Source organism: Limanda limanda, chromosome 19 (assembly GCF_963576545.1).
Source record: "Limanda limanda chromosome 19, fLimLim1.1, whole genome shotgun sequence".
Taxonomy (NCBI): domain Eukaryota; kingdom Metazoa; phylum Chordata; class Actinopteri; order Pleuronectiformes; family Pleuronectidae; genus Limanda; species Limanda limanda.
This window is the reverse complement of record NC_083654.1, coordinates 9503655-9647235: the sequence shown is the minus strand read 5'-3', so window position 1 is coordinate 9647235 and position 143581 is coordinate 9503655. Positions and strand designations below refer to the sequence as shown.

The following is a 143581-nucleotide window of genomic DNA, read 5'->3' as shown; positions in this document are numbered from 1 at the left end:
ATACAAATCATGCAGCACAAAGATGCATCTCAGGCCATCAGGGGAAACACTATCCCCCAACACTGTTAAGATATGTAAATATTGTGATGTTGGAAACTGGCAAAAAAAGCTCATGTCAAACATAGCAGAATGTGATGTGGATTGCAGCTTGTATTATGGGATGTTGGTTATTTCCTCCCCTGTTCTCCCTGATATCTACAATTGTATGCAGCACATAGAGTTATAGAGCACATAGCGCACACAGAGCTTTTTCTTCATTCGATCACTGTATGCTGAAATAAAACTAGTAAAATTAAATACCTCTTAACACATTTAGTAGACAGTAAGATGGTCTTTGGCCAACATTATTGTGTTGAACTCAGCCCGACATAATGTGGCCTTGGCCTACACGTGCAAACCCCTAGTAATGGGCAGGATGACCCCCACCTTCTCTGCTTTCTTCTCTCTAACCTTCCTCTCCCACACACACACACACACAAACACACACACACACACATAAAACCTTTTGCTTTTAGCCCTGTTTAACTCAGGATATGAGTCCTGAGTGAGAGCAATAAAACCGGCCCAATAAAGTGGCCCTTGGCTTCTCTGTTTCTCTTTCTCCTGCAGCATCTACTTTGAGTCTGTCTGTCTGTCTGTCTGTCTGTCTGTCTGTCTGTCTGTCTGTCTGTCTGTCTGTCTGTCTGTCTGTCTGTCTGTCTGTCTGTCTGTCTGTCTGTCTGTCTGTCTGTCTGTCTGTCTGTCTGTCTGTCTGTCTGTCTGTCTGTCTGTCTGTCTGTCTGTCTGTCTGTCTGTCTGTCTGTCTGTCTGTCTGTCTGTCTGTCTGTCTGTCTGTCTGTCTGTCTGTCTGTCTGTCTGTCTGTCTGTCTGTCTGTCTGTCTGTCTGTCTGTCTGTCTGTCTGTCTGTCTGTCTGTCTGTCTGTCTATCTATCTATCTTATCTTATCTTATGACTTATGGCATGACCAACAGATGGTCTACATTGACTCATTTAATCCCATCGTGGGAATATCATACGGAATAAGAAGTTTTCCACTGCTCACTTACATGCACATACTGTAGCTGAAGTTTTTACAGTGAGATTTACAGTGAAAGAGCAGGCGGAGGGTTTCAGTGCTTTGCTAAATGATACTTCTGCTGCACACGAGCTGCCTCTGGGATCAAACCTCACTGCTTACAGATGCACAGCAGTTTGTCAAAGCCCTGGTCTATACAGTTATGTTATAGAAAACAGCTCTATAATAAATTTATGTTGGGCATATGATTTCAAAATGTCACACCAGGACTCAAAAGTTGAATAATAATAATAAAAATAATACTAGCACCCATCAATGCAACATAGGTTGTACAAAAAAAGTGATATGAGACTTTATTGATCCCGAGGGAAATTCTTGTCCCAGCTTGCTGCAAGATTAAGGTAACACAATATACAATAGAGTACAGTAGAATAAAATAATAATAATAAAATATAGAATGTAAATGCAGAACCAGTGACTAATAGAAATAACAATACAAATATAAACAAAAGGTGAGACCTGTGAACTTATAATAAACTAAAGTGACATTTATGAGAATAGGAGTAACTAATATGGAATATTGCACATGATGCTAAACATAATATGATGCTCAACATTATAATATTGCAGATGAATATTACTATTAGTGGTAATAACAATAGTTAAAGGTAATATCAAGGTTAAAGTCAGGCCAATGTCAAAGAGACGCCTAATGTAATAAAACATGAGTAAATCCATGAGAAATATTTAGCAGCTATTATTAGCACTTAGGATACTACAATAAGAAATGTTCCATCGACTAGTACAGTTACAACCAATAGGAAGCTATAGGGATATAGGCCTATATAATAATTATATAGAGATTTTATAAAGATGTATCTTTTTTTAATATAGCTTTCCACTACAGTATAGTATTTTCTGACGTTGTCGTTCCCTTTTTCCGTCGGTAGATGGCAGACTTGAATGAACAATTTTTGCAGGAGTGGAGGAGCGCGCCTGGTGCTCCCGGGAGCGCGCAGCCTCCTCCCCCTCTGCCTGCCTCTCTCTGGATCTTCCGCTCCCGCGCGTCGCCGGCGCGCCGCCGCGCAGGGCCGTGTCCGGGTGAAGAGTTCACGGTGCGGGCTCCTCGGAGGATGATGCGGGGCCCATGTCAGAGTCTAATTTCATTTCACAGGCGTGCGTGGTGAGAGCGACATGTTACATTACTGGAAGCAGCAGCGGCGAGGGGACCCAAAGAAAGCACCAATAAACAAAAGTAACGGGCACTCTCTCATCTATAACTATTAGGAACACTTAACCTTATGTCAGGTTATGGTTATATATAAATCCACCCGCCATTTACTGAGACGTTTTATTGAGAGGGTAGATAGTGAATCATCCATATTAGATTTTAAAAATAACAGATATTTTATTGAGCCTATTTGCATCCTTTACTGTCCGCTGCAACTTATGATAAACTCGAACACAAACACACAAACACACACACACACACACACACACACACACACACAAACACACACACACACACACACACACACACACACACACACACACACACACACACACACACACACACATAATGCACTGAGTTACTCCACTGCTTATGATACTAGTGATGAACTGTCCTTAAAAACTAATTCTAATGCACTGTATATTTTTCACGTTTCTTTTGAAGACACACACCTATAAGCACACTAACACGCACACGCACACACACACACACACACACACACACACACACACACACTTTGGATCTAAGATCGCTTTCTCATACACTCAGGTACAACCCCCCCAACACACAAACTGTCCTTAAAATCTAATTCTAATCCACCCTATCTTTCCTGGTTTCTTTTGTAACACACACACACACACACACACACACACACACACAGACAACACACTGTAAAATTCTAAAGTGGAGTAATGTGGTTACTCCAATGTTAATGATACTGTTGATCAACTGCCCTTAAAAACTCTATTCCCTATTTCTTATAGGGAGAAAAACTGGATTATGTTCCTGTAACACACACACACACACACACACACACACACACACACACACACACACACACACACACACACACACACACACACACACACACACACACACACATATTGCTTGAAGACACATGCACATGCACAACATACGCCTCAACTCTCTCCCTCGCTTTCTTTCTCATAGACACCATGTGCAACCCTCCCAACACACACACTCACACACTCAAACACAAATCGCACCACAGTGTCAGATGCAAACAGGCTTTGCCGTGTCCTTCAGTGCATAGATGCACTTGAATGATAATGGCCAGCAGGGAGCACTCTGTGTAATCATAACGACCCTATCTCCTATGACTTATATCAGGATTGGTCCAAATGAATCATGTTTCAGCATCATATACATACATTTAGAATGATAAAGTCCACTCTCTGAGGTGTTTTGTTGTGGGGTGGAAAATGGGCAAAAATTGCCTCAGATAAGAGCAGTCGTGGTCATTGCACTTTTAGTTTGTTATGCATGAGAAGAAGCTACATATTGATGGAATTTTTTGTAGTCAGGTAGATGTCTCTGTTTCAATACAATATGTTTCGGCAGAGACGAAAAAGACTACACAACAAACTGAGGGATTTGTGAAAAAGGAGTTTAGACCAAAATATTTGCAATTGGGATAAAAATCCTGAAAGGGATGGATGTTACCACACTTTCATTACTAGCTTTGATTTGGTTTTCTGGGTATTAATATCCCTTGAAATATAAATGTCTTGCTTTGAACAAATTAGAAAAATACTTTTTATGAGTTTAGAGGAAAAAGTTGCTGCTTCTTTCCCTGCGGACCCTTGCTAACTTCTTCCTCTGTAAGTAAACCTTCCACTAATAAGAAACAAAACATTTTTACACATTCAAGTTGCGGTTATAACACGTTTTTCTTACCAGCAGTACGATATAACATGCTTACTTCCTAACCAAGTTTTGCAGCCACAGAAGTCGCAGAGAGGGGACATGTGTTTCAAGAGGATCTTCATGTTCAGTGTGAGACTCTGCTGTTCCCCATTTTGTCCAGTAGTTGGCAGCAGAGGACTGAAAGCTGTGAGTCATGGCTGCATGTGAAAACTCACTCATCCCTCCTCTCCTGCCATCACCGCCTGCATTTTCATCTCTTTTGGCATTTTATATAGATGCTACTAACTTGCGTATTTTCTTTAAGCAAGCCATTTGTTTGAGGGAATGTCTGACACATTATTCTGAAGGAATTATTGTGATGCACTTTCATAAATGATGTAGCAACTGAGCATAAGAAAAAAAACATGATGTGGAATGTGAAGTTTTACTGAACCACCTGCACATTGTTTGAATATAAACCTTTTCTCCTCTTCTTTTGCACTGATTGGGCTTTTTAATACACACACACACAAACACACACACACATACACACGCACACACACAAACACACACACACACACACACGCACAAACACACAGAAAGGAAGAGGAGAAAGAGACAGACACTAGAGGCTGTGCTGCATGTGTCACCAGTCTGACCCAGACTGCACTTCCTGCTCAGTAGACCACTATCGTCCTATAGTGTCACACACACACACACACACACACACACACACACACACACACACACACACACACACACACACACACACACACACACACACACACACACACACACACACACACACACACACACACACACACACACATTGGTAAGAGAGCCGACACCAGATGGAGGTGCTGACATAGACAGAGCTGATAACGGGGTTACCCTCATCATTCCCACTTACACCCTAATGACTGTGGGCCGCACACACACACACACACACACACACACACACACACACACACACACACACACACGCACACACACACACACACACGTACGTTAAAACCAAGTGTGTAATCTGGTCATCTGCCCCTGCTCGCGTCAGCCTCCTGTCCCCTTATCAGCACCTCCTTGCCCCAGAGCTGTAATGCTCAGCCTCCTGAGAGAGACACAGAGACACAGGGAGCACAGGGAGTGTGTGTCTGTGCTGTTTGCGTGGTGAAATGTGGAGTTGTGCGGACGCCTATGGTGACGGGATCGAGGCCCGTAGGAAGCGTGGAAAAGATAGTGCGGGTGCAGAGGGCAGCAGACAGACACTCAGCCTGGAAAGGGAGACGCTGCGAGAGAGGATGGCCAGGGAACCTGCAGAGGATGTGTGCTCTGATTACTGAGAGGGAAAAGCGTTTGCCAGCCAGATGTGCTGCACCTCTGTATCTCTCCCTCACATTTCTGCTGTGGTTTTTGCTCTAATTCTGTCTCCCTCGTCTCACCAGCTTTGACTTCTGGCCCTTTTGCTCAGCTCTGCATCCTTCCTGCTGCAGGGCCCTCTCATTCCTTCATTCCCTTTCAGAGTCGCCCGTCTCTGTTTCCATCCCATCTCGATAAAGACCTGCAGATTTAAACAGCAGAGCAGCTGTACTTTTTCACGTTGAGGAAAGGGGAGATATAAGTGGCACGAGAATGTTCTGTGTACATCTTTGTCTTTTCCCCTCTTCTTCCACTTCTTTTAGTTCCCCTCCTCCCTTCACCACCTCCACCTCCCGCCTCTCCCCGACCATTTAGCTCTAGCAAGTTCCCTCGTAGTTAATGAAATTTCCCTGTCTCTGCTCAAATTTCTGCGATTAATCTTACTGTCCCTTCTCCCACTTCTTATCCTCTCCCCTCTCTTAATAACATCCCCTCCTCTCCTCCCCTTAGAGAAACTAGAATCCCTGCCTGCACCTCTCCTTGCCTACCTCCTTCTCCCAGCTCTTCGCCTTCTCACCCCCCCACCCTCCTTCTTTTTTAATTTGCCAGCGTGTAATCATATGCACTGGAGGAAGAGGACAAGAGGGAGGAGAAGGGGCTCAGCCAACATTTGCCTAAGGCTCCGCAGCCATGGATCGATAAGTGGTCTTAAGTTTATCTGATTTTTATCAGCGGAGCCGACAGGGGGGCAGGTCGATGGGCTGTGCCCGCGTCAAGTTGACCTTTTCAGGGACGACGGCGAGAGAGCTCCCCCCGGGACCCCCACGGTCCCCTGTCACTGTCTGACTGGCACAAGTCTGTTGGGCTCAACGACAAAGTCTGCGGAGACGTCTATATCAGCGCCCGGGGCGGCTGACAGGGCCTGGCTGTTGTATTTATAAACTGTCCTTTGGCCGTGACACTTTGCCAATGATCGGGCCCTAATTTATGCAGGAAAATCTCCTCGGTGCAAAAATGAAAGCTAATAGAGTCATTAGCCACTAATTCGAGTCGGGATACCTTGTATAAATTGGCTTACTTTGTAAAGCCCTCTCCCGATAATGCCCCCCAGCCCCACCACCCTCCCCCTGTGTCACTCTCCCTTTCATCTCTCACCCTCACCATAGCATAACATCATACACTCTGAGCACACACCTTACTTTAGTGCCTGAATGGTTGATGGTGTGTGTTTGTTTAATAGGGTGTGAGGCAAGTTGGCTAATGTGTGTGTGAGTGTGTGTCTGTGTGTGTGTGTGTGTGTGTGTGTGTGTGTGTGTGTGTGTGTGTGTGTGTGTGTGATTTCCATCTCCGAGGCTGTGGTTCATAAAATAAATGTACTCAATGTACCAGAGATGTTTCACAAAAGAAATTTGTCTGTGGGTGCGTTTGTGTGAGAGCTTGTGTGTCTATGTGTGCTGCCGTCTTTCCGTCCGTGCCCGGCGCTGTTAGTGCTGATGTGTTATTGTGCCGCCTGATGGCTAATTATGACATTAAATGTTTATGAGCATTGATCAGCGATAGCCCCAAAGTGAGAGCCATTTCATATCCTCGCCGGCCACTGCTTAACGGCATACTGATGGATGCACAATGATCTCCAATACGATGCAACAGGGAGACCTGCAAACGCTGCATATAAACACAACTACACATTCAAACACACACACAAATACATACAGAGATGCACACGTGCATGCTCTCACAGTCATCCACACACATTAGGGCAGTCATTGTGGCCATTAGCTTCATTTGAGCACTTGTAATATTGTTGTAATGGAGTTTTAGACTGTGTGGAGCAGGGCAGTGAAAGTGAAAGTGTGCAGAACACTTGGTGAAGAGTGAAATTCACCCTGTTGGAAGTGTTAGTTACACAAGCTTCCTGGATGAACTCTGATTGGTCACAGTTGGTTTCAAACATTACGCGATTGGTTACACTTATTCCGTCCACATCTACAGCTCAATTCTTTAAAAGCACAAATTAGAGATTGAGACTGGTGAGTTAATGTATTCTATACATGTTTATTAACTGCATTATAAATAGGGAAGGAAGGTAAAGATAGGAAGACATCACTTTTCAAGTGTTCTTGTTTGTCAGTTTCCTCAGTTGGATGGGATTGTATACAAATGAAGGGGTGCTAGATAAGTGTGTGTAACTTTCCTGCAGGATTTAGGACTCTTTACCTTTTCATTTAAGATGCTTTCAGACATGCCCTGAACGTGCGCTGAACTGATAATTTCCGGAAATTAATTAGAAGGGATGTGAGAACGCAAGTGTCCGTTTCAGAGTCTCCAGACATTCTCCATTTCCTCCCAGCCCTGTAGTAAAATCAAGTGGGTGTGTTAATGACATTTCTTACACGAGACGTATACAAAAAAACAAAACAAAAATCGTCTCAGGGTGAAAAAGAGGTGTCTTTCACATAGAAGACAAAAGAAAAGTTGATTGAGTAGCTTTTGACGATAAGTGCCGATGCCAACATCAACGTCCCGAAAACAAACTCAGCAGCGGAATTTATGTCTTGTCCTGTCTCCCTCAACAGAACGCTCTGGAGATTATTTTACTGTTGTTATGAACAAGTCCGACAAGAGAATCTCCTCCTGCATTCTTCATATGTGAAAGGCAAATTCCGCATAAATTCTGGACCCTAGTGTCCGGACATTTTCCAGAGGTCATATCTGAAAATGACCCTCTGGTTATTTTTCATCTATGAAGCAACATTTTTTGTTGAATAGCCTCATTGAACATTTCACCTCGTTGCAGAATCTTCCAATTTTCATCTTGTATCTCGTTGTGATCGTTTTTGTGTTTTGCTTTGTTTTGATCCACCTGAGGTGTTTCATGGATGTGGCATAAGAACAGGAGTAAACTTTACAGACATATCAGGGCATGGGCTGCAACAACAGCCTCTTCGGGGGTTATTTGGAATCCAGCAGACTGCATGCAGAAATTCATATTTTTCTGCAAATGAATATGGCCTGTGGTGGAATGCTGTGGCAGCGGTAGGCAGCTCCCAGGTGTGGGTATGTCTGTAGGCCTGTGCAGCCGGGCAGAGCTGGAAAAAACACATGCACACTCAGCAAAGTTCTTCCCAGGGTAAAAAAAAAAAAGTTGTGAAAAAAAAAGGATCTGTGATTCTGCCTCATTTTGTTATACTTTCAAATCTTCAGCAGAGATAGGGGGGTGATTAAAAAAAAAAGGGTCAGAAGAGCATGCATTGGGATTTTCAGACATGCAGTCCTAAGTGTTATACGTCATTAGCAGAATCAGCTGCTGTGGTGTCCAATGGCAGCACATTTAAGGTTCGCTACCAAGCTGGCCCAGGGAGCCCGTACATCAGCCTATTTATGATGTGAGTTATGGGAAATCTGAACAGGCTTTCCATTTGAGTTAGAGTGAAGTTAGTGTCTGATGCCAGGTATGACACATGCAAGAAGCTCATGGAGGAGGAGCACGCCAGCTTTTGAGGAGAGGATTCCAAAATGACTTCATGTTTTCACTGGAAGAGCTCGCGGTCCTGACGGCAGGTCCAGGAAACATCCCGCACACCCGGCAACAGCAGGCGGCAGATGGAAAAGACACCGTGCAATCACAAACTCTCTTTCCAAGTAATCTGGGAGGCACATCTGGGAATAGGATCACAGACTTAACTCTTCATTAAGACTGTTAATCATCTGTGTTATCAAAAAATGTGAAAGGCTGAAACAATTGTGTTCGGCTCATGAGACGAGCCACTCAGATGTTCATTAATCCGATTATCTCAATAAGAAATCATCCCGAAACTTCTGGAAAAAACATTCAGACTTTTTCATGTGCAGGCATCTGCTTTCTGCTCCTGGAAAACATTTGCTTGCATATGTTGAAAAGAGAGAGAATGTGAATACTTAAAGCAAAACAAAGCTCAGCCCACCGCACCCCCCCAAAATATTAACATGCAAACAAACTTTTTATGCGAGTTCGAGGAACAGAGAAATAAATAATTAAGACAATCCAGTTACTTAATTCATTATTTCATTAATCATGTGCTCACAAATTTCCTTCCCCTCCATTCGTCATGCAGCTCAATGGCTTCATTACAGATCAATGGGGAGCTGTCCCCATCAAGAGTCGCACTGTCATCTTCCAGATTAATCAAGATGTTGCCTGCATGCGGAATGGGCCATCGCTATGGTAACCAGCATGTAACACTGGGAGCGATCGGAGCGTGTTGAGAGACGACACAGTGACTGAATGTTTGCATGAGCTAACTGGTTTAAATCAAACGAAGAACACATTCCTCCGGTGAACGGGTGCTTCAGTGGAAGATGACAAAACTAAAAACATGGTCCAAAGGGTCCCCACAGCTCTCCAGTGGGTGGATATAGATACGGAAACGACGTGGCACTAAATGCCCTCTGTATGTCATGTGTCAAACTGTGGAGAGCAAACTGTTCAATATATATTCAGGGTTTTGTAGCCGAGGGAAAGCTTCAAGAGAGGAAAAGGTGAGCAGGCTCCAACAAATGTTTGCCACTAAGACTTGGATGTGACACAGCATTCCTGACTGCGGTGAGAAAATTGCTCCGAGAGTGAAGAATGAGAGTTTGCTGTGGATGTTGGCAAAAAGAAATACATTCCAAATTCCACTCATTTGATATCATTGACAGTGGTGAGAGCTTGCAATTCAGTCCTTCAAGAGCAGTAAAGCTGAAGCCACAATGTTGCTGTCAACAGCTTGAGCATCAACAACCTCAGACATCAGTTTCATCTTTTACAAGTAAGGTATAGGTGCTCCAAAAAAACCATACCATTAAAAATGAATGTGCAGTTTCTATTACATATTTGGAGAAAATCGTTTTATGGCAAAACCCAACAATTGAGGATATAATATGTAACAATTCACTTTTAAAATGGCTAAAACAATAAGACCTATCTTATATATTGTGTTGACTTTGTACTTACAATATCCAAATTCATTTTGGTCGCTTATTTAATGAGTCATATCCACTTTAAATGTGTCTCCGCCCGTCTGCTGTACCTTTCCATGGCTGAATGAAGGAAAATCCCACTGCCAGCCAGTCAGCCAGTCACTCAGCTGTTTCTTCCACTGTTTGTATTGGTCACTCATGATGGATCAAAAGGATTCTTTGCCGTTTGCAATGTGAATAAAACTTAAATACATTGCCTCGTCCGTGAGCATCATTGGCGCCTGTGTCTCGTCAGGTGGATTTTCCTCTGGTGAAGACAACTCCCATGATCCCTCGCTGCCTCACGACATCATCAAACTAGGTTGTCTGATTCAGAGACCCCTGTGTGGCTGAAGTTATATAAACTGTTATAATCGTTTGTTTAAAGAAAGACATTTACAGCCATACAACATCAAAAAAGTAAACTATTAAAATGAAAAATACACCAAATTCATTTATCAGTGAATCATAGCTGCAGTACTTTAAGGTAAGGGTGCAATATACTTTCTCTCAACTGGAAACTCAAGCTCTCCTGATATCACCTATACTCTACACTACACTTCACCTACCTCAGCTACTATTGAGTTCAGCAAGTTCATGCCTGCTCTCTGGGTTGTTCAAAGCCTGTTAGCATTTCAAAGCTACATTTGACAACCACTGTTGAGAGAGAAAGCTACAAAAGCGTGTAAAAGTTAAAAGCACTGATAGGAAAAAAGGTTCCTCAGCTGAATTCTGGATAAAAATCCCAATGGATAAATGTATTTCATGCTTTGGCCCTGCCTCCGTCTACAACAGACATCTGGTCCGAAGCAAAAGATGCTGCTGAGCATTTGTAATTCAAAATGCTGGATGAATGTCAAACAGGTCAGGTCAGTCTTCCCTATTTCACCTGTGACTGTGCAAGTAGATGTTTGAGCGTAAAGGTCCATGAGCATGCATGTTACTTTTTAGTGTGTTTCCATGTTTGAAAGATTGTGTGTGTGTCTCAGACGAGAACAAACAGAGGAGCTGCAAGTTGAGAGAGGAGACGAGCGAAGGTAGCCGAGAGAGAGGGAGAGATCTTCCCTGTTTAAGTCTAAATTCCTCGTTTATTTGTTTGATTAATTTGCGCATCGGCGCGCTGTAACCCTGTTCTGTCACACATCTCCTTCACTGGGGTTTATTTTAGCAGGGCGCTAAGTGGCCCCATAATGTCACCGTAATACTGGGTCAGGCTTTTCCGAATGGAGGGCTGGGACTAGGGGGGTGAGAAAAGAGGAAACGGGGGATGAGAACGTGTGAGATGGGAGGAGGAGGAGGAGGAGGAGGAGGAAAACGTCCCTCGTTCATCTTCCGAAAGTGAGTGTTAAAATAACACCTGGCCTGACTGGATTCACTGTGGGTGTGCTCGAAGGATCTGCACATCAGGCTAACAGGAACTGTCAGTGGAAACGCCTGCACACACACACACACACACACACACACACACACACACACACACACACACACACACACACACACACACACACACACACACACACACACACACACACACACACACACAAACAAAGAGAAGCCAGAGCAAAAGCTAGACTTTTAATGTAAAAAATGTATATTGCTTGCACACACGTGACAGACGTGAACCTGCAAGACTTCATCTGTCAATATCCTGGGGAGTCTGAACCTCTTGGTGCGAATGCAAATGGCCCAAATTAACCATTTCATGGGGTCGCGTGTGAGTGTGCATGCATATATTTTTGCGTGTGCATGTGTGTGTGTGTCTCTGAGGTAGCCATGACAGCGAGGTAGATGGTAGAATTTAGAGGGATAGAGGGGGAGACATCTTGCATATTCAACACTCTGTCGCTCGGCTGTCATCGGCCAACTGAGCGGCGAGGAGATAGGGAACTAGTCAAATTACCGGCCATGCTCGATTCTGTCTCCCACACTGACACGTCTGTCAGAGATGGGATTTAATCTCTTAATAACGAACCAGGCTGGGGATGTTTTTTTTTTCTTTCTCCATCCCTCCCTCCTCCTCTAACACTTTCCCTTTTGACCGTCTTCTGATCACATCTGTTCATGCTGACAAATCACACGCATCTCCCAAAGAGAAATATCAAAGTCTGAATATCTTATATTCCCCTCTCTCTCCCTCTGTCTTTCTCTGTATCTCTCTCTCTCCCGCCATCTCTCCGTCTCTAATACAAGCTGTCGTGCTAGATCATGATTGATCAGGGCCTTAGTGGCCAACGCCAGCTCTCCCTCTCCCAGTGCGGAAATGAATGGGGATCAGATGTGCTCCAGCTATGAAGTTGGAAGCTGAGTTATTGGGGACACGAGCTACAGAGAGGGAAAAGACGGAGAGATGAAAACGAGCATGAGGCAGATGAAACGAGATGAACGTCTGCTCTGGGATGTATCCGCTCTTAGAAGTTCTGTGATTTCCGGGAGGACTTAAGAAACACTTGAATTCGTAATGCCTGTGATACGACAGCAGTACTTACTCACTTCACTCTCAATTTAGGTTTCTGCATATGCTTAAATTCTAACCTTTCTACATAGTGCAGATGACAGACACTACTTTGCTGGAGGTGCTTTTAATTATGGTAATCAAATATGGAGCTTTGGATGCATCAATGGGCTGGTGGACCGCCCAAAGTTTCCAGGCCAGTTTCTTTATTGGCCATGTGTGCCTGTCAGTCGAGGTACAATCAATAGTGTGCAGCGTACCCAAGTATTTCCCAACCCCCTTCTGAGCTGGTCCCAACTGTAAAGTCCTTTTCAGACTTGAACCCAGATCCAAACTTTGTCCAGACTTTTCCTTGTATACATTTGAAGACGGCAGCAGGAGATTCTCCAGGCATTTCAGCGTGTCAACAGCAACTATACATTTCTCTGGAGCATGCAGGAGGAAGGACATAACATATACATTTTGCCGTGGATATCATATGTTTGTGTTCCAGCAAAAACTTGTTGTATCTCGCCGTATTTCCAAGTTGACTTCTTTTATCAGTGTCTCTTCATCTGTGTGTGACACCTCTTCTTCATTCAGAGATATTTGTGTTCTGTTTTTATTTTTATTTCAAGAGATTATCCAGAGTGATGACTACTCCTCCTGAGCCATCTACGGTAATTCCTTCAGAATAGTCACCATTAATGATTTTAAGGAGACTGCCCAAAAGTGTGGGACATTTTCCATGTTTGTGCGATTCCATCACATTCCTTCACCCGGTTCCTTTAAGTGTGTCACTTCACAGCAGGTACCTCTTTAAATTGACACTTTCCAAATGTTCTCTTATTTGGCATACCCAAATGAATAAGCTTAACATAAAAGAAGAAATGTGAGGCCAAATTGGATGTATGAGATTATTATTATTTAAAAGGTAACATCCTCCAGTCTCTGGAAATACGATCTTCTCCTTGAAATAAAATTTGAATAATAATTAAAGAAGTTATACTATATGCATGAATCATGAAAATCCCCATTTACGTTTTAAATCTTGGTAAACGCACCCAGACATCCAGGCCTCCCCTTACAGGAAATGAGGAATTTTAGGATTGTGAGGTCACTGATGTCCCCAAATATATCCGGAGCATTTTCAAATTGTGCCAAAGCCAAATGCTTTACCCACGTGTGAAAATATCCTGAAGCATTCTGATGTCTATCGATCTATAAACCCTGCACCTTTTTTCTCTCCTGGTGCGTTCGGCTTTATGCTGTGCTGCAGCGTTTCTGCTGCCGCAAGTGAGACATCCACGACTTTTATGCAGGTCAATACCTTTGACTCAGAAGTGCCCAAGCCCTGATTGCTTACTATCATCAGAAAGGGCAAACGGCTGTCGAGAATGATTGACAATGCCAATACCCAATAACAGCGCATGCTACGACTGGCAGGAAGGTGTCATTGGCTTTTTGAATAGATGTTTTTCAGCTGCCACGTAATTTTGACTTGACCTGGAAAGTTAAGTGCTTGTGTTGCACTTATTTTTGGAAACGTCACAGTGTTCACAGACATCAGAACTTATTTCAGTGACAAAATAGTATATCAACCAATAGAAAAATGGACAAAGCTTTGTCATTGTTTCAACTGATGGGTGATAAATTGAAGAGCAGATTTGTGCATGTTAGGCAAGGGTTTGTTATTTAATGGCTTCTTCAATCACAAGCTGGTTGATTTAAAAACTTGTTATTCTCAAACAGCCCCTCCCCTTCATACCTGCTAGGTGTGAAATCGTCATGTGATTGGTCCTATCGTCCCATAGCTTTACCTTGAATGGTCCGCACCTCTCACCCTGAGGGTTACAGCCCAAACCCCCCACCCCCCTCGTTCCCGCATGGCAGTCACTATGGCGACAGTTGTAACACTGGTGATTAATGCCCCAGGAAATTAAAGTGTTGCCAGGGACGATGTGGGGAGGTTGTAACTTCCTGTGTTCCGCCGGGGGCCCGAATGCTTTGGTGTCCGACATCAAGCCTTTAGCTAATTAGCTAAATCAGCTCGCTGGGGCTTAATTAGAAGCAGTTTGCAGACACGCCCGTGTCCAGGGGCTCTTTAATTACCACCAGGTTCGTTAGGAGAGAGGGGCCTTGAGCTCTAATTAACTGGCTTTGTGCGCTCATAGGCGTGTGTATCTGCACACGTATGTACGCTTCTGCAATGTGTGGGTTTGTCACCCGTTGGAAATCTAAAATTTGAAAGACCCACAGGATATGCTAATGCCTTGTTAAGCTGTGCTGCAAATAAGGTAAACAGAGCACAAGTTTTCTTTGAAGCTGGGACGAGGGTGATAGATGTGGATAGGAGCGAGAGAGAGAATCGTGAAAGACGTCGTAGATAACCAGATAAGAGGATGTGATTGAGAATTCTGCAGCCAGTGAGTGACAGCGCTGGAGAGGAGTAGAAAGGGGGAAGGAGAAACAGAGTGAAGGAGTGTAACAGAGTGTGTGAGAGGGAGTGATGAAGATGGAGGGAGAGAGATGGACCCAGGCCCATGTAAAAGAGGAGTGTGTTATCCGTCCTTTCATGGTGGTTGTCAGCCAGTAAGGTCAAACGGCTTCATGTTGCCTCACCATGGACAAACAGCAGTAATTAGAGAGGCCGGGTGATGGAGTGAACACTCGCTCACACTATCGGGCACAATACTACACACACTGTGAGCTGGAAAGGCATATTGTGGTACACATCAAAGCCATGTGTTTCTGATGGAAATAATATTCTCTCAGTAAATTCAGCCCAAAAACACAGTGTATCCACAAAATGTTAAATAGCTTAGCTTTTATTATTATCACTGACATTGGCTCCATCCTATCTAGGTGTTCCAGTAACAATACCAGGACCAGGGACGGACTGGGAATAAGAAATGGCCCTGAACATTCTCACCCATCCACCAACTGGTGCACCGTCAAAGTTGCCCTGACAATTTATCTGTGGGTTGCTCGAGCAAAATCAAGGCTGCTCAAGTGGTCCACAGAGCGACCAGCTAACAGTAGCCCACCGCAACTCAGTCCTGCATGACGTCCGCCCCATTCACAGCGAATGAGGAGCATCACATCACAGGGTGTGGGCTGGTGCTAGAACTGATTCAGATAAATAGAATTCAGCCATCATACATTTTATTATCAACACCTGTACTGTGTCCTTAGTATATATATATATACACATCTTTATCATGTGAACAACCATTAAAAAGAAAAACTATCCCACAATGTGTGTTATCCCCATGACATACAGGTAACAAACATATCCAGGTCTTTATCCACTCTGGAGATTGTTTTTGCTTATTTTCCAGTTCAAGAAGGCAAAGACAAAAATAGGATTCAACATGGTCGTTAACACAGAACTGTCTCTGTATCTCATGCATATTAATGTAAATAAGATGCCTGAATTTAAAGATGAAACATTCTTAAACTTGTCTTTAAATGTTTCGTTGAATCCTTTCCTTTCAGTGCTCTATGAATATGTTTTGTGATTCCTGGAAACTATCAGTTCTGGATTAATAACAGAAAAGAACATCACTAAATTTGTTGCAGGAGGTGGGAACAGTAACTAAAGTGAAGGCATTAATCAGTGATGAGAGGATCACTGGTCTGCAGTCGATCCATTAAGGTCAGTATTTCCCAAAGTGTCTGTTTCGCTGCAACATTGATAAACACACTGCTTTTGTGTACAACTATTAAATCCTCTTACCTGCAGTTCCACAAGATAGTTTACAGATCAACGGCAGACATGTGGGTCATTCTGCAGGGGTGATCCATGTATGATACATGGATCATAAACAAAGGGGTCTGGTTTTTGGCATTTAACTATTTTGTAACATTCAACCCCGGCTACTGCTGCAACCCTACATAAAGGAAGAAGTTGCACACCTTACAGATTCACAACCCGAGCCTACATGATTTTTATTCCATAGACACATCTTCAGATATGTGTGTTTGCGGTTATATTTGAGATTATAATTTGATGACTGGCTTTTCAAAAAAAAAAAAAAAAAAGCTCAAAATGCCTGTCTGCAGTATTTGGTGGGAACTTTGACAAACCTGCATCTATACATTATTGTGTATGACTCACCCGTGTCATCCCGTGCTCTTCACAAAGTGCTGTGCCAGTCAGGTACCGAGACAAGCTCCGTATGGATTCATTGATTGACAAGACGACTGGAAGCTGCCAGCCTTGAAGCATTGAGTTGGTTCAGTCGATTTGTCCTTGGCCGACGGAGAGGACTGTGATGACACACACAGGAAGAGCAGGCAATCAAAACACAGAGTCAGTGTAATGGAGTACAGCAACACAGAAAGAGTGACGGGGATGTCAGCACATGGAAGAGGAGGAGGGAGCGATCAGAGGGTTGATGATGAAGGTGATAAAGTTAAATGATTTTTTGTATAACCTTTGATTCATCAGGTAATCTCAGTGTTGATTAGTTATTACCAATATCAAATTTGACACAAATCCATACAATGGAGCAGATCCAGGATTTTCAAAAGTAACTTTCTCTGACAATGCTAGTAGAGCTTTTTAAAAAAAAAAATTCACAGATTTTTCTGGGCAATAATTTATGGATCTTGATGGGAAATCTAACATATTTAGGGAACTGATATCTCTGAGTTCCCTTAATATGAGTTTGTGCAGCTTGGTGCAGCCTCCTTGAATTTAGACAACACTGGTACTGGACTGATACAAGGCATCAGCACATACCTGAGTTAAGGTTTTGGAAAACAAAAAATGGGATCAATTGAAGCAACTATGGACAAAGGTGATGCTAGAGACGATGACATTTGAGCTTATGATGTAGGCTACATAGTTGTTTATGTCACATGACAGTAAAAATGGTGCTAGTGGTGTAAAATGTGTCGGTATAGTTAATAACAAGGTAAAGAGTTATTTACAGCTGATATGATAACAAACATGATCAGACTGGTAATGTCTAACAATGGGGATGTTTGTGTTATAGAATGATGTCTAAAACAATGATGATGTTGATGGGGTGGGGTGGGGTGATGCTGATGACAAATGATGATGATGCTGATGAAGATTCAGATGCAAGGATCTTATGTGAATGGTTGAGGTTTTGGACAGTTTAGGATTAGGATGATGGGGATAATGCTGAAAACCGTTTTCAGTATATCTGATAATGACAATGATAATTGTTGACAATGTTGTTGTAGATTTGTGTTGATAATGAGATGTGATAATGATGAAGATGGTGATGATGATGATGATGATAACAGTGAGGATAACCATGATGATGAGAACTGACAGTTTTCAGGTTCTACATGTTTTATAATACATTTAACACTTCTGCAATCTACAGTGCAGGACTTCTGTGTGATCTAACAGATTCTTGGAGTGCAACTGATCACACACACACTCACACACACACACACAGAGAGAGAGAGAGAGTGCACCCTGACAGTCCTCCCTCTCCTTGCGACTGTAGTGAATGCACCTTTAGCCATTCATCAGTGTCATCCTGTCGCCGTCGGTTACGGCCTGGGGCCCATCGCGTCTTCATTACGGTCCGAGTAAATCTGAAATAAAACCACAGATGATTTATTAGCTTCCGATGGCGTCGCGCTGGTTAGCATGGTCTGCCGCCACTTGGGCCTGGAGAGACAGTCGTCAGTCATGAGCAGCAGAAATCGGAGGTGACAGGGAGACGTTGGTGTGATGATATCAGTCTGTGATCGCAAGTTCTGCCTGTTCAGAGGATGAGGAGGGCACCCGGGAAACTGTCACACACCAGCAGCGTTCATTTGCTGCGTGGGAGTGTTTGTCAGCAGTGTTCAGGCCACAAGGTGCCTTTCAGAGGACATGTCTGCCTGTGTATTATCTTATGTTTTATATCCTATAAATGTTTTATTACATGTGGGAATCACTGGTTTTATTTTCCATTACTTCCTTGAATTAATGCATTTAATTAACAGAGGGAGAATATTTTTATTTTACTTATAGACTGTATGTAGAGATGGATGACATGACTGCTTTCCAAAAGTGAAGCCAAATTACCTTGATCGCCCCCTGGAGGTTGGTCGCAGTATAGACCATCAACCCTGCCTCCTCCATGTTAGATGATGTGACATGGACCAAAGTAAAAAGTCAAAGTAGACTCTGACTCCAAATGCGCAAGACTGCAGCGTTTGTAGCTGGGATATTTTGGCTTCATTTCTGGATGGTGGGAGGAAGTGGACACCTATCGTCCATCTTAATCAATAGTCTTAGTTTTACTAGATAATCCAATGTCTTAATTGGATTTTTCACCAAAAATTACCTAATCAATCAGCATGTTAACAATATAAAAAAATATTACATTTGTTGAGGGACTGCTGATGCAGATGCATGCACAGGTGGGGTATGGAGGCACTGACGACCAAGTGAAACCTTTATTAAAATTACAGATTTCTTCAGAAATTATGGGAAACAATAAAAAGTTAAACCTTGTGAGTCTAAATTGAACCTCTTCTTAATGGCCACAAAGTTTTTTTATCCTTAAGATGTAGGTCTCACACAGCCACACACTTTAATATTGTAAGATGGATGTCACATAATCTCCTCGTCTCTCGCTGCTCCTGTCAAGCCACAAGACAAAAGGTGAGGATTTAGAATGATATTTGCGCCGTGCCCAGTGGAGCCTCCAGCTCTGGATCAGTCCCAGAAAGGCCATTTCTGGTCTGAGGCGAGTCCAGATGACGGAGCTCCAGCTGACTCCAGGCCAGTGCAGCGGGGAGCGGCACAGCTGAGACCTGCAGGTGTCACATTGTCCTGGTTGTCTCTAACCCAATTACACCTGGAATCGCCGGGGACACACACAGGAAACACGAGAGCACAGTCACACAAAACCACACACATGCAGGCAGGACCAGGTAATAAATACATACAGATATGAAAGGAGCACTCATGTGCAGTGTGGGGGAAGATGAGGTAAGTCTACAGAAAAAGAAAAAAAACTGACATCCAGGAAATTAATTTCTTACTTGTCGTTAATTAATTATGTATTAGAAAAGGCAAATAGAGAAGACGATAGCCAGAGAAATGAGACATTAAAGGAAAAGTGGATTTTCAACGCCATTCCAACCTCCTTCCTGTGTCTTCCATCCCTCCTTTTTTCATCATTCCTTCTCTTTAAACTTCTCCAGCTCTATTGCTCTGTTCCCTTCAGCTTCAGCCAATATGTCTGGCAGTCAGTCCGCTCCGCTCTCGTTTCTAATTGTGTGTGTGTGTGTATGTGCGTGTCTGCATCCAGATACACGCTCATGCTATGTATATTTGTGAGTGTAAGGTTGTGGTTAAACACTAACACCACAAGTGTGTGTGTGTGTGTGTGTGTGTGTGTGTGTGTGTGTGTGTGTGTGTGTGTGTGTGTGTGTGTGTGTGTGTGTGTGTGTGTGTGTGTGTGTGTGTGTGTGTGTGTGTGTGTGTGTGTGTGTGTGTGTGTCTGTGTGTGTGTGTCTGTGTGTGTGTACGCGCACTCTAATGGTGTTTAATGCCCAGACTAATGGTTTCAGCAGGGAATCCTTGTGTGGAGCTTGAGTCCAGGCCTGGGCTGATCGCTGGCAGGACCATCCCTCATCCTGATACCACATGGAGGTGAGAGCCAGGGGAACGGGCACACACACACACACACACACACACACACACACACACACACACACACACACACACACACACACACACACACACACACACACACACACAGAGTCTCTACATTGCACTAGTATATGCTTGCTTACTTACAGATTTTCTACCATTGTTTCCTATTGAGGATATCATTATATTTAACATGTTTATTTTTTCAACAAAACTCACAAACCAACAGTTAACGGATCCTACTAACAAGTATTGTTTGAGGAGCTAAAGCTAATGAACATATGCTGTGGGACTCCCTTGTTTCCCAAAAGAAAAACTGCAACATGGTTGCACTGGCTGATGTTCGGACACTATGTCAGTTTGAGATGATAGAACACAAGCGAGACAAATATGCATTAATAACAAATACACAACTAACTCCTAGTTGTGTGATTGACTAAAACCTTTGGTGCACAGTCATTTATTTGTATTTACTGGAACCTGTGGTATATTGGGGTTTTTGTGGGATTTGTTAATCATACAAAAAATTTAGAATGACATAAAGCTTTCCTCTTTAATTACAATTTTATTTCCTGCCAATATTCTGATGTGTGGGCGTATCATTACTTGTATATTCTAACAACAAGTCTATGTTTAAAAAAAAATCCTGCATATGTACACAAAGGACATGTGTAAAGAACTAGAGAAATGTTGATTTAACCAAATCGACCTTCCACCTGAACAATCACGGTGAGACTTGGCTCAAGCTGTTAGCACAAATCTGGTTTGGCCGGGACGATTGCTTGCCTCCAGGATTAAAGGCTGTTTCAGACCACAGGGACCTGGAGCTCATGACCTTTACCTGAGGGTGGAGATGCTTTTAGATTCTGGAGCTTATGTACAGAAGAAGCTCTCGGCTATAGGCAGTTAGGTGTGAGTGTGTGTAAGGATTGACTGAGATTACATGTGTGTGTATGAGGAAACTAAGTTACATTTAGTACGGAGCAGAGTCAGATTAGGGGATACAATGACTAGTATGCTTAGATAGATAGATAGATAGATAGATAGATAGATAGATAGATAGATAGATAGATAGATAGATAGATAGATAGATAGATAGATAGATAGATAGATAGATAGATAGATAGATAGATAGATAGATAGATAGATAGATAGATAGATAGATAGATAGATAGATAGATAGATAGATAGATAGATAGATAGATAGATAGATAGATAGATAGATAGATAGATAGATAGATAGATAGATAGATAGATAGATAGATAGATAGATAGATAGATAGATAGATAGATAGATAGATAGATAGATAGATAGATAGATAGATAGATAGATAGATAGATAGATAGATAGATAGATAGATAGATAGATAGATAGATAGATAGATAGATAGATAGATAGATAGATAGATTTCACCTCTCTGTAAATTGTTGACACTTCTTTCGACTTGTTAAGTTGCATTTGCATCATGTGCTGTGGTCAAAAGCTTTAAATAATTGCCATTTTTGCATAGGTTGTAAAAATAAGTTGTTGTTGTTTGAGGCAGAGTCTTATCTGAAAAAAATGTGCGTCCATTTCAGACTTTTCATACACAGACCAAATCCATGCAACAGCACTTGCCCCTCCTTTAGTTTCCAGCTCCTCATTTGGCTGGGCCGGTTGGAGGCTCTTGTTCATCATCCGCCCATTCTGCAAATTGTTTGTGTTTCCTTCATGGAAATATTCGGCCTGCGTCTGTGTGGAGGAATGCAAAGCATCGTCGTAAAGATGCAAAATATTGCTGTACAAGAGTGTTATTTAAAACGCAACCCACCAAACCACTTTTCTGTCCTCATATATTATCACATTACATAAATCATATGTATATAAAAGTAAAAGGGAGTGCAGGGGTCGTAGCTTGTGGGAAAGGCTGCAGGGGATAAGATCAAAACAGTGAGGCCAAGCTGTTGGCTGCACAGAGCGGCTTAAAAGGGAAAGGTTATGGACGAGAGGCAGGATGAGGCAGTGCAGAGGTGGAGAGCGCAGTGCACGGAAGACAAGATATACGGTTGAGGATAAGAGGGGGACTAAAGTGGGCGGGTGGGGCTATAAGATAAAACAGGAGGAGTATAGGGGAGTCAGGACTGGGGAGGAATGAAGGGAAAAGGTAAGGTGCGTTGGAGGCGAGAGAAGGGCAGAAGGTAATGGAGTGCTGGTGAGGAAGTGAGGTGGAGGCAGGGGGTACATGCATGGGTGTGTGTGTGGGTGGGGGGGGGTGGGTGTCCGTATAGGGGTGTAGGCGGTATGGGGGTACACTGGAGCCGGGCTGTGGGGCTATGGGGGTGTGTCAGTACAGATGCTCTGTGACCGGGTGTCACAACTCGGGCCAGGAAGCTGAATTCAACGATTAATCACCGGGCCCCTCCGCTTGTAATCAAACGGGCTCTGGCCATGATGTATGAGCCATGTCACAATTACTGACTCGCACTTGCACGCTCTCGCACACACATACACACACACACACTGCTGTGGAGTTGATCGTGTGCATTCACACATGTATGAGGATGAATAGACACACACACACACACACACACACACACACACACATACAGAGCGCTGAACAACCTCTGGCGGCTCACTAGGATTATGGCTGACTTCCAAAGGGCCACTGGGGCAGACTTCAAAGACACAAACATAAACATTCTACAAAGCCAACACATTATGATCTTAGTCAGCAACGTGGAGGCAGCAGAGGAGAGAGTGTCAGCACGGGGAAATACAGTGAGAGAGAGAGAGAGAGAGAGGAAGAGGAAGAAGGAGAGAGAGTCAGTGGGAGTTCAGGACTAATGAGGAAGACAGATATACTGAATAATGGGAGTCGTGGAAAGACAGATGAAAAGATTGGAGAAGTAAGGTGGACTGGAAAGTGGGAGTGAGGACTGCGAGAGGCTGTAAATGAATGAATCAGGGATGAGATAATGAGAGAGCGGGCGAGGAGGAAGTGAGGGCCAAGAAGGGGATGAAGAGGTGAATCCGTGGGGATGGGGGTAAAGCTCTTGGTCAGCGGTTTCCACGGCGATGGTAGACAGGCCAGCTGACAGGATGAATAATTTAGGACGAGGTGTGGACATCGATCCCACAATGCACTTCTGCCTGACCACACCGTCCAAAGCACATATTCTCAGACACACATGCAGACGGACATTTGGCTGCACGCACACACACACACACACTCACATACACACACACACACACACACACACACACACACACACACACACACACACACACACACACACACACGAGTTGTTCCTCCGATCAGAGGTGATTGATTTGATTTGTTTTTTCATCATTAAATAACAGCATGGAAATCCACCATTCACACGAGAGGTGTCAAAACACAACAATTTATAGATATTGAGAAGAGAGCCATCTGTCATATCCACGCACAAATAGGTCCCACTGTCATAATATCACTTTCACACACAACCACAGTTTTACCTCTTTTTATACCAAAAATTAGCAGGTGTACGCATGCAGCTTTTAAAAAAGTGGGTAATCATGCAAAAAAAAATGTGAATGACTTCTTTCACAAAAGTTTGTCTGTGTCGGAAATCAACACGTCAGAAAAACTGAGAAGCTCTCTCACCTCGCTGTCTTGACAATAAAGAATAATTCCTAAGATGCCCAAAACAATAACTACACCATCGTTTGTGGATATTTACATGGCAATGTCCGGAGGTCTTAGTAGCCTCCGTAACTTTGCACAGAAAAAGTTCTGTTACAAGACTAAATTAGTGCTTTCACCTTGGTGTTGTATTTATATCACCGCTGATCAGAGCCAGAGCCGATAAAAAAGTCTTTGACCCCTGAGTGAATTCCCATCGTATTCATTCCGATTGCAGACAGAAGCCAGGTGTGAGAAGGTGTTAGTGGGTTTTTTTGTCCAGTGGAAAAGCGGCTTCACATGTTCTGGCCCCGTGCCGACCAACCCTTGTGGCTGTTAATGCAGCTGACTTCCAGTAGCCTTCTCTGCCTATAAAGTCCTTCCTGTTTTCTCGACTTACTTCCTGTCTACTGCAACCTGATACTTCCTGGTTGAGTCAGATGTCTTTGACCCCCACCACCCTGCTGTCCAATCCAAACACAGCCACTTCCACCGCTCTTCTCCTAGAGGAAAGAAGAATTGGACGTAATGGCAGAGGTAATTTCTGGTACCGTATTTACTTTGAAACTCTCGCTGATTAAATCTGCACAATCAAATCAGAAATATTAATATTTTATTAGTTTATTACTTTTTCGGGGTTGGTATTAAGCAATCGGATATGATGAACCACCACTGAAATAGCAGCTTTACTCTTTTTTTTAAAACAACATTCCCTCAGCCTCTGGCACAACACAAGACCATTTTTAACCCTGCAGAACAATGTTTCTCCCAAATCTCTCCAGCTTTGTAGGCACCTCTCCTCTTCATTCATCACGCAGCCTGAACAAGTGACCGGGGAATGACCTCGCTTGCACGCAGACGCGCTTGTGCACGCCCGCACACACTCCCTCAAGCACACACAAAACCGCAAACACGGTATCAGCTCACACAAAAGCATGATCCATTCATCACAAACGATGGATACCTTGGAACTCGCGCTCAAACATGCACGTGCATACACCTACACATAGACACACGCTGAGATGCACGCACACTCACACATGGCGGCTCCTATCACATCCGTTACAGATGGGTTCTCCTCCTCCTCAGTCCTAAATGAATATAAATGTGTCTGTTTGACATCATTCATCTGCCGGAGAGGAACACATTTACCGCATTCAGCCAAAAGAGGCAGTGTTACTCTCTCCTTCGCTGAGAGAAGGGATGCACATGGGGGGAACTAAGGGAAACTAGAGAGGAGAATGGGAGCAGGGATAAGAAAGACTTGCAGAGATAAGGATGATCCAAGGGCATCTGATAAGATTAGTGAAAATGAGCAAATTAGAGTTGAAATACTTCATGAAGTTTCTTTTTTTCTCTCTCTCTTTAAACTCACACACAGAAAATGGCGAAAACATTCCCGCTCTATTTAAATACATTTTATTCTGCCGCTGCGTCGCCCGCTAATCAAATCTGATCCTATCTCCCCCGCTCTTGACAGGGTGCATTCACAATAAAAGCATTTGAAAGCCCATTAGCTGCACTTCCCAGCTTCGTAAAGCCAACAGCGATCTGATATCATCTGTAACAGTCCGCGAGAAGATGACATCCAGACAACAAGCGAGATGTGGACAGACGAAAGGAGCTGAGAGGAGGAAGAGATATCGGTGATGGGAACAAATTGAAACAAAATGGCGGGTGATGTGCCGCTGGGAGATGCTCTGGGAGATGTCACACGGGCTGGTGTCTAAAATCTGCAAAAGGAAGGCACATCCTCATGTGGTAATATCGATAATAGTAGTTTGAAGAAGTTGCTCTGTGCATTTTATTTAGATAGAAAAAAAAAAGTAAAACCCCTGCTGACAGATCGTGAAAAGATCCTTTCAGTTGTCTCATGTGAAGAACCATTAAAGTTCAACCCACTTGACCTGTGTCCCGAGTCACCACGTCTCCATAATGTACTGCTGGCAAAGCCCTGAGGGAGGCGACAGTGGTTTCAGAGTGAGCCAGCGCCTGCTACAATCTGTGCTCCATATGTCATTAAGCCCATTAGGGAAACACTAGGTCGGCATTACAGCCAGAGCACCAGCCTCTCGCTATGGGAGCAGCTGAGGGTCGACATAGAAAAGCGCCGTCTCACTTTGTCTCCTTTCCTCTCTTTGTCTGGCCGCCTGTATTAACAAGCCATTGTCTTTTTCTCGCCAGCGCGCTCTCTGAACTGCATCCTCCATTTCCTCGCCTTGAGTCATTTCTCTTTCACTCAGCCCCCTTTCCCTGCATCTCGCCGTTTCACCTTCACCGGCCCGACGCGCTCCGCCACCGGGGGCAGCAGAAGAAAAGATGTCGGCTTTTTACGAGAGCAATTAGGCAGGGCTGTCTGTCAGCACAGAATAATGAGAGGATGACACTGTAAGCCTGTATCATGTTTCGAATCGTTACCACAAACATTGTAATTATGTGTAAATAATGAGCAGTTGTCAAACTCGGTTACGAGATTTTTTAGCTGTGGCATTTTGATGAACTCGTCTTTGTTTCCTTCAAAAGGACCGATCGCAGTTTTCCCTCCAGGAGAGCAGGAAGAACCGACGTGGCGTGTTCACCTGGAGGTCAGGTGGAGGTCAGCGTGGAGTATCATGCCACCACTCAGCCCCCACCCCTCCACCTCCTCCCTCCCTCCCCTCCTTCCCTTCCTTCCCCATTCCTGTGACAAAGAGAGCCAGTTTGGTTGCCAAGGAAACAGGCTTTTTTTCCACGGCGATGTCGGAACACGTGGGAAGGGCAGGGCGGCTTTGTTTCGCCCCGTGATGAAGGATTCTCCCCATGCATGTTTAATCGCCAGACTTATAGTCCCCGAACCCGACGGCCCGAGCTCATCCACCACGGCCTGATTATGTTCAATGGAGCCTCTGACACGTCATTCCGCCAGTTTTATCACGCCGTGCAGCTCCCATCACCGCGGGCACCTTAGCTATTGTTGCTCGGCGCTCCTGATGAGTACAGCTGAGACCACAGATAGTCGGACCAAACAAGAAGGGCGCGCACACATGTGTCTTGTGCAGTAATTGAAACGCGCCTGGTCAAATAAACACACTCACTTTACATACACACGCTCTGAAACATACTAAATCCGCGCACAGAATCCTTTTTGTCTCCTCTCGTATCTCGACACCCACCCACCACTGTTTGGCTTAGCACAGCAGGGGAGGGGGGGGGGAATGGCTGATCACCATGGCAACGGTGTGTGCCGTTCTGCTACAGCTGTGATGTATGTGGTGACACTTTTGACCCGCTGGTGAACTCTATAATGCAGGAGCCGTGCAGGGTCCGGATAGATGCTGGCTTCCCTGCCTGTTCCCTCAGTGTGTACCATATAGGTCCTGTTAGGTTTATATACCCTGGGCACCATGGCAACAGATTCTGACCCGAACCAGAGAGGATCAGGGCTGCATGCCTCTGTCACAGAAGCTAAATAAAGCATCAGCAAAGTCTGAATCAACGCTTCCCTCTGTAACAAAGGGAATACCTGGTATCTGAGGTGTTTTGTCAAAAGAGTTTTGAGCGTCAGATGTTGTAACCAGTCCTATTGTTGATCCTTTTCATCTCTCTCAGCCATTGTACAAGAAAAATGTAAACATTCCACTTAAGCGGAAAAAGGCATCGCCAGATACCAAACGAGTATCTGCCACGCTGTCTGTGCTCACATCAATCGAGAGGGTAACGGCTGTCAGTTGTAAGAAGTGCGGTCGGCTTCAAGGTTTGTTTGGCCCTCACGTGTCCGCTTCCGAACTCACCTGTCAGCTATGTATGTCCTTCATTGTCGCACAACACAACACGTCTTCAGAACCTCTGTTGGCGTGCCATTTCCACTGACATTTACAAATTATACACACTGTTTCATACATGGAGAAGGGGTCAAGCGCAGACACACGGCCCGAGCCCGGACGTGCGAGCGAGACCCACACACACACACACACACACACACACACAGTGCCGTGGATAGTTTTTTTCCGGTGATGCACATATACACACATTTGGGTACACTTTGCATTGTTGTGTGATGAGACAGACCGATACAGAAAAAAAGTCACGTATGCATCCCCTCCCGCCACCCTCTGCCACCACACACATATACACAAACACATTTCACTGCCATTGCAAAAGCACGACACACAAAGACAAGGCGGGGGGGGGGGTGCACAACACAACACAAAGCAATACCCATGCACACAAGATGTCCCCTCTCTCAATCAGCACTTGTCTCCTCCTGTCTGGTTGGTTTTTGCAGATATGTTGCACCTCTTCTGCATTTCCACCACTAGGAGTGCTGCAGCTTTGCGGAAAAAAAAACCCAGCACTCCCAAATCTGCCACAGCTGCTGCTGCCTCACACTGAGCCGCTGTGCAGCAGGAGAAGGGGAGCTGACACCCGGTGAACGCACACAAGCAGACACCTTCTAAATCATCCACATTGACTTTTTCTTTCTGCTTTTATTAAAAAACAAGTGGTTCCACATGGCACCAGACGCATTGGGAACATACATAAAGCGCGACATATATACAGATAATACAGACAAGTGAGTTCGCTAACTCCAAAAATATGTTTACAAAGAAAATGTGCTGCCCGTCAAAATAAATCAGAATTTCAGTGGCTTAGAAGACGGCAATCAAAGAAAAAGCAAAGAGTAATGCATTCTCAGAAACAACACAGAGGAGTGCACGAGCTGCTATCATTTTGGAACGGTCACATCATGTTTCTTGTGTAAACTCGGCCTCGTTTGTTGCCAAGGAAATGTTTTCTGTTGCTCGGGCAAGTGAAGAGGCAGGAATTTTCCACCTTTTCATCGAAAAAGTGAAACAAAACAAAAGCAACAAAAAAGAAAAAGGGAACATTCCACGTCCTGTGGCAGCTCCTCAGTCCTGTTTGTCCAGGTCAGAGTCTGGGAGGGTCACGACCTCGAAAGATACACTGAGACCTGCCATACCGCTGAGAAGTCAACCTGCGGGTGGAGAGACAGAGAGAGTGAGTGGGTGAGAGGAGAAAAGTAAAACTGTCAGTGCACGACTATATCAAATAAAACTTATATTGAGCAGATTTAGAGTCACATACATGCACCTAAATAAATGTACGTCTTTGGAATTTCTGTTGCCTATAAACCACATTTTTTAGACTTGGTATTCCATATTTACCCATTATTAGGTTGTGTTAGAGGATCATTATAAGGACAAAGGGTGCTGTATTTCGTACTAACTGCAAAACCCTTTGGGGCAGATTTGTGATTTTTGGCCTATAAAGTGTAGATAAAATTGACTAAAACAATTAGCAGATGTTCATAACGGTTTTAGAATATCTAATTTAGAAGAGAAAATTAAGATAATAATTTGTATTCAAAAGTCACCTCAAATTTAAACCATAGTTAAGCTTTATTTGTCTTCTTTGCAGTAATCTACTCTGAACTTTTACTAAATGAAATACACAAACACAGTCACACACAGACACATATATAATTTACATTAGCACTCACCCATGGTGTGCACATATGCATATATATGTCAGATCCTGTATGTCCTATACATACATTTCTTGTCAAGAATATTTATATTTATTTATTAGATGTATTCTTGTTATTTTTGTTTTAAATAGATTTTCTCATCAACTTGTCTTTATTTAGAAGCCTTGGAGATTGGAAGAATTATTTTAAGATCTAAAACTCCCGCTGCCCCACCTGTGTCTGTGGTCTTATGTAATTCTTTTATTGACTTACTTATTTATTACTTATCTATTGTTCTTTTCATGGTGGGATTTTAAACAGTCATTAATGGTTTTATGAAGGGACTTTTTAAGAGACAATTAACACACATGGTCACCACATGCCTGTTTCCCTCATAGAACTCATTCAGAGTCCTACGTTTAGATAACACTAACCTAACGATAATTCTAACACTAATCTAAACCTAATTCTAACACTAACCTAAACGTAATTCTAACCCTAACCCTAACCTTATTCTAACACTAACCTAAACCTAATTCTAACCCTAACCCTAACCAAAAGCAAAACTCAACCCTTTAACAGCCCTTTAAAAACATGAAGAGCGAACAAAATCTCCACACGATCCTCAAAAACGTCCTCACTCTGTAACGTCTACGCTGAAAATGGATCCAACAAAGATATAAGAACAAGAATCCACAAAGACAAACAAACACAGATTTGCTGTTCAATGAGGGATTATCACTGACATATACAGGCTCACGTTAAGGTTTTCTATACAAATAGTGGATAGAAAAACTGTCTAAGATGCCTCGAAACAACTTGAAGTTTCCTGTTCCAGAGATCCGTGTTCTCTTCAGCTTTCCAAACCAGAAGTGAAAACTGGAATCATCCTTTATGATTCCCTGTATTTCTGCATGTGCATCCCTGTGTATCTTTCCATGGCCGTGGTCGTCATGTTTGGGGACAGGTCCTGTCACACGGCCACCCGTCCCCTCCCCTCCCCTCCCCGCCTGTGGTCCTGCCACTGATGTTGAGCGGGTGACCTTTTCTCTCAGCTAATCCACACCAAAAAGCCCTAATTACTGCTGCCGCTCCACCAACCTCCCCTGGCCCGATAATCAATACAGCCGATTGGCCGGCGGATCACCCCGTCAGCCACCAGCGCCTGTGACTCCGTGTGTATGTGTTTGTTTTCATACAATGATATAGTGATGGCATTTTTCATAAGAAACTGGGGCAGAGCAAGAAAAAAACAACAGCAGTATTTGTAGTGGCTGCACATGCAACAGAAAGATAAACAGAGGGTAACAGCAAAGTGGCCTTACACACACTTGTACACACACACACACACACACACACACACGCATTCCTCCCTCCAACCTGAATGTTGTGACACCAGTTGACCTTATTGAGCTGCTGTTGTGTAAAGAGTCCCTGATTAGAATATCTTCCCTTTAACCTTTAGCAGAGTGACACGCCTCTCGGAATCAAAGAAATAAGCCATCGGTTTATGCAGAGAAGCAAATGTATCCTGTCGTTATTTCATTAAGCTGTGGCATTTCACCGCACATCCTGATTACATTATTGGAAATGTTGCTTTTCAATAACAATACTCTCCTTTTCTCTATTATTTTTCGTAAGCGCAGGTGTGCGCTCCTGGAGATGTACGATATGATGACCTGACACTGTAGAATGTGTACTGCCCAGAGCACTCGTGCTTTTCTCACCTGTGTGTGTGTGTGTGTGTGTGTGTGTGTGTGTGTGTGTGTGTGTGTGTGTGTGTGTGTGTGTGTGTGTGTGTGTGTGATGCAACTCTGCATGTGAAAATGCCCGAGGACACTTCAAGAGCAACAAAAGGCCAGACAAAATGTTATCAGAGAGAAAAAGGAAGTTCAATTTTAGATGCAGCTGCAAGAACACAGAGCTATGTGTGAAAAGAACTGGGCCCGGGCGATCTTTCTCTCTCGCTCTCTCCTTCTTTTCTTCCCCTTTCTTTCTCCTTCTGTCACTCTCGCTGACAGTCTTTGATTGTATTAGACAAGTTAATGAAAAGCAACACAGAAGAAACGACTGGCAGCCCTTCGCGGCAGCCTGCACCTGCCAGAGTGTACGTCTGTGTGCGCATACCTGCCAGTGTCTGTGTCTGGCTTTCTCGTGTCCTCGGGCGTGCCAGCCAGTCAAAGCGATGATGAGAGAGTAAGAGAGTGATGAGAAGCTCGTCCATACCTCCAGGGTGGCGTCGTTCTGCAGACATGAAATTGTTATGAGTATAAACTGCACCAGACACTAGATGCAGTGTGAAAGCTCGGAGGGGAACGAGACTCAAATTAATGGGGAACAAAACCCCTCCATTTTGAGGCCACATCATCCCAAACTGTACACAAACCAAGTGAGAACACTTCATGTAATCGTCTTTCCAAAGTTCAGGGATTACTTAATCCGATGTTTCAAAATGTTGCATACCCGTCCATCAACAAAGTTTAAAACTACTTGAACATTTGATTGAGCTGCAGGCACTTTACGTGTCATCAGCTAAGAGTCTTATCCAGCAAATTAAATGTAAATGCTTCAAAGGGATCTAAGAAACCAGCAGTCACAATAAGGCAACATACAGTGTGTGATTTCATGTGTCTGAGGCCCGAGCCAAGTATCGTCAGAGCTGCATCCGTACCGGTCAATACAGCATCTTACGACTAGGTGTGGATGTCAGAGTGGTGCATTAGTGTGTGATACTGTACATCTGTTAAGTGTCCTATAATTGGAGTTAATGGGCCAAAACAAATCTGCAATAAACATTCACATTTTTTAAACCTCGACAAAGGGTTTAAGTTTCCCAGGAGCATCTCAAGGAATATGGGAGCCTCAAACAAAGGATGCCTGGGGTCCCGAAACATCGCTTATGGCTTGTGAGGGGGGTTTCTGACCGTAGTGTCGTTTCAGTCTCTTGCCCCCTCTGAGCTCAGGGCCACAGACAGTTGCGGCAACAATGCCTTAACTATATCTATTTGTTATAACAATGTTTTTTCCCCAGTTGAATTGACATTAATTGTAGAAATCTACTACATTCATTCAATTTATTCTGAGGTTTTGCATTAACATCCAATTCATCGAAAAGTTCAAATTCATTTAACACTGGCAAAGATGGTACTGTGTATCATATTTATATTATTTTATTTTATTCTATTTCATTTTACTTATTTATCAAATTTTTGCTCCTTTTTTCATCAGAAAGTTGCTGTTCTGTCATGTTGCTACACGCAGTCTCTCACTAATATTAAGTGTGACATCACAGTTGCTTTCTCAATAACAAACGGCTACACTGTGTTGGCTGAGACGACACCATCACTGTGATCTGTGGTCAGCGGCGGTTAATCTATCTGCTGCGGCTGGTGACCAGGTCAGGGTGAGTCAATACCTCGTATGAATCCACTGTGATGACATTGCAGATCCTATTTATAAATGGGCATACATTGTTATACTCTGATGTGTCATTTTGATGCTTGGTAATACAATCTGCTGTAATTAGAAAATGGTCATTGGTGATGAAATGGACAACTCATTCAATCTCTACTTAATGTGAGGGTTCAGAACTGTAATGCCACCCACCAACAGTAAGAGGGGTATTAGGTTGATTTATTGGATGCAGCAAAACATGGAAATGAGAGGCCTATGTGTTAAATGTGCAATAAATAAAATGTTTACTGTCCCACAACCTCGAGCGAACATAATATATGTGTGAAGGCTCGTAGAATCAATAGCAATGACTCAACAATTGTTTTATGGATGTTCATTTCTGTCTTTCAAAGCTCATTGTCCATGAAGTCATGTGATGGAGGAACAACAGGGAGGCTCCTTTGCCTTAAAACACACTGGAACACACACCTTCTCTTTATTCAAGACCGTGGTGTTTCAGTGTGGAACTTAAAGACTTCATGTTCAAATTATATAATGCTTGCATGCAAACCATTAAGCTTGCACTCAAATATCCCCTGCTTGAGCTTGGATTTGCTCTGCTTGTGTTCAAACTGTGCACTTGCACTCCGATGTTTTAAAGAGGATAGTCTGAGCACAAGCGGAGGAAATCTAAGCACAAGCAGCGGTTATTTGAGTGCAGGGTTTGAGCATTACACGTTCTGTGTGGCCTTACACAGATGTAACCCTGTTCCATCTCTAATCAAAAGAAAGGGTGTATGGTAACACGGCTCTGGAACTTGAAATAACCTTGGTCAATAATCAGACCCTTAATCTGAAAAATCTCTTCAATTTTTAGGGTCATGCTCTTTGCCTGCAGAAGACGTCTTTGTCTAGTGGTTTCCATATGTGCAAAATCTCTACAATGAAGTCAGTGAATAAAGTGTTTTCATAACTGACAGGCATGATAGCAACAACTGGAAAAACAAGAGCCAGAATGAGGAAAACTGGAAACTTCCTTCAAACTCAAACACTAAAACTTCTCCTGCACATTGGCGATGCAGCACAGGCGCATGCTGTACATGTGTCCGTGCCAGCAGCCTGTGTGCATCAATGTGCAGTATGTGCACGTGTGTGCACATATGATGGTGGACTGAAGACATGTAGCTCCACAGAGAGCTGCCCCAGTCAGCCCGGCCTGCTGAGTGAAACCCTGTGGTAATGTTTAGCTTACGGGGTGAAAAAGAAGGTGAGTGGTGGGGGGGGTGGAAGTAGGGAAGAATGGCTGACAGGGTTGGGGTTCTGTGGGTGGACGAGCGAGTGAGGGGAGTGAAGAGGGTTGTGGTTGAAGGAAGGGAGGGATGGCTCATGGGGGAGTGAAGGGGGAGAGGGGTGGGAAGGAAGGATGAAAGGTCCAACCGGGACGGCGCGCAGGAGAGGTCCCGCTTGGTCTTGTCAGTCAGTCGTCTCTCTCTGACACCTGAACCTCCGCTGACCGGGTCGTGACTGCCTCTCTGGCGCTGGAGATATCACTAGGGGGTGCTGACCTTTGACCCCTCACCTCCTCATCACCACCGCAGCCCTCGCCACGCCCTCTCGAGTAGCCCCCCCTCACTCGCTTCTCCGCCTTGATTTCTTTTCAGCGCTTTCTCCTCCACCGCTTTGCCAGCATTGTACCCAAAACACAACACAGCTCTTCTGATTGTTTACTGATCGTTTCCCAATGTAATGGCTCAGATTGATTCAGGTCTCTAAAATCCAAACAGGATTTAAAAAAACATCCAGTGAAATACTACATTTAAAAATAGATAATGCAATAGATAATATATTTTGTCTTTGAAGAAAAAAAATAATTCTCACCATAGGATTTCACACTTCAGTGAGCGTAAAGCCATGTTCAGACAAGCGTACACAGCAAAGCATTGATTTCATGGAGGATATTGGTTTGCACAACCACAGGTAATTGTGATTACACACAAGGAAATCATTCTGTCAGGTCACCATGTTGGAAATATAGTGCGAGGTGGAACATTTGAGCAAAGCAGAGTTTGAGATTAGTTGTTTGACACTGCGGGAAAATATTTGCTTTTTTGATGAGAGTTAGATAAGAAGATCAGTAATACTCAAACAGTGGAAACAACAGGTAAAGCTCCAGCCTGGCTTGGTCAAGAGCACTTCCTCAGCTCATTAAAGCTCATTAATTAACCCATTATATCTTGTTCGTTTACAAACACAACAAAGTCATTGTGGTTTCACACGGGGTCTATGTGTGGCGGAACAAAGGACTGACAACCACACTGCAGGCCCAGCAATTGTCTGGTGCAATTTCCCCTCTCAAAAGAAATTTGACCAGCGAGTGACCTTATATAACTCTGAACAACCCCAACTGAACAACTTTATGGTTGCTACAACATTGTAAAATCCTTTCTTATAGTAAACCAAAAAGCTGTGTAGTCTTTAAGTGTCTTAGAAACTTATAAACTAACGAATTGGATCTATTTCTCACATTAGCCTCAAGGATGGTGTTTCATCCTCTTACCAGAAACATGTTCTTTGGCGACATACTTTTTTGTTTTAAAACAGCCTTTTAAAGATATAATGATCTGTGTCCACACAAGCGTTTTAGCTCTGCATCAGTAATAAACACTGTCCTTGCTAACCTGGCAGAAAACATATCATGTGACCATCCATGTATACTGGGAATGAGATTGTCTTCTCTGCAGGTGGTTGCCTATTTACAGAAAATAGTGCGAACAGGAAACAACAGCGGTTCACACTAAGATGAGGAATTAACTTTCTTGGACCGAGGACTATGTTGTTAGCTGTTACTGACAGTGTTAACAACATTTTGCATTCAAAGCTGGTCGTCGAGTCGCGACTGATAAGAATTTGGATGGCAGGAATAAACTTAGCAGTTTATTATTGGGTTTTAAAAATAAAACATTTATTATGGATATAGCCGTAGTCTGAACACCACTTATGCCAACAGCACAGTGCAGGCATTCCCACGTCTTACATTTTATTAGGTAATTATACATTTTGACAACATAAACACACATATTATATGAATATGCGCCCTCACATTTATACGCATTTTCCCCTATTTGCAGTGAGCTGCATACACACTCTGAACCGCAGCCTTTTTAGACGGTGAGCTTACTCAGTCAGGACAAGACAGCATGCAGACACACACACACACATCCCTGGAGAGTCAGATCTAATCCCAGGTTTACATTGTTAGGACAACAGGGATAATCCTGCTAACAGGGTGTTTATCTAGAAGCTGCTACCGCTGAATCCCCAACACACACAGTATTGACCCAGAGAGAAAAAGAGAAAAAGGGGCGAGGAGGTAAAGGCGAGAGAATGAGAGTGAGACAGGACAACTATTAAAAGCAATGAAAGAAAAGAGATGAGATAACAGGAAATAAGTGGAAATGACGGTAAAATGTTGGAGGAACCGTACAGATACAGAGAGGGATGGAGGAAAGGGTCCGTGCTGTCAGGTTTATACACATGACACTGTGATGACATGGATAATCAGTGCAGGAGTGGACACAGCCAGTCCCTCAGGACCACACACACACACACACACACACACACACACACACACTAAAGACCATATAATCCTGCATTTAAGACAGCAAACACGGATGCATAAACAGAACACATGTCAATACAATGAGCTAATAAGGGTTGACTGTGGTCAAACATTTGAACGTAAGGAAAACGTGTTGCGCACATTTAGAAGAACAAAGTTAACTTTAAACAGATGATCTATATCTTTATATTCATTAAAAAAGCATCGGCTTAAGTGTTCGGTGTTGTTTTTGTACCTGTGTAATCTGGTGACTTGTATCCCTTGGCTGAGGCAGATAGCGCACAACACATTATTTAAACAAAAGATAAGTAAATTAGTAGGCGACTCTAGCACTGGACACTCGTGAGGTCAGAGCCCAGTCTCTCTCCTGACGTGTCCCCTTGTGTCTCTGCTTCTCCGCTGCTTGACATAAACCCGCCATGAGCTGTTTCCCATATTAAGTCAAAGATGCTGCAGAAGATGCAGGAACAAGTATTTGCACAACCGCGCGTTCAGTTTTATGTGGCAGAATAGGCTCAGCTCCTGAGGGTGCTCGCAAATTAATGCAATCAGAACAGGGGTTCCGTCAGGAGCGCTATATGTAGCAGAGGCAAGCAGACACATTCAGTCACACCCCACTACTGACATGTAGTCCTTCCAGCTAATCTAATCTAGCTCCAACCCTGAAGTTTGATATGGATGTAAATTGCCATTCTCTGGCAGTTTGTGTATGTGTTGGTTTTGTAAAAAGAGTTAAAAATCGGTCGAACATTGTAGCCTTCTCCTCTCATTTTAAACGTTTGCGTCAATGCAGCTGGTCTTCTGATATGAATACAAGAGAAAGAAAATGACTTGGAGTGCTCAGCCATTCTGCACACCAACAGAAGTCACACAGGTTCATGCCTACACACCAACCAGGGACTCTAAGTTGAGTGACTAACTGCCCCAATATCTGATGCTGCCTGTCGGAATATTGCGTTGGTTGGCGTTAACATCATGTTGGGGGAAGGCTGCATGGGGGGGGGGATGAGGGTGTATTGGCAGGACGGCTACAGGCTTTAGCATGCGTGTCAGGGCCGGGGGACGCTCCCTGAGCCAAATGCCAGTCTATAGATCGCAGAGGGGACTAAAGATCACATCATCGTCCACCCGGACACGGGTGACACCAGACAGCGGACGTGGGAGAGAGGGAGGGCCGAATGATCCCTGCCAGGACGAGCCGTTATAGACAGCCGCTGTCATTACAGGGGCAAGCGTGCGCGAGTGTGAGTGCACAGGCGCGTGCACACGCACAGACACACACACACACGTACACGAGGCGTGACGACGATGTTATAGACAAGCGCTGTCATTAGAGGAGTCTCTGTGGAGCTCAGATGATACAGAGGAGGGGGAGGGGGAGGTGTTGACGAGGGTGACTGTCCAGCTGTCTGCAGGTGAGCATGTGGTGTTGGAGAGGTCAGCTCTATTTAACACACACAATCACACACACACACACACACACACACACACACAATGGACAGACTTAAAGCTCCTGCACTCTTGATATTACTTCTCCTTTGCTGGAGGAGTTCGAAAACTATTGCAGGTTTCTGGAGAGTTTTTTTTGTTTTTCAACCATTAATCAGAAATCTCATATTTACCTTTGAGCCCAACCAAATTCATAGCTAACTACAGGATCAAGTAGCCTATAGCTCCTCCCTAAATCAGGAAAGGAAACAAAATAAAGTTTCTTAAATTCATGCAGTGGTGGATCTAGGATTTTTCAATTTACAAAGAGGGGCCAATTACAAGCCCAATATCCATGCACAGTTCCTGATTCCGAAATGTGCATATTTAAGTCTTTCCTTGTTTGCTGTTAGCTCTAACAGTAAACAAGGAATGTAAATAGCCTTGCGCAAAGCCACACATCACAATATATTTTTTTAAATGGATCCTTGTTCAAGCACCTGCTTAAAATCGATAACTAATTAAATAAAAATGACTCCTATTACTTATTAATTATTTTCAATTTTAGTTTGATTTAGAAAAATCTTCTGCATAGATGTTAAGATGAAAGTTGGCTGATGTTCTGGACCTGAATAAATGATTGACTCAATGAATTTAAATATAACAGATAACAAGTCTGAGTCACTAGAAGTCACGTCAGGATTGATATTATTTTCTTGAGAGCGCAGACTGTCTCAAAGTTCATCTTACAATGCTTGAGACAGGATGGTTACTCCCAGCACAAAACATAAAACATCCTAATCTATTGAACTCCAATAAAACAAACTTAATACACAATAGCTGTGTCCCAATTAATTGGCTGCATCTTCTGGAGGCCAAAAAAGAACCGTTTTTCATTCAGAAATATTGGTGGCGGCAAGCTATGAGACTTTCAATGTTTTATTATCACGCTTCAAAACTTTCCTGTTGTGTCCAACCTCAGGTCTGTTGCTAGGTTACTGCAATAAGAGTCGGGATGAGCTGGTCATCACAAAAATCCTCTGTATAGACCAGACTGCTCATTTTAGTCGGCACATATATATGGGACTTTCACACTGGGACCATGCAGGTGTAACTGACAAAAACATTCAATATAAAGAGCACAGTCCATTTCCTGCACTGTCTCTGATGTTACCAGGTGAAAGTGGGCGTGGGAACGTAAACTTGTTTCCCTTTGATCAGATTTGTTGCTACTTGACACAAATGTCACCCTTGAGCACAAAGTAAGAACTGTAGCCCCGGATCCAGTGCTGACAGCTCATATTAGCTTCTCAAATAAGTGAGTGGCATCAGCATTTCATGCAGGTGCTGTCTCTGTCATCGGATTAACACTCGTCCAAACATTTCTGTCAGCAATTAGAAAAAAAATTCAACAGGAAAGTACAAAAAAAATTCCGTACCTGCACGCTATGAAAAAGGATATGGAAAATCAAAGCAAAAACAGATATAGAAAAAAAATCTTGTTTGATAGATTCAAGGGCGAACTGTGAGGTAAGGATAAAGTGAATGAATGGGGATGTTGCCAACACAGTAACTGCAGTAAGTGTCTCTCCATCAAAGTACGGCACAGTCATGCTTTCTGGCAACATTGAAGTAGCTGGAGGAGGAAGAAGCAGAGAGGAATGGTGGGAGATTTTTTTATTTAAGATGCAAGTGGGCCGGTGCATAATAGTTTAAGAGCATGTCAGCCAGTTATTGATGATTTCTGAACATGAGGTGGGTTGGTATTTATTTATTGTATATTTCATTGATCATTCATGTTTGAAAACAGCTATGGAAAATAAGTTCAACAGTCTCACACACACCACTAGTCAGAACCACAGTCTGGTACATGACCTACAGGGAAACTGTGCAAATGCTGAAACCACAAGTAAATACACACGTACTTCCAGTCCTGCACAGCGGAGGTGCAGCTACAACAGAACAGAAAGATCTAGAGTGAAAATCCTTCTGCAGATTATTGACATTGCTCAGTGATTATGAGGTCATGATGTTTATTTTAAGTTTAACATCCTGATTTCTTAACTACAATATCAATGGAAATACTTGCAGCACATATTGACTTGACCTTTGTTATTATACTAGCATGTCCCTTTTTTTACATTTAAGTCGTGTGCAGTTTGCAGCATTTCTGTACGTGTTTGTTAGTTTGTTTTTATTCAAAGTTGTAGCAATAATCACCTCTTTCAAAGACATCGTGTTTGTTGACTAGCCAGTGTGTTTGTTTGTTTGTTTGTTTGTTTGTTTGTTTGTCAGCAGGATTACGCACAAAATAACTGGATGGCTTTGTAACGAAACTTGGTGAATTGACGGTATGAGCCAAAAAAAGAAAATATTACAATTTGGGTCAGGTCTGGAGAAAGGGAAGGATCCAGAAATAGTTTGTCACCTTCCTCTACAATGGGACCCAGGATTTACTCTTTTTTTACAAAGGGAATAAGTCATGGAACTTGATGAAAGAGGCATAAGGGGACTGATATTTATGAGTGTGTGCAGTTTAGTTTGGCTTGATTAAATTTAAGGGGATCGTTGGCTCTTGGCAGCAGTTTGTGCTCTACTAGTTCTCTGTATTCCATTCAATTACATTTTATTTGTATTGCGACAAATCACCTCAAGGCACTTTACATAGTAAGTTCGAGACATTGCGTTATTATAGAGAAACCCACCAGTTCTCAAAAGCAAGAACTTGGAGAGTAAAACTTACTTTTCTATGCAACTTCCCTGTTTTCAATACTCCAAAGATGCTGATGTTGTTGTTTACATATTTGTTAGTTTTTTCCTAAACTGCAGTGTATGGAGCTCTCCTATCCACCCTAATAATTATAACATGAAGCCACATTCAAAGTATATAACAGGTTGTTGGATGTTCACTGCTGCATAGTTTTTTTGGAAAGGCAGAATTCTATTATCTGATCATTTTTAGAGTATTGTTATTGCTCGGAATTTATTTTCTGATGCACCTTGTAAACATAACAGGTGACCAAAATCTGGTTTTGTAACAGTCAGCACTTTTTAATGCTTTCGGGAAACGAGGCCGTGTTCACCTAGTGCGGAAACACGACAGGAACGCCGAAAGAATCCAAAACAGGGAAAACTTCTTTCACAAGATCACGGTTTACGTAGGATGATGTTTTATGATGGCCACTGCTGCTCTGTCAGCATCTCAACTCCAACAGGGCATGTGATAAGAAGCTTTTATCTGTCCGTGTTTACACAGCCATAAACACACAGGATCTCGCAGATTTAACTGTGAATCAATTTGTCTCGCTAAGCTCATTGTTACGAATGTTGCAGATTGAAATCTGGACCGCTCTCTGCCTGAAGGGGACAGGAAGCCTATCAGTGCATAGTTTCACTCTGCCTCTCAGACTCCCACAGTGTGATGCGCTTCAGGGCGCAAACAAACGAGAGGCTTAGAGTTACACTAAGCCTCATATCTGTCACTGAAACATCTCTGTCATTCTTTACAATAACAAGCTGCTGTATCAGCACTGTCTGTTTAAACGTCCACGCTGGCTCTGCAGCTGTTTGTGTATTTTATCGTATTTAAAATGCACTTAGGCAGTTGAGTATTTGTCATCGGTGAAATTGACGTCGCCTCAGAGAAGGCCGGGCTCACAAATGTTGAAATTTGGGCATTTAAATAAATGCTACTTGACATAAGAAATGTTTCTAACACTTCAGTTGAACTACTTGAACGAGAAGAAATCTAGAAAAGTGCCACAATCGTGTGTCAAACTATCTGAACTTCCTGATCTGACCTGGTCAGCGAACTCACGTCAGCAGCCATCAAAGAGGTTGAGCGCTCAATTTTGTATCAGTTACTGCACAAATTGCTTCCCTGATCCCTCCCAGATTGTGTTTCAGTTCGGTCTCCTGACACAACGCACGTGAGCACCATTGCTCATTCTTCTGCAGCGCGCTGACAGATAAAAATGGCGACAGGTGAGCTCAAGCACACCGACAAACGCTATACGTCGCCCCCGGGCAGAATCCACCGCTCACACATCTCCTGACTCTTCCTGGACGTGGAAGCATTTAATCTGAGGTGCAAAAACCCCTTCTTCTGCCCCGCGGCTGTGGGTGTAGGCATCTGTGTGTAAAAGTCAGAACTGTGGTCCTGTGTTTCTTTTTTCTGATATGTAAGCAATTATCTCCCCGGGGCCATTTTAACACTTGCTACTTCACCTGTCTAGTTACTTATGAGACCAAAGGCTCAGGTCTTTGGTATCAAAGGTTTGGCTCAGGCCCTTATTGACAAGCACTCAGGAATATGGCTGTTGGGTAAACTGCTGGTCATGCTGTAAGTGTTTGGGATTATGTGTTGGCTTTGTGTGCTAATCTTACATCTTTGCTTCTGATGATTTAAGTAACACTGGCTCACAAGACAAGGACAATGTATATATTTTCTGAGACTAGTATAGGTAGATATGTTTACACATTGTTTGCCAAAGATCTCTAAAGTTATTTTACATCTTCAAGTCATTTTACTCAATTATTCTATTAGTTACGTAACATGTCGACATGCATCATAACAAACCAGCCAATTTCAGGCTACCAGAATATACTGTTTGGGATTAGATTACAGTTACCTATCCAAGCAATGCTTTGTTACTGTAATTGCAGGATCAAATTGTCTGCTGTCTAGTGGGTTATTGTATAGGGTTCTTTCTTTTTTTTCTCAGTGCACCCACAGGACAGATAATGCATGAAACAGTCACACAGGTTATAAGACAATTATAGTCTTTTATGGTCAAATAATGCCTTATACAAGTTACCTGCTTTTTAATAATCCTTTGTTTATTTCTTCTTGTTAAATACGGATAATGTGAAGTGTGGGTGCATGGTTTTGAAGATTCATATTCGTGGTTGTAGAGAACAAAGTGTTGAGTAATTACCAGCCAAAACAACAAGGCTGGAACCACATGATTTTGAGGCCGGTGTCTGTCTGTCTGTCTGTCTGTCTGTCTGTCTGTCTGTCTGTCTGTCTGTCTGTCTGTCTGTCTGTCTGTCTGTCTGTCTGTCTGTCTGTCTGTCTGTCTGTCTGTCTGTCTGTCTGTCTGTCTGTCTGTCTGTCTGTCTGTCTGTCTGTCTGTCTGTCTGTCTGTCTGTCTGTCTGTCTGTCTGTCTGTCTGTCTGTCTGTCTGTCTGTCTGTCTGTCTGTCTGTCTGTCTGTCTGTCTGTCTGTCTGTCTGTCTGTCTGTCTGTCTGTCTGTCTGTCTGTCTGTCTGTCTGTCTGTCTGTCTGTCTGTCTGTCTGTCTGTCTGTCTGTCTGTCTGTCTGTCTGTATGTCTGTCTTGGTGTGAACAGATGTTGTCACAGCGATTGCATCACAACCATTTAAGATGAAATTGTACAGTTGTGAGATAGTGGAGATCTAGATAAAGGCTGAGTTTGAAGACGCGTGTTCAAGATCACATCTTAATGACAACTTACTGGTCAAAACTGTCCCACCACAATCTGACAATCCCACCAGCCACATGTTAATGTTGCATCTTCGAACTCAACTGCACACACGTAAAGTTTTCCAACTCCTAGACAGTAGTGATGCTATTGCTGTGACGATAAAGGTCAACAATGAGACAGACAGACAATACTCCGAAGCCCTGCCAGTGGCAGTTCCCATTAAGGTACACAAACACGTAATCACACACAGACACACAAGGTGAAAACATCAGCCATTCTGTCATACTTGCGCATCACTGCTGGACATATGCCACACATATGAGTAGGATTATTCACATGGTGCTTTTTAAACAAGACGTTATTCATTATTTTGTAAACAAATATTTGATTTTATCAGGATTGAGGATCCTGAGATCCGGGAAGATCGACTGAGTGTATGTGGTCTCAAATGCCACACATTAAAAAGCCATGAGCACCGTAATTTGTCTCGATTATAGTAGTTACAAATTTGATGCTGTTAATGAACTTTCATTTTATCCAGATAGAGAAAAGGAAAACATAGAATTTATAATTAAAGACAAATATACTTTCTGATGATAAAGACATAACACTCAAATACTTCCTAATGCCTGATTGAGATAAAAAAACAGGATTAAGCAAACTTGAATTTTTCTTTTGCACAACTTGAACATTGAGTTGCAACTATTTTATAATACATTTTTAATTTCACTTATTTAAACTTCTTTAGAAATCATTCTTGTTGATGATTATGATGAATACAAATTGAAATATTCTTTTTTTCTTCTCTGCGTCTTTGTTTGTGCTCCCTGTCATTTACTCATGCAAAACTCTTCTAACACATACGGTTTGAACCTGCCAGAGGTTCCATGGTGGTTTTTCCTGTCAGGGTTGTGTGTGTGTGTGTACGTGTGTGTGTGCCTGTGTGTGTGCCTGTGTGTGTGCCAGAGAAAGAGAGAGAGAGAAAGAGAGAGGATGAACAGCCTGTCTGTCAGGTGTTGGTACTCACATTAGTCACGTAAAAAACAAAGGATTCTGGGAAGTGACAATGGCCAACACAAAGAGCATCCAGACTCCACTCAGTGTCACCCGATCTCTTCTCTGTGTGTGTGTGGGTAGATAAGTGTGTGTGGGTGTCTGTGGGTGTGTATGTGTGTGTGTGTGTGTGGTGGGGGGCTTCTTTCTTTCGGGGGGTGAGGGCGCCTCATTGGCTGCCAAGCTGGGGTCAAGCTGAGGTCAGGACGTGTTTGATGGATGGATCTCTGTCTCTAGACCACGGCCGTTCTCCCATGCAGTCGTCTCTCCTCCTCTGGGCCTCAGAGCTGCTAAAGCGTCCCGGCTGTGCTCTCCCCTCCTCTCCTCACATCTCTTTGTGTTTGCTCCACTCGCCCGAGTATAGGACTGCTTCATCTGACAAACATGGAGCTCAAAGAAAACTGCAGACAACTCTCTGAGGTGAGTTCTGTTGCGTAGTCGTGGACGAACCACTCTCCAGTCAGCCTCTAACCTCCACCACTTAACCCCCTCTTCTTCTTACCTATCTCACATCCCAGCTACCAACGTCTAACCAGCATCACAGACATACGCAGAAGCAGCAGGACAGACCGCCACTGACCACATGATGTCACTTCTCCTCTCCTTCCCCTCCTTCTCTTCCTCCATCATACCGTCAATCCCCTCCATCGGCACCGTCCCTTTATCGGCACATGGAGATGCACATCTGTCGATGCAGGAATTCATTTTGGCTGCCAATCACAACAGGCCAGTGGTCAATGAGCACAGACGTGCCAATACCTCAACGACCCTGATGAGTGACTTCTGTCCGTCTGCCTCTTTAGGCTGCCAGAACTTTCAGTCTGCTGCTGAGACTCAGTCGGACTTAGAGAAGAAACTGTTTTCCTCACTCTCTTGTTCCAATAAGGAAGAACCATAGCCGATCATAAACAAACCACTACTGGGATGTGTGTGTAAGGACGTAGTTGGATCAATGCACGTGTCCCTGCGCAGGCCTCCACTGATATTTTAGTTCCTATCTCTGCACCTTCCATTTGCATAATGTCGCAGGATTTCTCTATTACAATGGAGAAATGAGGCTGAACCATAAAAGCTTTGGTCAATAAGGTTTGATGGAATGGCCAAATGGATATTTACCATGGGTGGTGCAGTGAAATTGCCTTCTGAGCTTGTGTGCTTCCTCCATTTTCCTCTTACTTAATAATTCTGGTGGGAGTTTATAGTCCTTCCCTTTGTCTTTTGCACACACACACACAAATAAGCCGCAGGGAAAAATGAAAACATTAAACGTACAGGTGAGAATTCAGAGGACGAGACCTCGGTGTGACACCACCGCGCTGACAAGTTCTGAAATCTATTTCCTCTCCGTTTCTCTCACTGCACTGTGAGCCACTGCATACATGTGCAAACTCTTCTCTGACCTTATAGTATCCCCAAGCACTGATTGCCAACAACCTGCAGCACAACTGATTCTGTTCTGCGTATATCACTGCATCTGTGTGAAAGTGTGAAAGTGTGTGTATATGTGGATTCCAGATAAATACCTGTACATTTTCAGCCGGTGGCCTGTGAATCACGGTGTCATCCCCTTTTCCTCTTCCTGTCTCACAAATCATCTCGCTGCAGCCACTGATGCTGTTGGAGAAAATTTGTCACATTATGTTTTATATTGCGAGCTGCTTATTTTTTTTTTATCGTTATATTCAGCCTCGGGGAGTCCATGTATCATTTTACATCTTCTGAGGATTCCCAAAGTTTTTTGTGATTTAGCCCAGATAGAAAACTTAAGCCTAAACCATTTGGAGCATGTTGTTCTCCTCCTTTATGAAGTTTGAGAGCAAAAATATCTGGGGAGATGAAATGGTCATAAACACCATATTACTGTTAGAATAAACAAATTAAACCAGCTTTGTTTCATTTGTTAATGTTATTAATATTACCACTTATTATAATGTAGACATGGAAAATGTTAACATAAGTAAATATAGATTAAGTTTATTATTTCTTAAGATTATTAGTATTACTATTATTATTTTGTAATGCTTGAAAAATGAAAAACCTATATTTATATAATGAAACCAGGTCTAAAATTATAAATATGCAAAGAAATACGAACAATAACAAAACTTAGATTAAAAAAATTACAAGTTATAAAATGATATATGTATGTGTGTGGGTGTGTGTGTGGGTGTGTGTGCGTGTTAAAATGTATCCAATTATCAATTTGGTAAATCATTTTAAGCAAGTACATTTTTTAAGTAAACATGTGTAACAATTTAAACGTTGTTCTATATTCCTTCCGTTCTTAAGGGTAATATTCAACTGGAATTAAAAGTTAATGTATTTAAAATATACATTCACTATTTAACTTCGTTTCTGAAGAAAAGTGTAATAACTATTTCGCTTTCTATTTTATAGATTTAAGGGGATCGGTGTCGAAATGCAGTTTCTTCCATGTGTGCCAGGCCTGTTCCAATCACCTTGGCACAAATGTGTGGTTGGCACCAGGCGCATCAAGGACGCACAGATGAAATCCTCATCTCATTTCTGCGTCACCTTCTTAAAGTCGAGAGCTTTAACCGTCCGTCCTTCTTTTCACAAAGCCCTAATGGTTTGTGTCAAACATCTGTCATCGTCCGTGTGTTTATTTGAGGGCCTTAATGGGAACCATCAGCCGCGCACGCAGGGCCAGACTCTCGGTACAGGGACAAGAAACCGCGTCCAAATTTCACAAGGCTGAGGTCATTTCAGCGTTCAGCGCCGAGTGTGGACGTGTCTTGATCAAACCGTCCTCATGGGGCTCGACTCTGTGGCTGCTTGTTTGTCCAGAGCGGGTCTGTAAACTGGCGATCAGGTTTGGGTGCTGCTGGGACAACAAACTGCAAGTGTGACCGAAGGGTGACCCCGGGCTTTTTCTTTTGAGGATCAGCTGCGTTTCGAATTCCAGTGTGTGGCTACTGCGAAGCGCACAGGGGCCTGAGAGAGGACTGTGGAGAACAAGCTTTCAATATATTAGAATCTAGTTCATCCAATCATGCACCGTTTAACTAACGTTTTAATGAAATACGTAAGGAGGGGGAAATATTATTCACCGTGATAATATTCGACATCTAAAATCTTGTCCAGATTAAACACAAAAAGATTTTTATTCTCGAATTGGTGGCCAAACTTTCGTCAGTCCTTGTTGCACAGATAGGAATTTGTAATTACAGGCAAAATAGTGGCACACCAGATGTGTTGATTTAGAGGGACAGCTGTGGAAATATTTCAATTAGGTTGCCGATTGACATTTCGTCAGTAATCCAACTCGTGAAAAGGTTATTTATATAATATAAATATCCAATATAAATATGTAGATTATAAAATGAATAATTTCTAACCCCGCTTTGATATTTTTTGAGGTTCGATGAAAACGAATTAGTCACAAATCAAAATGAAACTACAAGTTGTAAACATTTTTGTAAAATGTTCTGAAACCCTTTGTCTGAATTATAAACCAGTCAAATGACAACAGCAATTTAAATGATATTTTCTTCGATTCAAAATAGTGTTAGTTTGGAATTAGTTTAGTTATTTTTATTCAGTTGTGCTATATAGTCAGTAAATCCTCAATCTACCGGTTTAAACTTCATCAGTAATTCTACAGATATAATTTTAAAATAAGTTAAATTATTTTATAAAAAACAGGAATACTGACTTAAACGAGTACTAACTAATTCTTTTTTTGTTTGCCTTAAAACACATAAAACAAGTTTTTACAATGCTCTCGTAAAATAGTTCCAATTCCATGTGATAGTTTACATTAAAAACTATTTAAACCAACGTGACCAACATTTTGTTTAAAATCAAGATCAGAATAGGTCTAATTTCATTACAAAAATCAAATACTTCGGTTTTTGTACAGATAGAAGAAATAGACATCATGATTTTATCTTTCTCTGTGAATGAGAGATTTTCCATCACCTCATTCTCATTCAGATTTGTCTGACTAACACATTCAGGCTCCTGCACAACGTCTCATCCTTCTCTATTTACACCGAAACAACACAATGAGGGTCTGTGCTGTTTCACCACCAACCTCGTTAGAGGTGCGGCCTTTGTCCTGAAAGCAGAAAAACACGTGGTACGCCACGTTCACAGTGTCGAAAATAAGGTGACCAGAAATTGGATTAATATAACAAAAACGTATTTCCATTTAAACTCACACTCATTGCTCTCCCTGCAGTGAGTGACACAGAGCGGTGCAGCTCCGTGGCTCCGCAGCTCCAACACAGCAGCTCCTGCAGGTAGATGCCAGGTAAAAGGTGAACGTGGCTCATTAATCACGTGTCTTTTTGCCCTTTTATGGCGGGATGGCCTCGCATCCTGCACACCAGAAATTAAAATAGCAACAGAAGCAGGAAACGCCTTTTCTTTGGTTTGAAACATCAGAGGGATGCAGGTAAAGTTGAAAGTGGCAGACAAAATAATATTTCAATTTCAGAGTCTGGCTTATAGGCACAATTGTTAGATTTTATGAAAATGCATCTATATAAAAACGTACATCTTTAAAGACAAATTCACAAACCAGGCTTCTTGAAATAACTGCTCTTATTTAAGTGTTGGTTAGTGTAGCTGTGACAGGCGGTGCTGCAACTTTTCACTGTTCTCCATGTCATCAGGTGGCGGTGAGGACACCTACATGTAACTTGGGGGAACTGAGGAGTTTACGCTGACACGGCCAGTGCCCCCCCCCCCCCCCCCCCCATCCTTGTCGATAGCCTAACCTCGATGTTTAATCAATACGAGAATCTTTTTTTGTCCCCTCAATAAGCCGAGGTTGTCATCTCAAATGACGCGCCCTCATCTCCTCCGTGGATAAACATGCTGTTTTTTATGCCAATAACGCTTCACCCCAGGGACGGGAGCGCGCCTGGCCGCATACATTGAGAGTCTCTGTGATCTGTGATGCCTGGATGAGACAACGAGCTGCTCCTGGAGCGCTGAAGCCAAGGAGATAGCCCTGCAATGGGCGGATATAAGTGGAGGTTGTGCGTAAAATTAATGTGAAAAGTCTGTCTGCTTCTGTCTCTCCAAAGACAGTTCCCCTCAGCAACGACACAAGAAGATTTTTTTAGAGGTAAACGCACTTTAATACTCATGATTGACCCGTAAACGTCTCTCTGGACAAACCACTTTGCATGTGATCCACTGGATTAAATAGACAACAGATACAAGCCTGGGACATACATGGCCACAATGCCCGATTCCCCCGACTGATAAAACTCAGCGTCCCGCTAATAATACATGAAAGCATTACGCATCATGCAAATCTCACACAATTAGACATTCAGACAGTCGCGACACACAGACTCACAGGCCTGGAACACAGAAGTGACAGTGATTAAGGAGCTACGATAACAATGCACTCTATAACGATTAATTAACGAGGTCATCTCGTTGATTGTGTGATGCCTAATTGACGACATCCAGTGCAATCAGCCTGGCCGTGGCCATGACGCACAACTTTGGCACATATGAGGTATTTGTTTGTGTGTGCGTCTTTGTGACTTAACATCGGTCCATTCAGCAGCACCAGTCAGAGGCCAGTGAATGGAAGGTGCTGGATATCTTTTGGCACCGCCATAGTCTTGGCGCAATGTCTAATTTCAAAAGTAAGTGGACACATTTGAAAGCTACATTTGCTTGGACAGCAATTGTCCTTGTTGCCGAACCAAATATACAATATAAAACAAATCTATGACCGAGGAATTGTTCATATCATTGTCCAAAGTTCCAAATAGTGCAGTAACTTATTCTGGAGGTAACTCTAAGTTATCCATCCAGCTGAACTTTGGCTTTGATACACTGGACACGAGCTTTGGTATGTACAGGCCGCCTGTGGCCCCAAGAGGTAAAGAGGCAGTTGTTAATTGGAAGAGTAAGGGTCGGCCCCCGTGGATGACAGCGTGGAGGATGTGGGAGAAGGAGTGGACGGGGATGAGATAGACTTTTCAGATGAGGCATCGTCCGTTTTCTCTTGATCTCCCGGCTCGGAGGCTGACGCTTTGGCCGGCAGCAGCCCCTCCTTCTCCCGCTTCTTCTGCTTCATCCTTCGGTTCTGGAACCAGATTTTCACCTGAGTCTCGTTCAGCTGCAGCGCGGCAGCGATCTCTACGCGCCGCGCCCGCGTCAGGTACTTGTTGAAGTGGAACTCCTTCTCCAACTCCGTCAGCTGCTTGGTGGTGAAGTTGGTCCGGACCGTGTTCGGTTGACCTCCAAAGCCGTACTCCCCTGACCTGCCTGCAGACAGAGAAAGCACCACCGTGAACCTCCAAGAAAAGAGACAGCTGCCCTGCATGTTCACTACGCACAACACATCAATGAGTCATAGAGCAACTTTTACGCAGCAGTGACAATGACAGTTTGAAGCACGATGTCATATATGAATGTTTATACTATATGATATCTGCTGCCACTTTGCCTCTGGGCGCAATGTGATGTATTTTAAACTTTGAGTGTTTTCACATAACACAGCCAAACAAATTATGAAGTTGGCACAAGCAGTTAAGAAGTGTCACGTTCGAATTCAACCACTTGGAATGGTTGCACTCTCACACCCCTTAGAGTTTGGGTCACTTTTAAGCAGGTGATCTTTACAGATAGTAACAGTGGCATTGGCACCACTTGGCACCTACCTGTTTTTGGTGGGTTCCTCTTGACTTTCATCCAGTCGAAGGTCTGTGCAGAAGACGCAGCCTCAGACAGCGGTGAGCAACATGCCTCCAGGTGGGCAGCGTGCAGAGGTGACAGTGGGTTGGAGCACCCGGGAAAAGGGGGGGCTTGCTCGTGCCCGCCGCCGTAGGCAGCGTGGGCATACTGCAGCTGGCCCAGGGGGGCGGCACTGTAACCTTGGCGATGCTGAGAGACCATCGGGGAGGAAATGTTACCCGAGTACATCAGTGGGCCGCACTGAGGAAATCCAGCTGTGGTGTCTACTTCCTGGTTGAGCGCGTAAGGGTTGTACGTGGCACAGAAACTTTGGGGTCCATAACTGGAGCTGCAGGCCGGGTGGGCCCCATAGGCGAGACCCAGGGACCCCGCAGTAGACTGGTATGACCCCGGCTGGTGGGGGATGCCTTCAGGGGAAGCCCTGCTCGCCATGAAGCGGTCATCAGCGCCGCAGTTGTTCACTGTGACCGCGCAGGACTGGAAAGTTGTGATCCCGTGGTCCGAGTGGAAAGCCCTGACAGAGCATGAGCCACCTTCGCCGCTCATCACTGTGTAGTCCAGGAAGCTGCTCATTGTAGCATTGTCCTACCGGGACCGAGGGATCTCTACAGACACCCTCTGATGTCTTCTTCTCTCCCCTCTTTACCCTGAGTGACCGTGCCAACCTTTACCTATACTCTGTCCTTATCAGGGGAAGGAGGGGGGGGGGTGCGAGCACAGGCCGATATCAATGAACGGCTGCTGTCACGTGGGCCCGGGTCAGCCAGTGAGACACTTGTCCTTATCCCCCGTAGCCGGTGACAGATTGGTGTTTGAGTGGCTATTTAAATTCCAGGGCGCTCGTCGATCAAGGTGACGCGCGTCGTCACTAATGTATTGGCCGAGCAAACAATGAGCTGGGAGGCAAACGGCGGCGGACAGCTCCGGGGTCGCACGAAGTGCCGGGGAGCGGCACACACACGGGTCTTCTAACCCCCTGCTGTGCGCCCTGCAGCCCGGGGAAAGATTAACACTGCGCCCTCTGCAACCCCTCTGCAAGTGGACGACCCCACCTGACCTCAGGTACGCTTATTTTGGACTATAGGAGAATAGGTGTGTGTTTGTGTGTGTGTGTGCGTGTGTGTGTGTGTGTGTGTGTGTGTGTGTGTGTGTGTGTGTGTGTGTGTGTGTGTGTGTGCGTGCGTGCGTGCGTGTGTGTGTGTGTGTGTGTGTGTGTGTGTCTGCGCGCCCCTTGCGTATCTGTATTCGCCCATGCTGCCATATGCATAATAGTGTCATTCTCTCCTCGATGGATGGATGGATGGCTCAGTGTGTGTGTGCTGGTGTGTGTGGGTGTGTTCGTGTGTGTGTGTGTGTGTATCATTGCCACAGGCTATCTGTGGGCTATCAGTGTCCCATTCCTCTGTTTCACGCTTTAACACTGTGAGGGATTAGCTCAGCAAATATTTCCCCAGTTTGACAGTGAGGGAGAGGCAGGGAGGTTTCACTCCTGACAGAAAAGTCTCTCAGCTCTTTTGTAACTGTGTGCTCCTCCCTCATCAAGGTCGCATTAGAGATGTTTGGCACTGCTCTTGCTGGGGGGGCGCGGGTGATGTAACGACAAGACAACACATTGGACATTAAGATGATGTGGTATTAATTTTTGCCTCAGCCGGGGTCACGGGGTCTGCTATCATGGGCTATACCCTGATGTTGCCCCCACGTGTATTCATTATGCATGTACATAATGATCAAATGATCTGATAATGCATCGTGGAGCTATAATGCGCTCCTATATAGCCGGAGGTGCAAGTGTGGGCTGATTATCCTGTTAAGTTCATCAAATCAAGCTGTTAGAGAAATGGATGGCCACGAAAGGCGAGCGCTCAGCAGAGAGAGAGGGAGAGAGAAGGGAGAGAGAAGGGAAGGGGAGAGAGAGTGTGCGTGGGAGGGAGACATGCAGCAGCGAGTCCAACCTCTCACTGAGGAAGGAAAAGAGAGGGGAGGGGAGAAGGAGGGGAGGAGGGAGGGAGGGAGGAAATAAGGGTCGGGTGGTGAGATGAGCGCCCCCTCTGGTGGCATGTGGTCAAACGCAAAATATTCAATGTTGTTGATATTATATTATTACATGATAACTAAGATAGATAGATAGATAGATAGATAGATAGATAGATAGATAGATAGATAGATAGATAGATAGATAGATAGATAGATAGATAGATAGATAGATAGATAGATAGATAGATAGATAGATAGATAGATAGATAGATAGATAGATAGATAGATAGATAGATAGATAGATAGATAGATAGATAGATAGATAGATAGATAGATAGATAGATAGATAGATAGATAGATAGATAGATAGATAGATAGATAGATAGATATTATTCAATTTTATTATACAAGTATTATAGTTGTACTCTATTATCTGTATTCATTGTGTATTCGCCATGTGGATCAATAAATAGGCTAATCCTCGTATGATTAAATAGATGGAAAAGTTTTCATCTTTGCATACACAGAAAGTGAAGAGCAAAGTTCCCACCAGTTTTTATAAAAGGCGCAGAGGGGTCAATACTTCACCCCCCCCCCTCCACTCACCACACACACACAGACCTCCTCCCTTCTCCTTCCCCCCTCCTCCCCTGTCTTCCCAGCTGCCTCTGTGGCCGAGTGGGCGCAGAGGACCCACTGTCTCGCTTGTCTCTGGGTGCAAACTTCGCCAGGGCCTTGCCTCGGAGCTCTCTTGGCTCTTTGTGTGAGCACATGTGCGCAGAATAGGCGCGCTGTCTCGGAATGATTAGGTTATGCCGGCCCTTGTGGTTGTAGTCAAGCAGTGCATGGTGCAGGAGCAGCCCCCTCTTTTTACCCCTATATACCCCCACTCCTTAGACACACATACACAGCTGCTTGGACCCACACACTCCAGTTGCCCATGCGATATAGACTAACGTTCAGCCAGTCGATGGGCTGTTTATGGCTTCTAGATTATTCAATAAACCGCTGGACGCACGGAGTTTATGAATTTGCGCACGTATGGATGAGTTTGTAAATCGATCGGTGCATGTTGGCCATGTGTCGCAACCGGTGGTTTTTCTTGTTCACACACATAGAGTGGGTAAACCTATTAAGTTAAACTGTGCATGGGCTAATAACTGATTCCAATAAGTCAACTCAAGCGCAATACAATAGGGCAAGAGCAATCATAATCCTATATTGAACTCAAAGATAGCTTAACACTAACTGAGGCTCCAATAGTGTTGGTAAGTCCCCTAAAGAAATGGAATCTGTTAAGATAAAGTATAAGCCAATAGTAATGATCGTCACTCCAGTTACGTGAACTATTCTTAGTGAATCTCATCTAGTCTGGTTGGACTCGGATATAGTTTTACGCACGGGCTAAAGAGTTGCAGCCTCATAGCCCGAGCGGTGCTGCTACTGGTGCCGCTGTCGCCGAGCCAGGAGCCGTGTTTAAACAAGCTATAAAAATGAATTATTACCAAACGCACGCAGAGACTCAGCCCCTTTTAGCGCAGGAATTGGGGAGTCCCATATGAAAATGTAAGTGGGGCTTTATTTGTGCACATTACGCCACAATTGGTCTCCTTAATGTCCGCCTCATTCATGCCACGGAGTGATTTATGAGCTCCTGAAGGCAAACATGGCTCCGGTATTCGCCTGCAACATGCACACAATGTTAAGAGCCCTGTCATGCTGAAGAACCGTGCTGGCGTTATATGCATTTTTTTCTTCCTAAAGTTTGAGGGTGAACACGGAAATAATTTGTATCAGTTTCCTTATAAACGGCATAAAGTTTACTTGACTGTTGTAAAAAAAAAAATTGAAAAAAATCTTTTCAAAAGTAATTACACTCTTTTTATTATTATTATTAGCATCAATAATTTACCAATTAACAGTTAATTTGCAGATATTTTATAGTAATTGCACTGATAATCAATTAAAAAAGTTCACCTCCAAAGTTTCAAATAACTAAATATACTCTTTGTGGTTCTTTCATGAAGAGGCAGAGTATTCTATCTATCACCTAACAAAATTAATATAACTGGAAATTAAATTATACAATAAAGGTACAATTCAGACGAGTGTGAGCCTTCACAACTCAGTGCGGCGCCCGACTATTTATATTCATTGCCAACTTGTTGTTGGAATTTGCATATCGTCTCTATCTTCCTGTGCCCTACTTCTTTTATTTTGCATATTATTATTTTTTTTCGACATGAATAATTCAAATAGTCGACAAGTATTCAGCCTGTAAATAGAAAAAGAAATGACTCAGAAAACACCAGAGAGAGAAAAGGATCGTAGCAAGTTAATTGTATTCTAACAAAAATATCCAAGACGTTGGAAGCTATACAAAAATAAAAATGAGCAGGTTCCATAGGCCTAATATTGTAATATTATTCACATACACTCATAATTTCCATTCCAAGAGATCATTTTGATATGGTAAATACAAGCCACATTGGAGTAGAGCTACTTCAGTGATTCAATTTCATCCTTACCTTGAATTAATCGCCAGTCAAATATCAACAGAATAAATTTGCCGCATATACAAACAACATCAGAGTTTACACCATCGTAGCCTGATATTTAATGTCCCAAGAGAAAGGAAAATCAAAGTTATTGTGATTGGTTTAATAGTTCAGATGCTGCAGGTCGATTGTAGTTAGGGACTCCGAGAAAAAATAGAAGCTGTCCGTTGAAATGTCCACGGGGCTGTCCAGAGACTCTGACAGGCTCGGCGAGGCCGCGTCGGAGAGCTGCAGGCAGGAATCCGAGGAGAAAGGCTGAAAGTCGTGTATAGAAACATCCAGGGCCGGGGGACTGTCGCCATTGTCCGGGCCAGACGCAGAGCCGGGGCCCATTGTTGACATACAGCCCGGAACAGTGGGTGACGGGTTGGGAAAATGTTTCAGATTTTTGTCATTGCTGTTCAGCGACGCAGCAGCAAAGCCCATGGCCTCTCCATTGTGGAGCTGTTGCGCGGAGCCGAGGGAGTTGTTCTGAAAGGAGCAGGTATCTCTCTCCAGCAGGGCCCCGCTCCGCTCGTACAGGGGGGCCTCGTCCTCCTCCTCGTCGCTGTGGATGCCGTCCTCGGCTCCCGGCCCTTTCCCCTCCACGTTGTGGTTCTCCTTGCTCTGGGTCTGCCGCTTGTGCTTCATGCGCCGGTTCTGGAACCAGACCTTAACCTGCCTCTCGGTCAGGTCCAGCAGCGCCGCTATCTCCACCCTCCTCGGCCGGCAGAGGTACTTGTTGAAGTGGAACTCCTTCTCCAGCTCCAGCAGCTGGGTGTTGGTGTACGCCGTCCTCAGCCGGCGAGAGCCCCCTCCTCCCCCGGCGCTCTCCACGATCTCAGGCGAGCCTGGAAAACAAGCACCATGATAGCGAGGGATTAATACGCAGGGCAGAACAGTTGCATAACCCCGACCAGCGGCCGTGAATCCAGCACCGAGGCTGTCTGAAACCACCAGAGAGACAATGTGGCTCATGCACTATGCTGCAGCAAAATGGCCGCTGGAGCTACTGACCCAATCTCATAAACCTGTTCACCCTTTATCTAGAAATCACCCCTGCGTGGAGATACCCATCAGATAGATTTACGCATAAAATATGTTCAGCGTGAAGCAAAACACGGTGCGATATAAAAGCACTGAGGTCCAGGCTGGTGTGGGATACTAATGAATGCTCCAGCTGCCCTCCTCGGCAACGGCACTCGATCACTCTTCATTACTGTCACACATCAAAACTCTGCTACGACTCGGGGAATAAATCATCTTGCATCATCCAAACTTTACCCCAAACTTTTTTTTTCCTCCATTCATACACAATTCCACAATGGCCATAAATCTTTCAAAACGGAACCATTCGAGCAGTATTTGTTGTTGTGGTTTTTAAAGGAAGGGCCCCAGGGCTAAAACGTATAGCAACAGATAGTAAATAGAAAAGTAGAAAGTGCTGCAGAAATCACCCACCTTTTGGGGAAAAGCACACGGGTCCATTGGAAAGGGTGGTCGCGGTGGAGGTGGGCAGGTGGTTCCTCCTGGAGGCTTTCTTCTCCCGCATCCAGGGGTACTCCGGGGGTAAGGAGGCGGTGGGCAGCTGGCTGCATCCGTCGGGGCTGTGTCTGGGCCGGCCGTGCCGCGGATGGCTGCCCGGGTTCAGGCTGGGAATGGTCTGCTCAAAGGGAGGAGGAATCAGTGTCGGGCGTGAAAGCGTCGAGCTCTTGATTGATGAACTTTGAAATGAATCAGCGACAGGGGGGAAAGATGTCAGGCACTCAGCAAGCGACGGCTGACTATTGATAAAACCGCTCTCTCGCTCGAATTCGTAATTCATCTCCGCTCCCTGAGAGCCGAGGAAAGTTTGCACGCGTATTTTTATAAATGTTGCGGCTCAGCGAGGACGCGGAAGAAAAAATCATTAAAAAATCTCGTGGTGGTTTTTTTTTCTATATCACTGATTACGGCCGTATGGGGACCGAGCTACTATTAAACTATGGAATTCATGGAGACAAGTCTGAAATTGGACCGAATTGCCTGTCACATGATTACCTCTGCCCAATGACAATTTGGGGTTTAATCAAAAGAAGCCAGTGTCTGCCTGATTGATCCAAAAACTCGGATGAAGAACGCCTGGCTCAGCTGGGAGACGACTGTTTTTATTTACATATTTGTCCGCTCAGTTTATCCTCCTCTCTGCCCCTCCAGTCCAGTCCACTAAGCGACAAAATGTGTGTTTTTAAGAATGGCTGACGCTCACTATTACAGGGAAGGAGCCCAGCCTAGGGTGCGCGGATTCGTGCACTCCTCTTTCTCGTATTGTTTGAGGATGTCAGTGGAGAACGCCCCCACCACACTCACACACACACAGACACACACAGACACACTAACACACACACACACACACACACACACACACAGTTCACACCAGTAGCTATTCATTTAGGCAAGAGGCAGGCTCCAGGGGTGAAAAAGCAACAAACCCCAAAAAACTGATATTGAGACTTCTCGACAGAAACAAACCCCAAAAAATTCAGCCCCACTCTATGAGTGTGGTCTCCACCATAGCTGTGATTCTTTAGAGGTGCATTATAATGAAATATGCTGCGCATCCATCGACATGTGTTGCAATAAAACGCCCATCCATTAAGTTAATACTGACGGATATGACAACGTTCAGGCCATTTCATCCCCTGACAGCAGTTCAACGTTTACAAACAGTGCAGGGGAACTTAGCAGCAGATACACACTCATGCAAACATTCGCATTCATAATCACTGTTGTTTTATTACAGGCTGGGGTTTTTTGTCTCGGTTGTTAAGATGGAATATTAAAACATAGGTGTTTTTCGTTTACTCCACATGAGCTCGAATTTTTAAAGGAGGTCATGCGCGCCCTTGTTTGCGCACATTCCCCAAAAGGCTATAGGATCAAACACACAGGAACTCTTTGTTTTGTGATTGCAATAGTTGAAAGGTGTTCCACCAGCAAGATGTCATCGTTATTTCTTTCTTTTAAACATCATCCTAATATTTATTGAATTGTTGCATTTTCGCCTTGAAAGGGACACATTTCAAAGGTAACAGCAGAGGTGTTTTCTGGAACCACAGTGGCTGCAATACAGAGAGAGGCTTCCCACTGTATTTCCAGTATCTGCTCTATACCTGGAATTGCAACTATAAGCAAACACCAACACATTTATGATCGACCGTGCACAACGAGTACATTTATAGTGTTAGATGGAATTGTTATTGAATGGCTCTTCCCTGCAGCGTTTGTTTTTATAGCTCTTCCCGAATAATCTGTGAAAGACATATTTGGGATGTTATTCGTCAAGCAGCACATGTTGTATTTTCATAAAGCATTAAAAACAATATGGCTTGGTAAGTAAGAGGAGAGAGGAAGAGGAGAAGTGGTAGGCCTCTCTCTCAGTTTGTTGCTTATATACCAAACAAAGAGTCCTGGAAGCCTGTGCGCGATCAATCTTACTCGCCAAAAGGTCTGACAGCTCGGTGCCCTCACAACACATTTAAGGCTTCTAACTCTCCCCCGGATCAAATGCAGCCAGGAAGCGGCGAGAAACACTGGCCACTCAGATTAGAACCCGTTTCTGTTCGCAGTTAAAGCCGGGGCTGTCGCTGGAGGGATGTTTTAATAGATAAATAAGCTCCACAAGATGCGACCATTTTCTTTTTGGGGGGGAGGTGATAATGCGCCATCGGTGAGTACAGGGTGAAGCTTCTCCACCTGGCTTTTATCTTTGAATTGTGAGTTGGTATTTACCCAATATATTATTTGTCGTTTCGGTTGGACGTGCTGGTTTGTGCACGGAACAGATCGTGTGGTGAGGGACAGAGCTGCTAGGGGGAGAGATGGATGGCTTTTTTGGAATTACGCACAGGCTTTGTGTGCAAGGAGAGGAGTGGGTGGCGGCTTTTAGTGGACCCCAGCCTGTCCTACACACTTGTCTTTTACAGCAGGAGTGATTTAGGAGCACTTTCCCATGGATAGAAATGCAATGAAAGAAAAACATATCCTTGCTTTGGTTAAAACGCGGTGTGTCTGCCCTACCTGCGTAAATGGCGCATATGGGTCAAATCAGTGCCTTGCTGTGTATACGTGTGTGTGCGTGTGCGTGTGTTCCTCAGTGTGTGTGTGAGTGTGATGGATGCAGAAATACTCAGGGCATCAGTTTTTTTTCCCCCTGCTTTGACACACCATGGTTCAATTGTTCTAGGTTTCCCTGCTAACCATATGTCAGGGTTAGTATGTCCATGTCCTCTTATATCAATCAGATGGGCTGTAAATTGGTTCTTGGTGAAAAATCAGTGAGAACAAATAATACTGCACACATAAATACATTTTGTAGTCATTAAAACTGAACATGGCACAAAAGGTTTTTTAGCTCATTTGAGAAGAATGGCAGAAACCCCTGCGTAAAACCACACAAATTAAATTCCCCAGCCAATCTAAATGATATTACAACAACAATAGAAGAATTTTCTCTCCAAGTGGGTCTGGACTGGGAAATTCATAAATACTATGAAACGGCTGCAAATCATAAACAGAAGTCTACATTCTATAAATTGATGGTAATTTCCACACAGCCTTTTCATTTCAGTAAATTGCACAAAGGAATATATCGTACAGGTTTTTAGTTTTCCACTTATAATTTCCTTTGCTGTAACCATCCTGGAATTTTTTTTTTTACGTTGTCATCTGTAAATCTGTGGAGTAATGAGACCAATAAGACCCGCCATGATTCCAGTCCAGCCTGTTTATCGCCATGCCCGCATTTGACTGACTGCACATATCAGGGAATTATTTTTCAAACGACTTCTCATTTAGCTTGTTGTCTTCTTGCAGGATCTCCAGAAGGGCCCGGCTGACATTTTTCTTTTATTATTATGGATGTGCCCACGCAGATGAGAGGAGGGGAGAGGGCCACCCGAGTTTTCTCCACGTCGAATCAAGAGGATAGAAAAAAAACATTGAGTAGCTTTTCTCTGCAGTTTTGTTTTTTATTGTAGAATATCGAATGTTAATTATGGCAAATAATTCCAATCCTTTTTATGTGTGCATAAATAGTGAATAAACATAGATTGTCGTATTTGATTTATTATTATCATTATTATCCTAAATGTATTTTTGCTATTCTGTTATCATCTATTATACCAGGATGAAATTCTTAACAATAATAAAACGTAATGATGTCAAAAGAAGAGTTGTGTTCCTGATTTATTTTTTTGAGACCCTGCTTTGTTTTGGATTTTGTGATGTGATGTATTTGGACTTAAAACTGAAGGATATGCTACAATTATATTTCAATTATTTTTATTCATTTCTTCGAACTGGAGCAGCATGGAATGTATGACATCGAAAAGAAAATTGATGATGGTCTGTTCCTTTTTTTCTTCAATAAAGAAACTGCTAACGTGTGTCCCTTCTCCATCCACACTTATTGCATGACTGATTGATTTTACATTGGTGGAGAAAACAAAATACCTCCTCTAAGAAGAAAAAAAATGGAAACATAGGCTATAATACCAACATGGTGCTGCTGCTGCTGCTGCTGGGGAGCTGCAGACTACATGAAGAGGGCCGACACGCTAATATCCATCAACCTTCTCCCCACACAAAGATTGCAGGGGGGTCAAATAATACTAAAGGACTCTTATCTTAACACCAAACAAAATAAATAACATTAGAAAAAGTCCAATAGAACTAAACAAAAGCAAGGGGGCTGCGTTTAAGCTCATGACCCTTGATTTTTTTTTCTTTTTGAAAATGTGTTTCCCTCATAATCCGAGCTCGTGGCTCCTGAAGGATCCTTTCACAAGTGCAACAAAATGCAAAACACAATTCTTCAACTGCGGATAAATAAAAAAACACGGACAAATTCACATTAAAAATGAATAACATACGTTCATAATACCCTGTTTGCGTTTCAGCTTTAAAAATAAGATGTAAAAAGAAACAAAAAAAGATTAAATAGGCCTATGCATATACTGTGCCCCCCTCCCTCCCGCTCTAGAGTCCTACAGCCCAGATAAAGGTCTTTGAAAGACAATGACACGAGCAAATAGAGGAAAAAATCCAAGCAAGTCGTGATTATTCATCCTACGCTACTTCACACATCAAAACTATAGAAAACATAAACAAAAGCGGAGAGGAGGTGGAAGCCGTGATGGAGGCGCAGAGAAACAAAGCGGTAATGTGTCTGTAGGTGGGTAAGACAATGGGCGGAGTGATCCGAGCTGCGCCACCGCTACAGATGCGTCAGCTTGGGCGCTTCCTGGATTCTTCCCTGAGAGTAGTGCGGCGTTAGGTCTGTGTACGTCGGTGTCGGATCACACACTCCGTGGTGCTGACTGTTGCCCATTGTGATTGCTCCATTGTAGTCCATGTTTGTGGACGGCGGGTGCGAGAGGTGGGTCAGACCGAAAACGGAGGCCCCGGAGTTGGGCATAGACTCGATGTAGCCTCCGCCGACATACACGGGGCTGCCCTGCATGTGCGTCCCGTAGTTGCCATTGCCTTGGAGAGGATGCGCGTCATACTCGGGCGTGGCCGAGTCGGTCCCGGGATACCTCTTCTGGGAGGGCGGGCAGTTGCTGAGGGAGCTGTTCAAAGGAGGGGGGTAGGACGGGGCCATACCGTACGCGTTCTGGTGCGGTTTATTGTAAGACGTCGGCGACTGGGATTCATAAGGAACACTGTTTACAAGAGAATGCATAGAGTTGAGGTATCCTCCGCCGCCGGAGGCCGGGCCCCCGGGGCTCCGCGGGGACTGTCCGCCAGGGGAAGGCATCATGCCCACGCCCTTCTGATCCTTCTTGTATTTCATCCTGCGGTTCTGGAACCAGATTTTGATCTGTCTCTCGGTGAGGTTGAGCAGGTTCGCCATCTCCACCCTCCGGGGTCTGCAGAGGTACCGGTTGAAGTGGAACTCCTTCTCCAGCTCCACTAGCTGGGCGCTGGTGTAAGCTGTCCGGGCCCTCTTCGACGCCGCTGACCCTGGGGGACTCTTGTCTCCGGGGCAACTGTCGACTGTCAGGGAGGAGGAGAGGAGGGTGTCATTCAGTAATCCATTACAGACAGAGTGAGAGAGAGAGAGAGAGAGAGAGAAAGGTACAGAGGTAGAGACAGGAGAGTGAGAGTGAAAGCAATATCGTGTGACAACACGCACACAGCTGATAACAAACCTCTCCACCATCAAGAGGGGTGGGGAACACTACTAGATAAATATGTGTTCCAGTACTGCGCATGTGTGTGCGCGCGCCTGAAATACATCACAACAATTTGACAAATCTCTCCCCCCCCCCCCCCCCCCCCCCCCCCGCTAAGCACTAAGGGTTATCATCAGGGCTCCATGAGACAATTAACAATCGATGCATGCACACGGCACCTACAGTTACAGCAAAGCACAGAAAGTAAAGGGTAGTGAGTCAGAGCTGGTTCTGGTGCCAGGTATCCTGAGATTTCCAACTAAAACATTTTGACCCCCATCTTCCCCCGTAGTCGCACAGCGAGCACACGCGTAATGCAAACACAAGCATTATGTATTCCTCGGGGTGTATGAAGCAGCTCGCCTTGCCCTCGCTGATAAGCCTCGCCTTCCAAGAGGGCTGGAGCTTGGCTGCAGAATAGCAAGGTGTTGGTCTACTTACCGCCGTGGCAGACGGCCAGCACTTAATAAATTTCCCTACCTGTCGCCCAGACCTGGAGCAAGAGGAATGCAGCAGACACATCCTGACCTCATGTTACAGAGATACAAGAGTTAGCACGTAGAATTAGGGATTCCCATGTACTGTGTGTAGGGCAATCACTGCTAACGACAATGATTATTGGAATAAAATCTGAATTTAAAGGCTATCGCTATAGTTTATAAGAGAGGCTGCTGCGTACTAAGTGCACGATTGCTTTTCATAAATGTCAGCACCCCAACGTGTTGTTAAAACTAATAAAAACACTTTCCCAGACATAAATCACACCGACACTGTTTCGCCTCCATCATGACTGTAGAGGAGCATCTGTAAGTTACCATAAGAAGTGAGCGTCTCTGAATCTGTTGGTTGTCTGTAAATAAACAAAAATAAACAACCATCCCCACCCCCCTCCTCCTGACGTTTACGAACTTCTCCAAACAGCAGAATCTGATTTGTTCATACGCGCGTAAAACATGAGAGGTAGCACTTTTCGAATCGTAAAAATGTGTGAAAATACCATTCCATAATAAAAGGCGGCATATTGTGTCGATATAAATGTAATATGGAAATGAGCATCTCTGAATCTTAGGTTAGCTCCTTACCCCAATATGATATGCAAATGTCAGCAAAGGAGCTTTTAAACATGTCTGCACATCATTGTGACGTCAAAAACGAATCACAAACGTTCCCTAAACGGGAGCCTTGGATTTGGAAAAATAGAAAATGTGCCACTCTGCTTTGCATTTGGAACGACAAAATTAAATTTGGGAATTTAGCATCTCTTAAATTAAAATGTGGTCTATTTCGGTTGAGATCATTAAAACACAAAGTCCACACCCTGACCCATCAAGTTTTCCTCTCGTCAAAACAGCAGCATGTGGCTTGTATAAACGTGCTGAAAAAACGTGCGTAAAGTGCTTTCCATAAATGTTAGCACTTTTACCGGTTGTTAAAAACTAATGAAAACGCCTTTCCAAACATAAATCAAAATGAAGACACGCCACTTCAGTGCTACTGTGCATTACATTTCTCACGTAGCCTACAATTACTTCCTTAATTGAACTGTTATCCTCAAAATGTATGAAGAAAAAGGTAATAAGCACCTCTAATTTCTTATCTCGGTTCTGTGTAAATAAACACACCCCCAACAACCCGCCACCCTCTGACCCACAGAGCCTCCCACTAATAAAACAGCAGGACAAACCGAACAACTGTTGTGCGTGTTTGTTTGTTGTCTCTCCGGGAACATTATGTGATCAGTGGAGATGCGTGTTTACAGTAGGGACAGGTCAGATGCAGGGCACGCAGACAACACTCGGTGGAGTCTACTTCCAATGTGCAGGCACGGGATTCAACCCTGGAGTCTATTTAAAGTCTGTGCTGTCACTTTGGAGAATAAGATATAAGGTGAGTTAATAAGACTATATAAGATTTGAAGAAAGAAAAAAAAACCTTGAAACAAAGTGGATGTGAATACAATAGAGTCAACACTATGTGATATGAGGTGCTGGTTACACTCTGTGTGCCTTTTCTTCTGAATAATTTAGCTGCCTACAGAATTAATAAAGATTATATAAATGCAATATAGTAAAACAAAGACCTCTCTTACTCTGGCACAGAAATGAAATATAACCGGCTGATGTCCTGTAGGGATTTGCCCACCCCTCCCTCCCTCCCTCCTAACCCCTCACCTGCTCAGCCACCCACACTCTATATGTAACGTGTGCTCCATCAACATGTATGTAACTTTGCGGTCAGAGGCTATCAAGCTGTGTGTGTGTGTGTGTGTGTGTGTGTGTGTGTGTGTGTGTGTGTGTGTGTGTGTGTGTGTGTGTCAGTAGCAGCAGTGTTTAGGTTCCAGGTACCTGAACTGGTGCTACCGCTGGGTTTCTGCTTGGTGTTCTGACGGGACTCCTTCATCCAGGGGAAGATCTGTTTGCCTCTCGCGTTGGTGGTCGGTGAGGAGTCGTTCTTGGCACCGGGCTGGCTGGACCCGTTGCTCGCGTTTTGGCTGATGGCACCGGGGGATTGGGAGGGAGGGGGCGGACCTGACACCGGCACCTGCGGTTGATTGCTTTCGGGATGGACCTGGGACTGCGCCGCCTGAATGGCTGTGGTCCTGTCGCAGCCCTCCGCCATCTCCCCCGGCTTCTGCAGCGCCACGGAGCCGTCAGGAGACTGCAGGGAGCAGGCAGGTCGATGGTACTCACTTTCCACATGAGAGGCCCGGGGATATTGGACCTGATGGGCATCATAACTGAAGCCATTTGCGCTTTGATATGGGTAGCCACTGTAAATTGCGGAGCTGTCGTAGTAGGTTGCCTTTTGCATCTCGCCGTTTCCCAATATTTATTTCAGAAACTGACAGGGTCTTGACACCCGTGTAGAATAACATTGGCACCCCGTGGTCACGTGACGCCTCTCCGCCAATGGCCTCCTCGGGTGAACCTAGGGTTACAAGAAGCACTGTGAGGAGAAGAAATGGTGGCGATCCATCTTACTTTTCAATACAAGGCTGACACTGGAGACTATGGAGGCAAGATAGGGCCAACAGTCCTGTAGACTATTACCGTTTACCTTATGGCTTACACGGGGCACAAAGGCACGAACTAACCTTGCATTACCATCTGTGCCGAACAACATTAAAATAAAAAACCTTTTTCAAAAGAATTTCATATTGCAAAATCAATTCAAGGGCCAAACAAGAAACTGCATGACATTTTTAAACCTATAAAGAATAAAACAGTTACAGTGTGGAGAAAAGGGCTAAAGTGCAAAAAGGGGGGGCTGGAGGGAAAGCTTGTTAGTGGGTTACCACACAGGAAAATAATATTTCTGTTACATTGTTATTCTACCAACAGGGCTGTCAACAGTGGATCTAGTTTCCTTGTAGCAGCTGAAAACATCCCCCGTGTCCCGCAAACGTTTCAGCGCATTTTAGTTTTTTCACCATGAGTTAAAAAAAATAGCCTCCTTCAGTGAACAGCCACCTGGCACGAACCAAAAACAACCGCATTCTCTCCTTGTCTTTTTTCTTTTGTTTTCGTTTCTTTCTTTTTCTGTCTCCCTTTGCGTGGTGCAAGATAAATGGAAAGGGCCACGAGGAAACCTGAAAAACCGGGCGGGTATCCGTGCATCTCCATGACCAGACTATGAACTTTTTCCTCGCAGGCCCGGTAGTAATGGCTGCTGTCGGTGCCGCCTGGGCAGCGGGCCGTGGCCGTGATATATGGGGGGGGTCAGTGAGCCGGCACGGCACGGCTCGGCTCGGGGGGAGAGACCAAGCCACCGGTTCCAAGGCGCATGGAGACGCGAGGACGGCACAGCCAGAGTCTGCTGCTGAAGCACCGTAACTCACGCAGGTAACCACGGGGATCCGCCTCAGAAAGATTATTGGAGATGCTTTAAACTACAGTCGACGCAGCAGGATACTTTCTAAATAATGTGACGTTACTAATGAAATATTAGAATAGTTAATGTTTACTACATTTAAAAATAGTAAAATACAAGGCGTCATTAGAATACAATTATAGTAATGATAATAATAAGAATGTGCAAAATTAGGAAAGAAAGTGAACAATTTCCAGTATAAAAAACATACATTTGCTGTTATGTTAAGCAATATAAAGTATTAAAGCAAATCCAAAGTTATTGCAACGTATTCAATAAACTTCATATTTTAGCTGCTTAAACTAAAAGGCCCTGCTGTTGAGTCTGATAGTAAAAACCTGAGCCCAACATTTACGACGTTAGTCTGTAGGATGGTATAAAACAATAACTTATTTTTAATTTCACAGTCCAAGTGTATATGAGAATAAATGTCTATATACATAAGGACTGTGAGGGTATTTTCATAAACTGAGCTGAAAGAAGTCATAGGAAACCGTCGAACACCACTGGGGTTTTGCATGGGAGCAAAACAAGAAGCAAATCACTAGAAAAATGAGCCCTGGGCGCAGCTAAACCGCAGAATGAAAGAAGGTGTCTCCACCGTCCCATGACCTGGAAAAGATATCAGAAAGCTCTGCGGTGAATATGTCCAGACGCGCCATGGCGATAGTCATAAAATGGAAAGAGAAAGAGAGACAAAAGACAGACTCGAGCTGTGTGCGCGCAGCTCTCTGCTCCACGCTGGAGAAATCTGGCTGCCTGACTGTGTGTGTGAACTCTTCCTGAACCGAGATCTAAGTCATACGGTGATAAATCACCGCACGACACACAAACTCCGCCATTTACAACCGAGGGAGCCTATTTCTGGCCTGCTTACCTTATCCTCTGACGACGAATGCACAGCAGCGAGCAATACTTTCTCATTCAGCGACGAAATCGATCAAAGCAGTAATCCAGGGGAAAAAGTTTAAAAGGCAGGGCTGGCTGGGTGAAGCAGCAGCAGCAGCAGACTGCGCCCTGCCATGCACCAGGCATTAGCAGCCACAACAAAAAAAGGGAAGAGCAGAGAGAAACCCCTTTCCTCTGTTCCTTTTCTTTTTTTCCTCTCCTTACTCGACGTGGATGGGTAAACCGAGATTACGAAAGCAGGCGTGAGCAGTCGGGTCAGCGAGATAAGAGTTATCTGGCCCCAGGATTGAATTTATCGTCATGCTATAGAGCAATGGCCAGGGCTTCATACCAATATTAAAGGCAGCCAGGGCTGTGCTGGGCTATGCGATCCTTCACCAGTACCATGCAGACACCAGTGAACTGCCCCGAACCAGAGCGTCACCATAGACAAGAAAAATTATGCAAATGAAGTAGCGCCTTGGAAAGCCAGTTCAAATCAAGTGGCTGCCTCTCCTCCTCCCCCAACCAAATGAGGTAGTGTGTCAAGAAAAAACATATCGGTACTTATAGCATGAAAGTCCATCCCATAAGTGTTTTAAATCTGTTTTGTTATTATTTACCCCGCGTCCTGCAGCTGGAATTATGAGCCCAGTGGATGAGACGTTGGAGAGAAGGGAGAATACAAAGGAATAAGCAGGCGCTGACCGTGCTGCATTTTCATTTGCATGGAGCATAAAGGGCTTCTATCAACAGCTTAATCATTAACCCGCAGATTTTGCATTTATTCCTCAAATCTTTAAGCACAGGCTATAGGACGCTCTCGTCGTGTTCATCCCCTCGCCCCGTGTCCCACTATCTGCATGGCTTCTGGTGTGGTGAATACAACTTTTATCTGTTATATATCTTTTTTAGATATTACAAAGCATAACAACCTCAGATCATGTCCGTGTTGAAGTATATCAAGGGAAAACCCCCACGAGGAGCAGGGTGTGAAGAAGTTTCATCACCAAGAGGCAAAGCGGGAGACATGCAGCCTGGAGCAGGGGAGCAGAGAGCCGGCAGCAGAGGGAATCCCTCTGCATGGCGAGGCGGCCTTTAACAGCCAAAAGGGAAAAAAAATCAAAGAAGGAAAAAAATTAGATTTATGTCCTCTCAGCTTCCTGAGGCTGTAAACAAGTCCAGAGCTGCAGCTTCTCTGCTGCTTTCAAGGCACTATTTAAAACAAGGTAGAACACATGCACGGACGGCGTGGGAGGGTGAGTGGGACCAAAATCCACGCGTGAGGATTTTTTTTTTAGCCAACTCGGCTTTTTCTTTTCCCAACCAGAGCAGTCAACATTGTATAATTATTTACTTCTTTGTGTTTTCCTAAAATGCTGATTCGCCTCTCTCTTTAATTTGGCCCTGAGCAGGAGGTTAAATGTCAGCGAGGTGGAGGGTTTGTTGCTGCATCTGCTGTGCGTAATAATGCAACAAAAAAAAAGCGACGTGGGAAAAAAAAAGAAATCTCCAATGCCGATGAAAGACACAAACATTTTCTAAACTTCAGTGGAGTAAACTATAGCGGCCACAAGCAGATGGCTTTCACAGAAAGTAGTTTTTGAAGGGAGCGAGGCAGCGCTCCAAGAGCTGCGATTCCCCTCGTCACTTTTATAGTGACAAATTACACCACAAAGACAAGTGGAGGAGAAGGAATTATTGCGCACGGCCTGGTCGTATCGCTGCTGCAAGGAAACCTTACGAGCCACGCGCTGCCTCTCTGAGAGCTGCTGTGGGCGTGTGTGGTACTTATTAGAGATTGAATAAGGATATCACCATTGAGCATTCATAACACAAATCAATAAAGATATATGGACTTACCGAAGGCGGCTCAAGGTGTCTCGGAGACCTTGCGATGGCCTGAATTCACTCGGCTGGATTTCTGCAATGAGGAGTAGAAGAAAACATCATTGTTTAAAACGTATTTTGTAAATTATATCATTGTGAATATTATTTTCAAGTAAGCGATCCTTGTATATGCCGAGGTATACATTGTAGATATAAATAGTGAAGCTGATGTTATTGTGCGTAAATGTTTGGGCCCTGCATGTGTTTAAATGGTGCACAAAGACACCAGAGCTAAATCTGATCAAATTCGTTGCATGCATTATTAAAATTGCATTGTAATTTGATCAAATTCTCTGTTTAACAATACGCTGCATTTTTGTAATAAAAACATTTTCAGCTTATTGAAACCGTAAAATCTAAATCCCTCAAATATCACCCAGAATAATTCCATCCATAAGAAACACGAGATTATGAAATACTAATGAACAAAACGCATGAATTAAAGCCTTAAATGAAGACTATTCTGGGACAAGAACAACATCTCGGCCAAGCATTGCGGCACTATCACTAAAACATAAAAATGGGTCTATGCAAATAACGAGTTTGTTGTTTCCCTGCTGGCTGCTGAGCATTTTCCCCACAAACTGATCGAATAGTCATTAGCTCTCCTGCACCATCTTCCCCAAGTCCCCGTGCCCATAAATCAAGCTGGAGCGCCGTGACCCCGGCGCGGCCGCGCGGTCCTGGATGGCACTCTGTCTTCCATTATATCCTCGTTTCCCCGGCGGAGCGACACAACCCCTCCGCTTTCCACTACGTCTCATGGAGCTCATCTTGATGTACCATTTTACGCACAAAAAAAAAATAAAATACACGCGTAAAAGACAGAAGATTTTGTTTTTTTTATAGGACAGGTTGCACCTTGGAGCGGCCGCTTGCTTTGTTTGGGTTTTCCTTGGATATTTAAATGGCCGCTTTATTTACAAACGGTTACACGGGCCTGTTTATCCCAAATTGTAGCGTGAAAGATATCAGAACTGAAATATTGAGCCAAAAGCAGATTTATTTGAATTACAAAATGGAACAAATCCCTGTGTCTTTTACATGGGTATAGCTTTTTTGCTACCTGTTTATTTGGTAGCCCTGCAAGAAACCCCTGGACCCTTTTACTGACCTCTGCCTCTCGCGGCAATAACTCACGACAGTAATGAACAATCGGCGGAAATACCTCAAAATAAAATCCATCCTCCCAAAGCTCGGGCTCTGACTCTGTCCGCGTGGAAAAACATATCCGTCCGTGACAGCAGTATAATACATCCACAAACCCGGGATCCTCTGTCTTTTCAGTCTGCCTCCTCTTTTCTTTTTTCTCCCCCTCGACAAACAAACTACACGGCCCGGACTCTCCTCACGGAAAGTGGGGGTAACCCGCATATAATCAGCATCATATGGCCAGACCGGGGCTCCGGTTTTCTTCCCCGTGCCATAACACACCGCGCAGTATTATGCGCCGCGCTCACGTGACGCAACGTCAACTTAAATCCCTTTATTTGAGCCCGTGAATCATTAATGGAGGCAGTCGTTGCCCCCGAGGAGAAGCGGATCAGTTTGGAGGGAGAGAAAAGAGAGGGGCTGTGTGACAGTGCGATGGATCTGGCAGAGGAGCGCGGCTCTCGCAGAGAAGCAGCTTTTTCCACGTGTCGCCCATTCAGAGGGAAGGACTGCTCTGTCAGGTTTTAAGTGCCATATATTTGGAGCCTGTTAGCGGCTGAAAGAGCTAATCCTGCTGTATTATCCCCGATTTCAAGTGCAGCCACGGCTCGGAGCCAGGCTACAACCCAAAGTGTTTTGCACTGCAGCGTGACAATTCGCACTATGTGAGAACGAGGAGGCTTTCCCTACAAAACACCATTTGAGGATGGCATCGTGATTACTCATCACACCAATAAAGCTCTCCCTCTCTCATTTCTCACTATTGCACAGCCGGGGTTGCAGAGTGCATTACACACTGCTCAACTCAATATCGCCCCCCGCTCTCATGGTCAGACTTGGGCTGTGGTATCACTTAGTCAGCGCCTGCCTCTCCATCAGCACAAGCCTGCATGCTGCTGGCTAAAGTGGAACAAAACGTCACACGTTTACCTGTCCAACATAAGGAGGCTGTGAGTCCCGGTGGTCGTGAGGGGTGCGTGTCAGTCAGCAGTGGGCGGAAAGTGGAGGTGAGGTAACCAAAGAGTGGCTGCTCGACCCCGCTGATCAGAACAGGGACCCCCATTAGACCTAACATGCACTTACGCGTTTCCTATGACCAAGTGAGTGATGGTAGAAATCACAGGTTTACGCGAAGGTTGATTTTTGCAGCTTTTGCATATGGGAGGAGCAGGATCGTGTGGCAAAAGTGCCGACTAAGCCACTATCTTGGCCACTATAACTTTAAACAAACGTCTTATCCAAAGAGTGTGGCACGCGTGCGTCGTGGAATAAATCTGGCTGCAACCTTTCTAGGTTTTGCCAAAAGCCAGAGCCCCCGGAAGAGCTCCTCTGTTTTTCGGCACCGTTTGGCGCTTGTTTTCCGTCAACGCCGAGCAGCGGGCGTGGAAAAATCCCAACACAACTATTAATCATTCGGGGCGGACATGGACGGCATCCCACTCCCACATCAGCCTTTGTCCTCTCAAACTACAACTTGAGCGGTAAACTTTTAAAGACGGGAACAGAAGCAGCACCAGCTCTCATTAATTCACCTTTAACACTGACCAAACCGAAGAGGAGGAATGTAAAATGTTGAGGATTAAAAGTGAACTTTTACGCACAGCTTTTTTCACGCATGACGGTTATGAAAAGAAGATTGTTTCTTGTTTGTGAAAGAGAATGCATGTTTGTTAAATACGTTATTTTGTTCCCTCTTTGTCCTCCTACAGGTGGAGGCTGTCACTGGGATTACTGGGCTCGACCTGACCGTGCACTGGAGCCTCATCCAACCTTGCCTTTCGCCACCGCACCTGAACTCTCCCCTGACCCGGGCAGAGGCACACACAGTCGAGTGGGTGATCTAAACCAGAGGCCCTCAGACTAACTTTTTCACATTTTGCCTAACTTTTTTTTTTTTTTACAGAATTGCTTTTTGCACGAATGTAGAAGTTGATTGATCATGTTTTAAATCTAATCTATTTTAGCATTAAACAAATGTTTCAGAGGTATTCACACAAATCAAGGCTCCTTATCACTGTCAGCGCAGAGGAGTACGAGGCGCAGACCTCTGGATGTTGGCCAGTCGGCGGTCCATATCTTCCCACAATGTTGACACTCGGAGCTCTTAACAGCCAGGCTTGGGTTACCGATACACTCAGCCGAAGATAACTCTTTCTGCGAGGTTTACACCGGCCAACATCAAGGCTAATGCGAAATTCAACGCCTTAAGCAGATAGGAGCCATCTCTCATGGACGCAGAGCAGCACTGGGGCGGATTATGGGACTGGAGATCTGTGCTTTTATAGTTGGTTGTAATAAAGCTATTTGATTTTCATGTTGAACTCACAGGCTCATTCTAACTGAAAATGTTTCCTGATAATATAGCCTAGAAAACTTTTTTTGTGCAATAGCTGCCGTTTCAATTTTGGAGGTAAGTGCAAAACAGGTCAAAAATAATACTAATAGTAATATTTATAATGATAGCCTACATATTTTACTCACCCTAAGAGCTTTGTTAATGTTTAACCTGTGTCTAAATTGACCATTGTGTTGACTCTAATGAAAGGCTCTTTCATGCTGAGTTGTCCTGACAACTTTTAGAAGCAACAAATCAGCCCTTTGCATTGTCACTGTCGTTTAACCACCTTTTCTACCATTTATGAAAATAAAAAGGGATGAATAACCACAGTCAAAATTCGGGGAGACAGTTCTTAGGCTTTTTGTTACATCCCTGAAAAAAATCAACCATTCAACACGAATGCAGACTTATTACTATAGGACCATACAACATTTTAACACTACGGCTACATTTAATGTAGACATATCTCTTCTTTTTGATTTGAATTTTTTAATTTGCACATTTAGTTTTTTAAATAGTTTTAGCATCTTACTTGTTGCTTTGATTCAAAGGATTAATAACTCTTGAGAAATTGGACCTGCTATCATGCATCATATTTTCGAAAATGTTCAATATGATACAGTTGAACACCAATATGATCACATTGTAATGTCGTAAATGTTTGGCAATCAAACTGTGATTATCAGATATGGGAAAATCCCAAATTCAACGACCTTACAAAATACAAATAACATATCATTTTAAAATACATTTTGCAATTGACATCAACAATACAAATGTGATATGAAAGATAATGAAACAACTTAACTTCCGGGAGATTTTATATTTTATAAGATCACAAAACTAATGGCAAAGACATATCTTTCAAATCTACTCACAAGCCATGGTAGTGCGTGCCCAGCAGACAGAGTGGTGTCAGGGGAGAAGAGCTCTGACTCGCACCCTGCAGAGGATCACTTCAAATGAAAATAAGGCAGATTTTCTGATCTATTTCTGACCCCCGGGGTATTCATTATTCAGCAAGTCACGTGGACGGGCGAATTAAAATTTCAGTACTTTGGAAGTGACCTCTATTCGCGAATCAAATGACTCCAAATCTGTAATTTAGCTAGTTGGGACTTCTCGGAGTCTGCAGTGCCAATCAGCTTCAACGCCATCTTCCGCAGAGCTTCCATGGCTGCAGGCAGGGCTGCACAGAGCTGACGAGGTTTTACAGAAGCGTGCTGCAACATTTCTGCGGGATATCTTGTCATCTTCGTTTTGTTCAGGTTCTACAGAGGTGTATGTTTAACAACTGAGTGATGTACTTTAAAAAAATCCCCAAAAAAGAAGAAGCAGATTATGTGAATATGTGGATTTTACATTGCGTATTCTGGTGAATGTACATTTGATCAAATTTACCAATAAATAGTCGGTCCATTTATTACACAATAACTGACGTAATTGTTAGTAAGACACCATCGTTGCTACAGCAGACTAAGAGCCTTAGTAGATTACATGCACAATACCAGCATGTCTGTGCTCATATCTGCCCTCTGTGCGCGGCCTGACAGGGGTGTTTCTGTGATGGATTGCAGAAGAGCTGTCTCTAAGGCAAATTTTGGGGAAATTCATGGCTTGGATTCACAGCTAAACACCGTTTTTGTTTCCGTGCTGTCTCTGGGCAAAATCTGAAATGAGAAGAAAAAAAGGCTCGCGGACGTCTCGGTGCTGATGTATGGTCTGAACATTGTGTGTGTCGAGAGGTCAGGGGTCAGAAGAAGTGCTCCGGGCCGGTGATTGGCCAGAGCTGGCTGTGTCCCCTGGTTGAACTCTCTATTGTTTGGATGTAGCAGGTAGTGACCAACACTCACACTCTGGTGCACTGAGGTTGGCTGAGATCACCATAATGGCCGCATAAGAACAATACGTGTGTCCGGATATATTTAACTATTTGGGGTTTTCTTTAATATTCGTGACATTAGCAAAGCCTATAACACGAGGATCCAACAGTTGACACATGATACCCCTACTTAGTTTGCATCCATGAAAATGCGCATGAGAACGGTGCACATTTTACGGATTTCAGCCATATGAGCATTGAAATACTCAAAATATGGTGGATGAGTACTTTTTATGGGATGTATTATACCCAAAGGCATACATTACTTCGAAGAGCCCGACATAAAAAAATCTGTAATTCAAGTAATTCTAATAAGACGGCACATACTCATAACCTGAATATATTAAGGTTTTTCTCTCTAAGTACAAATGTGTGTTTAGAAGAAACTGTGCAACCTTGCGGCCGGATTACCAAATTAATCTTCTCCGCAAATACCATAAACTCTTATTGTCTTTTATTACAGTCAGATGGCGTCAAAAAAGATCTATGGAGAATTTTCTCCATAGAAGTGTTGCTCAGTAAATTATCCAATGTTCAGACACGCCATTAGTTTTACGCACGCGTCTCCAAACACTGGACAAGTGATTGAAATGCTCAAATCGCGTTTCAAATACGATTTTAAAAGTCAGTCCGTGAATGAGAATAAACAGCATGAAAATAATATTTTTTTTGGTTTGAGATTTCTATTCCAAAAATTGGGAGTACATTAAAAAGATATACACCAAATCTTAGACTTTTACGCACGGCTTTAACAGAGCATGTTTCGCCCGAATCAAACCAGTATGGGCAGTTACAAAATATTTCAAAGTCACGTCAGATTTATATGTGAAGTACATATTTATTTCACAAGGACAATTTGATCCTACACTAATCTACATCACAACGGTCATTACTGAGACAACACATACAAATATTCACAGTTTAGAACAACAACACAACATGGGACGCACTAGCACAAATAAAACTACACCTCACGACACCAACGAACGGAATTCTAGTCGACGAAATGCTTTTCTTATTGTGCCTTCATTATGATTTGTCTATGTACATTAAATGTGAAAGTCACCTGGACTACATTCAACAGTAAACCAATCCACTCAGACACACAAACTACACTGTTACTCTGGCTGATGCCATACCTCTAAAACAGCCGCCTGGTTTTCTAAACAGGCATCTATAGATTCTCGCTAAATATCTTTCAAGTATATTAGAACTTTCCATGAGCAATAATACAAAACTGAAAAAAAAACAATATTCAAAAAAGGAACATATAAAAATGAGCTCGAACGTACTTTTACCTCACTCAATTTTAACTGTAACGGTACATTTTTGATCCAAGTCCTATGTCTGAGTGTGCGTAATCCTTCTTTCATAATAATACACAAATATATAAACACTTCAGTTGCCACCGTGGCATTTAAAGGTGAATTTCAAGCTTATATGAAGAGGGCGAGGACGAGCGGAGAGGGAAAGGGTACAAAGGACGTGACAGGGGCCCAATGGCAGAGGCACGGTGAAAGAGAGAACACCATGTGTGTAAAATACTGAGAATTGGTCCAACAAATCCCACTTGTGTTATTTGCCATCTCAGTCTGGATTGGGTTTTTGTGGGGTGGGGTGCGTTCATGCACTATAGACCTGCGGTGCACGGCGTGGGGACAAGCTGCTGGCCTGTTTTGATCTGCTGCTGCTGCTGTTGCTGGGGCCCCGAGGCTGAGGCCGAGGTGGAGGAGCGGATCTTGGTGTTGGGGAGCTTGTGCTCCTTCTTCCACTTCATCCTCCGGTTCTGAAACCAGATCTTGACCTGGCGCTCAGACAGACACATAGTGTGCGCAATCTCCACCCGCCTGCGCCGGGTCAGGTACCGGTTGAAATGGAACTCCTTCTCCAGCTCCAGAGCCTGCTGGCGGGTGTAGGCAGTGCGGGACCTCTTGGGCACTCCTCCAGTGTAATTGGGATTGACTGGAGGGGGAAAAAACAGCCACACATAGGCAAGCAAGCAGGTGTTATATGCTGGCGTTAATTCCAAACCAATATAGTTCCTCCACTGGACGCATAAAGCGGTGAAAAAAAACAAAATATTTGTGGATTCAGTGTGCAATAGCAGCCGCTCTGTTTATTCTATTCGGTCCTGTTTCAGTTTACGAACATGACCTTAAATGTGGAGATGCCGAGTGCACAAGCATCCGCATCCAGGGACAGATTAAGCGTAGAAATGATTAACAAAACAGCGGGGTTGGATATTACAGTTTGGCTCGGCTCCAGTGGCGGAGGTAGTTTGGGTTAAAACGCAACAAAGGCACATGGCCCCGACAGACGAACATAGGCAATAAAATTTACGAGGGTCCTTAATTACCGACCCTGCTGCTCGATAGTCGTAAATTGCTGTATGGGCTGCTACTAGTGCTGCCTCAATGGGCTGGCGTGTGTTCCAGCGGTTGTTTCTCAGTGGTTCTGCTGTTTAAACATGACGATAACTCACCGTTGTTAACGTGGACCTTTTTCATCCAGGGATAGACCACCGGCTCCTTGCCCTTCGCTACGCCGGGATATACCTCAGTGGCAAGGCTGCAGTCTTTGCTGGCATTTGCTCCTGCGCCACCGTCTGGGGCCGCGGCGAGGCGAGGACCGTGGCTCTGTGGAACCGGCTGCGGCGGTGCGTGGTGCCCGTCGCCGAAATCATCGAGTCCGGTGGCGGGGACGTTCGCGTAGTCGTATCCCGATTCCGTGTAGTTTGACCTCGGATAGGATGGCTCGTCGTGATGGGGGAAGCCCGTATCCTTTGGCCGCTCGTAGTAATCACCGGGATTGGGGATGTATCCGCTCTGCTGGTATTCGTCGCATGGAGGAAAGGACGGCTCGATATAGTTGGAGTTTATCAAGTAGGAACTCATGGTCATTAATTTGTGAAGTGCAACAATACTAATTTTTATCGCGCTGTCGTTTTTCTGATCTCCACAAAACCCTCCTACTCCCTGTCAAATGTACAAAGTTGCCTGGTCACGTGTGAGGCGCCACCAATCACAGCGTGTCCTGTGGGCATCATGTAAACAGGAACCAATGGAAAGCATGGCATTGGTACCACCAGCGCTGGTCGGACTGGCTTACGTTGGTGTTTTCCTTATTAAATCACAGTATATAAAGCAAAACCAATCAACTAGCTTGTTTACTGCATGAGGCCAAACTTATGTGGGTGAGGCTCTCCTGCATGTGGAAGAAAAAAAAAATCCGCCTCCTCGGAAATCGAAGGTGAACATGAAAATGCAGCCCGGAGAAAATACAGATTTCACAAACAAAAGACTGTTTCTGACAGTCTGTGACACTAACCTGAGGTTTTTAGTGTCAAATGTGACGCATCCCAATAAAAAAGATGAAGACACGAATACAAAAAAACAGGCTTATGCAACAACAAAAAGTGGAAATGCACAATATAAGAATATCCAAATGATGTAACGAGGAGAACAGTGAGTGCACAAGCTTCCTGCCAGAGCACTGACGAGCCGCAGCTCTGCGGACATTCGAGCCTGCATATAAAACACATGACCTGTGCATCAGTGAAACCTGGTTATGTCTCGCTTATGAACAACAGAACCACAAGACGCACGGCGGTGCTCGAGAACAAGGCACATGTTCAGTTCCCATCGTGTTCACCAATGTAAGAACAGCTGATTTCAAAGAATGAAAAGACAGATTTTCTAATTAACCAGGACATGGCAACAATTCCAAACCATCTCTGGCCTCTGTTTGGTCTTCTAACACCGCACTGAACTCATCTGACACAGGGCGCACGGCCGTGTTAATCAGTTGTGCTGTGTTCACTGCAAATGACAAGCTCATGCAAACACTGGACCAACACATCGCAGACATGGATCCTGCGTGAAAAGCCAGAAGCCCAAACAAACCGTGAGGTTTTATTTTAAACCAACGAGCAGAGTATTTATAAAAAGAGATGCCAGCCACAACCACCCCCCCCCACACACACACACACACACACACACACACACACAGCACACACCTCCCTATATAATTAAATCATCTACATCTGAATATAATCTAAAATATACAAGAAACATTTTCCAACAACTTTTCTCAGCATGACCACACAAATGTTGCAACATGTTGGATACGAGAATCTCCTGCAGCAAAACTTTACTGTAAACATCATGCAAACTGTCATGTGCCATAGCAGTGTAAAATACACGCTCTATAGTAATAGTCACCCAAAGTCACAATTAGGTTATTTTTAAATATTATTTTATGGCGAAATTCCCCCGAAAAACTCGCTTTCCACCTATGTTTGGCTCAAATATATCTAAACATAATTTTAAAAAGTCAAATTTTCAGAATTTTTGTGAGTACATGTTTATGAAGAGGAGAAAATAAATGTAAATGTGTCTGACCGTGCTCTGCGCCATCTGCCCTCACGTCCAGGTCCGGATGTTTCGTCTCCATGTCCGAGGTGTCACACTGTATGTGCGTCCCCCGAAGATGCGGCAGCTGATCCACACTGTCCACGTCAACAAGGCCTCTGCATGGAGAAACAAGAGGCCAAACTTCGGAAATATTGAAAGCTTTCTTTTTTCTTTTCTCCAGTTCTTTTTTTCCCTTCTCACTTCTCCTCCTGGTCCTCCCCTATTCTATTCGCTCCCCTAAACAGAGATAACTTCTGCCTGACCCCAAAGTGACACCGTTTCCATTTTGTTTCTGATTAATCTTGCCCATTGACAGTCTTTGTTAAACAACAAGGCGTGCCCCCTCTTTTCCAAAGAGGCGACATTTTCATATCTGTTAGACGCGGTGACCTGGGATTCACCCCGGACTTGGACTTCAGTTCTGCGGGGTCTGTTGGGGAGCACTTAGCGAGGGGTCAGCACCCAGGATGGTCCCCAGAGGAATTTTAAAATGCGCAAAAAGACCAACAACTATAAAGAAAGAATCCCACTTCGAGCTACGAGGGCGAAATGGAGAGTGGTTGTCTTCTAAACAGGAACAGGCAACTCACATATTTAACATTCAGCACATTTCTTTTTTTTTCTCTTTCACATTCTCAGAATTTCTATTTTTTGGATGTGCTGATGCCGAAGACTAAAAACAGGTGGAATCTTATTTCATGCAGCAGCCAAAAGGAAGGGCCCCATTTTGCTCTGCTAAAAAATGATTTTCTTTTTCCATGTGAGCACAGTGTTGCTGTGAGGCAGAGCTGCTGCTGCCGCTGTCTTGTGTATCTTACAGCCAACGTAACTCATTGTAAATGGCAGATGATGTACTTTCAACCATATATCCAGTGTATCCGTATGGCCGAGAGACCACCTGAGAGGCAATATGTCAACATAATGTCAGCGGTAAGACGTCTTCACATGATATCTAAATTTACAGTCTGCTGCCATTCTATTATAGTTCCTGTATAAATATGGGCCAGGTCATTCAGGCTATTATCCACTTACAGTAACTTAGCCTTGCGTGAATAGTTCTGCTCTCTATACTTGTTGCTGTGGACTATATATCTTTTTTCTCTTTAAATTTAGGCTGTTTAGTTTAGTAAAACATCATCATAAAAACGCTATTCAGAGCTACAAAATAAGCACTTTAGATAAGAAGCCTAACACCTATGTTATCTCACATAGGCCTGCAACGTGCTGCTGTGCTGTGCGTAAAGACGCATTAAAGCATCTGGAAATCTCTCAAACACTGCAGCTTATTTCGAAAATGTAATAGGATAATAACAATCCAATTGACCCTTGGAATAAAAGGCAGCATCTGGAAGCAATGGTAATAATTTTCACAAAGTTTAAACACACGTTTTCCTCAACAGAATCCGTTGCAGGCTCGTGTAGGATCATTTCAATTATTATTATTAGAGGAGAAAATAAGTTAACAACTCCAGATGCGATGCTCCCTCTCAGAGCAGGCACTGTGCAGTGAAGGTCTGTTTAAGATAAATACATCATGCTGACAGTTTACTGTAAATTTAGTTTATCAGAGAAGTGCTGCGACGATGGTGACAGATTGCATGTTGCTCTCACAAGGTCTCCTGTCTGTGTGTGCAGCCCCTGCGTGACGGGCCGGCGTAAAAAAAATCCTCCCTGCGTGCCAGATGAGCCAAGGATTCGGCCTAGAGAACACCTTTCATATCTTTATGGAAATATTTATGATAAAGGTAAACACTGGTAATCAAATATTTTCCTTTTTTACAGAGTGTCACGTGTGAGCTTTCCTTTTACATCTGTTAATTATCGCTGCACGGCAAATACGCACACGGAGAAGTGGAGCATGCAGGACTGGACACTGGGTTTTATACAGCTGCTAACTTTCATTAGATACATAATATAGAGAAACTTCAAGGCTATAACTGAACAGTGGAGAGGTGAACCACAGCAGCTCCATTCTTTACGCATGCAGCGCATACGGACAACTTCCTCTGAGGATGGAGGCTCCTGCAGCTGAAAGCACCGAGTCTTATTTTTTATACAACTCGTGTTTTCAAAAAACCCAAAACTGAAATCTATGTGTCTGTGCTGCTGCGGAAACTGTGTGCAAACGTTTAAATAAGTTAAACTGTGCGTTTTAAGAGACTTTATGCAACCAGATCACTGTGAATATCATGATTATTAAAAGAGAAATATGTGAAATATTGAGTGTTGATAAAAAAAGATAAAAAATGGCAAAAATTACGATCTGTGACTTAAGTCAAAACTATTAAGCAATATATTTGGTCGCCTTGTTGTCTTCCATAACGGCCTTTTTTATTATGAATTTAACTTACAAACTTGTGACTATATAGAGTAAAATTCTGATTCATGTTAATTGATTTATTGTACATTTGCTATTTTAAGTCAAATATGTAGCATTTTCAAAGCTCAGACAATAGTTCTGTGTGGACGCCACATGTACAATACTGACTTTCTATAAATGTGTTGAATTTTATCAAATAAACTTTTGGAGATTTGGGGGAGATGCTTATTTTCCAACAATTTCATGTTAACACGGCGATATAAAAAAGCTAAAATCGAAAGTGAAAATATAGTCTGGTTTTATTTGCCTTTTTTCAGAAGAGAAATTGTTGCCATGTTTTGCTATTTACTCTTTTGTCTTTCTTTTTATGAATCTGTGTTTAGTTGACCTTAATACGTTTTAGGATTGAGGAGACGGTTTTACGTTTGAGTTTTTAAAGCAGAAATAAAGGAAATAAATAAATTTTCTGTTACCAGCCATCTTTTGTGTTTTTTTTTATTCTTCCCTTACGTCTACGACCAAACGTTCTATATTTTATCGAGCTAAAATCCAAAAAAAAAGTGAATCTTTCCATTGGCGTTTTCAGAGCCCTTTTAAAGAATACAATGCATACGAAACATATTGGCACAAATATATATAAATATTTGAAAAACCAGCTTTCTCTCTATGGGTCAAAAAACATCTGTGCCATTTCAGTTCTCTTAAAGGGCTTCTATTCAGCTTATCAGGAAGAGAGGGGCTAAATGATTTTTAAGGGGTCCGGGGGCACAGTTTGGGGGCTCAGGGCCTTCCCATTACCCTGTGACCGGGTCGAGAGTATCAATCCTCGAAATGCAAATGTTGCCCTCGTCCCTAAACATATCAAATGCAATTTATTCAAAAGAAATTCACCAATCAACCGCCCTAATAAAACGCCAGCCACTCAATCTTGTTGCCTGGGACGGGCGGAGGGGGTCCCCCTCCCCCGGTTCCAAACGCGAGGTCACTGCGCTTCCAGGGTTCACCTGGAGTGCACCGTGCCACATATGTAATTCAAAGCTATTCTCTCTTTTGTGTGGAGAGTCAAGATCGCTATTATAAGGCTGGCATCAAGCTCCGAGTGAACAGATGACGGAGACTTGTTCAGCGCGTAAACTTTTGACCCCAATTTTTCCTCCTCTCCCGCAGCTATCTCGCTCTCATCAGTCCCAGCCCAGAGAGATCTGTGGATCTGTGGAAATGAAAAATTCATTTCAACAAAGTGTACACCTTCTCGCCATCGACGCCATCACTTCCACGAATTTCATAATTAGTGGGAAGATGCCAGCACAAGACCTGAAATGCAATTGTGACTTTGTGATGTTTCCAAGGAGGCAGTGGAATGATCAATCCGACGGGCTCCCACTTAAGACTAATAGGGCCGTAAAATATGCAAATCATTCATTAGCGTTATAGAGCAAAGCAAAGCAGCCAAAAGTCTTTGTTGGAGGCAACACTCGAAGTTAGTCTCCCTCCTCTCTGTTCTCCGCTCAGCCTCTTTCCTCCAGGGCTGCGTGTTACCACAGGCGCTCAGGCCTTTGGTGAATTCATTTTTACGCATTATGCTTATAGGCAACGCCAAGCAAACTTGTCATTAGCGTGAAGGCGTGTGTGTGCGCGCGGTGCAGTGGATGTGTGAGTGGTTCTCCTCTCTCCATACAGCAGGGTGACAGTGAACTTGGCCTAAAGCGAGCTCTGCTGGTGGCTCTGAGAGGATGCAGATTTATCTTGGTGCTGTGGCTGACCTCCAGATGAACCTACACAGCGCTCCTCTCCCTCTCCCTCCCTCTCCCCGCCTGGCAGCGCGCCGCACATGGGGCCCTGTCCAAATTTCTCCCTTTGAAAGATTGGCGAAGGTTTTAATTTCCAAATAGCCGCATTCTCTCTGGGAAGAATATAAATCCATATTTTGTTAGGCTGGTGACCTCTTTACATAGCAATGCACAACGTTTGTTTAAGCAATAAGACCGAGGACTTTCAGCAGTGTCGTTTGGATGGATCGAATTGACTAACAATGCAACCATTGATTTTTTTTTGAGTTTGTTTCAAAGAAGATTTTGGATTGGTTTCCTGTATTTCTTCTGAAAGTGGTTCACTTTCAAATAGAGCTTCTCTCCAGCTTTGGTGCGAAAAAGACTCAGAAGTCATTACAAGTTATGGGTTCTGTTTGTTCTGCAGTTAAAAGTGAACACTGAAATTTGTTAGAAATATATATTTTTTGATGTGGACCTTTACACCAAAGGTTAATGTTCAGATTTAGGTTAAATTGGCAGTAAGGCTGCGTAAAATGTTTCCAAATTCGACAGTCTAAAGTAACTTAAAAAGGGTGGAGTGGATGTTTTCCTCATATTTGGCTGCAAAACATCTCCATCCCTTCCCAAATGATTTGGTTATCTTTGAGCATATTTAGTCTGAAATGTTCTGATAAAAAACACACGCAATGAGTCACATCCTTCCCATAAAAACAGACGCAAAAGGCCAAGAAAAACAAAAAAAATGATAAATCCATAAAGGGTCAAAAGAAAAGTCCAAGTTTTCGACTTTTCGTCCTTTTTGTATTATATTGGAACCATTAACCGCTGGAGGAGGTGACCGCTCTCAACCTGGCTCTGATCGGGACAAGAGGTCAGCACAAAGCGAGAGTGACTTCTTTCTGAGGGGGTCATCTGAACTTTTCAACCCCAAACACAAAACGACTCGGCGGACACAAAACGGAATTCCTTTTCAGATGTCTCCCTGCTGTTGTTTGTTCCCGTGTTGTGTTTACATGACACTGTTTACAGCCTGTCCCAAAGCCATACGTGGTGCCAACATGTGGGGCGCAGGCATCAGGCGCTGCAGCAGAGACAACAAATGCAACTTTTCGTTTTTTTTTTTTCTAGGGATTAACCCGCAACTTCCTAAAAAAAGTCATCACAGAAGCCATTCACGCGGATCTAACTGTAAATTTGCAAGGCCTGCATTGGCATTTAACTTGATCAAGGAGAAGCTACACACTCCGCACACACAAACCCCTCCTGGAAACTTTCTGGCTCACGGTCTGTGAATTCTCCAACGTAATAAAACGACAACAACTCGAAGTTTGTGGGGGTGGAAATGGACACAGAGATAATTATCCAACATGTAAAAATGGATTATGAGTTACACCACAGATGGAGGGAAACAAGTTACACGGGGAAGGAAGCAATTAAATAGCCATGAGCCGGACCCAACCCTGCGCAACATCTGCCGAGACCAGTATTCAGCACTGCACAACTGACAAATTAGTGTAATGGACTAATAGGGACGGATAGAGGGAGCGAATACAATAATACGGCTGTTTAACGCAGGCTGGCTGTTCTCAAGCTACCGGATAGTCCACAGAAACTTACCCAGAGACGTGGCGCTCATCCTGGGCAGCGTCCGGTCCATACTGAGCAAATGAGAAGGTCTGTATCGGTCAAGTAACACTTACAGCCTGCAAAGAGAGAGTCAGACGAAGCCTCGCCGTCACTGCGATTATATGTTATGTGCAATATACTGTCAACTCCCCAAAACCATAAAACTTACTTTAATGGCCACCACGTGACCGTTTATGGCCAGTGAGCCTATCTGGCCGCGCTCTGGATGATTTTTACGATCTAATTCATAGACAAAACCCCCCATTCATTTAGCACCCAAATGTCAGAGAGCCAGAATCGGCCCTAATAAAGTTTACAGCGTGAAAAGTCGAGCTGATTCCCCTGGAATAGCCCAGTCCGTGCGCAAAGGGGACGCCCGGGCCCCTGGAGCCAGTCAGTGGCCAAGGACCCCCTGAAAAAGCCCCCCAGCTCCACAGAAAGGTGAGTAAAACTAGAAGCTTTTCAATCAATGAGGAGACCTGTTGAGCTCGAGCAAGGATTAACTTGAGGGACAATTTCTGACAGCTCACACAAGTGGCCAGCAGGACTTTTGGACAAAAGTGGAGCTCTTCTCTCTCTCGTCGTGGCAATGCGCAAACAGCTCTCATACATGTTTTTTTCTTTTACAAAAACCTGGACTCACTGTGATGTTGCCGTTCCAGTAGAAAGTTTATTATAATGACCATCATCATCATCATCATCATCATCATCTTTATTATTATTATAGTATATTCTTGACTTCCAGTCTTTGAAAAACATTTACAAAAAAGCTTTATCACGATGGAGTTATACACATAGGCAATGGAATTTACCGTGGGACCCTCCACATAAAAAACTGCTACCAAACAAAGACTTAACACTTTTCTTTTTTAACTAAGATGTTGCGCCCAGGTGAACAACGCAAACAGCAGCTCTTGCAAAACGAAAAAATAAAAAAAATAAAAAATAAAAGATAGAAGGCACGGCTACTGTACACACAAGACTGAGTCTGCGCCTCTGTCCATACATGTGTTTCACAACGCACACAATGACCACACAAGGCTTATATACGTACTCTGCTGGCTCTACTTTTGGAAGCAAGTTTGTCAGACAAGAAGGGACAACACATCGAACAAATAAATACATACATATACAGTACATACATAGAAATCGAAGGCTAAACACAAAGGCAGCTCAACCCTTATCCCTCTTTTTTATTAGAGGCTGTTGTTGCTCTGAATGCTCACACAACTTTGACTGGATTTATTTGCGCTAGGTAGGATGGTAGGTAGGATATCAGGCTTTTTTTGTATTTTTTAGATTTTTTTCAGTCTGAACAAACAAGAAATAATTTAAACAAACATTTATTGTTGCTTTTTTTTCCTTTCTAAATCTAGACAGAACTGTACATAATGCATTTTTTTTCTTTTCGCACATAAGCATTACCACGCTGGGAATAAAAAGGGGAAATAATATTAAGGAATATAATGGGACTGGTGTTGGACATACAGTGGGGCTGTGTGGGGTGTCCCCTGTCCCGCAGTCTGCCCGTCAACAAGTCTCTGCACTTTTTTTTGACCTGACAATCTTAGTTTTTTTTAAATTCTTTTTTCTTAGTGCTCGTTATCAGGGCTGCAGGAACTGGATATCAGGGCCTGTAGCCTCCCCCGCCCGCCGCCGCCATGCTCATGCTCTTCAGCTTGTTGTCCTTCTTCCACTTCATCCTGCGGTTCTGAAACCAGATTTTGATCTGTCTCTCTGAGAGGCAGAGGGCATGGGCTATCTCGATCCTCCGCCTGCGGGTCAGGTAGCGGTTGAAGTGGAACTCCTTCTCCAGCTCCAGGGTCTGATAGCGAGTGTATGCAGTCCGGGCTCTCTTCCCCTCGGGTCCTGCCAAATCTTGTGGAATAAGAAAGTGGAAAAAACAAAAGTGATATATAAATAGATGATCACAAAAAGAAACAACTTTTTCTTTTGTTATTTCGCAATTAAATTTTTTTTAATATTGGCCAGTACTGAAAAGGATTACAAGTTGGCCCACAATAAAGTTTTAAAAGGTGTTTAACACTATTCAAACTTATTTCAAAGATTAAATAGCAATGTTAAATACACACACATTTACAATGGCACCTCGCGTAAAGGAATTAGCTCAGTGCAAGGCGGACACATTTGGTATTTTGGCAATTCAAATATAACAAACAAATGCGCGCATTCTGCACATATCCAATACATTCAACACATTTTGATGTCAAGTTATGTTACAAAACAGTCCCGTAGCTGTGTTGACTGTAGTGATCACACAAAAACAGGTGAGAATCGCATATATGGCGCAACTTCCTCCTAATAACAAATTACACTTATTGATGCTATCTTTAAATGATCAGGTTAATCGTGTTTGGTACCAAGGACCAGAATAACATTCCAACGTGAATCCTGCTTTTCTAAACATTCACCCAACGCCAGGTCTCTGGAATCAATGTAAGGTAGTTTCATAAAAAGCAGTTTACCGTGATTTATGTGTAGTTTCCTCATCCACGGATAAATCTGCGGCTGGGACGAGTCGGTGACATTCTGAGGAGCTGTCGGTGCGCTCCCCGCGGGCTTCTCGTCGTCCAGGGGGGAAGCTTTGGACGCACAGTCCCGGCCGTGCAGCAGCGTGCCCGCGTTCGAGCTCGAGCACGGGGTCGTTATGGAGTTCTTCACGGCTCTCTGTTGAGAATGCGTCTCGGTGGCGGGAGACGAGGTGGCGACCGAGGAGCACGGAAGTGGGTCAGGTGGGGGAGACAGAGACGAGGTCCCGGTGCTGCCGCTGGACTGGGTGTACCTGACCGGCTCCACGGAGGCTGTCGTCGCCGCTGAGTGACTCGGGGAGTAGCCCTGTGTGCGCTCGTCGCCTCCAAAGTGTCCGTCACCGGCGCGTCCCACTGTTAGGTCCATCCCGTTGTAGCCATAGCCGTACCTGCTGGAGTGCATGGCTGTGGAGTCCCTGTATTGCTCGTTTCCCGTACTATGGTCTCCATAATTATGTAACTGGAAGTCCGCGCCATTGGGATAGCGACCGCAGAATGAGTTCACAAAATAGGAGCTCATTTGTTGACAATTCCACCGTTTGCTCGTTGCAGGATTTGCGGTTGTTGTTTTATTATTTGCAGGTAAAATAGCATAAACCCGTGTGCTTGATTTGTGGCTCTTATGGTTTAGCGCGTCCTATAGCACCCTTGCACAATTTATGATGAATTATGGAAATGAGTGGGACATGGACTTGATTCTCTCTTACGTAGGCACCCAAATATGGGGTACGGCAGAGAATCACGTGCTTTTGTTGACCAGTCGTAAATCCTGCTTGGTGACCTCGAGAGGTAAACTCGTGCACGCAGGAAATACTGGGTGGGATGTGGAGTAGGCGCGCCTCCGTGCGCTCGTGGCTAGGGCAGGCACACAGCCGCGGCTCGGGTGTCTTGAATTGTCGTGGTGCGCCATCCTCTGGCCAAACTGCTGCACTGCAGGTCTGCGGCGCTCTCCGAGGCGTAGGCTCCGCACGGGGTCATCCAGAGGTTAACGACCATTGCGGCAAAAACCAACGGGCTCCTAAACAATACAACAAGTGACATGCTGAGAGTGCAATCTTTGCGAGGACAGTGTGCAGGAATAACTCGATCGGGATCTGTTCTGCATGTTATGATGGGCGATGGGTGCGCACAGTCTGTACAGTTAATAGAATAAAGGCCCGTTGTAAAGTGCGCAGCGCTTTCACCATTTCTTTCTTATAATCGTAAGACAAACGAACAAACACACATATGAGAGTTATGAAGAAACGTTTTGGAGAAATATAAAAGCGTCACATCACATAATCGAACGACGCCACAGAGACGATTGAGGCCTGTCGTCTGTGTCACTATTAAAAATGAATATCTGTGAATATGAGCTATATATTAACAAGCAACATATTTTACTGTCTATACAACATGGTTAAAATCTAACGATGCCGAATACCAGACATTAAGGGATATTGCACGTCTTCTGCGCGTAACCCGCCGCCATTTCGGTCTGATTTAACGGCGAATCTTTTGTCATGGTGACTTTTATACAGTCACTATTGTGCGTTGCAGCTCTTGTTTTGTGTACTTTTATGAGAAACCATCTCAAGACCATGAATAACAAGTGATTTCTTTTTATAGACCTTTGAATAGCAAGGAGCATTTAATGCAACTTTGGAATAAAAAATAAAAAAACAAAAGGCAAAAGAAAAAGTAAGATAAATATATATTTTAGAAGGAAAGTATTACCGGTTAAGATGAAGCCAACATTTGAAAGTCTACGGTGAAAAACATTTAACATACAGTCCGTTTAAAAAAAATCTTTAAGTAGCTTTACACCTATATATTTATTGTATTTTGCCATCTGCGTTATTTCACATTGCAAAGAACACGCTTCCCTTTGTTTGTCCATTCCTTCGTTTCCATTTGAAAAAATAGAATGAAAATGTATTTTTTTTGTATGTTTTGTTGAAGTATGAAAACAAAATAATGATATAATCTCAAATTTACATATCTGCACGGTAAAAATGTTAAAAAAGTAAAAATACATTTTACAAAAGAAATGTCAAAAGAATAGTTTCAAAACGCCAACAGACATCTGCCCAACTTTGCGTAAATGTGTAAGGTTCTGGTCTACAGTTATTGGAAAGTGTAAATCAGCCTTCCCCGTGTGAGAATCTCCATATGTGAGCAGAAAAGCAGATCTTAAGACGCCTCCTCCAGCGCTCTCCGTTTGCTTTTCTTCTTGTGGAATTTTTATGGCACCTTTCGTCTCTCGAAGGCAGCGCCGTGTCCTCTGTTTCTCCCCCACATGCAATTCCCCCAGAGCCGCACCTTTCCCCCAACCTCAAATACAAGCCCAATCCTGTGTTACTGACAAAAACAGCGAGCTGCAGATTATTTATTCTGTTCCAGGTATGTGCGCCCTTTGCGGCCACAGAGCCCCAGAAGGCACGGCGCATGAGAGGAAGGGACAAATACCGGGGCTCCCTACACGTTGCAGGGCCCACGGTAAGAGTTAGAGACCTATACACAATGTGCCTGTTGGTTTAAAAGTCACGCTCTCCACAGCTGATTTATGGCTGGCCAATGGCAACAAAGTTCCCACGAAAATTATTTCCCAGAGCCGAGGGCAGGGACACACCCAGGAACTAAAGAAGCGGCTACAGAAAGGGGAGGAAAGAAGTGAGTGCGCACTGCTGTCTGATTTAGTCTGAGGGGTAGAGCCGAGGGGTCACCGCTGCAGGAGGAAGGAGGGCAGTGCACTCTGCAGGCTTCCGAGCACACTAGCACCACCGAGTCTCAGAGCACACAGAAGAAATCCCATAAAATCTGAATTCAATTTTCTGCCCAAGCGTCATTGCGCACGGCTGCGGCACGACTGCAAGTGACAGCGCACACATTCTGGATAGTTATGACATTTTATTAAACACAAGGAGCAGACTCAGCAGAGCAATAACAACAAGAGCCAACGCCACATTTCCCAACACAAAGAAAAGGATAATTTAGCGAAACACCAGATGAGGCATGTTGGTGGGTTTTCTCACGACAAAGGAAATAAAAAAAACAAATGTTATAACCAGGAATGGAAAATGGAAATTGATTATTGTTGGATGCATTTACCATACGTTCAATTCTGCACCATTTCTATCGCGCAAAAAGGAAAGCAGCTCATACTTTGAATTTCAGCTCCTCGCAGAACGAGTTCGCTTGTCGCACGAATAATTTATTGCACCAAACAAATCACCGCAGTGTCACAATATGGCCTCGCAAGGTGACACAAACACAACAATGCAGAAATGTTAAATTCCGCTTGCAGGGACATTCCTGCGGATGTGTTGACTTAACAACACACACACACACACGCTTTCATTAAAGGTCAGACAACCGCTAAAAATGACCTTATTTTTCTCTCTGACCATTTTCCTGTTTACTGAGCAAGGACCCTAATTAATATGTATATGATTCAGAAAGGCATGGACAGTCGTATTCAAACCAAGACTGTAAATATGTCCGATATCCAGTCTGCACCACAGACTTCCCACAGACATTTGCAGCAGAACGGGCAGAGCTGCCACCACTATTCCCCCATTGTGTCCACGGGAGGGCGGTAAAGAGCACGTTTCCCCACCATTCACCCGATGGTACTGGAAGCCGAGAGCGCATCCATATTCAAATCCAACAACAAACAAATAAGGATTAAATGTCATGCAAGAACCAGGGGAAGGAGCTACAACAAGATACTACCCGTGCACAAAACCGGATCTTTTTTTGTATTGTTTAACTGCAGAATAGTAAGTGCAGCGTCTGCTACTATCGCAGCAACATGGAGTGTAACGTGAAACCAGTTCCTCCACAGGGTTTCACCATTTAGACAGAAACGAAATGAGGCGCAACAGTTGCATAATACGCTGCTTTATGGAAATAGATAAAATAGAAAACATGCAATAGACTGGTAAGTTGAGCATGTCTTACCTTGCGGAGGTTTCTGCTTGTAAACAGGAGAGGTGACGGGGAGGGAGCCGGCAGGTGCAGACGTGCATGTGACTAGGGGGGGGTAGAATCTCCAGCTGAGTCCCGGGACGCGCATCGGGGCTCCCGCCGGGGTCAGTAACGCACCGGGGCTCCTTCCACTCATCGTGCCAAAACGCGTCAGAGCCGAGGAAACCAAACGATCCAGTCCTATTAATAAGACAAGCTCCCGTGCGTAGACAAAAAAAAATCTCCCATATAACTCCAAAAGCAGGGAGGTGTGAGGGGTATAAAACCTGCAGGAGGTCGCTGGTGGGGAAACAGCCGCGTGGAGGCTGGAGACCGTTAAATGAAAAGGCTGCTCAATTCTGGTATTGGAAATTATATATAAAAAAGTTCATGTTCACGGCTGCCAGCCACGTGACCGGGCAGCGGCCAATGGGAGGCCGAGGCGCGTCGTAAAAGTTGTATTGCCATGTTGTAAATTTTCATAAACAACAACGGATTTATGACCCTGCGCGGGTAGGGAGGGAGGGAGAAAGAGGAAGAGCCAAGGAAAGAAGGGGGCAGGTCACCGTCAGGCGCCATTTTACCGAGGGAAGAGGGAACGCAGAGTTCAACAGTAATTTCCCCTCATCTCGCAGCCTGCCCCATCTCGCATCCTCATAGCTCACATTCCCCTGCAGCGCCAGCGTTTACCCAACCATCCCGATGACTGCGTAACATGTGTCATTACGAGCAAAAGTGGACACAACATCACAGCATCAGACTGGCGAGTAATCATTACCACCATAACTCGGTTGGTTACAGAACCAGTGAACACGTATCCCCAAGTAAACAGATCCGCAGATACAATCTATTTTATTTCATCATCATATTTGCATTTACAAATTTAAGACATTCTCAAAGGTTTTTTCATTTGTTCACATTTTACTTCACGACATAACAAACCCCTTTCACTGACTCGATATATGTCACAGTATTGGCACAGTGCTGTGTGGAGTCGCCTGCTCGTTTTACACTGTCAAAGGAAACGAACCTGATACTGAAAAATGACACTGTCAAACTAAAAAAGCGTGTGTAGTTGTTTGATCCTGTTGGTATTTCCACAAAACACGTATGACATGTTGGGCGTGAAATTCGAAAAACGTGAAAAAGAGCAAAAGGCCGACGCCAGCATTTCCACAGTGCACAGCTAAGACCCTTAAAACATTTACATGAGTGTGTTCGTGTTTACAATGTAATGAGCATGTGGGAATGTGAGGTAGGTTACATAAACTAAGGTCATCCGACACTATAAACACGTGTGTGCTCGTGGTGGCCCAGGACAAGGTATTGCTAGTCTAATGAATTAAGGGGTCATGAAAATAACATTACAGCAATACTAAACATCTAAGTTGCAGCTAGAGGCATTTAACAACAAAAAGAACATTCCATTTACCAAGTAAGGCACATTGACGCACAATATTGTATTTGTTCCCTTTAGAATCAGAACCGCGAGTGGAGAGGGAAAAAATACTGGATTAGGTAGCTTCGATTAATTTACAATACATTTCCACATGTTTTGAATTCGTCAGTGTTTTTGATACGAGCTGGTAGAAACTGGGTAGTATTTAGTTGAAGGAATGTTGATTCAGTAGCATGATCATGTTAATTTTTACGCACGTACTGCGCATAGAAAAATAGAGTTTAAATAGGTAGTTTAACGTCGCTCTGCTCTTTCATGCGGAGTCTCTTTAAAAGCATTTTCGGTGTAAATAGGAAATGCAGATCTTATACAGTTTACTGTTAAATTTTATTACATAATGACCCTTAGCTGTCATTCAATTAATGAGCTTGTGAAGCTGCAGTGAATGAATGGTGCCTCTGTTCGGTTCCTATCTCATATTCAACACTGTGTTTCTTTCATTCACGCTCGGATTTTTTTTAAATTTCTGTCTCATTCTTTACTTTGCAGCCGTTTCGGACTCCGGCCCCGCGGGGGCCCTGGTCTCTTCGGTTTCGGGCCCCCCGGCCTCGCACACAGCCTGGGTGTCGCTGTCGTTTCCCGCCGGGTTTGGCACCGCTTCGCCCTTGTTGTCCTTCTTCCACTTCATCCTGCGGTTCTGAAACCAGATTTTGATCTGTCTCTCTGACAGGCAGAGGGCATGGGCTATCTCGATCCTCCGCCTGCGGGTCAGGTAGCGGTTGAAGTGGAACTCCTTCTCCAGCTCCAGGGTCTGGTACCGGGAATAGGTCTGTCGCCCACGCTTACGACCGGGGTCTGTGGAAAACAAGATGAGACGCATGAGCTGTGTCTTGCATTTGTTTGTTTTTTATCAATGTAATATAATGCAGAATAAATAAAGTGGTGTTAAATGATAATAAAACATCGAGTCTCGTTAATTTGTGATTATTTGTGAAATTAATTGTGGCTCATATTTTACGCACGCAATAATCAGTAGGGGAGAGGATTTTCTACTTCTCAGCATCTGTTTAGAGTAGTCCTGCTGGGGGTGTTTGGCTTATGCCTCCTTTGATACTCTGCATGCCTTTCCAATTAAAAGCCAGTAATGTTGTGTACACCGAAGGAGCCATGAGTAATTAGATTACAAGCCCAACACCTCCTCAAAATCATAACAAATGTCTGTGTTTCAAAGTGGACTGCATTTTATATCCACCTGACTTCTTTATGTGGCCGATAGTACTGGTGCATATTGATCCAGCAATGTACGAACGGGTTTCAGAAAACACCACGAGCCTCTGCAGTGCAGACCCAATTAGAAAGGAGCTGCAGAGTGCAGGGGGAACTGATTTACACAACAGGCCGGTCTTTTTTACAACCACAAAGGGGAGAAGAGGCTATAAGAGTAATAGGAGTGCAGAGAAACCCCCCAGCGGCAAGGTCTCTGCGTACTGAACACACAGAAGCGCTGGCCAAATGAATTTATGGCTGCAGAACTCATTAGTTGCGCAATAAAAGTTTTACGATTCTTTCCATGCAACACCAATGGCTTCACGAAATTAATTGAACCACTAACGGCCAGTGTAAGTATCCCAATGCTTTGTGAAAGCATTGACCCGAGGGTTCAGAAACGGCACGCATAACACAGAATCAGGACGTACCTGATGCTCTCATCCAGGGGTACATCCGGTAATGTTTGTCCGGCGGAGAGGTGAGGGGTCCTGGCCCCGGATTGCAGGAGCCCTCGGTGAATATGCGGTTCTGGTCAAACGGGCTGCAGTGCAGTGTGTGCGCATCGTGCACCTGGCTGTAGCCCGAGGTAAACACTGGGCGGCCCTGGTATACTGCATTATTGACGCTGTAAACTCCAGACAGGGAAGGTGCGAGCGCAATGGCCGCAGCACTCCGAGCCGAGCCATAGTCCTCTCCACTGGATCCGGCACGACAAGAAGCCCGCTCCGCGTTCGGAAACAGAGCCGCCGCCGTATACGCGCTGAGAAGACCATCCACATAATAAGAACTCATATTTTTTTTCCTCTCTGATTTGTTGGCCCAGAATCCTCAGTGTCGTTTTTACGAGGTAGCTTGATATATGACAGCAATACACACTAGATTTACACCAAACCCCATTTTTGCTCTGGACCAAAAGAACTCACCACGTGACTCAGGCCTGGCCAGCTCTCAGCCAATCAGCGGACAGAGACGGATTTCATGATGGCGCAGCACTGCAGAATGGGATTAACACTTCACACACACGAGAGAAATTCACACAATCCCACTGATCAAAAGGTGATTTGCGTAATTTAAGGTCTTGGATTTGGTTGCTGTTCTTAACGTCGCTTTACAGCTAATCAACGATTCAAAAGCTTTTAATTTACCCGTAACGTACATTATTATAATAAAATACTCGAGATAAACACAACACACTGAATTACAATTTGTCCTAATATCCATTATTATAAATTTAATAAATAAATTAGCTTTTAACAATTCCAACTTTTATCGGATTCTGTTGCTTTTAAAAACACGTTCTTTACGCATTAAACTGCATTTTGACTAGTGATGCACGATATTAACAGCGCATAATCTATGCTGTATAAAAACACGCTGCGTATTTGTAGTAAATTGCAATTATTTGAATTTCCAGATATTTAGATTTTAACAGTGAACATTTTGCAGAAATAAAAAAAGGTTTTTGTACTACACGAACTAGAACTAATTTATTAGTAGTATTAGTACTAGTAGTATTGTTATTATTATGCTAGGTCATAAATTATAGTGTTGAAAAAAATTCAAATAAATGGGCAAAAAATATAATTGCAACACACAGAATAAAAATAAAGCAAGCCAGAATTACGTAGATAAAATCATCATGCTCGTTATTATTATTGTTGGTATTGATGATTTATTGCCATTACTATTACTGTCAGGATTATAATTATTATTACTACTAGGTTAAAAGTGTTATTTTGTTATTGCCTGTATTAATATCTAATATAAATTTGCAACGTAAGTTGTGAATATAGACTATTGGCAAACCTTGTGACTATAAATTATCAACATATTCAACAGGAATAAATAAACAGAGGGGAAATGCTCCAGATTACTTGGTAGTGTTTATAACCATTTTAATAAACAGGGTCATTTGTTTTAAGATTGTTTACATCTATAAAACCATTGTAAAACCTCCCATAGAGAATGACAGCAGTGAAGAGAGAAGCTACTATTTGAGAACAAAGTGAGTGAGCGTCATAACGCCTGTAACATTCTCCTTCCTCTGCAGATGTGTGAAATTATTTGGACCCTTAAAATGTTACAACAGTTTGTTCGCCAGGGCAGGTTCATTTAAGAGCAGCGTTCAAAGTACTGTGTGTGTGTGTGTGTCTGTGTGTGTGTGCGTGTGTGTGTTTGTGTGTGTGTTGTTGTGGAACAGTGTCGCCACTCCCTGGTGACTGGGAGGAACTGCACATGTTAGGGATGCAGCAGTGTTTTTGTCATTTGCTGCAATCAGCCAGAAAATACAAGATTTGACGCAAGGAAATTGTCTTAATAAGTGACTTTGTTTTTTGCAGTTGTTATTTCATACAAAACTTCGTGTCTTAACAGACTGATGCATATATATTTTGATAGAAGCATCTATATAAAGCCTTTTACTGTGTTTGGATCTAGCTGCATGGCTTTATTGCTCCTTCTCCTCAAGCAGCAGAGGAGCAGAGGGCGGAAGGTTCCCAGGTATAGGAACAAAGGATCTCTCCAAATGACCGTGAGTCCTACGCGTCCCCGTCGGGGAGAATCCAATAAAGCTGATCATTTCCGCTCGGCCTTTTGTCCAGGTCGCAGTCCCACAGAAAGAGAAGAAGAAAACAAATGGGTGCCATTCTGGAAACGGCCTAATTGTGTCTGGATGGCCATAAAACCATTAAAACTGGAATGCCAGACAGTGCAGCAGACCAGGCGTTTTATTGCACTGTCTCTGGACGAGTCTTTGAAGTTTGGGTCCATCTGCGTCTCCTAACTCGTCACAACAGCACCTCAGTTGTGCCAAAGTCCGGCTTCAATTCTAACTACAACAATATACGCGTCTACGTCCGTGTCGTTGGGGCCTTTAATGTGAACAAGAACAGAGCTGTGACTTTGCAGCTGCAGGTGACGCCACATTTCTCGTAGCCTATATACGTTACATGTCTTTGTGCCAAATATTTCCAGCAACATGCAGAGACTTGAAGCAGCATTACGCAGGGAGGCCATATTTTAAATTTGACGTATTGAGCTCTTCGCGAAAACCCTTTGATTATCTATTTGATGTCATCTTTTCAACAAGACAAAAATGAACCTAAATGTGTAATCCATCACACTCTTTGACAATGGGCTTGTTCATACTGTTGGATCCGGCTATGGAGGTGGCTCTAGCTTCAGGCTGGTAGCCCGTTTCATATCTGAGCTGAGCAAAGGCACATCGGCTGCATTATTTTGGGCTTCAGCTGTCGAAGCCCTCGATGTCTTTTTTTGTTTTGTGTCCTCTCGCCTCGCAGCGCTTTGCACCCCATAAAAGGTTATAGCGGTAATTGTCTTTTATGGCTGTATACAGCTAACAACATCCTCTGCCAAGACGCAGCTCTGTCCCCTGTCCAGAAACACACACACAGATTTTCACTTACACGTGTGTGCATTTTGATTCGTGTGTGACAGTGTGTCTATGTGTGTGTTAGTGTGTGTGTGTGTGTGTGTGTGTGTGTGTGTGTGTGTGTGTGTGTGTGTGTGTGAGAGAGAGAGAGAGTGTGTGTGTGAGAGAGTGTGTCCTACAAATTTAAAGACCTGCATATACTTATTAAAATTTGTAAAATGTGAATTTGCACTGTATATTCAAGTATCCAAATATCCTTAATTTGCATTACGCATTTTCGCGTGTGAGTTGCCATTGTTAACCTGGATAATTGTTTGCAATGCAAACTAGCAGCCAAAGATTATTTTTGCGCAGCAGAAATTCGTGAATCCAGATCTACACCACTAAAATCCTTTTTCGATATGCGGTCAGAATGAAATAAGAGTGTAACGTGCATGCTTTCGCAGATATAATTTGTTTTATTTAATAAATAAAGTACAAATTACATTTGTGAACCAAAATTCAGACGGTCAGTAGACCGTGAGGTATTCAATAAGTAGCCTACAGTGTTTTTATTCCATTTTTCTCTCACTAACAAACAGTACGTTCTTTCAAAATGTTACTCCCTGAAATTCTGACATTGTTCAGTATCTAATGCAAGCAAATCTATTATAATCCACCATCGGGGAGAAAAACGTATTGTAGGTAGTTAAAGGACATATAGGTAGTCAATATACTGTCGTGTAATTTTAGCTTCTACATCATGTTTTAACCTATGAGCATTTCAAAGAGGTTTGTGAGGTTGATGCAGCTATACTTCAAAATGCGATGAGTCTGGCTGTTCTACGGGTCCAATGTTAGATTCATGGTCATCAGTCATAGTTCTATAGCAGTAAGGGAGAAACAATAAAATTAGCACAGTTTCTTTACAAGCTAAACGCTCAAGTGACTCAGAGATAGACAACAAATAGCCTATAGCTACAAACACACAGCTAGAAACATCCATACACAAACAAGCACAGGGACCAGTCCATCTAATACACGTTAACGAGGTATTAATAAAAAATATCAACATAATCAAGGAACAAATTAAAAAATAAACGAGTGGGCACTGTTAAAATTGTGCAATATAAAGGTAGTCGCAGCAAAATGAAGCCCAACATGCTTTTTTTAATAAGACATTTAAGCCAAATAGCTTCTGTTATATAGAACAATAAGACAATGAAGTTTAAAAACAAGGTCCAGCAGAGTTAAGAGCTTCCACACAGAAAAGCTCATCAGCCTAAATACTGTTTTTTTTCTCTATACGGTTCCGTCAGCCGTCTTTCGGTAGGCCGTCTTTATTAAACTTCTTCATCTTCATCCTGCGGTTCTGGAACCAGATTTTAACCTGTCTCTCGGTGAGGTTTAGCTGCCTCGCCACCTCGTACCTACGGTCCCTGGTCAGGTAGGTGTTAAAGAGGAACTCTTTCTCCAGCTCCAGGATCTGATGCTTGGTGTACGGACAGCGTTTTTTTCTCGTGGCACTCGCGTGGAGCCAGTTGGCCACTGGGTTATCTGGAAAGATTGGGGGTGCGACAGGGGGTGTGAGGGCCCAGTACTACGTGTCCAAATAATAATAATAATAGTAATAATAAACACATCGCTCATAATATGGCGCAGGTCAAAATAATCATCCCAATAGTATACTGCAGAGGAGAGTGACAAGACAAACGCAGCTACATCTAAATAAAAGCTCCTCCTCATTCCTCTCTGTCCACGTTCACTTTAAAAGCTGCAAAAGGTTAATATAGCAATGGGAGACCTCGGCCATTAACAGCCCCCATAAGGAAATGGCACGTTCAGAGTCAGACGCGCACCCCCATCACGCACCCATCCTCTGTTCTTTATGTTGTAAAAAATAGTATGAGCAGAAAAAGGGCTGTGCAGCGACTTACTTGGATCGAGGATGGGTTTCTCTTCCACCGCTTCCACGCTCATGTCCCCCGTCTGGCCGGAGAGCGCGTCCTTCTCCCCGGGTGATGTCGTGGCCACGGTGCCGTTCGCGTAATCGGAGAGCAGCAGCGCGGTGTGGGAGCCCGGCAGCGCTCCCTCCGCCCGCGTCCCCAGACCCTCCGGTTTGATTCCGTAGTGATGGGTGGTCGGTAATCCGGTCATGGGCAGGGAACCGGACATGGGCTCCAGCAGCCACGACTGGTATCGCCCGTCCGAATCGGCGCCAACCGGGCCCTGGTGGTGCCCATAGTGGTGGTGGTAAACAGAGGTTCCCGGGAACTGCGCCGGGACGTGGCTCCACGGCGGCCCGAACACCGGAGGCTTGGACGGGTAGGTGCAAGTCCCCAGCTCGCCGTGGTCGCCGATGGAGGCGGGCTGTCTGCCATGCTGGAGCCCGGGACCGGAGGAGTACCTCGGCACGGAGACCTCCTCGCTCTCGGGCAGAATGAGGGAATCGACGTAGTAACTAGTCAGCGTTCCGGATGTCGACATGGCAGAGAAATTATACTTTCACATGTACGCAGTCATTCAGCAGATACATGCAAAAGTAAAAAAAAAACGCGCACACACACACCGCACACACATACACACGCAGTAAACCCAGCCTCACAAAATAACAATGTGGAGAAATCAAGTAGCAACTTGGCCCCACAGAGAACTACAGTGGGCTAGTAATGGGGAGCCAGGCTGCCACGCCATTGGGCAGCTCGTACACGTGATCATAAAGGCTGAACAATAAAGGATAAATCAATCCCTATGGCCATTAAATACTCACCCGCTCTCCTATAACCACCTCCAGTTTTAAAGATAAGAAATATCCAGATATGAGTGAGAACTGTGATCTGTGGGATGTAAAATTTCGAATCAGCGAGAGATTTAAAAAAAAAAAGAAATCTCTCAGCCTCTCAGCCACTTGGTTCTGGTAAAATCTCCTCCATACAAAATGATACAGTGCGTGTTTTTGGGAGGCTTATTTTACGAGGTATTTTATAGGCCACGTAAGCACCCTACCACTGCTGCTCACCAAAAACACATTTTAAACGCCACCGTATTAAAAACATGAAGCTCAAACAGCGTCTGGATCTCGAACCACGTCCATACAAATTACATTTTTATTTACTTTGCTGCGTTTCAGCTTCTTCGGATATCCTTCAATGTCCGTACTTTTACGCTTCAAATATCAAACCTATACTTTATAGAGAAAAACACCACAATTCTTATTTTACCCTTTGCCAAAATAGTTATTTTCACTTTTCAACAATTTCCTGCAAAGGATATTTTTGGTAGTTTAGCGTAAAGACGTTAAAAACCGTGTTCATTCTCATCACGTGGCCATACTCTTCTACAAAAACCGCATTTGATGATTTATTTTAGTGATATTGCACATCACTGTATGAACTAGAACTACACATCTCTAAGATCTAAACACCCACATTATAGCACACATTCATGTTATATCCAAAGGTGCAGGACTGTGTTCCTAGTTGGAAAAGAAACAAACATGGACTCGTTTTTATGAATTACAAAAGATTTTAATTTGGAATTTGTCATTATTTTAACACAAAAAAAGGAGGAGTATTTTATTTACAACTTGCAGTTTCTGACTTAACTACATACATACAACAACGTGGTTACAACTAGTGTTAAAACACTTGTTAACATATATTTCCAAATTAAATAAATTATTGGAAAGCCTGTAAGTGCGTGATATCAAATAAAAAGTAACATGTGTGATATAAAATGGCTACAACAATGGAAAATAAAAGGATATTGAATATTACATTTTAAAACAGGTAAATAAAACTGAATCAATTCGGTGTATACGTCTATATTTTAGAAAGCCGCTCTATTAAATAGCACAGAGCAGAGACATTTCTTAAATATATGAGTTTTCAACGTGACATATTGGCGGCCGGTGCCGGTTTCTCGTGGCTTAAGCCGCAGAATATTTGCACCGCCGTTATCACTTGCATTTGGCCTATATGTCGGTATCGTCACTGCCATTAACAAATGAAGTGTAATGCGCGCCAGCAGCCGGTGCCTTGGTGTAACGTTACACCTAAATACAGCGAAAGCGTAATGTGGTGTTTGTGGTTTGCTCCTGTTAAATTGAACTAAATGGTGCGAGGGGTGATAAACAACAAGACACAGGAGCACGATTGACTATAAAATACACAATGTAGAGGCACTTTTAGATTAAGAATATACATTGAATCAATGGAATAAATGCGCAAAGCAGCGGGAAGAAACCTGCCCGCTCCTACATTTAAATAAAATATACAAACACAAAAACATTAAGTTTAAACCAACGCGTAAATGGCTCAAAAATATGTTGTAAAATATGCATATTGTGTTAGAAATGGTAGCAAGAATATTCACACTAAAGTAGACTTAATGTGTATAACAGAAAAACCGCAATAACCATCTGATTTCAAAGGGGTTGGCTTTGTGCGTAAATGCGCATTACGTCCTAAACTTATATGAGACCACATTGAATATATACAAAGCGGCATCTCCTCACATGTAACCCTGTGTGTTTTATTTATTACCAGCAAATAAACGAAGGGCTTGGCCAACACCCCACAAGGCCACAGGCAATCCAACACTCAGGAATTTTCTCTTCTCTGCAGCTCTTCCTATTGCATTTTAGCAAAGGAAAACAAAACAAGGTGTCCAAAATGTGCACTCTCGTTGCAGACTCCTCACCTCACTACCTGCAGGTTATTTGTCCAGCAGACATCAAACAAGCCGTGGGGGGAAAGGAGCGGCTGTGCGCCTACTCGTGCACTAAAACTTAGAATAGTCAAACACCTTTGGAGCAGGAAAAGACGCCACTGTGCCAATGGCTCTTAGGCTGTAAACCTAAATCAGGGTGTTTTTTTCACTCGGTTTACCGCAGGGGCTATTTACTTCTTTTGCCTCCGCAGATAACAGCCTGTCTGGCGGATCTAAATGTCGCCATAAAGCCCTTCCCCTCCTTTTGTCTGAGCCACTATTGCGCAGCGGAAGCATCCGGTCCCATTGCCCAAGGAGGTCGCTGTTGCCTCATTCACCTTCCCCTTCCCCTCCACTGCAGTGGTCGTAACCGAGGCCTTGTCTGGCGTGTCTGCGTCACTACTACTCACGGAAAACACTCACGGCTTTACCCTTTAATTCCAAGTCCACGACGCATACCGCAGCCCAGCTCTGATCGGGTTTGAAATGCAGCACACATGGGCCGCTCGGCTCGCTTCAAAACGACAAAACACATGGAGAACTATAGAGGACACAACAGGAGACAGGTTAAAGAATATACACAACAGCCAGCCACCCCTCCCCGATTTATGAGCCGGGCAGGTTTGCAACATGCTTCCAAATCACCTCTGCACAATGTTCAACAAACCCAATCATCTTTATGTCCCCGGTTTGCTTCCCCCCTCGGTTTCGATGCATGTAACTGGGGCAGTTAAGACAGTGTCATGTTGCAGAGTTAGAAATGGACCCCAACAACATGAAACTACCTAAACCACTCGACAGTCGATCCGGGCCTCAAGTGGAAACCCAATCATCCCATTCGTAATGCACCGTAGTCGTCGGTTCCGTCATCAAGCGTCCACAAATGCGTCTGTGCTGAGAAAGTGCAAGTGTGTGGCACAACACTAAAGTGAAGCCGCTGCAACAAGGCACAAAATATAGATAATTGTCTCAATGGAGAATGCACTTACCCTCTCCCAGAAGCGTTAATCCTACTATTCCGAAGTAAAGCAGAAGGTAATGTTCTATCCACATTGCGCATCTGTACAGTAAGGATTTCTAGCAGAGAGCCGGGCCTCCTCTCCGTCTGAGAGGCTCTCCCACGACTGAAGCTGCTCTTAGAGGAGAGGGAGAAACCTCATATACCAGCCAGTCATAAAACTCTACAATAGCCGGCTGGGCATGCAGCTAGACGGCTTATAGCCTAATATCTTAATTATTTCCGATGGCCATTACGTTAGCCCCTGAGAACCTGTCTGAGCTGGTTCACAAAACAACTCCCATCCACAGTGTTGGAGAACGTATTATTTTTTGACATTTGAATTTCAAAACAAAGCATTTAAAACTTGAAAATAGAAACCCCCCCACGCTTGAAAAAGGCAATCAGTTACTCCTTAATGCGAGCTGATAATTTATTAAGCATTACACAAAAACACGATGTCATATGTACACAGAAATATACAGTAAAAACAGTTCTCCTTCACTTTACGCACCGTTTTTGTGTGTAAACGTCAACGTGATTAAAGATTCAGTTTATACATTTAGCTCATACGTAGAATAGTTCTATATCATGGTGGACTACATCTAATGGCCATAATGAATTACTCTTTCCTGGGTGATACATGGGTATTATATTCCAGAGTGGTTCAAAATAAATCCTCAAAATAATAAGATAACTTTATATCATGCAATTCCAATTAAAAAAAATAAATTCATAATTGTTTGGCTAAATTTGGGGGAAAGTGTTATTGTTCAGCAGTGGGGAGAAAGTGGACAAATCAAACACTTTCACAGTGTGTGCGTGTGTGTGTGTGTGTGTGGATGGGTGTGGGTGTGTGTGTGCGTGTGTGTGTGTGTGTGTGTGTGTGTGTGTGTGTGTGTGTGTTTCAACTGCATGGATTCAATTCCACTGACGACACAAACCAAACATACGACAGAAGTGACAGATACGTGTCGACGATACAAAAAAAACACAACATCAGAAAACAATCAGATGGTACCTCTTACATTTTTTTTAAACATTCGTCTCTTCTCAGTAGCTCACAGAGGACGATGCACTGACATTACGCGTGTCTGGGAGAAAAAAGAAAGTTGTAACCCCACAGTACAAAACGAGTCATGTGGACAAGTGGTGAGGTGAGATGGAGAGTGGAGATTTTTTTTTGGAAGGGGGGGGGGGTTGTTTTTTGATTTCACCAATTCTTGCCTCTGTTTCAGTGTGATCACGTTCTTGGTTCATCACGAAAATCCGTAGTTGGAGGTGAGCTCCCGGATACGGTTCTCCCGCGTCATTTTCTTCAGTTTCATCCTGCGGTTCTGGAACCAGATTTTAACCTGTCTGTCCGTCAGGTGGACGCCTTTACTGATCTCTAGGCGGCGCTCTCGGGTCAGGTACATGTTGAAGAGGAACTCTTTCTCCAGCTCCAGTGTCTGGTGCTTGGTGTATGGGCAGCGTTTCTTCCGGCCACTCTTCGCCGTCAGCCAGTTGGCCACGTTTTCACTTTTTTTGTCTCCTAAAGAAAATGGCAGATATATACATGGTTTTACGCACTGCAACATGAGGCACTGCGGCGTGTGATGGTGTGTGCGTGTGTAGATTATGTCTATGAGTGTATGTGTGTGTGTATGTGTGTGTGTGTGTGTGTGTGTGTGTGTGTGTGTGTGTGTGTGTGTGTGTGTGTGTGTGTGTGTGTGTGTGTGTGTGTGTGTGTGTGTGTGTGTGTGTGTGTGGAGGGGATACAGAGGCAGCATCTGAACATCTGGGAGTGTGTGTATCTATCTTTGTATTATGAAGATATTACAGTAACCCTCGAGTCTGTCTGTGTGTGGATGTGTGTGCATGTGGGTGGGTGTGTTATGCGTAAAGTATGCCCTCTTTGTTAGACCCACTAGACTTCTAATTCAAACGGGACCAACAATAATTGCAAAATATAACATCGCATACACCATTTTACATTGGTTGTCCAGTTAAAAATCAACAATATATTTGTTTCACAAAAGAAGTATACGCTTATGGAAACATGGCACAAAAAGACTATGTTGGCCTGCACGAACACATGTCAGCCTGTATTGTGTATTTTACGCAGCGGTCAACAGACACTGGATTCATGATGTATAATATTGTACAATATCATTAAATACAATTTTAAAAATAACCTCTTTTTGTCATAGGAGACGGTACGACTAAATGACTCAAACCAAGTCTAGTTCTCTAGCTAAGGTTTTTACGCATCAAATGTTGACGCGTTTTCATGCACAAATGTATTGCATTGATACCATAGATAGTAGTATTTATGAAGTAACGACAGAATAATCTATAAAAATCTATTTTTTTCGGAGCTGTCTTACTCCTGCAGCCTAAACAGAAGAATACAACTTGACAGGTACAATTAAAAAAGCCTGTCTACCTGCACTATACCTGCATGCAAATCCACCACAGTGCAGGACCACACCTATGGTGAATAAGGATTACCTTTAGTGGTCTTTGCTGGTCTCTCTTTGTCATTCACCTCCGCCTCGTCTGCTGAGGACGCCTCTGCATCCGAGGACTCTCTTGTCTCCTCGGCCCCCGGTGCAGCGTGGGGCTGCACGTCTGCTTTCGCCGAGGACACGGGCTCCTCGGTTCTCCGTTCTTCCAGCGCCGTGGCTGGAGCAGCAGTCGAGGTTGGTGGCGTGTGGAAACGAGCAGTAGCAGTGGGGTGTAAGCCAAAATGGGAATGGGAAGGGTTCGGTTGGGGGCCGTTGGTGTTGTAAAGTTTATGAGAATGTGCGTGCGTCTGAGACAAGCGGAAGTAGCCCGGCACAGGCACTGAGCCCCCGCCGCCGCCATCAGTAACTGTGCAAGAACTCGAGCCGAGTCCGGCTGAAGTCAATCTCGAATATGTCAGATCTTCGGCGGTTGAGGCTTTAGGGCACTTCGGCTGCTCGTACAGGCAGTAGGTGCTCTCTTCCTTAATGTTCTGCGGGAACGAGCAGGGCGCGACCTGGGGACCTACCGGGTGCTCTTGATCCATTCGACATGACCTCTGCGCGTCCATCCACATCTCCATGCTGGACATGTACGCACCTGAGGCTGAAACCATATTCTGGGCGCCCAGCTCGCTCCGCTTACCCATACCTGGGAAGTATCCATAGTTGTGTAGTCCGTAAGGCACTTCTGTGGCAGTGCTATGAGGCACGCACACCGCGCTCCCTGTGTAGTGACCTCCGCTGCTCTCCGTGCGGCCACTGATCAGAGAATCCACTAAAAACGCATTTCCTGCCGGGCTGTCCGAACATGACATTATTGTGGTGTATTTTGGCGAAGGCAGAAGATAGCCCTTTCTGGCTGACATTTCTTGTACAAAACATGTTGGATATGATTAGCGGCACCCCCCTCTCCGCCGTGCGGACCGTAAAACCAATGGAAATGCTGGAAGATGGGCAGTCCCTCCCACTCCGAGGCTACGTAGCAGCCGAAGCGATATCCATCATGGAGCTGAGGCAGAGAAAGGAGACAGCGCAGCAATCAGTGTTTTCACTCACCTCGCTTTAATGCACCACCATTAGCACATTCAGAGGGAGAGGTCTAACACGTCGCTAAGTTTGAAACTGAACATCTTAATGAAAACTTTGCCATTCATGGAAGCATTCTTTAAAGAAACCAGCACCCAAATATCAGCTGCGCAAGACGCCAGGATGATGTCTGGAGCAGTGATTGTCCCTATAGGTGCAAATCAATACTACAGAGCTCAATAGTGGATGTAACAGTAAGAAGCATCACATTTCTAAAACCTAAAACCCATGTGCTGATGTATGAGTGGCTGTCATTAACTTGTAAACATAAAGCTGCACAGCAACAACTCCCTTTCGCTACAGTACACACACTGCTTCATATGAGGTAGATGTGGCCTTAAGGTGGCAAATCAAGTTTCAAAGTTTAGGAGCTGCTGAAACCCACCAACAAAGACATCAAATAACAAAGCCATCGGACTTAGCGGCAATAAAGTGTTTTGAACTGCAGAGGAAATTCGCCTTTGGCAACATCACTTGGTAAAAAAAAAGCGGTGCATCCTTTCAGCCTGAAGACAGTGACTTCTTCCGCACTAAAAACAAATATGTTGAGACCAAGGCGGCCTGGAGGAAGTGAGCGGCTAATATCCAAGAAACAGTTTACCACTTTTTTCACCTTCCGATATTGATTCACCTATTTTCCACAGGCACTGTCATCGCTAATAATATCAAGTTTGCTTCCACTGTATCTATTAATTTAGAATAATGTTGAAACAAATAAAAATCCCAGACTACAGCAAAGATATGCCCGTGCGTAAACAAAGACAGAGCATTTCCTCGTCACAAGTAATAGCAATTCAATTTACATTGAAGGAAAATCCTTTATGCTGTACAGAAAATAATTAATTCAATATATGAGGAATTATTGCTTCCTTAAAACGCAGCCTGAATTGACTTTCTGAGAGAAAATGCATGATCTTTACTCCTGTATTACGCACTGGATTTCTCTTTGATTAAGACAATTAACAAGAATATAAAACATATTTTACATTTCATAATTAGGTTTTGAATTAAAGTAGTTATTTATTGGTAATGTGTGTATTTTGTGGGCATTTAAGTGCCTTATTCGGGCCATTCCCAGCCGAAGCCATTACACACAACAACAAAAACAAGGACAAACTTGCATAGACCTTGGTCAAATTGGAAATACAGCAACAATACAATTTCGTTTTGCTGCTGCATTAATTTGTATTCCACATAACACATCAGATAATAGCAACTGCGTCCAGTGTGCAAATTTACATTTTGGGTTGAAACTGCTGAAATATTGATCACGCCGTGGCTGAGCCCTGCGCCACAGCTAAGCAGACATAAAGCTTGCACATACAAGTCACCCTGTCGGTCCAATTTGGGGCAATAAGGGCCACAATAAAACTCTCCTTCCATCTCGTAGTGTCCTTGGACATGTGCACTCGATTGCTCTCTCCAGGTTGAAGTTAATCTTGGCCAGCTTTGCCATTACCAGGCCCAGGTGGCCACGAGCCCCCCGGGTGTATTTGCAGCCGGTTGTAGCAGAAATGGGCAAATTTGGGAGAAATTCATAAATTGCGCCCATTTAGGTTTTAAAACGCTCCGCCATTGACAGCTCATTTATGTAAACTCGCTTAGACCATAGCGCGTCGACGGTGGACATTTGTCAATCCCTGCTGCTCAAAAACGCACATATTTCAAATGGCTTAAATGACTGCTTGCGCCTAGGTTATTTATGTGTGTCCGACTGTAGTACAATAACCCGTTTAAAAAGCAAAATGATGTATTCGGGATTTTTTTTTTTAAGCAAAGAGCATATTCTGCATTGCGGGAGTTTTTAAAAGGACAAATGCAGCGCGCAGAGCGGTTGCGCTTGTTTATCAAATTCTCCCAAAACCATAAAATAATTCACTCCAGTGTTGGGCCCCTTAAAAAACGCACAAAGTTACAGCGATAACTCCAAAGCCCGTGTACTCTCCCCAGCAGTGGCCTGTTCCTTATGGGACACATGAGCTGCTTAGGAAACTAAATACATCAATTAATTATGTGCGCAGAGTATTAAATTGTTGTAGGCCTGCACACTTCGTGGTGTCGCGCTGACATGGAGGGCCTATCGATATCTTTGCGTTACAGTTATTAATTGTGGCTATTAAATCTTCATTTTCACAGCTGCCTGGCTATTATGTCCCCAAAACAGTTTACTCTGACCACTGGCTTTGATCAGGCCCATATAATCGTGGCCGAAGAGGCCGTTTGAGTCGTATCATGTTCGTCCCGAGTGCAGTTATGAACAATAACGCGGCGTTTTATTACATCCAGCGGAAGTATTTATTTTTCACGAGAGACAAAGGAGAAAGAGACTCAGCGCGCACGCATTGGAAGTCCAGAATAGTCGCTCGCCACTTGGACTGACACCGAATAGCTTATCGTGCGGATCTGTGTCCAGGTCAGGAAGGAAAAGGGAGAAGCGATTGGTGCCCTATCACAATCAGATCGACTCTCCCTAATAACTGACTTTATACACTTGGCACGTACAGACAATAATGTGTTTTGGAAGGGCGTCAAATGTTGTTAGTGGATTCTTTGAAGAGGAGAGGGACGACGGGGGTAAAAAGGAGAATTTGAGCATATAGAAAGCCAGCTGCTGTGATTTAAGATGAGCTGCATTAGCACGAGAGCCAGCTGGGAAAAAAATGTTTTGTACCCAGCTCCCACTGCTTACTGTTGTATCGTTAAGATGCTAACTGTAAACCATTCTTTAAATCATTAAGGCAAGACTCCCCCTCCCCAAAATGCAAAACATTTGTGGTGAGACTGGACGGGGTTGCGGATCTCTGCAGGTACAAGACGGCCATGCTATACTTCACCCATTAAAAAGCCCGAGCTCAGCAAAATGAATAGCACATGCAGCATGAAGGCTTGGCACAGATGTGTTGCCTTATTAGGGCCCCCAGGAAGACTTTCTCTACCACACGGCCCACTGAGCAGGAGAGCGTAAAATGTGGGAACCGAACACAACCCGGCGCCTTTCTCAAACCAACAGGCCCCGTGTGTAAGCGCCCAACGGCAATAAGTTTGTTGTTGCACCAGAGCAAACTAGTGAAGCTCTGGGTTTTGTTTGCAAACAGCTTTTTACCTGCGTGCATTCGAGGTGAGCGTGGAGACGAAAAGATCCGCGGCCATGACATTGGTCCCAATAGCGCCGCCCGGTGGCAGAGGAGCGTCTGATCCTTCAGTGCAGCCGTCGCCACCACTGATTCGAGGTGGATAAACCGCACGAGGGGGAAAAGCCTCTCAAATGGAGTCGATGCAGCCAACAAGCAGAGGCTTCTCCTGCGCGTCCTCTCCCTGTCGTTGCTCTCGCCTCCTTGGTAACACAGTTAATAACCTTGGGTCTCAGACGGTTTATTGCACTGCACTCCAATTGTACAAATGCTCCAGACTCGCAGACAGCTTTTATGGCCGCGTTGCTGCGGCAACGGGGAGGATGTCCCGTAATTAGGGACGGAATTCCAGCGCGCAGTAAAGGATGCGCAAGGCAAGGCCGGACTATGGCAGAGAGAGGCAACCATAAACTTCAGCCTCTCTCCCCGCGTTTATGGCCCTTTTGACTGTCATATATGAACGCCAATGCGCTGCGGCTAGCTCCCATAAACACAGTGATAACAACAGCAAATATGGCAACCCTCGCCAAAGGAGAAGGCTGTTGGGACACTGTTTCCAAAGCCAATCAGTGAAATGACAGCGTGCACGCACGCACGCACGCACGCACGCACGCACACACACACACACACACACACACACACACACACACACACAAACACATACAAAGACTACAAAGAGAGAGGGGGATAGAGAGAGAAACGCATAGAAAACTGTAGCTGGTGCAAGGCTGAATGTTTGGCCACAATTAATGTTATGGAGATGGATAAAGTGTGGACGCATGAGTTGACAATGACAAAGATTTCCTGTAGTTTCAAAATACTGTAACAAAGCAAAAATAATTGGAAAATGTAGCAGCACAAGATTACAGCAGGGGAGCAATTATATGTCTTGTAGGTTTCTGTTTATCTACATTCTAAACACCAAATTTCCAAACCGCATTTAAGATTGTGTAGAAATCATTGCTCAACGAGAAATGGCAACTTCTACTTTTTTAATTAGTTACTTTATTCACTTTTTCCATAAAAATAAATATAAACACATGTTTGATTAGCATGAGGTAGTGCTTGCGTGCGCCTCTAAAGGAACACTACGCGTGTGCTCTCATATATCCTACACATTCGGTTCGTAATAGTTTCCTCTCACACGTAAATGTGACAAATTCTGCTGCGAGTCTGTGTTAATTTGGCGTGCGTAAAACGAAATGAGAAAAATATGCAATGTGCGGTTTTTTGTATTTTTCTTGACCATGACGTCTATCTATTTCAAAAAAAGTCAAACAACACGCAGGAGTTATAATTATTTTTTTAATAATGATTTCATTTGTTGTTTTTATTTGGAAATAGAGTATAATACACAAGAGTTTTTGGGCATACCAAGCAGTTGATTCAATGCGATGACCCTGACAAGCTTCGCCCTGACGGCACACTTTAAAATGCAGATTTTTTGTTTTTCTTTAAACCTTGATCAGACTGCAAGTACCAAAGGATCAGGAGTCGTGAAAAAAATATTCTGTTCTGCGCATCAGGTCCAGACCGAAGAGGCCCGCTGCATAGGCTGTATACCTGTGTGAATGTGTTGGGCGTGTACCTCAGTGCAACTCCACACGGATCCAGTGGACAAGCTTATCTCTCTGGTTTGGCCTGCATTATCAATACTAGCCTGATAGTCTTAAACAAAAAAAATCAAATAAAGGGACAAATATGGATTTGGGTCTTGAAAGATACTCCAAAATATAAATATTCAGCCTTCACTCCGCAGGTTGAAAGGAAAGATGACAAAAGCTTGTTTTGAGGTCAGCCCAGACTCAACACCAATCCCCACAGCCTGCCTGTAATAATGGACTTTTTTTTTTTTCCAAGCCGTGGCATTGAAACGAGATAGTAAACGAGTGGCTACAAAATAAATAAGCAGACAAAACAGAAACACATTACATTCTCATCCGTTCGGACTCATTATTTGGTCACACCAATATAGATTCAGTTATTAAAGTCACATGTTCGCCATCATCCCAGAAAACCCCAGCAGTTTTCTGATTTTTAAAACAGGAGGAATAAAATGGTAAAATAAATCTTTTGATTACAAAATACACTGGATCAGTCAATTAGACTGCTGGGACTCTGTTTGTCCGCGTGAAGGGAAAATATAAGAAGGCGAGTGAGAGTCACAACAACGATAACATCGGGCCTTCGCACGTACAGTCTTGGCGAGGACAATAGTCCGTTTCTACATTTCTCCCAAAATCAGAGTCGCTATTAAGTCCACAAACTTAATTCATGCTCACTCTTTAGGTTACTCAGATCACAGGATACTGTTGTCCTCGAACTTGAAATTAACCGTTGAGCAGTGCTGCTGCTGCTGCTCCTGCTGGAGCGGCCATTGTGGTACACAATGTACACAGGGAGAGAGTCACAGCCCCGGAGAGTCAGTCTGTAAACGCAGGGAGTCCCCACAGCAGAGGACTGTTCGAGCCTGGGGGACGGGGTGCCGTGTTTGGCCCCTAAAGCAGAGGGTTGGACGTGTAATACTGTAATCTATCTCTGTTCAGTTTCTTCTCCTTCATGCGGCGATTCTGAAACCAGATTTTCACTTGTCGGTCGGTGAGGTTGAGCATCCGAGATAGTTGCAGGCGCTTCTCCTTGTTTATGTACACACTGAAAAAGAATTCTCGTTCAAGTTCTCTGATCTGATATTTGGAGTAAGGGCACCTCTTCTTGCGGGTCCTCTGTCCGTCTGGAAAACAGATACACAAAATTCAGAGTTTATAGAAAATAGTAACATTTCGTGGAAGGCATGACCATGTTACAAAAAGATTTACACGTCCTGGAGGTTACCCAGATTACGCACGGGCGGATTTCCTCTACATAAAGCATTAATAACATATTTCCTATTTCAACATTTCAAGTGTCATATTTACTGATATTATATTACACTGGCAAGATTACCAAACCATTCGCAGCTGGTTTACTAGACAATACACTTGGGCTTTGACCTTTTCAAGCGAATGGAAACAACAAGCTCACTTTCAAATGCAAGCAATTGGCTTCAGGAAAAAGGAGAACGTGTTGCAATAAACAGTTTATATGGAAATGTACATATTGGTTTATAGAGAAGACACAGGGGAGTTAATGTGCAAGGGGGAACCCACACACACACACTCCATGGTAGCTTCAGCACGCTCATGTGTGCTAAACCTTAAACTAGAGCCACCACCCTCATAACATGCAAATGCATACTTAACGCCAAGAAAGCGTGAAACTAGCACGTTTATAATACATGGAATTAAAGCAGCTCTCTACAGGAATTCGAATTCATATCTGGGTGCTCTTTTGGGGACGTCCAGGCTACAGAAAAAAATCACTGGCCTGTTGTCTTTCACGGCCAATTTCAATTCCAAACACGTGATCCTGCAGTTTATAACAAAGTTTTGTTGGGGGTGGGGGGTCCACAGGCCCTCTATAAACCTTATATGCTTATAAAACAGCATATAAAAATTTTAACAGCAGCGCGCAAGATTGCAAACTTTCTCTCATAACCTAGGCGCTGACTTTAATACGTACTGCTGCTGCTGGATTTCTCCTCATTGTTGCCGGAAGACAGCTCCGGGCTGCTCGTGTCCTCCCGGGGATCCTTCGCCTCGTCGTCCCGGCACGACGGCGCGTCCTCCGGCGCGGAGCTGGGCTGCTTGGTCGCCGCTTTGTCCCCCGAGTAGCCGGTCGTGGAGGAGCTCTCCGACGCGTTCCCGTACGCCGTCTCGTAAAACTGATCGAAGGCTTGTGGCAGCACGCCATTCCTGCCCACGTTCCCGTAGAAATTGGAGGCGGCGGACCCGGCGCTCGTGTGGTGGTGGTGGTGGTGGTGGTACGCGGCGGCAGCAGCGGCGGCTGCGGGGCTGTTCTTACCGAACATGTCCCCCACGACGGCGTTCTGCGCCGACAGACAGTCCCGGTGCACCATGTCCTCTGCGCTGGGGTAGCACTGGGGCAAGTTCCCCCGGTGCGACCATTTACCGGACGGGTCAATGGCTGCATAGTCCCTGAATGTCACCTCTCTGACGGGCTGGACCTGCGGCAGGTTAGAGGAGTAGGAGTATGTCATGGGGCGGGTGGACTGGGTCTGGGACAAAAATGAGGGAAGACCGGAGAAATCAGCCCCCGCCGACACATAATAAGTGCAACTGGGCAAATACATGTTCGATCCGACGGGGACTCGCTCGTCAAAATCCATCATCGTAGTTCACCCTCCACTATAACTCTATGTTGAGGTTTGATTCCTCCACAGCCGCCCTGAACATGGCTCTGAAGCGCCGTGCCTCTTGCCTCTTTGAAGCAGGTTCGCTAAACAGAAATTTGGAGACGTAGGCTGACGTGGAGAGCCATCTCCATCCACTCCACGGAGGAGGAGGTCACGTGACCACACGGCAGAAATTGACAGATTTTCAGGCTGTGGGTGTGTGGGGGTGTGTATACGTGTGTGTGTGTGTGTGAGTGTGTGTGTGTGTGTGGGTTTGTGTGTGTGTCTACGCACGCGCGCGCCTGCCTGTCTGTGTGTGCGTATGCGCAAGAAAGTAAGAGGCATGACTGCTGTGTGTCCTAAAGCTTGACATTGGTGGTTCATCGCCATGTCGGCTTAAAACCGAATTCCTTCACACGCAACGAAGTCGAGGGAAGACATTACTATATGTGGATGTTGGCAGATAAAAATAGAGAGGAGGGATTTCAATCGAAGCTTTAGCCAAAGTATCAATAAGGATTTTCCAGATGCTCCTTCTCTCTCGGTTTGTCCTTGAAATATATTCGTGCGCATTTTAGGCTTTTTACTTGTTTGGAAGTTATTTGTTCAGTGCATTCAGAGTTTAAAAAATCTGAATTCTAACTACTCTGCAATGACATAAGCTAACAAACATTAACTGAGTACAAATGATAAAGCTCTAAACTGGAGGAAGGAAACAACCACCTTGTCTCCAAAGTCCCTTTTTAGAAATGTCTTAGTCCTCATCATTTAGAGGTTTTACAACATGGCACAACAAGATAACCAAATGCCCAGTGAGCATTTGGTTATCAGGGTCATGTTCAAAGTAGCGGCTAATGTTTCAGCTGGCTTCAGTCTTCTGTTTAGTGCCAGCGTAGCAAAGATAAAAAAAAATTATAATTTTGACAAATAAAGACAAAACAAATTCATCGTTACCAGAATTGTAACTTTAAAGATAAAAACAGTAAACGGAACTTTAGTTGTTTTTTTAAAATTTGCACCAATTAACAAATGTTTAACATCCTAATTTAAGGATCATGGAGACATTTATAGTATTGTAACATTTCATCGTCAGTCAAAGCAACAGGAAAAACAGACAGATACGTCTCAAGGGGGAAAAACAGGTTTATTGCAGAAAAAGCGCATGAATTGAGTTTAAACTAACGCCAACAATCGTTAAAACAATCTGCTCAGTAGTAAAATGTTATAAGCTCTTCGGAAAAAAAACTTATGCTATTTTTAAATTATGCTCCTTATTGCTTTGTTTTTTCCTCATATTAACATTTAATGGCGGCAGTAACATCTCCAAAAAGACGCAACAACCATTACGCACGGATATAGCTTAACGTTTTCGGGCGAATATTTATTCAAATGCAGGTGCTTCAGCGAGGAGACAGTTTCTATACATTTTTTACGTCCTTTTATCTATAATTTCCAGGAATTACCTCCACTCTATTTGTTAAATTGACACACATATACATACATGCGTAAAACGTTGTTTTAAAAAAAGATAGCGTTGCACAAGATGTAATTCTAAATATATATATATATAAATATATAGTTGTATAATAAGTATATATATTTAAAGTATATACCATTCCGTGAAACCTATTCGAAATCCTCAATGTTGAATGTACACAATTTCAACAGGCCATGAACCGGTGGAAATGGCAGAGAGTTGTGGACCAAAGGTTTACTGTCGAAGCCACGCTGACTCATTTGAAATGCAGATATTTCTTCTATTTGGTTTTGTAAATGTGTCAGTGGACATTCCCTGGATCTCTGCTCTGAGGCCACCGTGGAGCTCGCTATGGAGAGGCTGCAACCTGACTCTAATGTGCTGTGAATGGGAGACCTGATCGCGGATTAAGACCGCCGCGGCTGGCCTTGCCCTACGGCCCGACGAGCAAACTGGGGCCCAAGGGGCTCCTGATGGCACATGTGGACCACAACCTTAAAATATCACACGCACTAAGACTGGTGCAAGTACCAACTAACGCCCTCTGAGTATCAAAACAGGAAAAGCAGTTTTCGTGGCTGTTTCCACCGTCCACTTTAGTTGGATAAATTGCACAGACACAAGTGACTGCACTGTCTTTCAGACCACACGCTCCGCCTCTCAGTCAATCCAGACAAATTCTAGGAGTTGTGCTGAAGCTTTTAAGTTGTAATTGAGGACAGGATGCCCAGGAAAACCAAAGGCAGCTCTACACAGACCTGCGTTTTTATAGCTGCTATAGTATTTTGCTGCTCCCTTTTACCTCCCCGGCCAGACAGACACCACAAAACTGGTCAAGCGTGATAGGAAGTCGCCACCTAACCGGACTCAAAGTCAGCAGCAACAGAGACATAGATAATGTCTGTACACAACTAAGGTAAGACAAAACAAATTAGTCCATCTTTAACCATATCTCTGTTGTTAAATTGCTTGTTATTTTATTTAAAATTTCCAAAAAATAGACGTAATAATTAAAAATTGGAGTTTGCGGGGTGTCAAATGTGTTTTGTATTAGAGGAAGTCAGTCAGCTGATCCTCCGACCATCCTTCTTGTGCATGCGGTTTTTCTTTCTTGATCATAACTGCAGTCTGGTCCTGAGTTAAAGCTCTCAAAGCCAAAGCTTTTTGTCTGTGTACGGTCGACTTCAAGTTCGGGGGAGGGAGCGACTCCTTCACTGAGAGCAAAGGGCCCACACTGTGCCCCGGATGGAGTTCCTTTTTAATAGCTGTTGCTTTTACGCAAGGCTTTGGGTTACAAGATTGGTCGATAATGTGGAGCCTGTAACTGTAGACTGATGGAAAAGTCAAATGAACTCCACCTTCGTATTAATCGCGTATCAAAAGAGATCCAGGGTCTTTGATTTACTCTGGTGCAGGTCAGGATTTAACTCTGAACAGTAAAATACACACTCATGATGTTCCATTGGAGAATTGTCAAACCTTAAATTAGTTGAATAGAAAAAATTGACCTAAACAATTTTTTGGGGAAAGGAAACACGTGCATCAGAGATAGTTATAACAAAGGGACAATGTGTAAATGGCGGAGATTTGAAATGGACAGAGCAGTATATTTACACAAAGATATGTTTTCCCTGCCATTATAGGGTTGCTTGCTATATTTCCGTATACCTTTACGCACGGACACAGACACACACATTAACGTTTTTGTATAAAATGTAACAGTCAAATCCTAAAATAATACGAACTCAAATGTATTAGCACTGTATGATTTGGTTTAAAACAGAGAGGAGCGTTTAATACAGAGTGACAGACGCGCGGCGGCTGTATCAGGAAGAGAACGCGACAAATAGGCCAGATTGCCCCATCCTTGTGCCATAAAACCTTGTTGGACAACAAGTAAACAAGCCAGCCTGGGGAGGATCTGAAAGTACAGTTTAACACCACGTCAGGTAGACCCTATAGGCTGTAAAGGAGGCTAAATAGGCGCATTCAGTATCCTGCAAAGACACCTCCTGTAGTTTAAGTCTTAAAGTGGAATCTAGGGGAAAAAAACAAGAGTTTTAGTACGGGCTGATTCGTTTTCATTTTATTGTAGGAAAGAAACCGCCACCACACCTGCGCCTCAATGCATCTATTCTTGATCTCAACATGAACTGTGTCTTTATAGTTTACAGTGTGCAGGGAAGGCGGCCGAAAAGATGCACAGGCAGTCTGACTGTATACAGAACTAGAAGAAGAAGAATAAGGCGACTAAAGGCCTAACAACTGTGCCCTTTATATGCGCTAATTCTTATACATGCAATCAAAGGTCACAAGATACAACTTTACAGAGAATGGAGTTTTGTAATGCGGGGTGAGAATGCGTAAAGACATGCGTAAAATCTGGGCAAGTATGCCACACTAGGCTGAGCTAATTAGTGATTATTTATAGCCAGTGTAGATTTAGCTTAAAATATGCATGTTTTTTCATTGCATAGTCACATGTGAGATTTTTTTTAAAAAGTGGTTTTGAACTTGAATGGTGCAAGGTCTTGGCTCGACCATTATTATGTTGCTGGCTACATTGATACGAGCCTGCAGTTGCGGCAGGATTGTAAAACCATCAGACTGAGACGTGAAACAATCTGATCTCGCACTTTAACCGTGTATAAAATAAGCGAGCAGGAATATCCGAGTGGAAAATGTTGAACCTGATTCAGCCAGCGACGTGTTGATTTATCCACAGGTGACAGAAATGTGGGGCCGACGGAGATGGCGACGACAGACCAGGCCAGGCGGACCACACATGGGCCATTTGCAGGGGGAAGCTGACCAACTCCACGGTCAACGGGAGCCAACTCTGACAGAAACCAGTGGAGGAGGCTTACTAGAAGGGGTCCAGGGCGAACTGTGCGTCACGAACAGCGGGCCTGAACAAAAGGGACATAAAATGAAATAAGATCGAAACAGGAAAGCCAGAAACAAAAGGAGAAGGACAAAGAGATAAGAGGAGATTAAAATGTAGAGAAAGGGTTGCAGTTTGAGTGGAAAAGGGGAATTCAATACGCCAACCAGGCTATTGCGTAAAAAGAAAACTACAAATTTACAATCAAACGATAGAAAAATTCAAATTTCCACATCAATCCCACTCCTTGAATTACATGAATATATAGAGTAAATTAAATGTATATATCCCACAAACAAACATAGGATTTGGCCTTGCGAATAGTAATAGCTCGTTTTCTTTGGCCGTTTTTTCAGCATTTCGTATTGCATTTGTCTTGAGATGTGTTCTGTGATGAAACGTAAATGTTAGCTTGACATTCGGAGAATGTATAACGCGCAAAGCTTACAGACTATTTTGTTGGAAAAGATGAGACTGCGCGTTTTATCTGCCGCCACTGGATTTGTCTGTATGTGAGAACCTAACAACACATACAGACTGCGTCGGCTACGCTGCATTTACAGCTGATAATACGGATTTATGAGAAACTGGTTTATTCTATTAAAAGGAGGAAATCTCACGGAATCGCCACGGAAATACATTTCTCGCTCTCGCCTTACATGAACACATCATGGACACCGTACGAGATTCTATATTCAGTTTAGTCTCGCATTTGTTTTGTTAGATAAAACCGGGGTGAACGACTCATGAATGTATATTCTTATTTGTATTAATCTAGGATGGATCTTTAAGAACATAGAGGATGGAGAAATCATCATACGAAAATACTATCCGAAAGAACCGAGAAGTTACATTAATAGCATTTGATTTTAAATGTAAGTTTGTTTTGGATTAAAACAATCAACCTGTCATATCAGTCTATTGTCTGGACAGGATGCAACATGACGTATTTAGCAAAGGTTTTAAAGCTCCTTCATAAAATATATTTACTCCCGCAATCCTTATTTTTTATTCTCCAACGGAACCAAATGGTGAAAACATTTACCTTTAAGGCCTAGGCAACATATATGGTAAATGTTTAAATAAATCCTGATTACACTCTATTTTCTTCAAGTTTCTACTTATTTTAAACTTGAATTAAAGTCAAACGTGTATTGCCGAAATGAGAATTCCCTCAAAGTGCGTATAGGAAAACAGAGGCCACACATCCGGCGCCTACACTCGCTGTGCATCACCCGCTTAAAACATTCATAGACTACAGAGCCTTCATAATTGAATCCAGTAAATTATGTGGCATTTATACTGGAAACCAAATGAGATGATGTACGGATGTATCAGGACAGGGAAAGTCCGTCTGTGGGGGAATAAGACGCCGGCGGAGACGCGGAGGAGGCTTCCACATAATCTCGGTCAAGTGCTTCTATTTGACCGCTGTCACGGTGCTGGATAAACTCGCGTCTGCTCAGGTCTTTGAGGTGAATTACAAGATTAACTTCCGAACCCAAGTCGTGTTTTCAAGACTGACCAAAGCTATATTGTTGAGTGACTGAAGGTTGCAGGCAGGCCTCGGCCGAATTATACGCAGGGAGACAGCGAAGGTCAATGTAAAGAGCAAAGACGAGTGCTGGTCCTGTCTGTCCTCAACCACGTCTGACAAGGCCGGGGAGAGATGCACAGGACCAGGGGAGAATACGCACTCCATATTGGTTCTATTTGACCATTTCTATTGATCCGATCGGAACACAACACATCAGTTTACTCAGATGTATGAAGATTCATGCCTGGATTTTATATAGTGAGTCTTTGAGAATGTAGAATAGACAAAAATAGTCCAACCTTTAATTTAATTGGACAAAAATAAACCGTGTCCGGATTGTTTCTATTTTCAGTGTTTAAACACATTACATTTATGTGGTACTAAAATATTTCGTTTCATAGCGCTCCTCAAATGATAATAGACAAATGTTTCCATATGACTTCGCTTTCTTCGCCAAGAGTGTGATTATACAAATTAAGCACGGGACAGAAATAGCTGCATTTAGTATTTAATAAAATCAACTTGATCCTATTTCCAGCTCTAAATTAGCTGCAATTCACCGTTCTTCCTTAGGGTGGCAGCAGAACTCAATTCTTGAACAGTGATCCAGCCCAGCCTCCATGCGTCTCGCTGGAGCTGTGGGCTGTGCCATCCCAGACGGGGGCGGAGCTCCGTGCCCTGAGTTTTGGACTATCACGTCACTCCGTCTCCGGTTGGAGGCGGGACTTGCGTGCTTGTTTTGGTCCACAAACCAATGAGACGCACGCCTCACGTCACTGCAGTAAACTTCCGCTCCAACGCTTCCGCTCCTCTCGTTCTTTTCGGACTCCGCGATGCGCCGAGCAGTCACACATCTCCGCTTTTTCACCCATCTCTGAGCCAACGCGTGCGCGCTCCTCGGTGCCTGTGCGTCAGAGGACGTGCGCGCGGACATCCTGGCCACAGCGAGCTGGTCACGTGCGTGTAATAAACAGAACATATCCGACTTCTCACAATTTAGAAATACTCCACAATCCAGCCTTTGGCGAATCCTGTGGTGACAGCACCTCCCGTGTGGAGAAAGAAAGTATCATTAAGATAAAATAGGGTTGAATACTAGTCCAATAAAACTGGGGGGGAAGGAAAATAGACTATAAATGGACAAGAGTATTCACTAAAGCTAATTAAAATTACTGTCGTAGATATTGTCGTATTATTATCAGTATAATTACTATTATTATGATTACTATTATTATTATGTGGCCCCCAGGTTAAAGATCAGTTTTGAGTTATAACCTATATTTGAGGTAAAGACACTCAAACAAGCCTCTACATCATATTTTCGTGACATTCACGCATCACGCCTGCACGTTATACGCATGAAAACACCAACATAGGCACATGTTATCATATATTATACATATATTAACATATAGGCTGCAGGCTAAAATGCAGCATGTATATATATATATATATATATATACATACGCACACTATATGCTTCAAGTGCGAGATAAACCAGTGACGTGAATGCTCAAAACTACTGAAAAGACGTATAGACGATAATCCATAAGTATGGCACATTTAATTTAACAGCTGAGGGAGTCATGCAGCTGCAGAAGCTGCAGTTCTGACTGGATTTGATTTAATGTCTGACATTTGACTGAGTGCCAAATAGTTTTGGTCAGGGATTATCGGATTACAAGCGACAGAGTTATTAAAAGAGGAATGGGTGAGTATCAAGTTACAGCCACAATTTAATATTTCGATCAGGGATGAGTTACATTCTGGAAACCAACGGGTGACATAATGATGGTACTTTTTACGTCTGAAATCTAAGAGTGGCCTGTTGCAGTTCAGTTGAAGGGGTTTACGGCTGCTGCTGTTTATTTGTTATCTATTCAACACATAGTGAACACAGTAAGAATACAATGCGTCACAGCGTTTGGATTATCAGACTTTTCCCCACTGTTCGTTCCTCAAGGGTCAAACCGTATCATCAGCTCAGCTGAAACACGAGAGGCCTGAGGATCAGTCTCATAGAGCAGACACTTTACAAACATGCACGCAATGATGAGCAATCAGATTTATTTTTAGCCAGTTATTTATATCCATTATTATATAAACTTGTAAACTAAACGTCCTGGAACGTTATAAACAACCAACCGTTTGGGATCTGCAACATTTCCATGTGATGCTGTGGATGAACAGAAAAGGAAAAACTGCATTTGTTGTGTGTTATTTTAAGTTGATTAGCTGCTAATGAAAACGCAATGCTGTCATGGATATGTAAGTCGGTTATTATTTAGTCTCGTTTTCAGATATTAACTTGAATGTGATACTTTGGGAAATAAAGATTTAATGGAAAATTCGAGTCTTGATTATTTGTTAGTCCAAAGTGAAATGAATCTCGACTCCTGGGATCAGGTAACAGTATTGTACGGATGACAGATGCATTCACTGTAACCCGCAATAATTGTGTGAAGCAATATTGGAGTGAAATCCATAATATTTACAATACACTACACACGGAATAATCCACCAGATTAGTTTAGATAATACATTAAAAGGGCATCTAATCTGTGATTGAATACACAACTCTCCTGACACTGCTGCAGGAACTTGATTATAAATATTCACTTTCATAACACATATGGACACGGATACGATCATCTGAGGCAGGAGCAAATCGTTTTCTCGTCTAAGCACTACACCTCAAAACAATCTTAATTAAAGTAGAATAAATTCTAATAAAAATCTCTTGTATTAAAACTGGACTCCATCTCGAAACATTAATTACATTTCTCAACATTTTCACTTTAAATATGACACGAGAAAACATTTATATGATTTTGATTTAAATTCTGCTTTGCAACTTTTTTTTTCACAAACACTGGACGTAATTTTCACCTGTAGCCGCAAATATACGCCACTGTTTTGTTTATTGCATTTTATTTATTTTTTGTTTCATTTATTTGCGTAAAACGTACAGAATACTAGAACTAAAACTCTGCAGAATACTTAACAGGCATATAAATAACAAAATTAAAAAAGAATTTGATAACCAGTGGTAGCACAATATTACGTTCCACCGACTGTGCTATTTAAAACCGACCACATATATATGTAAGTATACACGGGATATTCAGACAGTCGTGATGACCAAATCTATTGGTCCATTTCCCTTTGTTCTTAACGTCAGCTTTGTGCGTAAAATGTTCCATCTCAGTAAACATATAAGGTAACGTGAATATTACAGAAATTTACTAAAAGGATGAGTCGTATCAAATCGTATCCTATGGCTCAATGTTTGTCAAATTTATAATGTACATATGGATACTTAAAAAAAAAGAGACAATTACTTTGGAGAGAAAATAATCATTAGTTCGTATCAGACCCCTTTAAGATCAAATGTCCTTGGGATAATTTTTATATTAACATATTTATATATATCGTACAGTCACATCAAGAGGAGTAAAACATGGATTTTTATAGTTTATGTTTAGTATTAAGATAACTCTACAATTTGCACCCGTTTATTACGGCAGCTATCCACACATCAAATGGAGGTAATTATTATGATATAATGCAACATAATTGTATTGTATCATAGGAAATAGTTATTACAACCTTCATTGTTTGACATTTTTATATCATTTTAGTATTTCTATTATTTTAACTCAGGTTATGTCCATCTGAGATTTTCACAAAGTCGTCACTAGATGGCGATGTCAGCCTATATTTCAGCACCGACCAGCAGCAACAAACCTGTTCCCTACTCTCCCAGAGTCAAGCACAGCACTGAAACACATTTTCGAATATTTCAATTCCCAAAAATTCTGCTTATTTATATTTAGGAGGCTACATACCCAATACAATCCACAGCACGAAATCTTCAAAATCATTAAACCTAATTTATGAGTCTGGGCCTTAAAGTAAGATTTTGTAGTAATAATAGGCCGTTTCATTCAAAAGATAAAGTGGTTGAGCTTAAAAATAAAAAGTTGAGCTACTATGAAACTATACGGGACCATTTTCAAAAAGATAATTCAACCAGGTCCACATTTTATTGGAAGGGACTTTAAACACCGACATATTAGACGCACACACAAATAACCTGGGTATCATGCCGGAATTTACTTTATATACACAACCACATGGAAACGCACACATTATAAAAAGTTATGATCGATATAAACACATTTCCCGGATGATTATCTAAGCAGTACAATAGGAACTGCACCATGGATTGGATAATGACGGGTCCATATGATAAGACTAAACTTTATACAAGCAAAGCACGTGAGTAGGTGTTTAACGAAAAGTTAGGAGAGATTAATATTTAACATCCCCAAGGTCCAAATCCGTCACTTCCTGTGAAATCCTCGCCTCTACCATTTCTCTCATAAAGCTGCAGATAAAGGCGTAGCTCGGTGGCGCACACTTTTCTGAACTGGGGTCCTGCGTAAAGAGTCGAGCATGCCACAGGGTAGGGGGGGGGAGAGAAAAACAAGTCACACATACTGCAAGTTTTATATTTTCTCTTTTCTTTTCCACTTCCATAAAAAATAAAATACAAATAAGTGGCAGGAAGTGGAGATGTCCAGCATTCAGGGGCCTGCGAATTATTTGGTTGCAGTTCCAGAAGCTCCGGGAAATTATTTGGCAACACACAAATAAATCATGTTCAGTCAGGAAGGAGTTGCGTTATTCCAATTCACAAGTCCAAGTGTGTGAGAATGTGTGTGTGTGTGTGTGTGTGTGTGTGTGTGTGTGTGTGTGTGTGTGTGTGTGTGTGTGTGTGCGTGTGTGTGTGTGTGTGTGTGTGTGTGTGTGTGTGTGTGTGTGTGTGTGTGTGTGAGCTTGTAGCTTGTGTGTGTCGTAGTAGTAGTTTCTCCCACAGATGTTGTCCGTAATAGAAAACAAAAATAGAACTAGCTGATGGTTTTCAATTTGTGGACAACTTTCTTCTCCTTTACGCGTCTGTTCTGAAACCATATCGTTACCTGCCTCTCGGACAGGTTGGTCTGCGCGGATATCCTCCTTCGTTTGTCCTTCGTGATAAATTTATTGGCGGCGTACTCGCGCTCGAGTTCCTTCAGTTGCACCTTGGTGTATGGCACGCGTTTCTTTCGTCCACGTCGATACGAGCCAGAGTCTCCTCCGGTGTGGGACACTGCGTCTTAAAGGGGGGGAAAGAGCTGTCATAAACTGCCTCTCCACAAGTGGCTCTATCACAGTCATTCAGAAAATTAGTTCTTCCTTTTTAGAAGTAAAATTGTCTCAATAAGTGATCCACACATTTCCAATTCATATGATTCAATAATATTTGCATGGAAAATATGTAAGGATATTTTATTCTAAAAACGAATCACACCAGTAAGCACCGTTTTAAATCACATTGTTAAGAAAAACTAAATTTCAAGGGTGAATCTGAAGTATTTCTCTCGTTTTGATATAACCAGATTTTCTCACAGAGTAAATGCCTCATTCTGAATAATCCTGCTCTGTCCTGTAAAAGCTGGAGGAATGTCTGTCCTACCTGGTATGGAGGACTTCCACATGTGTCCGGGCTGGGGCTGCTCCTTGGCGCAGTAGACCTGGCCGTTCCACCCGTTGGTGGCGAGGGTCCACGGCTGGTAGCTCTCCATGGGCAGCAGGGACTCGTGTCGGGCTTCTGACGGCGCGCTGAGTGGCACCGGCACGTCCAGGTAACTGGGAACAGGTTGGTACGGGCCTGAGGGGTAGGTCGGATAAAAAGCGAATTCCTTTGCCCGAGAGGCGAAGTCGTCGCCCGAGGCGGATGTGTCCATGTATTTCTCCCCGTACGCAGAGGGGGGCTGCGCGCCGCACGGTTTAATGCTGCTGTGATGCGACATTCTGCACGGGTAATAGCTGCTCCCGAAGTACCCGTAGGGCAGGGACGCGCTGGAGGAGTTCTGGGCTGCAGAGCACGGGCTGCACTGCTTGACTGGCTCGCCCATGCCGGAGGTGGGCACGTCGCTGGAGGAGTACGCCGAGCTGGGTGCCAGGGACGCGGGGTGCGCCATCAGATTCCTGCACTGGTTCGCAGCAAAGTTGCCACCGGGGAAACCCTCCATGTTCTTGCTCACTTCATCGGAACCTCCGCCGTTGTCGTAGAGGAACATCACCGACGGGTCGACCCAGCGCGGACGGAGCAGCAGTGACGTTGTCATAGCACGGCATCCAACATTAGAGCTTCTGGCTCTTTTTAAAAAAGACCACAGACTGAAAAAAGGAGATACTGGTTCCCAGAGAGTCAAGGCGCTCTGACGCGCACCAGAGCGGTTGCAAGCTGCACAGTGATTGGCCGAGAAGATGTCACGTGACGGGGCTATGCAAAGAGGACGGTAAACATCACCCAGTGCAGATAATTAAATGGAGAAAAATGCGGCGAAGTAAGGTGACCGTATCTATCAAGGGATTCAGCTTCTGTCGTGTGCGCTTCATACGAGATGATTATTGTGCCTTTTTTTAAAAAACAGATCCAAATTAGTGGGGTCTTATTCATTAGAGGTTATTTTTAATCATAAACGCGTATAAATAATAGATCCACGTGTTGTTAGGCTTTACTTGGCTGCTCTTCGGATATTTAAAGCTTCAAAATTAAGCCGATTACTCAGTAGTGGTCGAGCATTTCCGCAGACAGCAATTATTCAGTATGTACACATGACTAATGTGTGTCGCCTGTGGCCCTTAACTGACGCACACGGACCAGCCTTTGTTTGCGTCGAACTGGAAATCATTACACAGCTAATCGACAAAGGGGATTTCCTTTTGTCAAATATAATGTTAAAGTAGTGTTAGAATGCTGCTCAATGCTCCTCGAGGCTTTAGACGCCTGTGTTGCAGCTGATGCCCACATACACGGTAGAGAATACGCACGGAGACGCACAACGCACTGCAGAAATGGTGCATTGCACACTAGATACAGAAGAACTGTTCACGAGTGTAGGTATTCCACAGATTCCAGGTATTTCCTCTTATGCGTGCGAGTGACTTTTGAACACGTTTATAACAAGGCCTCGTAGAAACCAGCTCTTCGTCGGTTTCAGGTCAAAACTAAAGGAAATGTAGAAAAATAGGCGAATATTCCAGGCCCTCCACGTGTTAACAATATGCAAAGACACAAAACAGCTCTGGACTCCGCGCCGCTGTGCATGCGAGCGGGGTTTTTAACATAGGAGGTAGACGCGGCTGGAGGCCAAGGTCAAGTTGAAAGTTGCCGTCTCGCCATGCAGCCTGTCGGGCCATTCAGGCTTTGAAGGCACCGTCTGAGCGCCTGAAAAGAGCGGAAGAGGAGTGAGAATTCCTGTCCCAATGAAAAGCTATTGGAGGACATTAACTTTTACTATCATTTTGTTTTCAGTCTCACGATTTAGTCTGGACCCGCTTCACGGAGGGGCTGCGTCTATAGCCGGCGTTGGATAATATAAAAAGGAGTGTTTAGAGTTTTTCTGGATTTGTGTGTTTGTAGATGTTCTGGGGGGTGTTTTTGACATATACGTGTGAAAATGATGTTGATCTCTGAAAAGAGAGGACTGGATAGACGTGCGTGTGTGAGTGCGTGTGTTTGTGTACGTGAGTGTGTTTGTGTGCGCGTGTGTGTGTGTGTGTGTGTGTGTGTGTGTGTGTGTGTGTGTGTGTGTGTGTGTGTGTGTGTGTGTGTGTGTGTGTGTGTGTGTGTGTGTGTGTGTGTGTGCGTATGTACGTGAGTGTGTTTGTGTCTGGTCTGCTGCTGTGTGTTTACCACCAATGGCTCTGTGTCTATTCTGTGTTGGAGGAAATGGACATGGTGCAGCTTTCACTGGATTTGTGAGCAGACTTTCAACATGAGCTGTGGCAAAATCGGGGGCATTTTCATTATATGTAAAAATAAAATCAATGTACATACATATATAATCCATATCTTTGTATAACCAAAAGACACAGAAGGGGCCAGTGGCATGCGTAAAACACGGATTCAGATGTTTGATTTCCATCCTGAACACGTATATTGTTCAAGACTAAACGATTTTGTTCTCGTCTGCTTCCAGTGATGAAATAAAAACCTCAACTTCGACGTAATAAAAGTATTTACATAGTTTAAAGACACATTTACATTTTATATTTTAAATGACAAATAATAAAAAAAAAACTACTTTGAATTAACATATACTACACATAATCTGAGATGTTTTGGGTTTGTGTTGTAGCAAGAGAACTGGAACAAAAAGATACAGTGGAACCGTGGTGGATTAAAATCAGTTTAATTTCCAAAGAACAAAGATTGCGTGTGGCAACAACAACAAAAACTAAACATCAACGAGGGCCAGTGCATCCTTTTAAATAACCCATTTAATTTTATATATTTAAAATATTAATGTTTTAATAACCATTAAAAACAGGCTTTGCCGTTTATTTTGATGTTTAAACAAGTGAACAATAATCATGAAAAATTGGAGGATTAGGAGCTGGAACTTGCTGTTCGTTGTTTAGGTTCATAATGACAATGTCCTCGGTGAATTTCAATTACAGAGCCTAGATTCATTAATAATTCTTATAAAAGACATCGAAGGAGAACACATGCACATTTAGGCTCAATACACCGAGCTGGACAAACATTGGGCAATGTCCTCAATATGATGAGTGGGGGTTTCTGTATTTTCACAATTCAGGAGGCGAAATCCAAGATAACAAGTTCTTCATATGAGGAAGGATAAATCATACAATCCCTCAGTGGCAACATGCTGCAACAAGCATGACTCATGGAGTACGAGGCCCGGCCTGTAGTACACACTGGCCTGCGGCGTTTCATTCAATGTAATCAAACTGAACTTCAAAATAAATGAATGCTGCTGCTGTCATGTTAGATGTCAAGTTAGATCTGACATCAATCCACATTATTCTCTTCACAATAGCGCTTTTGTGCTTCGTCTGTTATGCTGCCGCGAGTTGTTCTAGTCTGGATCATTTTTCTATGTGTGTATTTCTTGTGATATTCGACTATTTGGTGACGTTCTGCAGTCACAACAGCCCTGCGTCCTCGCCAAGGTGGCCGCCGGTGCGCACATGTGGTCATTCCAGACATGAGACATCCTTAAAGCACAATGAACACAACAGCAACGATAGGGGCGCACGAACTGTCCCGCCAGAAACACACGCACAAGTCGCCATGAACTTCAACTTAAAACACTGTGTGCCAAAGGTAATCCCATTGAGAACAGGCATTTATTAATTCACTGTTACATTCCTATCAGACAATTTGTGGGAAAACCTAGTAGGCGGCTTTGGCGAGGAGGCAACGTGATCCTAGAGAGATCACCATGTAATCATAAAATGATTCTTGATTTTGATATGGACCTCGCTGATCCATCTGAAGGATCACCGGAGGGCCCAGGACTGCACTTCTGGGAGCTGGCAGCGCAGCTTGGAAGCTTCTCTCTTGAGGTCATAATCAAGGTCCAGCCCACTGTTTGTACTGGCTTTACGCAGCCGGAGAAAGAAAGGGTGCATTTATTCCCCGGCCTGCAGCCTGGGTAAAGCAGTGGAAGGCTCCAATATAAAGTTATGATCAGCTATAAATTGCCATCGTTAATAGCGTAAAGAAAATGGTTTTATTAAACGGGCTGCTAAGGCGAAGTACATGCAGTCAAATATGAGTGTTGATGATGACACGTGTTGAAAGCAGACAGCTGTCACAAAGTTGTGAAAACATAAGAGCCAGTATGTTTTTGTGGTCGGAGCAGTGAACCACAGGGCGGTCGCACACTTGACTTCTCCAGTTTTTTCCCCTGGAAAGTCGCCAACGGTGAATATTAAATAATAAAAATAAAAGTATCCACTTCACTGTAAGTCATAGGTCCATATGTAGGTGAGGGTCCCTGCCTGGTGCACAGGGCTCTTTGACGCGCAAACACTTCGCCCCGTTTCAGTCTTAAACGTTGCGTTAACAGTCTGCTAAAGCTACAGCCTGGGAGCTGCACATGAAATCATTTATTTGCATACACGGAATCTCAGTGAGTGTTAAGGTCTGCAGTTTGTTTCACTGAGCGTTCAGCCGGTACTCTGCTCCACGGCGCGGGCTGGATATTTGATTGTTGCCGCAGGAAGGTATGATGGAGAACTTAAACAGTAGTTTCAATGTCATCACTCACGTATAAATAGTCTCCCTGCAAACAACCAGGATGCAAAGAGGCTTCTGGATTAATACCAACACTAAAACATGCACCTTTGTTTCCTTTAGTCGCTGGAGAAAATGGCACGATGGCTGTAATCGACGCATTCTAAATATTATTTTAGATATTAAAGGCTTAAAGATCCTAGGCTGGCCTTTAACTTTGTACAGGCTGCATTTTAAATAGGAGACCTAAAAAACATTTCTATTTTAGCTCCAGGAGCCGCAACAAATAGTGTTCAAATGAGCTACATTTAAATTGACGAATTCGTGCGTCAAATATCCCACAGATATGTGATATTTCTATTGTTTAGTCGTTTCCTTGATGGAAAAAATAAATGGTATAACACAGTGTAGTGAATATAGTGAACCAGCGGCGTCGCTTGTATTAAAATATAAATGGCCTGTAGCTTAATGGATTAAGCTAGTTTCTCTGTTTGCAACAAACAAGTAAAATAAAAACGAATTATCGGTTCTTCAAACTTTATTGATAATTCATCCTAATATGTTTACAAAAAACGGAGGTTCAGTCAACAGGAAGCATTTGCTGTTATTTTGACAGTTAATGTCGGAGATTCTTTTATTTGGTGGAATTAAAAATAACGCAGGTGAAGATTTTTTCGTGTTTAGTTTGGTTACCCTTAAAAAAGGCATAAGCTACTTTTAAAAACACGGCAAGTGGTTTTATAAAATCTATTATATAGTTATAAAATATATGAAAATTCTTAATAAAACGTATGATTTTTCATTTCTGATTGATAATTGGTCGTTTCATTAATTCATAATACTGGTTGCAGGGAACGAGCAGAGATTGAAAAGTGTTTGACAAACACTTGTGGGTTTTACAGGACTACAAACCGAATCCAAATTCGAACTCTAGCGCATGGAAAATAATCCAACACGGTTTAACTGAAACTCAAAATCACATGTCCGCCCCAATAACCCCAATCTGTCGTTTCGCACTAGTCAGCTTCTGAAACAACATTTTAAACTCAGATTCGTAAGAAATGATTCAGAGACGCTGAGCTCCGGTCTGTGTGCAAACACACCCTTCAATCACATGGACATCAGCTGGGTGACACCTGAATGCTGAAATGCACCGGCACAACATCAGCACCCGATCTGCACAGACAGCAGAACCCATGAAACTATAGAGGATAGTTCTAGAAACCCCCAAATACATGTCGAAATACATCCCCAGCCCTAAAGGCAACCATTACCAGCCAAAGTGACAGAAAACTAAAAAGAAAACAGTAATGGGGACATTTTTTGTGGAACTGATGCCAGCAACAGTGTCTAAAAATAAAAACCCATTTGCAACCAGACAGACTTGTAAATATCACCTTGCTCAAAGATGCCAGGGACGCACAGACCAGCCTAAAGAATTGCATGCACTCTTGTGAAACGTCAGGGCTTTGCACCTGGTGTGTTGCCTTGCTACTGCTGAACTGGCGCTAAGCCATACCCCCGTGATGTTTCTCCCCTTTAATGGGGATTCGGGCCTGATCTCAGAGGCTAAGCTGAGCCTTTCCTGTAATAGCACGGGAGAGGTTTGTTTGCAGGATGGAGTAGAGGGGAGCGATAAAAGTGGGTCTTACAGCGCTTACAGCTGTATAGTCATCAGGACATTGTTTCGCTCCAAGGTCAGCGAGTTAAATCTCTGGTAGCTGCGTCATCCCGTTTCAAGGCCAAGTTGAAGCAGTGGAGACGGGAGGGGTCGGGATAATGAAGGAGAGGCTCGCGATTTTTAATTCTCCTCCAGCTTCTGTGGAACGCGGTGCGCCTCAGCCAGCGGCGGACTGAGCGTCCACCAAACCCATCCGTGCGCTTTATTCTGACACACACTCAAACACTTTTTGCACTTTTAAAAAAGTGTGCGATTCTGGCAGGTCTGCTCTGCCAGGGCCATGGATTGGATTACATGCGTACTGCGCACGCTCCATGGTCAAGTTCAAGTTGGGCTGGCTAGTAAAACTGAGGGGCGCATTCTGCAGTGTCTGCCGCGGGGGGCGCCCCCCCCCCTTTGATCTCCCCTCGCAAAAACAGAGACACCGAGGCAGAGTCGAGCCTGCAGTCCAGTTTTCCGTTCCTCTGCCTCAGAGAAATGTGCAGCTTGCAGACTCAAATCCTCCAAGATGCAAACTGCCCTGTTCACATTTCATCACGTGAATATGAAAGCGATTCCACAATCAGCAAACTCTCCAAACCCATCTTCTGTCCTTCGCTATCTAAAACACACACAATATAAGTGACACTACTGTAAAGCCGCAAGGTCATTCATGTGTTGCGCAAAAGCCTCTCTGGGTGTTATCTCCGGATGATCACAAGATCCCATCTGCCCTGGCCACGACCCATTGCACAACTCCCGGTTAGAAGGAAAACAATGGGATCTGTGCCACCTTGGGGCGGTTCAACGAAACACTGCAGGGTAACCGATTCCTTGAGATTTAAAAGTAAACCAAGAAAGTTTTTTGGTCGAATAATCTGCCTACAAAGCCTCAACGTCGCACCAACTCCAGCAGTGTAGCCATTCACTTTAACATACAAATACTGACCAAAATGTTGATCTATAAAGATATTGTGCAAGATTAACATCTAAGTTAACATCTATTTAATTAACCCATTACAGGCTATATAGATCTCCAGGTCCATGCCTTTGCCCCCTGTGCCTAATATACCGAAACGAAACAAATCACAGTTTTCATTTCTCCTCGGACTGAACAAAATATTTATGGTTCGCCTGAGAAGCTCCTTAAATCTAGTACATTTCCATTAATGGCATATTGGCATAATGGCACTGACTGTTTGAAAAGTTACTGATATTCAAAGTTATACAACTTGAATCAGATGGTAAACTTTGGTTAGCCTAGTTATTCAAGTTAAGGTTTTTTAGAAGCCAGAGAAGAAACATCAAGGAGTCAGAGAGAGAGAGACTGTGTTTCCTCCAGCAGACCAGATGAGAGAGTTGGGGGAGAGAAAGCCAAAGGAATTTCCCTCGGAGCTGTGTGCTGCTGCCGGGTGAGGAAGGCGGAGGCAGCCGTCGCTCGGGGCCTTTTCCTCTTTCGGACAGGCGAGGGCGCACAAGGACAGCGGAGGCTCCATCCTCTGCAGCCTGCCTCCCTTCCCTCTTTCATTCTCCCAGTGAGACCACACGACTCCACCTCCCCACACAGTTATCATTCGCAACTGAAGGGAACCGCCACGCACATGCATGCCCTGCAGCTGCAGATCCCACATCAGCTTTTAAAAAGGATTGAAGTCTTTCAGTGCAGCCATCAGGTGTGGTCGAGTTACAACCTTGATGACGCAGAGTAAATACAGTGGCACGAAATGTCAAAGACGGATCAAATGGTTAATGAAGGGAACACTAAGCGAGCATAATATCTTGTTTCTTCATCAAAACATCCAAAACCCACTGTATTTTGTATATATTTTAATATCAATACAACTTCAATTTTTGACCAGGATCAATAAAGTGTCAGAAGTGAATTTCCCCGAATCATAAAGTTCTATCTAATCTCATTCGCTCCTGACTTCAGCGTTGAGAACATTCGTATAGAGTCACTTCTGAACATTGGTCAGTTATAGGACTACTTGGAATACAGTTGAGCTGAATGAATCACATGTTTCAGAGGCGTCACCGTCTGACGGCATCCTGCGTGTGGACATCGTGTAAACTGCATCCTCCACGGTTCAACAACACCAAGCGTGTGATGGAAGTCCATTTGCTGCGAGTTGCGTTAAATCCAGATTTAGAGCTTTCTGCAAGCAGAATAAAATGTGGAGCATATATAAGCAGGCCTATATTTCCTGCTCCAATCAAAAGAAAACACGAGGCATTTTATGTAGAAAGTCTCCAACAATTGACCTTTTTTATTTATTTTAAAATTGCATTATGAGAACTGGGAAACTGCCACTACCTTGAACGTATCCACTGCACATTGCTGAAGCTCTGTCACAGCAACAAAACATCAAGGTCACATTTTTACTGCATGAATTAATACGTAATAGAGACATTTCTTATTTCTTGCAAATTAACGATTAATTAAATGTATATATGTGATGTATTTGACGGATATGTAACGGCGGGCTTTGTAAGTTGTACAGGGCAGACATGATGAATTGGGGTTTGTGCCTGGCTGTCTCTCCTCCTACGTGCTCTGTTGACTTTAAAGACTTCATGTCAAATGGCTTTTTATCTAAACTCTGACCACTAGGCTTGACCTCTGAGGACTCAACTTGACTCCACTTAAGGTGAGAATAAGAGGGGCTCGACGGATAAGAGAGGAATGAGGAGAGGAGGGCGAGGAGGGGGGGGGGTCACTAAATGGAAGCAAATAACCCATTTATTATTGTCAATTTGCGCAAAGGTCACAAAAACAAAGCTCCATTTAAAGCGCATCAAGTTAAACCTTGAAAATAATCTGCTGGAATATTATTGTCGATTATATATTGGTGGCGTTCTGTTAGATGGATACAGACAGATGCTCTGTTTGTGGTTTCACTGCTGCTTGCTGTACCATTCTGACACCCCCCCCTCCACCACCTCCATCTCGAGGCTGCCATTGCGCCTTCTGTTTACCCATACATCCAATCAATGCGTGTCGTCATCAGGGGGGGACCCATCATGACGGCTGGCCTATTAAGAATGACAGCTCCGGGGGAAGAAAGAGAGAGAGAGAGGGTAAATGGTGATCCCTCCCAGAGCTCTCTCTCCGCACTCTGAAGCGCTCTCCTCTCAGGGTCAGACCGGATTGAATCCCCTTCTTTTCCTGAAGCCTCTCCTTCTCCCTGGGACTAACCCCCCCACCCACTAACACACACGAACACACAGACACACAGCGAGCAGGCACACACCCCTCCAACCTGAAAAAACATCGCCTTGGTTTTTGACGGCTTGTGCTCTCCGAAGTCGGGGGTTTTCTAAAAGTCGTGCCTGTGATGGAAGGCAGAGAGGAGATGGTGATGCTGGCGGAGGGAGGTCAGCTTGGCAAGAGCGGCTCCGCTAATTTGTCGGAAGCCATCGGGAAACCCGGGCGAGAGCCGCAGGGGAAGCCGAGCCACAGGAGCTGCCTGAGCCCCGGCGCGGCGCCCTACTCCCGGGACAGGAGCGAGCTGGCGGCGCAGGAGGAGAGCGCACGGAGGAATATGTGCGCTTCCGCCGCCGCCGACGTGAGGCCAGTTGGCACATCCTCCACCGGAGAGAGGCACCGGAATCACCACCCCCACAGAGACGGCAGCAGCTCGGACACAGAGTCGGACTTCTACGAGGAAATCGATGTGAGCTGCACGCCTGAGAGCATGGACTACCCGACAGCGAGAGGTGCGTATGGAGACTGTGTTTGGGAGCTGCATGCCACTGCAGGTTTTTCTGTGATTGCATGATGTTGGTTAATGATGGTGGGTGGATGCCAGCGGCTGAAAAGAGGCTTCAACGGTAAAAACAAAATGCCACATGCATGCAGAGGTATTGAAAAGTTACATATGAAAATAGAGAGAAAATGTACATCTATGCTCAATTATATACAGTTTATCCTCAATGACAATTAAACACATGTATAGCTGCAGGCTACGCTGCACAGCTGTTCTGTCAAGTGACCAATGTGGCTGGAAACATGCTGAGGTGACACCCACAGTCTAACCAGACATTCTCCCCCTCTGACTTTGACAAAGAGTCACTCGCACAGCAGATCTGACCATGCGTGTATTACAGGCATGAAGAAGAGGACAGGATTGTATTTAAACCACGAGCTAAAATATGACGAAAAGGCCAAACATGGAAATTATCTTGGATTTCACTCTGGCATCTTCTAGAGACGATTTGCAGCAAATATGTCACATCCTACACCAAAACGACATGAGCCCATTTATTCAAATTAATGTAAATATTTGAGCAGATGTGTCACATGCTAAAATAATTTCAGAAAAATATGAATGTTAATATATGTATCTGAGTAATGTGTAGTTGCTGTTTTCCTCAGACCAAGAGTCTGCAGCGGATGGCAAACAATGCAACTTGATAATTCACATTTTTAGTGATCCACAATTCTGGTTTTATCAATAGACTCTGTTGAGCGATGAAAATATCAGCAGGTACTCCACAAAAAATAAAGAGCTGAGCTCCCTGAGCTAAATGTCAGCAGGGCCTTTTAATATTAAAAGTAAATCAATGTGGAAATAATGAAATTAGTCTTCAAATGTCAACTGTGAAAAAAACCGGCATATTCATTACGAAACGAATGAACGAAATGAAACGTCTCCGTGTGGGTTTGTTGCATTTAAATGATTCTACTAGACGTGTTTTGCAGTCAATATTAATTATGAATGAATTATTTTTTTCTGCCTATCCATTCAGGTAGAAATGGAGATTCTCCGGGGCACCCGAGCGACCTTGGTGTTGACCCAGGTAAGAACATCCCAGGCCAGGGCTCTCTGTCCTACTCAGCAGACCAGATCCGCCGGTACCGGACGGCGTTCACCCGGGAGCAGATCGGGCGGCTGGAGAAGGAGTTTTACCGGGAGAACTACGTGTCCAGGCCGCGGAGATGCGAACTGGCGGCCTCATTAAATCTGCCTGAGACCACCATCAAGGTAAGACGACGGGAGGTCCGAGGAGCAGTAGGCCTCTGTGGCTTGAATACGTGCTCCTATTATGTGAGCTTGTATTTTTAAAGACAAATCTGGAGACGTGCAAACCGCTATGCGTTATAATAGCTAACCGGTCACGAAAAAAAAACTAAGGGGGAAAACACCTCATAACGTCCGATAAGCCAAAGACAAAGAAAAGTCCAAATTCAAGTTGATAAGACTAAACCCTCCACACGGAGGGTATAATGCAGCAGAGGCCTTGATCATTTTTTAATTAATATTTATTTAATTTCTCAACTGACAAAATAACAAATCTAAACTGCAATATATCTCATCTATGGTCCTGTGTACTCTAATGCGTAAAAAAACACCCAAATACAAATTCGTGCGTAAAAGCGGAACTATACCTATTGTTGTTTTAACTGGGGCTTGCCTCTCTATACATGGCTGTCGTGGTGGTTAATATTTGACCCGCTGTGTCTCTGTACCAGGTGTGGTTTCAGAACCGCAGGATGAAAGACAAGCGCCAGCGTCTGGCCATGACGTGGCCTCACCCCGCCGACCCGGCCTTCTACACGTACATGATGAGCCACGCGGCCGCCACCGGGAACCTGCCCTACCCCTTCCCAACCCACCTGCCGCTGCCTTACTACTCCCACCTGGGGGTCGGTGCTGGCTCGGCTCCGGCCGCCTCTCATTTCTCCAACCCACTGCGCTCCCTCGACAGCTTCCGGATGCTGTCCCACCCATACCAGAGGCCGGAGCTCCTGTGCGCCTTCAGACACCCCTCCCTGTACCCGGGGCCGCCCCACGGCCTGGGTCCCGGGGGAACCCCATGCTCCTGCCTGGCCTGTCACTCCAGTCAATCCAACGGGATCTCGACCAGGCCCCCTGGCTCGGACTTCGTCTGCTCCCCAACCAGCCGGACTGACGCTTTTGTCACTTTCACGCCCTCAGTGCTCAGCAAATCTTCATCTGTGACATTAGACCAGAGGGAAGAAGTGTCCCTGACCAGATAAAAACCAAAACACACACAAACTCGTGCTCTATATTCGCCTTTACCATGAGCTTTTTAAACCTAACATATTATATGATCAGGACTGAAACAGCATGAAGAGGTAGCCTGTAAGCAGTGAAAACCAGCTCAAACTTGGGGCAAGAAAATTAGCCAGATCTTCAGCTACGTGACGCACAACAGATCTTCCACTAGTAAAAAAAACAAAAAAAACCCTCCGCAGAGCCAGGACAGCGGGATGAAATATAGCGGCATGGACACAAAACCGGATTTGATTTTTAGAAGATTAATTTGATGTGCGAGAGAAAAGGGAATCGTGTGAAACGTTTAAATCTCCTTGATGGATGGCGTTAAGGTTTTTATCATCACTTGTCTCTTTACGCGTCCAAATCGACCTACATGTACGCTTAGAAACTGGGGGAAGGATGCTTTCCATCCCTCTTCTTTTAACAAGGGGATTTGTTAACAGACTGTGGCCGTCTCATTATAAGCAGCTTTCCACACCGGGGCCCTCTCCACGGCGGCACCGAGCCGAAATGTGCAGATGCAAGTGAAATTAGTGCGTGATGTATATGTACGACCCGGTGAATTTTGAGTGTTGAATTAATGGTAATACCACGAAGGAAGGGAGGGAGAAAGGAAGGGATCGTTGCTGCCAAAAGGTAACAAGGCGCCAAGGGAACGGATTACTAGAGCCCGCATGGATTGAAGAGGAGGGAGGAGGGAGAGTTGTGCCCAGAAGAGGATGGAGAGAGGGAGGACAATCCAAATTGGAAAAGTGAATTTTTTTATTTAAGAAGGGGCCATCAAAACCTCAAACCTCTCCTCCTTCCCCTTATAGGAGCCAGTTCTTAAATCTGATGAACATGTGATTACATTATACGCCTATAGGCCTCTTAGTCTATCTGTTCTCGCTTTGCACTGCTGCAGTGGCACCAGTTTAGTGGCATTTCATTTCATGGAGAAAAACGGACTAGTGAACAAGTGACTTGATTATGTTTTATTTTATTCTGTTTATATTTTATTTTTTGGTCTTTTTTTTTTGGCTGGGTTTGTCCTCAACGTCTAATTTGCAATAAACACTGTCAAAGAATCAATGGAGCAATGGAGTCTGTCTTATAAACACCTCTATCATTCTAGGGGGGGAAAGCAGGATGCAGAAAATCTCTGTGTGACTTTAAACCGAGAAAACAAAATAAAAAAGGAATTCAAACAACATCTCTCCCCTTCATTTGACCCCAGTTCGTTTTATTTTCGTTCGGCAAAACTAGAGCCTGGATTTTCTATCCAGCAGCTTCACCATTCCTCTCCAATAATAACACTAATTCTCTTCTCAAGTGGCCGGTGTCAAAACACCAGTGGCCTTCATCCCTCCTGATGGGACCGCTAGATTGACCGTGACAGTTAAGTGGTCCCCGGGCTCCGTTAACGCCACTCATATTTTCTCGGCGACCGCTTAATAGACACGACAGAATTACTTGTCTGAAGATATTAGAGTTGCGAAGAGATCGATGATTCAGGAAGTGGGAGGGGGAGGGGGTGGGCGCGACCAATCAGATGGGATCTTAATTGGCCAATTTTGACCCATGGGCTGCGCAAATTACGCGAATGTAATGGGACTGATTGTGTCCCGCAGACATCACGTTTAAAAAAAAAACTAAGATAAGGATAGATGTTATTGGAATACTGTTCGGAGAAATGTCTGGATGGGCCCTGAAGTCCAGATGCGTAATTGGAGCTAATCCAACAAGCCCCACCGCAAAAAGACACAAAGTTTGATGAGATACTGAGACACACAGTTTTTTTTAATTTTTTAAAAGAAGGTTTGGGTCGTGGGTAATACATCAGAAGTTATTACACTAAAATTCGGAGAAGACTCTGAAGTCCGGATGTGTAACTGGAGCTATAAACTCACAAGACACGTTGCAAAAACAACACAAATTGATGAGGAATTACCGAGAGACACACACATTTTAATAAAAAGGGAGGTCTGGGGTCATGGAGGACGATAGACTGAAAAGGATTTAATGAAGTTTGGAGAAATGTCTAGCATTTAGCGAGCATTGGCCCATCCGGATGCGTAATTGGAGCTAATCTGACGCTAAACACTGCAAGAAAAAACAGATTCGATGATTTATACTGCGGCACACATATCACATTTTTAAAAATGAGAGTTTGGTGGTCGTGGTTGATGATAGATCAGACGTTATATATCCATAATGTTTGGAGAAATGTATTTTGCGTGCTGTGAGTACAAATTCGTAATTACATAAATGCAGACGACTAATTGGTGCTAGTCTAGCGCCAAGAAGCACTGCAGAAATAGGATAGTTTAGATGGAATTATGAGACACATAATTTTAAAGGAGGGTATATGGGTAGGGATGGATCAGAAGTTACTGCAATAATATGGGAACAGATATCTGGCATTTTGCATACATGGGGCCTGAGGACCAAATGCGTAATTGGAGCCAATCACACAAGCAACACTGAAATACTGTTCCATTTTAAACCCTAAACTAGATAAGGTGCCGTCTTCAGCGTGTAAACTGACGATTAATTTCCACAACACCTACAGTTACCTCTTCAAAATGGAAAAGATGGGAAAGACATCAGACGTGTCCACAAAGTCGGTAGATTTTCATCATCCTTAGACGCTATCGGAGGTAAAAGATTCATCCTAATCACAGTGTCACACACACACACACACACACACACACACACACACACAAAACAGATGAGCCCCCCCCCCCCCCCTCTCTCCCTCCCTCCCTCCCTCCAGTACAAGGGTTTGATTGATGGCCTTATTAACTGGAGTTCTTGTAAGTGTGACCGAGCTGATTAAAATGCATATGTTTGGAATAATACACCGTTTAAGCCGCGCGGGTCGGGGCGAAAGCACAAGGCAGATTTATGTAAACTATCAGGCGGTGTCTTTAAGCCGGGTGGGGACACAGGTCACGCAGAAAAATGGCTTTTGGTTGGTGCGTAATAAAAACGCTGCCATAAAATAAAGATGGACGGATCGAACGGGGGGTAGATGAATATTCAAAAGGCGCACGCACGTCTCCCAAATATCTGGCTTCATGGCGGATTGTTTTTCTAACAGGCTGGGGAAAGTCTCGTTTGGTTGCACAGGACCGGAAGCTGGATATGCTTTTCCTCTAAAACCCGCGTCACTCTGTGCTAGAATGACACATTCAAGTGAGGCAAATTACAACCACATTTAACCAGCATGGATCTCCGTGTCCCTTCATGCAGCTGAATCCTCAAAGGCCTAATCCAGCAACAACATGCCATTTAAATCGCACGAAGATTGCGTATGGCTGCGCCTCCGAATATGATGGGCTCATAGATTGCGCACATAACAGCAATTACGTCAGCCTTATAAAACCCTATTAGTGCGAATTGGCTGCGCGCTCTCCAGCTCCCACAACTGGCACAAAGCATTTTGATATGGGGCGGTGCAGTGCAGCTGTCCAGCGACAGCAAATTCAAGGAAGGGGAGAAAAAAACGACGAGAGAGAGAGAGAGAGAGAGAGAGAACAGCAAATGGATGTGTGGCTGCTGCTGCTGTTTAAATTGGATTACATCCTAATTTACAGGCCCTCGTCGTATAACGCAGGGGGGCTGGCGGAGGCGTGGACGGACCAATCACACAGTAATGATGATGAATGGGAGATTAATGCGCATACAAGAAAAGACAATTTAAGCCTTCATCTGTTTAAATAGGCTTCCAATATCATTTGGAAAGCGGAGGTCACGTTAAATCAATCGGGGGACGCATGAAAGTCGTTTTCGGTTGCGTCTTTATCAACATTATTTACGGTGCACCAGAGACAGTCAGGCTATCAGCAGCAGCAAAATGGACCGGCTGCCGAGCGCGTATGTGACTCACAAGAGCAACACAAACAGAGCAGGGTGGATTCAGTACAAAGAGATTGGAGGCTCTCATTTTAAAGCAATGTTCGAAGCAAGTGGAGCCGAATATGATTCTGAGAGTTCCTGCACATAGCCAGGCAGAGATTGTCCCCATAGACTGGACATTTATATAGTTAAAGCAAATCAACTCCCATTGTGTGGTTCTTGCAGTAGAGGTCTCTGTGTACCTTGGCAGCTCATCATCAGTGTGGAAGGATATTCATGCGCCATTTGTGCGGGATTGGTTTGTGGTGAAGGGAAACGATCACCTGATTTACCTCGACACATTTCATAGATACAGTGGCTACACACCGGGTCATAACAGAAGTTCATGTTCCGACATTGTGAGTAATGCAAAACTATTAACATGCGTTGATGTCCACATGTATAAGGACAAGGCTCAAGGCCTGTACGGCAACATGCTAGTTCATAGGCCTCCAGCCAAACGCGCACAAGCGCCAAATCCGTCTTTTGAGAGGCCGGGTGAGGGATTAACTCTCATTAGAAACGACTTTCACCTTAATTTAATATATTCATGTAAACTGGGAAGTCAACGGGGAAAGAACATGTGTGAAATAACATTATGTTTGCTTATATTGGCTGGTGTTGGATTGATCGCTGGCGGGTGCAACTTCAAAAGTTTGAAACAGAGCACAGCGCCCCCCTCGTTGCTTTTAAAAGGCAGACTCCCGCTCAGTTTGGAAAGTACCACACAGGTGGGTCAGTGGAAGATAGAAGAATAAATATCTGGATTGAACCATCTCCAAACAGCGTATAGAAGTTGTACGTTGATATAAATAGTGAAATAAAGATAAAGCAATGCATTTGGTGCAGTGGCAAACCAATTTAAAAACACAAAACAAATACATTTCTGCCTCAAACACCCCTCCTCATTAATATGGGCTGATCCTGCAGCCTTTAAGCAGGTGTGTGAACCTTCTCCAAACCTTTTGCCCTCTCACCTTCCTGCAGGTATATATTGTATGATGTGTTGGGGTTATGGTCACCATCTTTAACGTCATACAGTCAAATTATTTTAAAATAAAAGTGAAATGTTTGTACTGTTGATCAATGTAACTCCAACACATCATATCATGGATTCTCAACTGTCTCCTTGTTGTTATGTCTTAGTAATCCCTGAGGTACCTAGGCCGTCCACGAACACCCTCCGTCCTCTGGGTTCTTGTGCACTTCGATCAAGTTGTTGACATAACAGCCCCTCTTTCTTCATCTCCTGTTCTGTGCATCGTCTCCAGGTGTTTCAAGGTGTTTTCCTCTCCTCCTCTCGCCCTGTGATGCTGCAAGTATTTTCAGACTTCAGAAATTGTGCGTTCATTTAGATTCTATTTCCCCAAAATGAATTACACAAATATATCAGCCCCAGATCTGTGTGCAGGCTCAGTCTTTAGATGACACTGTGTGCAATGCTCTTGTGATCATTGATACTAGAATCCAAGTCCAAATTGGGATGCCAGTTTTGGTGGTGAAATAGAAAAATCCCTGCTGCTATAGAAAACAATTACGAAAAAGGCTCCATTCTTTATTTTAAGTCTCAACGCGAGACATGTAAAAAGTGTTGTCGTAAACACTTTTGGGAGTAATGATCAAACATCATAAATGCAGCGAGAGTTTTAGCTCGTAAGACAGCAAGTGTTAAAGACTGTAGATACTTTCACTCAAAGGACGTGTGATAGGACGTGTGCGTGATTGTGTTCGTGCTTTTCGAGGCCATGAGCAGGAGAGAAATCTGTCAGCGTCATTACTTTAAATCCATTTTCAGACATGAACTCTGGAAAATGTCGAGAAAATTGGTTCCAGAACATCAGGACCTTGTCTTTCACATATGAAGAACGCACCAGGAGATTGCTCAGGTCAGACGCATTTACAAAACGAAACTAAACAAGATTGT

The 143581-nt window shown here is 43.8% G+C and overlaps 11 protein-coding genes across 13 annotated transcripts; 1 reads left to right on the top strand and 10 right to left on the bottom strand.

Annotated features, from left to right (window-relative positions):
• Positions 1-50232: 50232 nt before the first annotated feature.
• On the bottom strand, positions 50233-51614 carry hoxa1a (homeobox A1a). Its single transcript, XM_061093034.1, has 2 exons — positions 51002-51614; positions 50233-50606 (listed from the first exon to the last, which is right to left on the bottom strand). The coding sequence occupies exons 1-2, from the start codon at positions 51606-51608 to the stop codon at positions 50233-50235; spliced, it is 981 nt and encodes a 326-aa protein (XP_060949017.1). The 5' UTR covers positions 51609-51614.
• A 3800-nt stretch (positions 51615-55414) lies between these two features.
• Positions 55415-57374, bottom strand: LOC133025991 (homeobox protein Hox-A2a). Its single transcript, XM_061092795.1, has 2 exons — positions 57011-57374; positions 55415-56400 (listed from the first exon to the last, which is right to left on the bottom strand). The coding sequence occupies exons 1-2, from the start codon at positions 57372-57374 to the stop codon at positions 55673-55675; spliced, it is 1092 nt and encodes a 363-aa protein (XP_060948778.1). The 3' UTR covers positions 55415-55672.
• Positions 57375-61716: 4342 nt separating this feature from the next.
• Positions 61717-65598, bottom strand: hoxa3a (homeobox A3a). Its single transcript, XM_061093169.1, has 2 exons — positions 65112-65598; positions 61717-62587 (listed from the first exon to the last, which is right to left on the bottom strand). Exons 1-2 carry the CDS (start codon positions 65575-65577, stop codon positions 61806-61808), a joined length of 1248 nt encoding a protein of 415 aa, XP_060949152.1. The 5' UTR covers positions 65578-65598; the 3' UTR covers positions 61717-61805.
• Positions 65599-75657: 10059 nt separating this feature from the next.
• On the bottom strand, positions 75658-77686 carry hoxa4a (homeobox A4a). Its single transcript, XM_061093170.1, has 2 exons — positions 77269-77686; positions 75658-76748 (listed from the first exon to the last, which is right to left on the bottom strand). Exons 1-2 carry the CDS (start codon positions 77684-77686, stop codon positions 76417-76419), a joined length of 750 nt encoding a protein of 249 aa, XP_060949153.1. The 3' UTR covers positions 75658-76416.
• Positions 77687-86540: 8854 nt separating this feature from the next.
• hoxa5a (homeobox A5a) lies at positions 86541-88100 on the bottom strand. The gene is made up of 2 exons (XM_061092829.1): positions 87403-88100; positions 86541-86794 (listed from the first exon to the last, which is right to left on the bottom strand). Exons 1-2 carry the CDS (start codon positions 87983-87985, stop codon positions 86544-86546), a joined length of 834 nt encoding a protein of 277 aa, XP_060948812.1. The 5' UTR covers positions 87986-88100; the 3' UTR covers positions 86541-86543.
• Positions 88101-93350: 5250 nt separating this feature from the next.
• Positions 93351-94873, bottom strand: LOC133026074 (homeobox protein Hox-A7-like). Its single transcript, XM_061092906.1, has 2 exons — positions 94510-94873; positions 93351-93667 (listed from the first exon to the last, which is right to left on the bottom strand). Exons 1-2 carry the CDS (start codon positions 94871-94873, stop codon positions 93351-93353), a joined length of 681 nt encoding a protein of 226 aa, XP_060948889.1.
• Positions 94874-98766: 3893 nt separating this feature from the next.
• Positions 98767-99938, bottom strand: hoxa9a (homeobox A9a). Its single transcript, XM_061093328.1, has 2 exons — positions 99389-99938; positions 98767-99008 (listed from the first exon to the last, which is right to left on the bottom strand). Exons 1-2 carry the CDS (start codon positions 99936-99938, stop codon positions 98767-98769), a joined length of 792 nt encoding a protein of 263 aa, XP_060949311.1.
• Positions 99939-104417: 4479 nt separating this feature from the next.
• LOC133026211 (homeobox protein Hox-A10) lies at positions 104418-106513 on the bottom strand. Its single transcript, XM_061093079.1, has 2 exons — positions 105652-106513; positions 104418-104692 (listed from the first exon to the last, which is right to left on the bottom strand). The coding sequence occupies exons 1-2, from the start codon at positions 106511-106513 to the stop codon at positions 104418-104420; spliced, it is 1137 nt and encodes a 378-aa protein (XP_060949062.1).
• A 5849-nt stretch (positions 106514-112362) lies between these two features.
• Positions 112363-114092, bottom strand: hoxa11a (homeobox A11a). The gene is made up of 2 exons (XM_061093120.1): positions 113423-114092; positions 112363-112595 (listed from the first exon to the last, which is right to left on the bottom strand). Exons 1-2 carry the CDS (start codon positions 114090-114092, stop codon positions 112363-112365), a joined length of 903 nt encoding a protein of 300 aa, XP_060949103.1.
• A 10814-nt stretch (positions 114093-124906) lies between these two features.
• hoxa13a (homeobox A13a) lies at positions 124907-126169 on the bottom strand. Its single transcript, XM_061093144.1, has 2 exons — positions 125515-126169; positions 124907-125154 (listed from the first exon to the last, which is right to left on the bottom strand). The coding sequence occupies exons 1-2, from the start codon at positions 126167-126169 to the stop codon at positions 124907-124909; spliced, it is 903 nt and encodes a 300-aa protein (XP_060949127.1).
• Positions 126170-135090: 8921 nt separating this feature from the next.
• On the top strand, positions 135091-137756 carry evx1 (even-skipped homeobox 1). 3 transcript variants are annotated; one of them, XM_061093280.1, is made up of 3 exons: positions 135091-135472; positions 136595-136740; positions 137229-137756. In XM_061093280.1, exons 1-3 carry the CDS (start codon positions 135091-135093, stop codon positions 137754-137756), a joined length of 1056 nt encoding a protein of 351 aa, XP_060949263.1. The 3 variants fall into 3 exon arrangements, with proteins under 3 accessions (XP_060949263.1, XP_060949261.1, XP_060949262.1); XM_061093278.1 differs by having other exon boundaries at positions 136505-136740; XM_061093279.1 differs by having other exon boundaries at positions 135091-135476; positions 136509-136740.
• The last annotated feature ends 5825 nt before the right edge of the window (positions 137757-143581 follow it).

Excerpts from the sequence above, each read along its gene's own strand:
- hoxa1a (XM_061093034.1), bottom strand. The coding sequence starts at position 51,608 with ATGAGCAGCTTCCTGGACTACACAGTGATGAGCGGCGAAGGTGGCTCA. Across the intron at positions 50,607-51,001 it reads GAGGAACCCACCAAAAACAG|GCAGGTCAGGGGAGTACGGC; the intron begins GTAGGTGCCAAG and ends CTCTGTCTGCAG.
- hoxa5a (XM_061092829.1), bottom strand. The coding sequence starts at position 87,985 with ATGAGCTCCTATTTTGTGAACTCATTCTGCGGTCGCTATCCCAATGGC. Across the intron at positions 86,795-87,402 it reads GAAACTACACATAAATCACG|ATTTGGCAGGACCCGAGGGG; the intron begins GTAAACTGCTTT and ends TTATTCCACAAG.
- hoxa13a (XM_061093144.1), bottom strand. The coding sequence starts at position 126,169 with ATGACAACGTCACTGCTGCTCCGTCCGCGCTGGGTCGACCCGTCGGTG. Across the intron at positions 125,155-125,514 it reads GTGGAAGTCCTCCATACCAG|ACGCAGTGTCCCACACCGGA; the intron begins GTAGGACAGACA and ends CCCCCCTTTAAG.
- hoxa11a (XM_061093120.1), bottom strand. The coding sequence starts at position 114,092 with ATGATGGATTTTGACGAGCGAGTCCCCGTCGGATCGAACATGTATTTG. Across the intron at positions 112,596-113,422 it reads GGAGAAATCCAGCAGCAGCA|ACGGACAGAGGACCCGCAAG; the intron begins GTACGTATTAAA and ends TCTGTTTTCCAG.
- LOC133025991 (XM_061092795.1), bottom strand. The coding sequence starts at position 57,374 with ATGAATTACGAATTCGAGCGAGAGAGCGGTTTTATCAATAGTCAGCCG. Across the intron at positions 56,401-57,010 it reads CGTGTGCTTTTCCCCAAAAG|GCTCGCCTGAGATCGTGGAG; the intron begins GTGGGTGATTTC and ends CTTGTTTTCCAG.
- LOC133026074 (XM_061092906.1), bottom strand. The coding sequence starts at position 94,873 with ATGAGTTCTTATTATGTGGATGGTCTTCTCAGCGCGTATACGGCGGCG. Across the intron at positions 93,668-94,509 it reads CCCCTGGATGAGAGCATCAG|ACCCCGGTCGTAAGCGTGGG; the intron begins GTACGTCCTGAT and ends TGTTTTCCACAG.
- hoxa4a (XM_061093170.1), bottom strand. The coding sequence starts at position 77,686 with ATGACCATGAGTTCCTACTTGATAAACTCCAACTATATCGAGCCGTCC. Across the intron at positions 76,749-77,268 it reads AAAGGTCCACGTTAACAACG|TCAATCCCAATTACACTGGA; the intron begins GTGAGTTATCGT and ends TTCCCCCTCCAG.
- evx1 (XM_061093278.1), top strand. The coding sequence starts at position 135,091 with ATGGAAGGCAGAGAGGAGATGGTGATGCTGGCGGAGGGAGGTCAGCTT. Across the intron at positions 135,473-136,504 it reads GGACTACCCGACAGCGAGAG|GTAGAAATGGAGATTCTCCG; the intron begins GTGCGTATGGAG and ends CTATCCATTCAG. Across the intron at positions 136,741-137,228 it reads TGCCTGAGACCACCATCAAG|GTGTGGTTTCAGAACCGCAG; the intron begins GTAAGACGACGG and ends TCTCTGTACCAG.
- hoxa3a (XM_061093169.1), bottom strand. The coding sequence starts at position 65,577 with ATGCAAAAGGCAACCTACTACGACAGCTCCGCAATTTACAGTGGCTAC. Across the intron at positions 62,588-65,111 it reads CAGCGGTAGCACCAGTTCAG|TCGACAGTTGCCCCGGAGAC; the intron begins GTACCTGGAACC and ends CCTCCCTGACAG.
- hoxa9a (XM_061093328.1), bottom strand. The coding sequence starts at position 99,938 with ATGTCGACATCCGGAACGCTGACTAGTTACTACGTCGATTCCCTCATT. Across the intron at positions 99,009-99,388 it reads GAAACCCATCCTCGATCCAA|ATAACCCAGTGGCCAACTGG; the intron begins GTAAGTCGCTGC and ends CAATCTTTCCAG.
- LOC133026211 (XM_061093079.1), bottom strand. The coding sequence starts at position 106,513 with ATGTCAGCCAGAAAGGGCTATCTTCTGCCTTCGCCAAAATACACCACA. Across the intron at positions 104,693-105,651 it reads ACCAGCAAAGACCACTAAAG|GAGACAAAAAAAGTGAAAAC; the intron begins GTAATCCTTATT and ends CATTTTCTTTAG.